General features: G+C 42.4%; 1 protein-coding gene across 1 annotated transcript; it reads right to left on the reverse strand.

The window, feature by feature from the left end:
• Positions 1-19,807: 19,807 nt before the first annotated feature.
• On the reverse strand, positions 19,808-121,479 carry TBX15 (T-box transcription factor 15). The gene is made up of 8 exons (XM_060007088.1): positions 121,275-121,479; positions 61,039-61,252; positions 55,744-55,845; positions 54,017-54,188; positions 52,732-52,899; positions 43,807-43,871; positions 30,276-30,373; positions 19,808-20,995 (listed from the first exon to the last, which is right to left on the reverse strand). Exons 1-8 carry the CDS (start codon positions 121,477-121,479, stop codon positions 20,211-20,213), a joined length of 1,809 nt encoding a protein of 602 aa, XP_059863071.1. The 3' UTR covers positions 19,808-20,210.
• Positions 121,480-121,896: the final 417 nt, after the last annotated feature.

A 121,896-nucleotide genomic window follows, 5' to 3' on the forward strand; every position in this document is an offset into this window, starting at 1 on the left:
ACAGGAAACATCTCAAATAAGCAACCTAAACTTGCACCTAAAGCAATTAGAGAAAGAAGAACAAAATAAACCCAAAGTTAGCAGAAGGAAAGAAATCATAAAAATCAGATCAGAAATAAATGAAAAAGAAATGAAGGAAACGATAGCAAATATCAATAAAACTAAAAGCTGGTTATTTGAGAAGATAAACAAAATTGATAAACCATTAGCCAGACTCATCAAGAAAAAAAGGGAGAAGACTCAAATCAGTAGATTTAGAAATGAAAAAGGAGAAGTAACAACTGACACTGCAGAAATACAAAAGATCATGAGAGATTACTACAAGCAACTCTATGCCAATAAAATGGACAACCTGGAAGAAATGGACAAATTCTTAGAAATGCACAACCTGCCAAGACTGAATCAGGAAGAAATAGAAAATATGAACAGACCAATCACAAGCACTGAAATTGAAACTGTGATAAAAATCTTCCAACAAACAAAAGCCCAGGGCCAGATGGCTTCACAGGTGAATTCTATCAAACATTTAGAGAAGAGCTAACACCTATCCTTCTCAAACTCTTCCAACATATAGCAGAGGGAGGAACACTCCCAAACTCATTCTACGAGGCCACCATCACCCTGATATGAAAACTAGACAAGGATGTCACAAAGAAAGAAAACTACAGGCCAATATCACTGATGAACATAGATGCAAAGATCCTCAACAAAATACGAGCAAACAGAATCCAACAGCACATTAAATGGATCATACACCATGATCAAGTGGGGTTTATTCCAGGAATGCAAGGATTCTTCAATATACGCAACTCAATCAACGTGATATACCATATTTACAAATTGAAGGAGAAAAACCATATGGTCATCTCAATAGATGCAGAGAAAGTTTTCGACAAAATTCAACACCCATTTATGATAAAAACCCTGCAGAAAGTAGGCATAGAGGGAACTTTCCTCAACATAATAAAGGCCATATATGACAAACCCACAGCCAACATCGTCCTCAATGGTGAAAAACTGAAAGCATTTCCACTAGGATCAGGAACAAGACAAGGTTGCCCACTCTCACCACTCTTATTCAACATAGCTTTGGAAATTTTAGCCACAGCAATCAGAGAAGAAAAGGAAATAAAAGGAATGCAATTCGGAAAAGAAGAAGTAAAGCTGTCACTGTTTGCAGATGACATGATACTCTACATAGAGAATCCTAAAGATGCTACCAGAAAACTACTAGAGCTAATCAATGAATTTGGTAAAGTGGCAGGATACAAAATTAATGCACAGAAATCTCTGGCATTTCTATACACTAATGATGAAAAATCTGACAGTGAAATCAAGAAAACACTCCCATTCACCACTGCAACAAAAAGAATAAAATATCTAGGAATAAACCTACCTAAGGAGAAAAAAGACCTGTATGCAGAAAATTATAAGACTGATGAAAGAAATTAAAGATGATACAAATAGATGGAGAGATATACCATGTTCTTGGATTGGAAGAATCAACATTGTGAAAATGACTGTACTACCCCAAGCAATCTACAGATTCAATGCAATCCCTATCAAACTACCACTGGCATTTTTCACAGCACTAGAACAAAAAATTTCACAATTTGTATGGAAACACAAAAGACCCCGAATAGCCAAAGCAATCTTGAAAACGAAAAACGGAGCTGGAGGAATCAGGCTCCCTGACTTCAGACTACACTACAAAGCTACAGTAATCAAGACAGTATGGTACTGGCACAAAAACAGAAAGATCAATGGAACAGGATAGAAAGCCCAGAGATAAACCCACACACATATGGTCACCTTATCTTTGATAAAGGAGGCAGGAATGGACAGTGGAGAAAGGACAGCCTCTTCAATAAGTGGTGCTGGGAAAACTGGACAGGTACATGTAAAAGTATGAGATTAGATCTCTCCCTAACACCATACACAAAAATAACCTCAAAATGGATTAAAGACCTAAATGTAAGGCCAGAAACTATCAAACTCTTAGAGGAAAACATAGGCAGGACACTCTATGATATAAATAACAGCAAGATCCTTTTTGACCCATCTCCTAGAGAAATGGAAATAAAAACTAAAATAAACAAATGGGACCTAATGAAACATCAAAGCTTTTGCACAGCAAAGGAAACCATAAACAAGACCAAAAGACAACCCTCAGAATGGGAGAAAATATTTGCAAATGAAGCAACTGACAAAGGATTAATCTCCAAAATTTATAAGCAGCTCACGCAGCTTAATAACAACAAACAAACAACCCAATCCAAAAATGGGCAGAAGACCTAAATAGACATTTCTCCAAAGAAGATATACAGACTGCCAACAAACACATGAAAGAATCCTCAACATCACTAATCATTAGGGAAATGCAAATCAAAACTACAGTGAGATATCATCTCACACCAGTCAGAATGGGCATCATCAAAAAATCTAGAAATAATAAATGCTGGAGAGGGTGTGGAGAAAAAGGAACCCTCTTGCACTGTTGGTGGGAAAGTAAATTGATACAGCCACTGTGGAGAACAGTATGGAGGTTCCTTAAAAAACTACAAATAGAACTACCATATGACCCAGCAATCCCACTACTGGGCATATACCCTGAGAAAACCATAATTCAAAAAAAGTCATATACCAAAATGTTCATTGCAGCTCTATTTACAATAGCCCGGAGATGAAAACAACCTAAGTGTCCATCATCGAATGAATGGATAAAGAAGATGTGGCACATATATGCAATGGAATATTACTCAGTCATAAAAAGAAACAAAATTGAGCTATTTGTAATGAGGTGGATAGACCTAGAGTCTATCATACAGAGTGAAGTAGGTCAGAAAGAGAAAGACAAATACCGTATGCTAACACATATATATGGAATCTAAGAAAAAATAAATGTCATGAAGAACCTAGGGGTAAGACAGGAATAAAGACACAGACCTACTAGAGAATGGACTTGAGGATATGGGGAGGGGGAAGGGTAAGCTGTGACAAAGCGAGAGAGAGGCATGGATATATATACACTACCAAATGTAAGGTAGATAGCTAGTGGGAAACAGCTGCATAGTACAGGGAGATCAGCTTGGTGCTTTGCAACCGCTTGGAGGGGTGGGATAGGGAGGGTGGGAGGGAGGGAGACGCAAGAGGGAAGAGATATGGGAACATATGTATATATATAACTGATTCATTTTGTTGTAAAGCAGAAACTAACACACCATTGTAAAGCAATTATAAGAAAAAAAAAAAGCAAACAAACTACCACTGGCATTTTTCACAGAACTAGAACAAAAAATTTCACAATTTGTATGGAAACACAAAAGACCCCAAATAGCCAAAGCAATCTTGAAAACGAAAAACGAAGCTGGAGGAATCAGGCTCCCTGACTTCAGACTACACTGAAAGCTACAGTAATCAAGACAGTATGGTACTGGCACAAAAACAGAAATATAGATCACTGGAACAGGATAGAAAGCCCAGAGATAAACCCATGCACATACGGTCACCTTACCTTTGATAAAGGAGGCAGGAATGTACAGAAAGGACAGTCTCTTCAATAAGTGCTGCTGGGAAAACTGGACAGGTACATGTAAAAGTATGAGATTAGATCTCTCCCTAACACCATACACAAAAATAACCTCAAAATGGATTAAAGACCTAAATGTAAGGCCAGAAACTATCAAACTCTTAGGGGAAAACATAGGCAGAACACTCTATGACATAAATAACAGCAAGTTCCTTTTTGACCCACCTCCTAGAGAAATGGAAATAAAAATAAACAAATAGGACCTAATGAAACTTCAAAGCTTTTGCACAGCAAAGGAAACCATAAACAAGACCAAAAGACAACCCTCAGAATGGGAGAAAATATTTGCAAATGAAGCAACTGACAAAGGATTAATCTCCAAAATTTACAAGCAGCTCATGCAGCTCAATAAGAAAAAAACAAACAACCCTATCCAAAAATGGGCAGAAGACCTAAATAGACATTTCTCCAAAGAAGATATACAGACTGCCAACAAACACATGAAGGAATGCTCAACATCATTAATCATTAGAGAAATGCAAATCAGTACTACAATGAGATATCTCACACCGGTCAGAATGGGCATCATCAAAAAATCTAGAAACAATAAATGCTGGAGAGGGTGTGGAGAAAATGGAACACTCTTGCACTGCTGGTGGGAGTGTGAATTGGTACAGTCAGTATGGAGAACAGTATGGAGGTTCCTTAAAAAACTACAAATAGAACTACCATATGACCCAGCAATCCCACTACTGGGCATATACCCTGAGAAAACCATAATTCAAAAAGAGTCATGTACCAAAATGTTCATTGCAGCTCTATTTACAATAGCCAGGAGATGGAAACAACCTAAGTGTTCATCATCGGATGAATGGATAAAGAAGATGTGGCACATACATACAATGGAATATTACTCAGCCATAAAAAGAAATGAAATTGAGTCATTTGTAGTGAGGTGGATGGACCTAGAGTCTGTCATACAGAGTGAAGTCAGTCAGAAAGAGAAAGACAAATACCGTATGCTAACACATATATATGGCATCTAAGAAAAAAAATGTCATCAAGAACCTAGGGGTAAGACAGGAATAAAGACACAGACCTACTAGAGAATGGACTTGAGGATATGGGGAGGGGGAAGGGTATGCTGTGATAAAGGGTATGCTCTGTGAGAGAGTGGCATGGACATATATACACTACCAAACGTAAAATAGCTAGCTAGTGGGAAGCAGCCGCGTAGCACAGGGAGATCAGCTCCGTGCTTTGTGACCACCTAGAGGGGTGGGATAGGGAGGGTGGGTGGGAGGGAGACGCAAGAGGGAAGAGATATGGGAACATATGTATATGTATAACTGATTCACTTTGTTATAAAGCAGAAACTAACACATCATTTTAAAGCAATTATACTCCAATAAAGATGTAAAAATAATAATAATAAATAAAAGGAAGTTATCATTATTTCTATTTTATAGATGAAGGAAACTGAGGTTCAGAGAAGCTGAATGACAGCAAGTGAAGTAACTGGGTTCTGGTTCTAAACCCAGGCATCTTCACTACTGAATGTTTAAAGGTGAATGTCTTTGGGGTTTCCTATTTCTTGGAGTGTCGTGACTGTGAAGAAGAAAGGACATTGCAACAAATACTAATTAAGTAACATTTAGAAGGTGCTTGGGCAGAGATGAGATATCCAAGTTTTCCTTTCTGCTCAAGTGAGATTTTTCACCTTATTGTTAATCTTTCTTTTCACTTATTTCCTTAAGTAGAATCTATTCCAAAGATTGACCAAAACATCATGGATGAGATCCACCTATCTTCCATGGAGCAACAAAGATGGCAGACACCTTAGAGATCACCTCTGTGACATCTCTATTTTAAGGACAGGATACTAAGGCCCAGAAAGGCCTGAGGACTGTAATACAGCTAACTGGAGGCAGGCATGAACCTACTACCATTTTAGCCCATTCACTTCATGCTAGTCCCCGTGAATATACCAGATGGTAAGATATCAATTGGTGGGAGCACCTGCCTGGTAAACTGGGGTACCGAGGGATGCTACTTTGATGTCTCACTAGCTGGCAAGGTTCTCGCTGGTTCAAAGTAACCCAGATCAGCTTTAATGGAACAGGCAGTCATGCCATTCTAATCATGTCTTTTTTGAAACAGTTTTTGCTAACACGTTATTTTCTATCGGAAAGACAGATGCACAAACACCAGTACAACTAGCATTTATCAAGTGCCTATGTTATGACCCTCACTGTGAGTAGGACTTTGTTTTGTTTTTGTTTTTGTTTTTAGCTGTACGCGGGCCTCTCACTGTTGTGGCCTCTCCCGTTGTGGAGCACAGGCTCCGGACGCACAGGCTCAGCGGCCATGGCTCACGGGCCCAGCTGCTCCACGGCATGTGGGATCTTCCCGGACCGGGGCACGAACTCGTGTCCCCTGCATCGGCAGGCGGACTCTCAACCACTGCGCCACCAGGGAAGTCCATGAGTAGGACTTTTGATTGCACTGTCTTTTAATAATCTCAGAGGTAGATGATTATTTCCATTTTACAGAACCGAAGGCTCAAATCCAGGCCTTTTAAAAGTACGTCTAGGGCATGTTTCCTGTGTGATGCCTTCCCTGGTGTAGCAGCAAAAGCACTGGATATGGCCCAAAGACTGTAGCTTCTCTAGAAGCAAAAGTGCTAATAAAAATCTCTGCTTCCAGGGGAGAGCCAATTGAAATCAAATAAGGGTAAATTTCATTCTGTCATCTCCTGACCTATAAAAGTGAGTTAGAAGAACAGACTCCTGGAGAGTTGCTGCCTCCGGGCTCTACAAGAGTCTCTACTCATTTCTTATTGTTCCAGATCTCTGGATCTTGTCTTCTGGCCAGCTTCCTGCTCTCCTGTAATCACAGCAGCACTCCATTCTGTGCTTGGACAGTTTGTAAAATCTGTACTCCCTGGGAACAGATTATAGGTCTCAGGCTTCAAAATTCAATAAATCTCATCCTGTGCGTTTCTGGAAGTGAGCATTCAGGAGAGCGGAAGCCAAAACTAGATGCTCTTCATTTAAGTCTAGGGGTTACTCTATCATCCTCCCACTTCCTTCTTAATGTTTCCTGGTTCTGATCAGGTCTACTGCTTAACTCAGTGGAAGAAGAAAGATGGTCTGGGTGCAGCAGGATGTCCCACTGGAGCTTGTGCTCCTGGAGTACAACTCTGCAAAGCAGCATTTTCCCTGAGATAATGAGCTGGAGTGAATTTACCCCCTACTACTGGTTCTTCTTTAATTATTTCTTGAAACAGAAAGGACAATGTCATTCAAAGTATAAAATGCACCTAAAAAAATATTCTTCAGTGAAACCCAGTGGAATTAAGGTGTGACATCCTCAAGTCACAAAAGAGCTAGTCATGCTAAAGGCCAAGTTAAATAACTCATAATTTTGGATCTCTGGGTCCTGCTAGCACTCGAGTGTGGGCTTAGGAAATGCCTGAACTGAACAGGCAAGACGGCCCCTGTTGAATCTTGCTTGCCTTGGCCCTTGCATGGGTAACTCTTCCGTGATTTGGCTTTCCCCACACATCTCACACCTTCTCACAAGTGACATTTTCACCCAGTGCTTGGCTTTTCTGTGGTGGGTTAAGTGTCTGCATACATTTACGTCATCCATTTCCCAGTGTGAGGATGACGTGGCCATACATGCTGTTGCTCTCCAGACATGCGAGAGGAGTTGAAGTGCTGCTAGGGTTCCTGCAATCTTTCCTGGGATAAATATGGATGAAAAGGATATGGCGTAATGATGTATGCCTTATGTGTCTCTATGATGCTGCTTCCTGTAGCGCCTTCTGATGGCCAGCACTTTTTTTTTTAATCAAACTGAGTTTCCACGTGGTTCCAATGGCACCTGGTTCCTTGGAACTAAATCTTCGACCAAGTGTTGTTATTTCCTAATATTCCAGATTCACATCTGCTGATATGAGATTTCCCTGAATTCCACAGGTATACTGCATCGTGTAGCAGTGGGCTTCTGAACTTCTTTGGAGCATCAATACAGCCACCCTGATTACAATCACTGGTCCTCAGCTTATCCCATGTATGTGTGAAGCAGTCTTGCTTTAATTATCTATCATCAACCTCCAGGAAGTCTTCTCTGAACTCTGGATTGAACCAACTACTCCTCTTCTGTGCTCCTGCAGCATCCACGCTTATCTCTACCATAGCATTTCTACAATACACTACATTAATTGTTTCTGTTTATGGTCTGTCTCCATACTAGAACGTGAACTCCTAAATTGTAAGGACTATATATTACTGACATCTAGCACCATGTCCTGCACAAAATAGATTTTCAGTACATGTTGATGAGCCATTGTTGAAGGTTTAGTTGAATGAGTTTGGGTGAATATTATTTCCAGGCCTGTGAATGAATTCTACTCCAGAAATTCTTTTTTGCCAGTATTACTTTGTCAGGAAATGTTATATATGGCTTGTGTTGACACTCAAATAGAAGGACACACATCCAGCTAAAGTTGTTACCACAGAAAGACTAAGTAGTTTTAACACTCAAAGGGTAACTGTATTTAGCAGGTCTTGTGGAGGCCATGTGCAGGGAGATGACTGACTTACCCCCACGCTTCCACCTTGTTAAGAGACAAGGAATTAGCAGCCACTTTGGATTGGCCTTTAGTTTGGTCTATAACTCAGTATCTTCTGACCACATCTTCCTTAAATCCTCCCAAAAGACTCTCCTGGGATTCATACACATTATGAAATCCAACTGTCTGATATGACATATGGATGCCTCACCCTCTATATCAGATTTCCATCCACACACCCCACAAATGTGTTCGTGTTCCTATATTAGATACAGACTGGGAACCCCAGAGATAATCTTCTTTCCCAATTTCAACAACTTCAGCTTGCTTGAGGATAGTTCTGTTCAGCTACATAATAGAGAATGTCCTTGAGTGATTAAGTCTGGAGGAGTCTTGCATCCTGGTGGTTTGAGGGGAAAAAAAAAAAAAAGTCTTTCCAACTCTGGATCCTCTGGTTTTTGCCCTGATATTTTACTAGGGCCTCAATATTCTCTAATTCTGAATGGTTAAGGAAGACCTTTCCAGGCCATGTTTCAGAAGAATTAACCCATGTTAGAGTGAGGCTTGGAGAGCTTTAAGGAAAAGATGTACGTAAGCCCGTATTACAAAGAAACAAAATCAGCATTTAGGAAAAAGGCTCTACTGATGAAGCATGAAACCCTGCTCAGGCCAACAGACTCTGCAAGTGGGAAACGGATCTTGTGGCAGTTTGCCTACATGTTTCTGGGAACCATTTCTGGATGAAGGGATTGTTGAACCAGTTCTCCTTGGCAAAGAAGACTAATTGGACCAAGATGGTGGTTGGCTTGTTCTACTGGGTGCCTCACTCTCTGAGCTTCCTCTCTGAGGCTCATCACCAGCAACACTCTGAGCCCAAAAGCCTGGGTGTTGTCTCAGGGTCAGGCAAAGCCTAGTTCCAGAAACCCAGCTTGGGAGTCACAGAGAAAGATTTTACTGGGTCTTTGGCTATTGCACAGAACGTCACATGACAAGGCTCTCTGTGCTCCTACTTAGGGGTAGGAAGGGTCATTCCCCAGCCCTGCAGAATTACAGGCTGCAGAGAAAGTGATCCTGATACTCTAGAGCTGGCTTCCATATCTGTGTCTGTTTTGAGATGGTCTCAGCCTATGAATAGTGATGTTACTGGCTAGGAATGCCTGGGGGCGCTCACCTGGGCCCTACTACTGTGACTAACCCCCACAGACTTTTCCCCAGCCAGAACCAATGTTGTGACTGGACCAGCCCTTGTGGTTCTTATTATGATTGCAAGATGCACCTCAGCAACAAGCATCAGGAAACTTTGAAAAAAAAACAAGTTTTCTTCACAGGTCCTGAAAGGTACATGGCAAGCCCAGGGCCACACAGCCAGGTCATGGAGAGAAAGAGAGAAAGAGAGAGCGTGGACCCGGGGTTCTGCCTTTGCTGGAATTGAGGATGGGGTGCCTAGTGTCTTGTGGATTCACTAGTTACTGGTGAAGTTAAAACATAAGAGCAGGAATTAAGGTACTGGAAGCGAGAAGCACAGTCAGTCAAGCCCTCAGTTATCTAGGTGACTGAGGACTTTCTAAAAGGAGAAATTGATGGATGGGGTGGCCTTTATCTGGTTGTGTAGGTGACAATACGTTTATTGAAGATGGATGTCTTTGAAGTGGATCCCTTGGGAATCAAAAGCTTAGTATCAGGTACTTACATTATAATCAAAAAAGCTAATCCTTATGTACTTACACTACAATGTCATATGTGGCATCTTTCTGGGTGAAACCAAATAAGAGTCTATTCCTAGGTATCCCATGCTCTTGAATTGGAAGAATTAATATTGTTAAAATGGCCATACTACCCAAAGCAATCTACAGATTTCCTGTTATCCCTATCAAATTACCCATGACATTTTTCACAGAACTAGAACAAGTAATCCTAAAATTTATATGAAACTGTAAAAGACCCAGAATCGCCAAAGAACTCCTGAGAAGAAAAAGCAAAGTTGGTGGCATAACACCCCCACAAGACTTGAGACAATACTACAAAGCTACGGTAATCAAAACATCATGGTATTGGCACAAAAACAGACATATGGATTAACAGAACAGGACAGAGAGTCCAGAAATAAACCACACACCTATAGTCAATTAATATTCAACAAAGTAGGTAAGAATATACAATGGGAAAAAGACAGTCTCTTCGGCAAGTGGTGTTGGGAAAGCTGGACAGCTGCATGTAAACCAATGAAGTTAGAACACTCCCTCACACTATACACAAAAATAAACTCAAAATGGCTTAAAGACTTAAATATAAAACATGACACCATAAAATTCCTAGAAGAGAACATAGGCAAAACATTCTCTGACATAAATCATAGAAATGTTTTCTTAGGTCAGTCTCCCAAGGCGAAAGAAAATAAAAAATAAACAAATGGGACCTACTCAAACTTAAAAGCTTTTGCACAGCAAAGGAAACCATAAACAAGATGAAAAGACAATTTACAGAATGGGAGAAAATATTTGCAAATGATGCAACCAAGAAGCACTTAATTTCCAAAATATATGAAAAGCTCATACAACTCAATAACTAAAAAACCAAAACCCAATCAAAAAATGGTCAGAAGACCTAAATAGACACTTCTCCAAAGAAAACATACAGATGGCCAATAGGCACATGAAAAGATTCTCAACATTGTTAATTATTAGAGAAATTCAAGTAAAAACTATAGTGAGGTATCTCTTAACACCAGTCAGAATGGCCATCACCAAAAAGTCTACAAATAATAAATACTGGAGAGGGTGTGGAGAAAAGGGAACCCTCCTGCACTGTTGATGGGAATGTAAATTGGTGCAGCCATTATGGAGGACAGTAAGGAGGTTCCTTAAACTAAAAAGAGATCTACTATCTACCATATGATCCAGCAATCCCACTTCTGGACATGTATCCAGAAAAGATGAAAACTCTAATTCAAAAAGATACATGCACCCCAATGTTCATAGCAGACTATTTACAGTAGCCAAGACATGGAAGCAACCTAAATGAACGTCCTTCAACAGATGAATGGATAAAGAAGATGTGGGGGGTGTGTGTGTGTGTGTGTGTGTGTGTGTGTATATATATATATATATACACACACACACACAGAGATATATGTATATGTATATATATGATGGAATATTATTCAGCCATAAAATGAATGAAATTCTGCCATTTGCAGCAACATGGATGGACCTAGAGATTACCATATTAAGTGAAGTAAGTCAGAAAGAGTGACAAATATCATATGATATCACTTACATGTGGAATCTAAAATATGACACAAATGACCTTATTTACAAAATAGAAACAGACTCGCGGACATAGAAAACAAGCTTGTGGTTACCAAAGGGGAAAGGCGGTGTTGGGGGGAATAAATGAGGAGTTTGGTATTAGTAGATACAAACTACTAATATGAAATAGATAAACAACAAGGTCCTACTGTATAGCACAGGGAACTGTATTCAATATCTTATAACAAACTATAATAGAAAAGAATCTGAAAAAGAATATATATACATATACACACACACACACACACACACACATATATATATATATGACTGAATCACTTTGCTGTACACCAGAAAATACAACATTGTAAATCAACCATACTTCAATTAGAAAAGAAAAAAGAGGCTATTCCTTCTATACTATAAGCTCTCTAGGGCAGAGAACATGACTTATCTATAGCATTCTCAGCATTTTGCTCAAGTAAGTAAATATAAAAACAAAGAAATGAAAAAGCCTGCTGTAATTAAGTAACATATTAATTAATAGTGCAGGTTCTGAATGGGACAGCTTGAGCGTGCCCTTGGGCAAGATTCTTAGCTTCTCTGTATATTTTCTCTTACTTACAATATGGGAATAATAATAATAGTATCTATCATGTAAGATTATTGTTCAGAATTAAATAAGATGATGTATGTAAAGCACTTAGCTGGCATGTAATAAGCACTTGATAAATATTTCTTGCTTTATAGTTATTACCACTTAAGAAAATCTCATTCTGCATTTTGTAAATCCTCAAGATGTTTTAGGAGAATGGGAAGGCACTCCTATTGAAAGATATATCTTAATGATGAACCGAACCCTAATGGGGTAAAGTCAACTTCTCTGGGTTGTTTTGCAAAACATTTGAGTAGCTGGGACCAGAAGCTAGCCCTCCCTTTATCTGCTGGGTTTATAGGAAAAGTAGATCTTAGAAAATAAGCCTAGGGGCTCTAGGGGTTTATAGGAAAAGTAGATCTTAGAAAATAAGCCTAGGGGCTCTAGGGGCTTGCAGAGACTCCTAAGTCATACCTAACAAATCTGTCTCCCTTCCTTCCTAGGTACTCAACTAGACTATATTTCCCAGGTTCTCCTGCAGTTAGGCGTGGTTAGAGTTCTAACCAAAAAATGGGGAGGAAGTCATGTAACCAATTCCAAGCCAGGCATATAAATATTTCCCATGTTCAAGTTTCCATTCTTCCTCCATCTGCTACCTGAATGGAAAGGTATCAAGCTATGTGTTGAAGATAGTGGAATTTGGAAGGAGCCTGGTACTCAGAATCACTGCTTGGAGAAGAGCCACCTAACCAGGAAGCCCATGCAGATTGTGAGATGAGTGAGAAATAAACATTAACTTGTTAATATTTGGGGGTTTATCTGTTACATCATCTAGAGACAGCTTAAGGGGGATTTTACCTGCCCATGGGTGAAAGAGGAATGTACAGTGTGGCAAGACAGGGAGAGCTCCAAGATTCCTCTTCATGGCCAGGAACTTCTCCTCGAACGAGAATTGCAGGAGGGTTGCCTTGGCCATCCTTTGGCAGCTCACTTTATCTGTTTTGGCTTTATTGAATAAAAGTACTAAAAAGGACTCAAAATCTCTTTGGTTTTCTGTGCCTATACTGGGCCTGCATTAAAGTTTAATAAAAGCAAAAAGTATGAGTAGGAAGCATCTGAAGTAGGAAATGCCGTTAGGTTGACCCATAAAACATGAGTGCTAGGAGCAGTTGTAGGGATGGAAAATTTTCTCTTACCTTCTGGGTTCTTTAGCTGATTTAATAATTAAATTGACACAAGACAGATTAACAGAAGCAAAACAAATTTAATTCTGTCTGTACAGAAGCCCCCAGAGATATGAGACTAAAGGGCAAGTAGGGCAATTGAGGCTTACATGACTTCCTGAGCTAAAGAATGTACTAGGAGCCTGGAGCTTCAAAGGGGAGCAGGGTAAGAACAGCTGAAAGGTAAGAACAGCTGATGTCTGGTAGTTAGAAGTTTGCCCTGCCATGCAGGTAATCAGATAAAACAAGATGTCTCTGATAATGTTTTTGTTTTTTTTTCTTTCTGGTACAGGCCCCCTATTTAACTCATTTAGGTAATTAAGGGAGAGGTAAAAGTTTTTCCCCAATCTGCTGGGTCTTGCTTGCCTTCAGCTGAAAATAATCCACACGCCAAAGTGGCATGTTTTGGGGTGGCATATGCTGCTCCCCTTCACAGTAGAATGAGCTAAGAAGGAAAACATGATCTATGTTTTCTCAGCCTTAAGCAGCAAGTTTCACCTCTCTCCATCTCGTGTGGTACTGCTTTGCCTGGCCGAAGAAAGCAAAGGGCTCTGTGCTGAGCTGTATACAAGGAGCATGGCACCTGAACCTAACCCTGGGGACCTGGTGGGGTGGGAGTGTTGGGGGGATGTAACTTGACTCCTCGATCACCCCCTAGTCCCCACTGGTCCTTTCCAGAGTGAAGGTTCCCACTGAGACACTGGATGGAATCCTGAACTGCCCAAGTTAGAGCGTTGGGCTGCACCCCACAGGCTTACAAGGCTTGCCCATCCTTAAGACCGAAGAAAGAGCCCGGAGTCAGCGACAGAGACATCAATGGTTTAACGGATGGGAGAGCTTACCTGTCTGAAGCAAGGTCCTGGCTTGACTGTGTGCGGTAGAGGGTCTGGCAAGTCATGGCGGCAGGCTTCGCTCCCCGGGGGAGGGGAGGGGTACTAGTTATAGGAGGAATTGATGTCAGGTGGGCTCATCGGTTACCAGGGAAACCAGCGGAGGAGCTCGCCCCTTAACAACCCTTTGATAAGCATAGTGGAGGGTTCTGATCTAAAGCTAGAACAGTCCTTAGCTGGGGCCTGGGGCGAGTATGTAGGAGGTGAAGCAGGTACTGGTGAGGGGGTGGGGGAGGAGGAGGATGTCCAGAGAGCAAGAGAACAGCCATCTTGAGTGGCCTGACCACACACAGAGCTAGGACATCTCCTATCAGAAAAGGGAGTCCAGGAGCTTCCCTGGTGGCGCAGTGGTTGAGAGTTCGCCTGCCGATGCAGGGGACACGGATTCGTGCCCCGGTCCGGGAAGATCCCACATGCCGCGGAGCGGCTGGGCCCGTGAGCCATGGCCACCGAGCCTGCGTGTCTGGAGCCTGTGCTGCGCAATGGGAGCGGCCACAACAGTGAGAGGCCCGCGTACGGCCAAAAAAAAAAAAAAAGGGGGGGGAATCCAGAGTCATCGTACTAGGAGCAGCAGGGAGAACATACGACTTAAGATTTTTGAGATTTGACTTAAGAGAGCGAACATCCTCTCCCCCAATCCCACTACCATAACTCATTGTCCCATACAGAGAACACCTGTGTTTGCCATGCTACTTCCCACCCTCGCATCTGGACGCCCTCCTTTCTCCTCAATTTATGCGGTTTCCATGAATTCTGAAAGGACAATTCAAATTCAACCTTCTCCATGAACACCTCTCTTTATTATTGACCTTATAAATCTCATTTTGGGAAAAACACAGTAGTGGAAAGGCGTTGGTTGCAGCTCTTTGTTGCATACAAGCTGTGTTCATTTTGTGCACCTTACTAAACCTCTATAAGTTTCAGTTTCCCTATCTATAAAATAGGGAATGAAATACAAATCCTAGAGGGTAGTTGCAAGGATTATAGGATAACCTTGCATAATATGGAACATGTAATAAAGACTCAATGAAAATTTGCTTCATTCTAAAGTTCTGCCCCATATATGGTCTCTACCACCAATTTAATGCTTTTATTATTCACTGTTTCATACACATATATCTTGACTCCTCGACCAGGCTGAAATCTTTTTGAAGGTAGAAATTTTTGCTATGTATTACACAGAATAGTTCTGAGAAAACTGTAGAAGACTAAGCCGTATTTAGTATTTTCTTCTTATTATGAATATGATTATTAATTGGTTGCTTGATCACTTGTTGTAACCTTTTAATAAAGTCAGAGAGAAGGGATGACTCTCATCCTCTACCAAGTCATGAAAATAGAACTTCACTGGGACCATGTAGAAGACAGATTCAGATCTGAAGAGCCCCTAAATGGCCCTGGTCCCAGAAAGTCAGCAGCAGGGCTTTAGTAAATAAGTATCAGTGCTACAAAGCCTTCGGAAAGACAAAAATGCCTGGCTTCAGCTAATGCAAAACTAGCAGAGCACGTCTTCTAGTGAGGGTATGGCTGCCCTTGTCATAAGCTGGAGTAAGCAAATTCTAAGATAAGGTCTTCCTTTGCACTAACTCAAATGTCACCCACTTAGAGTAGCCCTCTTAGAAAACCCTGTCTAGATGAGCCTCATTCCCCAATCACTATCATCCTATTATTTTTAATTTCCTCAAAATGATGTTTGCAGTCTGAAATTATATTCTTCATTTGTTTGCTATGTCACTCACACCAGACCATGAGCTCTTTGAAAGCAGGAGCAAGTTTAATTGTTCATTTCTATGTCTTCATGTCAAGGGAGGGCAGTGACTGATAGGCATTAAATAAGTATTTATTGAATTGAATGAATGAAGCCGGTCACAGTCATGGCCCTCTCAGGAAATCAAATCTCCAGTTGACAATCATAAGCAGAAAAGCTTTGTGAAAATGTGTCTTTGTGACTGGTTTTCCTTGAGAGGACAACTCTCCTTTAGCTTACTGAATGCAAATTGGTACAGCAGAGCTTCTCTGAAATCCTCAGTACCTACCAATGAATCAAATATGTGTCATCAGCCAAAGAGCTCTGCCCTTCCATCTCAGCCCTCAAAACTTCCACTAATGATACAATATTTCATAGAAGAGGGTATTAGTCTGTAGGCTGCAAGAAGCTTCCGAATACCTCCAATTTTATTAAATTGCCAGGTTTCAATTGAGATGCTATCCTTTTCCCTCCAAAACTTATTTATTGTATCGACTTTTAAAATGTTATTTCATTCTTAACCCGTCATTCCTAACTTCCATAAAAATTCTGAGCATCCTTCAAATCTCAGTCAAGTTCTACCTCCCCAGTGAAAACACTCCCAACTTCACCTTCTTACACTGAATAACTTCTTTGAATTTTCAGAGCGTTTTATATCATTTGCCTCACATGCGCATGACTGCCTAAAAAGTGAACTCTTTTAAGGACAAAACTATGACATGTATTTTTAAAAAACCCCTATTATGTGTAATGGATGCTGCCAAGCTAGTTTCTAAAGTAAATTTTCATTAATCTGTCACAGAACGCTATGTGAAGAACAATAAATCTTTGATAATGTGGGTCCCATTAATTTGGACTGAATTCGGCCACGTAACCATTTTGCACTATCCTTGAAAAGTGGGTTTGGCCAACAAATTCAACAGTAAGAATGACTATGTATTAGGATTCATATTGGGGCCTTGAGGATCAAAGGGGAACAAGACAGCCTTTCCTCAAAAACATGAGCATCTTAACTCAAAGAAGAATAATCTTTCAATAGCCTTTCGTATGCGATCATTGTGCCAATTGAAATAAAATTTCACCATTTCATTAAAGATAATTGGGTAGAGTATATTCTTGACAATTCTTTATCCAGTTTGTGTTAAAATAAATATTTTTATTACTTTCTCAGTTGCAGGTAGAAATGTATGCTACAATTCAAATGTAACCAGCTTAGATTGTTCTAATTCATCCAAATTATAGAAATTACCTATACTTAAAACTCTTAAATGATTATTGCTCTTTAATAGGAAATAATAAATAAAACAAGAAATTATTATTCTTACTGTTAAATGAAAATATGGAGGTTCTGTGTTGAGTTTGCTGCTCAACGTATCATGCTTATCTATTACCTAAAACCTCAAACACTGGTAGACCAGTGAACAATATTTGGTATGCTGCTAAGTCAGTAAGAATAACAATAAGCTTCATATGTAGTTGGTCTCGGTCTACCGTTATGAAGCGAAGTGTTGAATGCAAGGTTTTCAAATAGCAGTGTCGTTTTAAGTTTTGAGATGTCGCCCAGCGAGTTTACAATCCATGAAGATACTCGATCAACTACTGTCCCGGCTATTTTAGCAACAATCTGATGGCTAATGGAATTAACTGGCATGCCACTCTTTGAAGTTATTCATAAAACCAAAGCAATGACTAATTAAAGTTTTTGCTTTCCCAACCCAAGTATGGTGGTCCAGCAGCCTCACTCTCCCCAAATCAAGCCCTGGTGAAATGGGTCAGTGGGCTTCCAGTGTAACTGTCCACTGGGAAACAGTCTGAGGCAGGTGTAAGAGCAGGAGATTTTAAGTCCTGGCTCTGCTGCTTCCCAGCCACGTTTATGTATAGACAGGTCCCAGGTTTTATAACCCTAGTCTCCCATTTGCAAAACAATATGTCCTGCCTAACCACTGTGAAAATGCTTACAAATGGAATAGCCCTGGGCATTTTATTAGTCTCTTATATAAATCGTCATTTGATGCATGACAACTCAAAATCACTCCTCCTGCACTGGGTGGCACATTCAAGGGGGAGAGTATATGTTTATGATTAAACATCCTAATCTGAGGTCCTAACCCAGCCTCAGAGACATTTTTGCCCCAATCCCTTAGAATTCTTTCTTGATGGTCCGCGGGCGTCCTGAGACTGCTGGGGCTCCAGCAGAAAGGCATAATGTCAAATTAGCAGCTCAATCACTTGCTACCTGAGGGCCTTGGTCCATTACTTTACCTTTTTAAAGTTGGTTTCCAAATCTATAAAAAGTAAAAATAATACCTACCGCAGAATTGTGGGAGGATTCACATAAGACACATGGTATGATATCTGGCACTTAGCGACGATGAGGATTGCTATTAGACTCACAGGTTTTTGCAGCTAACATGAAAGTGGGTATCCCACTGGAGTCACACCTGGTTTCAAGTCCTAGTTCCCTCTCTGACTGGCTGTGTGGACCTGGATAATTCACTCAGTCCCTCTGGAGCTTAGTAACTAATCATAACATGAGGACGATAATATATACTTCATGTGTTCTGAATAAAGATCATGTTACATAGTAGAGATGAGAGTGCTGTGCTTATTGTAAAGCACAATGTAAAGGCATCGGCTGCTGCTTGCTTTTTCCATATGAACGAACACACAGAAAACAATTGCAAAGATTTTATTTAGCGGCTTTCCGTGCTTGGCACTTAGAAACAGAGTTCCGTGCATAAGGGCAAATTTTTATACACCTTTTCTTCATACATATTTTACATACCCTTTTTATTGCCCCCTTTTTTAATATTCATAATACTGGATTCCCCACTAGGCACATAAATACATTTATCTACAACACCTCAAAACCAAAACTCTTAATAATATCTGTATTCTTTTACTTGGTATTATTTGCATTTCCACACCACTTAAAAAGTTTAGCTTGTACCAAACTTCACTTGTTTTCTTATCATTAAAGGATTTGAAGGGGAAGGGAAAGATGAAGGAAAAAAATCCAAAACTTCAAAATTGCAATGAACTATTTGATTAAAAAAAAATGGCGATCTAAGGGCAGGTCGAAGGATGCAGAAGACCCATCTGCAATTCTCTGGAACATGACAGGACTCCTCCTGCCACAGGGGTGATGGGCAGGTGATCCAGGTCAGGTGTCTGGACCTGGCATTCGGAAGGCCAGACCTCCATTTGTCACCTCTGTTCTTGGTATCATCTGTCGGGATTATAAAACCCTTCCTTCCTCACACTCCTTCTACTTCCTTTCCCCTGCCAGGCTGCATGCTCTGGAATCGGCACTTCCTGTGTGGCGCCCCTCTCTTCTGGATCACAATGGTCAGAACTGTGGCATGAAGACGCATTCCTTGCCCCGGTGCTTCTCACCAGTGCTCTGACCATGCAGTGTCCCAGAGAGGTTTACTCCTCAATGACTTCATGGTTCCTTCCATAACCTGTGGGGGAGAGGGGGAGAAACAAACCCAAACCACATTTCCTCGGTGAATTAAAACTCTCATCGTTGCTCTCACTTCATCATTCAGTCTTGCTCTCCACCTCTCTCTTGGTCTCTGTTCGTTCTTCTTTCTCTCTCTCTCTCTCTCTCTCTTTCATCTGCTCTTACTCCCCTTTTCACAGGCACCACTGGGAACATCAATGACCGCACACCAGTTGAAGAGAGCCAATGTTCAAAAGCAATCTTTCTCAGGAAGCCCGGTCCAGTTGTAGTACTGATGTCTTTCCACCCTCACTGACCGGAAGGGGTTCCAGGATACACGGTTCATTCCAGAAACAGGGTAAGCTGCAGAGGAGCAACGCTGGCAGCTACTGCTGGCCCAGTCCATCTACTGTTGTACCTAGACACATTTTTGGTGAAAGCACCCATGCTGGGCTTCCCTCCACAGAGTTCACCCAGTTCCGAGTCCGTGTGCATGTATGTTTGTGTATGGATGAGTTTGTGTATGAATATATATGTATGTGTGTATGCATGTATGCACATATGATGTGTGTATGTATGTATGTATAGACCTGTATTCGTGTGTGGGTAATTTTCATGACTGCTACATGCTAGCATCTCCCTTAACATTATTATAAAATGATTATTCAGTTTCTTCAAAGGCCACTCTGGGGAGACGATGCTTTATAAAACTAAGATTTGGGAAGGCAAGAGAATGGCCACTGAGTTAGAGATGATTCCACCACAAGTATCCTTCAGTGGCTTAAATGTCTCTTGTTCTTGGGTATGTGCTTTCCTCCTCCAGTAAAAAAATAATAATAATAATAATACACAGTTCCTGTTTTTCAAAGGCATTGGGCTCCCAAAGAGAAGGATCTGCCCATGGAGACTCTGGGGCCTTGGCTGCTGTAGGCTCGGTGGTGCTAGGACTGGCCACTAGACCATGTGAACGGACATCTGGGAGGAGGAGCCTGGGACGGCCCCATACTGCCGGCCATCACAGGTGTTAGTCGCCTGCTGATTATTGGCTGAGGGGCTAATCATGTGCATGCCATGCTCCATCCCTGTAGGCAGGTACTGCCTCTCTCCAAAGGCCCCATTGGAAGGAGAAGAACAGAGTAAAGTGCTTTGAGAGGTGCTCAGTTTTTCTGGGCTTGCAGCTAGCCTTGGGGAAGTGGGGAAATTGTATCCATATAGATTATAAGGGTTGTGGAGAGAGAAGGCATTGTAGGAGCTCTGCTGCATGTGGCTGCCCCCAAACATGTGTGGTGATGAGGAGCTGGACGCTGCATTGCCTGCCTGCATGACATACTGAAACTGGGAAGTGGGGAAGGACCCCAGCTGGCCACCGTAGGCTTCCATCTTGCTGTTGCTAGGCAACGAGGAAGGAGTAGGTATTCCTGAGATCAGGGATGGAGTCCTCTGGGGCATGAAGGTTTCGGAGGGCTGAGGGGCTGAAGCAGTGCCACTCTGGAGCCTGTTGTAGCCACTGTCACTCAGCCCTGGGTAGCTCTGCAAGGCGGCCATGTTGCTTCGGGCACATGGTGGGTAATCAGAGAGGTTTAGGTTACACAGCTGGCTCTCTCGGCAGCCCACGTTGAAAGTGTTGGGGGCCAGATGAAATGTTGGAGGAGAACAGGATGGAGATAAAAGATGAGAAGAAGCTGAAGGGGATGGTGTCCCAGTGCTGGAGGTGGTTGGGGAAGTGCCTGTGCTGCCTCCTGAAAAATAAAACATAAATACCGTTGAGACATGAGACTCACCTGAAGGGCTTGTTAAAACACAGATCGCTGATTCTACCCCAGAGTTTCGAATTCTGTAGGTCTGGGACAGGGCCCGAGAATCTGCAACAAGTTCTCAGATGATACTGAGGCTGCTGGTCCAAGGACCACTCTTTGGCTAGAGGATGTCCAGGTCCCTTTTATCTCCTAAAATACCTGAATTTGTATTTGAGAGAGTTGTTCTAATAACCTGGGGATATTAAAACTGGGTTGGTGGCCGATGCACCAACAGACAAAGGGCCAGTTTAACCCAGTCTACTTCAAATGTGTTCTCAGGTAACTTAAGAAGGTCAAAAATGACCTTCCCAAGCCTCCCCTTTACTGGGCTGGGGAGCAGCAGTGCTGCACCCACTTCCTGTCTCATCTACTGGAAGGTGAAGGCAGTGGTGAGTGTCAGGGTTACTGGACCTTTCCTGTGAATTCCAGAATGGGCAGCTACTTTGTCTTCCATAGGGAGTCTCCCATGATGGAATTTCTCTTATCAGGGCAAGGTTGGGACTTGCCCAGAATTGACGAGCGCTGTGATTCTCAAGGAGCATCTTGTCCTTTAGGTCACCCACAACTCATGCAGGGGGTCCTAGAACATGAGCTGCTATACAAGGGGAAAGGAACTTTTAAGTAGAAGGGAGCAGGAATAAGGTTTTTAACAGTGAGAAAAAATGTGAATAAAATCATCAGGATTCCAGAAATATAGGGATACAAAGAAACCATCCACAGTGTACCAGGGAGGAAGGTCCAGGTGTGCAAGCTGAGAGGCAGATATCTCAAAGAGAAACCCAAAGCTAATTTTTAGCACAGGAAAAAAAAACCAAAAAGCCTTAGCCTACCTCCACAGATATCGTAGCAGTTTTGGCTGTAGAAATACAAATTTAGCTCTTGTTAATGGTTTTTTTCAGAGTTAAAGTTTTCACAAAGCCCAACCAATATCATCTCTTGCTTGGTCAAAAGAATTTCCCCAATGAACTTCCAAGGTAGAACTGGATTTAGATCTAAACAGCTCCTGATTTCAGAATCATTTCAGGAAATTCTCCTTCTCTGTTTCTTGTCTATATCTTAAATTCCCTTAAGAGAAGTAAAAAGATTTTTATTGCACAAATTGAGATATGGCCAACATTGTAAATGCCGTTGGAGAAGTAAGGCAGCACTGACCATGGAAGGAAGGGCATCAAGCCTGATTCTAGGTTCTCTGGCCTCCAGCCAGCTCCTGACCACAGGCAAGGCAGGCCACGTCTTAAATCTCCTCATCTGTGAAACAAGGGCTCCAACTGATAGGATTCAGTTTCTGTCCTTCTCAGAGTTTATGTCTGATTAATTTCCGCTAAAGTGTGAATGGCCAGTAACAAGTACTTTCCGAGGAATCATTTAAGCACGAGGAAGTTCTTGAAGGGGAAAGCTAAGAAGGATGATGGAAAACACACTTCTTGTTTTTGTACCACTGAACAGCCTAGCCTACGGTGACTTAACGCGAAGCTCAGGGGTTCATTTGCTGCCAGCGTGGGGCTCCTCTCTGAGGCGTCCTCCACATTTTCTCCCTCTTCCACCCTAAATGCCAGGCACTTCAGTGAAATAAGTGCTACGGCACAAATAGAGAAACTCAACTCCAGCTGTAAAGAGATTTGTGTTTTATGGGATGTGTATCTAGTCTCCTCTCTTTGAAAGTCCGTCCTTGCCCTCCCAGATCTGGTGTTTATGTGGTCCTGGAGGAGACCCCCTGTTCAGCACGCTGTACCGTCCCGTGATAGGTATGCTCCATCAGGCCCGAGCCCTAGCCCTGCAGCAGGAAGTGCAAGATGGAGCAGATGACTTTTTACAACCCTAAATGGTTTTCTCGGATGGCCCAAGATGGAACGAATGGTACTGATTTAAGGCCTCAATTGGTTTCACTAGAAAAAAATAAGACGGGAACTATTAACAAGTTACAGGGATTTCTGCTGAGCAGATGAGAGGCACATGTTAAAAAGTTTGTAGTCAGCTTGCTTTGGCTTTCAAATGACACTCACTGGAAATGAGACTTGGTAGCCTGCTGAGCTTCAGGGGGAGAGAGTGCCCATACGAGCTAGTGTTTGAAGAGGGAGAGCAAGCCTGCCCAGGAGAAGGTCACATGGCTTCCATTCCCTTTGAAGAAGTGCTCTTGTGCACGTAAAATACTCAGTACAGATAACAGCCGTTTTTCAAAGTCCACACAGAGAGAGAAACTATGGCACTCGTTTATGCAGAGAAGCAAACCGAGATACTGAGAAGTCTTTACTCTCTTACGATCTAACAGCTTGTCAGCTGTTAAACAAGATTGGGCGTGCCGGCCAAGTGCTAAATAAGCAGAAGGAGGCAGGCTGCCCTCCCTGTGCATTTCAACACAGCTGCGTAGAGGCCTCTCGTCCTAGAAGAGCCAGGGCCGAGCGGGAGGCCAGGCCACTCTGATACAGAGGGGTCAGAGCTGCCTCTCAAAGGAAAGCAGGCCTCCCTTTCCTGCGTGGCCTTCTCTTCTTTCCCTTATTCCCCTCTGTGCTCACTGGGTCCGGAAGGCTCTACGAGTCTGGATTTAAACTTCATTAAATGGATGAATGTGGACTACAGAGTCAGACAAGCCCAGTACTAATCCCAGCTGTCTTACTGATACGGAACCTTAGCAAGTGAGCCTCTCCAAATAAATGGAATTTTGAATATTGACCTTGTAAGTATGTATTGAGAATCAGATGAAATAATACAGATTACAAAGCGCACACGGGCATAAAAATGTGTTTCCTTTTCTTTTCTCTTCTATCAGTGAAGAAGAAGTGAAGGAAGGGGAAAGGCATCTTAGGGCATTTGGGTCCTAATGGGGATGGCTGTGGGGTGTTGGCCTCTGTCCATGGAGACGAGCATCTCAGCCTCTCCACACTCTGGGCAGCATCATGTCACAGCCAACTGCCTGGATGTAACAGGCTACAGGAGCCTTCAGAACTGTGAATGATGGAGAACTGGACACCCACCGGGCCCATATCCCCAAGGCTAATCCAACTCTGTTTCCTCTCCAAACTATCGGCCCCTGCCCCCTCACTCCCCACCTGGGATGGAAATCAGATGCCCCATGTCTCCATCTCTTCTCAGATCAGATCAAGCAAAGTGGAACTGAACACAGACAGGTAGGTTGGTGTCTTCCCCACTCTCCTCAGAGGTCTTAATCCACATCTGAGAGGTGACTAAAATGTAATGCTCTAAGTAGCTGAAAACTCTCCAGCCTCTCAGGACCCATCCCCCACCACCGCACTTCCCTGCATCCTATTTTACCCATGGCCCAAAGTGAGAAGGTACCCGAAATTCGTACTCAACATTAACTTGCTCCAATATCCAAAGCTAACAGTCAAAATGACCAAAAAGAATACGTGTTTAGCAGCGATTCCATACAAGGGCAATAACCTAGAATAGACTTGTGTACCATGAAGACAAATTAAATGTGACCATGAAAATCCTGAATACCAAACCTGCTGACTTTTGCATCTTTAGATTGATCACTTCCAGACTGTAACATGGAGGCTTTCACGTACAGTTCCCTTTTGGGTTTATGTTGTTGTGCTTTCCGCCCCCTCACCAAAAAAAAAAAAAAAAAAATCGAAACACAGTGAAACACAACCCCATCTGGGCTAGCGAAGAATAAATCTCCGTGTAATTGCTCGGTGCCACGAACCGCACTCTTCTGTCATAGAACTTGATGGCATCTGTCCCTGAGGAGTGCTGATTCACTGTGTGTCCTTGAGTAGCCTTCTTCAAGGCTTTCAAACAGGTAAGAGGTGATACGTCAGCACCCTATGGACCGATCCCAGGGAATAAACCCAGAGGCCATAAAGTTTCATGATCAGAACCCAGTTCATCCCAACTAAGGAATTCCCCTTCGTTGAAATAAGTGCCCTTCTCAAAATGCAAATGTGAAACATTATAGTGCTAATGGGAATTGCGTGCTTTCAATCCTAGAAAGATTCCTAGTGCATCCTTCTCCGTAAAATTTAAAGATATGCATAGATCCAAACCTCTTCCCTTTAGAATAGCTTTTAATATATTCACCCATTCTCATTGTTCACATTGGTTCTCTGGGTTCTGAGTCTCTCTGCTTTTTCAATGGCCCTATTTCACACCTATCACATTCCCTAGGTGGAATACCCCCCACTTTTTCACTTTCCATTAACTTGCTTGTTTTCTCTGCTACTTGTTTTACTGCCTTTCCTGCTGCGGTTTACATCTGTTGTTATTGTCATTTAGAACTAATCTGCCTCTCTCCTGGCAACAGTACCATTTTCCCACTGAGAGACACCCCCTTTCCCACTCTTACCCCTTCACCTGTACCTCCAGGGAAGGCACGTGACGCACGCCTGGACAATCTAAGCATCCCCACACCCTGCCACAGTACTTAATTCAATGGTATCCCAATTAGAGTCAGTGAGGCTCAGTGAGATTGTGCTGGAAATCTTGAGAGAGAGGCACATGACCCTTGACGTCCGATTTAAGCCTAAAAAGATGCAGGTGCCAGGGATGCTGGTAGCTATGTCACCACCCTGGGGAGCCCGAGAATGAAGTCAGGTGAGAGATGATAATGGCTTGGAGTGGGGTGGTAGCAAGGGAGACTAGAGACGTGGGCAGAATCAAGAACCTGGTAAAGGTTGGATATGGTGCGTAAGGTGGGAGGCAATCGTCTAAGGTGATTAAGGGATAGTGGCGTCCTTCCCCCAGGAGAGGGCGCCAAGTCTGTGAGGTAAATCATGGACTCCATTTTGGATGCATTGAGCATAAGGGACTTCGGGCCCAAATAGAATATGTAACCAATAACCATTTGCTTTAATAGACTGAATTGAGATACTCTCCCCTCCTTGTCAAGACCTCCTCACAGGCATTATTCCTTGTCTCAGGGATAAACGAGATCAGCATAAGTTGGCTACCTTTGAAACATTATAATGATCACACAGTAGTTCAAAGACTCCATTCCCAATCTTTTTACTACTATGAATTTGCTCAGTATTTGCTATCTTTCACTGACCAGCCTCTAATTAACACAAATCAAACTGATGAAAATCCCAACACCAACAGAGACCTTCATGATCCTAATTTTTAACTGCCTGACAAACATTAAAAGATGCAAAGGTGTTGAAATCTAGTGACGTCTACCACCAGTTGAGAAGGGAGGCCTTCTGTAAATGGCAGGTCTCCTTCTATCCACAGATGGAGACGTATGATCCGCTTTGGTGTTCTGGTCCAGGATGGCTCCTTTTCTCACAACAGTTGTCAGATCACTTGGAGATGCCACCCACAAAAACTCTCTCAGTTTTGGTTATGCAAATAGCTCCATTGTATGTACATATATATATATATATATATATCATCAGAACAACCTCACAGCAACATCAGGATATCATCAGAACAGCAGGATTGAACTTGGCTCTTATTTCTTTTTACGTCTTCGTCTGTGTCACCTCACTCCACTTCTGCCAACATAACTTACTTGTTTAGCTCATTTTGTCCTGCCACAAGTAGTGTTCAGGAAAAAGCCATTCCTGAAATATAATTCCTATCTCCAGACTCTCCGACAGTATAAACTCCTTGCTGATTCTAAATGAAGATGTCTGAAAATAAAACCATACCCTTGACTTCATAAAAATGAAATATGGACCTACTATTTAGAGTTCACAGTCAAGTTGCTGACACTAAGCCATCAATTGGATGAGTGAGCTAATTGTGTGTGTGTGTGTGTGTGTGTGTGTGTGTTAAGTAAAAAGGAAGAAGGTGTGGTGGAAAGGAAAGTGCCCAGTAAGGCAGGAGATCCACTTTGGAGTTCTCAACTTAGTTCTGTCACCACTTAACTGCAGACATGTTACTAGGCTGCTCTACGCCTCAGTTTACTTTTGTGTTAAAGGCAGAGGATAATGAATCCCACGCATTCTTCATCAGAGAAAACAACTTTATAGAGCATCCATTCAATATGTTTTTGAAAATAGAAGGATTTGGACTTTTTTAAAACCATGGCTAATTCACCTAAGCACATTCCTTGAAATTTTATCAACAGATGGGTCTCAATGAAAGAGAAATTACAATGACAGCAAAGGCAAGAGGGGAAAAGCACCCTGAACTTCACTCAAGCAGAATGGCTGATCCAGTGTCCAGTAGCAGTAACAGCACAAAACTGTCCCAAGGCCACGTGTTTGACATCCAGATATTCATGTGCTTGAAGCAATGAGGTAATGTGGACACCTGGGTGGGTTGGTCACTTTGGATCTTCGGTTTGGTGTCAACACTGCCAATACTCTCTTCACCAAAAGGGAGTTACTACAAAATCAGTCTGCCACTGAAGCTTCCACTAGACGCTCACCACTCTTTACGTCTTCTAAGACACAAAACAGTTCAACACAGATGGCTGTGTCTCTTTTCTTCATTTTATGACTGATACTGTCCAGAGGTACTAGAACACTCAGTTTTTAAAGGAAGGGAGAATGCGTATTGTTACTTTTACATCCTTTGCTAACGTCAAGAAACCAAGCCACATATTTTTTAATAATGAGAATCTGGATCAAGTTCAGTGTATAGTTCAAAAATTGTATTCCAATTAAACTATTTAATAGAGTCTTGGCTTTTCCTCTAGCCCCATTTCACCACCATATGTATCCAATAATTCCACACTCATTTCCCCCCATCAGCATAAAAAGGGACTCAGTGAATAAGAGTGACATTTTGGTCTGAGAGTTCAGTGTCTCTTAAACCATTGTTTCCCACATGTCAATAAGAAGTCTTCAGATCAATAAATTTTCAATAGAAGCACCATGAAACCTGCTATGATGTACCCCTTAGCAACGCAGGCTCCCCTGCAGCTTCCCCATGCATGCACCTGCCCAGTGGGTCCACATGCTGGTGAAATGCAGGTAGCCATCCACAACTATCACTCCACATCTGTATCCACGCACATTTCAGGTGGCTGTGCTCCAAGATTTAATCAGATAGTGACCCTGCCTACCTGAGCCACAGTGCCACCAAGTGACCTCATTCATTGTTCATTAAGTACTTCCTGGGTTCTGGGCCCTGGAGTAGATTTTGGGGACACAGCAGTGAACACAATGTCGCCACCAATGCTTGCTCTCAGGAACTGGCAATATCCCTGCCCACCGTCTCGTACCAGCCTCTGTGATACAAACTCCTGCTTAGCTAGAGCTTGGAAAGCCAACACATCAAGCAAAGGCAGATGAGCAAGAAGCCACCTCAGAAATAAATAGGGTCAAGTAAGTGTCTCTGCATGACACGTTTTCATTTATAAAGCATGTTTATATATTAAATATATTAAATGCATTTACAAATGCATATATTGGGGCTTCCCTGGTGGCGCAGTGGTTGAGAGTCCGCCTGCAAATGCAGGGGACATGGGTTCGTGCCCCGGTCCGGGAGGATCCCACATGCCGCGGAGCAGCTGGGCCCGTGAGCCATGGCCGCTGAGCCTGCGCGTCCGGAGCCTGAGCTCTGCAGCGGGAGAGGCCACAACAGTGAGAGGCCCGCGTACCGCAAAAAATAATAATAATAATAAATGCATATATTAAATAAAGCATGTTATATATTAAATTCTTCACAAAAAAGAATCATCCCTCTTTGGGGTGAGGAAATGGACTCAAGAGTAGAAGTAACTCGCCAAGGGTACATAGAGGGTTAGTGGCCATCAAAGACGAAGGCCCAGATTTCCTGACTTCCATAAACCTCTGCCCTCTTAAGGGCCACGAGGGCATCAAAGCCACAGTGACACCCTGAATACATATGGACCCTGCTTCTATGACAGCATTATGAGGAGCAAGTCGCTTCATACGAAGGGCTTCCATTTCTCCTCCCCTTATTAAAAAAAGAGATGGAAATTCTGGATCACTTGCCTCCCCGGATCCCTGTGAAGATGTATGGTCTAATCATGTTTTGAATAATTATTCATCAGAACAGCAATAGTTCCTGTCCCTGGTGCATTTTCTTCTTAGTTACATAAGGGGAATGAAGACAGTGATGATGTTGATGATGACAATGACAGTCAGCATGTACTGAGGGCTTACTATGTTTTTAAATGCATTATCTCATTTAATCCTCACAAGAATTTTATTATATCCTCCCACTATACAGATGAGAAAACTAAATGTGAGAAAGGATGAGGGACTTGGCCAAGGTCACCAAGCTAGGCCAGAACAGTGATAAGAGCCTAACCCAAGTTGCCTCACTCCAGAGCCGCTGCTTTTAATCACCATCTCCATCTTAAAACCCTGAGGGAGTTCAGTAATTTAGGTTACAAAACCTAATTTAGTGTGCAAACTGCTAGAACCTCCCTGAGAAGGGAATATACTATAATGTGCTATCAAGTCCCAGAAGGGGCTCCTACATCACAAAGCCCCAAATTCAAAAACTAGGACTCTATTAATGGCAATCATTTGACAGAACAGAAGGAGCTCCATCTGTAATTTTGATCCCTGTCACTTTGGGGCAAGAGGAGGGTGGAGAGGAAAACTCACAAAGTGTCTGACATTTTGGGAAGCTTTCACTTGGGTACCCAGGTGCATGGGTGCTGTGCCTTGGGAGAGCCAGTGGTTAGACTGAGAAGAGGAGTTGAAATCCGCCCATGAGCCATCTGTACACACGGCCACAGGCTTCCCAACCTGAGCTGCGAGAGAAGGGAGATTAGAAACTGGATGAAAAGCACAAAGCGATGGAAGGAAAAAGTCCACTTCGCCCATGCCCTTGAGATGGGTGTGGCTCCACGTCAGCAAAAAAGGAGAGAGCACAAGTTACAAGATTCAGAGGGGCTTGCGGCAGCTCCCTCCCCACTGTCAGACCTGAGCGACTTATCCCCATTGTCGGGAGCCACGTTGTTTCTCATCTACAAACTAGAATAAGAAAACCGATGAGGCTGCCATGAGTAATAAATGAAATTATTATGAAGATCTCCAAATCCCAAGGGCTACATGAACGCTTAGTGACAGAAATAATCATTTCACCACCATTACGTAACCTTGCTTTTGGGAAGGGAGAGAGAATTTGGGGTGCCAGGTGAAACACTGCCTCTGAAACCTGCTTATTTGCACAAGTGGTGATGCCTTGGTTATTTACGGAGCTACCTAGTTCTCTTCATTCCAGGAGAGTCGGTGTAACTCGTGGCTTGGCTTGGGGCCAGATGTGCTATATTCAGTTCGGCTCCCATTCCCTCCCCAGCGCTGCCTCTAAGCAGAGGCCTTGCCCAGGGCTTTACCTTGCTGCTTCTGCATGGTGGTGAAATCTTCAAAGGTGAGCGTGCGCACAGGGGGTCTCCAGAATGCATAAGTCTCCATGATGGCTTCCAGTCCGGTTCTACACAGAGAAAAGCCAGCAAAGGAAGTTGTAAATAATCCCAAGAAATGCATGGACTTTTAAAAAAAAAATCCTTAAGTGGTTTGTCTGAGAAGCGGTATATGCACAGGCACTGAGAGATACCACCACCAGGGTAAATTAGTCTGGAAGAGCACAGGTACAGATGCCGCTGGATTGCAAGGAAAAGAAGAAATTAACCCAATTCAGATTATCTGCAAGCAAGTCAGAGCTATGACGGAATTTCACTTCAACCTTTCTTCAGAGAAGGTTTGGTCTGCTTGAAAAAAAATGTTAAGTGTGTTAAAGGTCAAGGTCACTGGTAGCATGAATAGAGTTGAGCAGAGAGTAGCACTGACCATTTCTCTAGCACAGGATGATGTGATCATCATTACCACAAAACAATGACACAGCCTGTCCCAGAGTCAACTCCACCACCGGGTATGTGGAGTCCATGAAACTGTCATATTGCTGCGCCTTGAAAGGCTTCTTAAATCCTCTTAAACAGAGACAAGCACCGTAATAGAAATAGGAGAGGTAAGCACTCAAATATACTTGAGTTTCTGCTGCAACAAGAAATACCTACCTGAGGGCACAAAGAGGGTTTGGTCCCAGAAACTAGACCTCAAACAAAAAGACCAATACATTTCTGTAAATGTTTATCTGTATTTCGTAATATAATAACCAAACTGGTCTTTGAGAGTCATGTACTTGGGACTTTAGGAAACATCCAGTATTTTACCAATGTATTACTTTAAGGCTTCTGTTTCATTGACACTAGAAATCCCATTAATTGAACTATGTGCACACTGCCTAATTTATCCTTCAATAAATTCTCTCTATCATATATATGTATATATATATATATGAGATGTTGACGAACAGTGTTTTAACATAATTATCCAGGCTATCTGGATTATCTTAGACATATTCTTGCTGATATTCGGTATCCTCAAAACAGAATATTGGCTGGTGCCTTGTTTGAAGCTTTGGACACAGCTTCTGATTATTGCCTCCTCTTTAAAACTAACTGCTTCACTTCTAGCTAAGTGGAAAGAGGGGAAGTTAGGGTGGAGGAAGGTAGGAGAAGGAGGGTGGAGAAGAGTAGGTGGCATAAGTCCTTTCATTGCAAAGTTGCTGGAAAGTAACATGGTGTCCCTTCCTGGAAAAGACAAGCTTTCCCTCTTGAGATGAAACTTATGCTGCCTGTTCTTCTCCCTAGGTAATACATTTCCAGCATTCTCCTCAGTCTGGCACAGCAAGAATAAAGTGAGAAGCTTTACTTTAAGTGAGAACAAATAGCCCTTCCTTATAAATGACTATAAGGTCCCCTGAGGTTCTTCTGTGATGAGCTGCTGATACACTGATTGGCTCTTTGTGTTGGAAAATTTCCTCTCTGAACTGGCCTTACTTGCACAGTTAACTTTCTAAAGTCTCCCCTGGAATCTTGGAGGCTTTAAATACACCAATGTTGGCAAATTAAACTCTGTATTTTTAGAAGAGGTTGAGAGGAGAGGGTGTTGCATGGTGTTTATTAGCTGTTAATCTGTTAAAAGTAGGAATAGAAGACATTTCCACATAGTCACCCTGCATTAACGCTGAATGCAGTACATGAAACTACTTGTGGGAAGAAAGAGTCCAGGCAATTAGGGAGCTCAGAATAATAAGGGGATAGGCAGATAAAGCCATGCTGAGCCTTGATGGATATAAAAAATAGATAGGCCAGGCTTAGATCTTACTGCCCTGTTTTGGAATGTTGGGGGCTCACCAGAACATCTTAGGATTCCCTTTAATGGCACGGGAGGCTCACTGCAAATGGCAAGCTCTCTATTGTTCCACCTCCTATTCCATTCTTTCCAGCAACATGTACCAGTGATGAGGACAAAATATTAGCTCAAGGACAAAGAACAGTCCTTTCTCATTTCATAATAAAGTGATAGAAGACTGTGAGGTAGCTATAATACACCGATATACTTCCAATGTTATATTTATTAAGGGAATACAAAATCAACGTTGATTTTATTTTCATAACAGGCAAAAAGACTATGGCAAAGGTATTAATAATTTTATTTAAGTAGTCAACGCTGTATAGGATAGCGACCGTTTATCCAAATCTAATGATACCATCTTAGATGGAGAGTTATCCAGCCTCTGTTTGAGTATTTCCCAAGGAAAATATTTCGTTTGGGGACAGATCTGTTAGAAAGTTTTCTTTGACCTTGTGCTGAAGTATCTGAGGTAACTATTTCCCTCTGGTTCCATTACCAACGGGTAAATGGTAAGAGTGCCAAACACTTTCCACATCCTCATCAGGAAGACCTTCCTTAACTGTTAAGAACACAATGTGTGACACACCACATATGGACACACCCATGGTCCATCCAGTCCAGGTGTCTTCACAAGAAGGGTCTTTTTGGTGACGAAGTTGGGTGAGGGAGATGACTACCAAAATCTAATGGCTAAGTCCACACATTCCTTACCACACTTTACTAATCTGTTGTGGATCTCTCTCTCATAGATTCATCCTGGACCTTACTGAATCTATTTATATATTCAGGGTGGATCTCTTTTTTAGGAAATTAATCCTATTTGTTTACTATATGCCACATCTTATTTGTCCTCAAACTCCATTAAGCTTCCTTGGATAGATCTAATTGTTCAGTAGTACTAATTCTATTTATCAGGATTGGGTGGAGTGCCACAGCAAGACAAGTATTAGCTAATTCACTCTCCACCAGGTTTTCCACCTCCCAGTACTTAGCACAATGCCTATTACCTGACAAGGCTTCAATTGATAGGCATTGAATTAATAAGTCAAGGAATTATTTGTATTACTATTTTTATTTATTTAATATTTATTACTATTTTTATTACTGAGTCACAATTTCCTGAACTTTAACCAGCAATCATTTTTTCTAAGCCTAAATCTTAGGAAAACAACTTGGTATCAAATCAAGAATCTGAAGACAGAGAGCGTCCTCTAGAACTGGTAACTTGGGAATTGCTTCTACGTATAGCTGTTTGTGCCTTTCTTGACTCAGGTCCCAGAGAGGTTTCAGTTTTCCTTTGGTTTCTTCTTTTCTGGTCATGGAATTTCTGACCTTCAACAGAGTCTGAGTTCCCTAGCAGAGGACAGTCATTTATACTCTCATCTTCTCTTATAAGAATCCTTGCCAACCACCTGTTGACATCTTCAGCCACTTGGATGTCTATTCAAAGTTTATACTGAGCAACACGTTGTTTACTTATTCATCATCACTGTATCCCAGTTTTATAAAAGTTTATCTCAAGGTTCTTAAAAGTGAATTCATTGTCTAACAGATTAAAAAAAGTGGTGTTAGGTAACCACATGTCATTAACATATTCCACATGGTGGGCCTCTCCGGGTCTGCTGAACACCAGAGACCTGATGTCATCTCTTAAGTTTCCAATCAAAGATGATCAAATTGGCAAGTGTCCCCCTCTTGCTTACTTTTCCCTGTTTGCTCCAGTGACAACAGAGACCATATCCAAACCCCCTTTGTTAAGTCATTTGGCTGTAATCACCTCTCTGATTTCCAGGCCTCTTCTCTTTAGACTTTTCAGTCTGCTCACTGGCCAAACCAACAGAATGTACTGAAGAGGAGAGAGAAAAGGAAGGAGAGGAAGCAAGCCAAAGAGGTCTTTTGCAAATTGATGATGCCTCGAGATCAACTGATTTGTAAAAATAGCCAAAGTGCAAAGAAATATTCTTCCAACCTTCTCATTCAAAAAAAACAAAAAAAAAAAAGCTGGGACCATCCTTTTGAAGTTCAGCAAACATATGATAATTATTACAACTACATTCATGAACCTGTTAGGTAACACACCAATGCATAGTTTCTGCTTTTTATTTCTCTTGAGATAGAAAATTATTTTTTATGTTTCTTTCATTTATTTTCTTTGTAATTCTGACATCTGACTCTCTTTGCTGGTGATACCGTTAACAACAGGAACCTACGCTAGGGATTGATAAGATCACTGGTTATCTCTCAATAGAAGACAGTCAAGGACTAAGGGAAGTCTACTGAGATGGGGTCTTGAAGTCAAAAAGGGGTTATCCAATCAGGAAAACAATTATGTGCTAGGTTCAAGAGATATAAAGGCAAAAAAGACACAGGGTGTTTACCCTTAAGGAGAATCCTGCTCAACAAAAAGATAACAACATGTAAATGACTAATTTCTGAACTGTGTGATAGATGCTACACTGGAGATGTGTAGACAATGCCATGAGGCACTGAGCAAGATGTACTGAATATACCTGGAAAACTCAAGGGGGATTCCATAAAAGGCCAGTTGTTTAAGGTTAATGCTACAGGGCACTCAGTAGTTTTCCACACAGACAAGAGGCAGAAGGAGCTTTCTTAGTAGAGTTAATAGTATATGCAAAGACGTGGAGGTGTGGAAGAGAAGCCATGTTCTAGGAACTGAAAATAGTTCAGAGTGACAGGAGCTCCAGGTATGAGATGGGGGCCAGGGGTGGGGGGAGGCAGGCGGACACCATGGGTATTTATTCCATGTGAGGCGCTTGGATTTTATCCCATGGGCGATACTATGCCCCTGAACTCCTATTCTTTCTCCTCCTGTTCCAACATTTGAAAAGACACAAAACCAGAATATACTGTTCTTGCAAATCTAATCACCATGTGTCAACTTTCTAATCCTTTTCCTTAGACTGTCGTTGGTCCACTGAGGTTAGGTCAAACCTTCCACACATCCCTCTCCTTCACTGGATCTGGAATTCGCTCCTATCTTTAGATTCCTCAGGGTTTTTATTGTCCAGAGATATTCTTAAAGACCTCCCAGTGGAGGTCTGCAAACTGGCAAAAGAGCCATCAATTCAAAACTTGGCTTTAGATGTACAATAAATATATCTACCTGATGAACTGGATGTCACTATGTGCTTTACAATGGTTTGGACGAACACGTGTCCAATGGACAGATGACTGGAGTTGAGTTAAAATTGTTCCTTGCCCAGTGATTCCCAACTTGGGAACCCTGTCCCCACTTGGAGTCTGAATAGGTAGCGACGGTGGTCCATAGGGAGTTTTCGCTGCCTCAAGAAGTACGATAAAAATCCTTGATAACACAAAGCAGGCTGCCTAAAACATTAAGTTTCTTTGCATTTGACTGGCATGGCCTCACTTTAACTCAGTAATACTAAATCACACAAGGGGCAGATTAGCATAGTGGTTAAGAGCACAAGGTCAGGAGCCAGACTGCCTGGGTTCCAACTGCAACCCTGCCGCTTACTAGTGCAGTGTTGCCTAGTTGTATAACCCTTTCACGCCTAAAGTCTCCCTACCTGTAAAATGGGGATAATGATATTATCCCCTCCTAATTGTAACTTAATAAATGCATATTGGTTAAAGACAAAATATTTCAAAACAAGAGAGAAAAATACAATGAAAGCGTGAGGACCATTGGTCTAACTCAAGTAAAAGAAATCCCGCCATCTGCTCAGATTGTGATCTGTAACACGAGAAAACACTTTTCCTTCACTGGGATTCAAAGCTGTGTCAGCCCCCTGGCTCTGGATTGAATGTGGAAGGACCTCTACGTTACCTAATTTCATTTCTCATTCTCTCCTCTAAAAACAAAAAAACGTGTCCCTCAAGCCTCTTTAGGCCTCATTATCTTGCAGATATTTCAGATTCCAATATGTTAGCCATTAAACAGACGTCTATCTGTTAGATGACACCATCCCTGGGCAAGAGCCATAGATAATAAAACAACTGCCAACTTTCTCTGGCAAACCCACATGGCCAAGAGGACAATGGTGGAAAAGATTCATGACAGAGGAGGGAGAACAAATAACAAGGCAGAGAAAAATGTTAAATACTGGTTGAAAGACCGTAAGCCAGGGGACATGAAAAACAACTAATGCCTGGATGAATAGGAGGAGTCTGGCAGGATGCTGCTGCCGGAGTCCAGTATGGAGCCAGCTACCTTGAACTGCAGATGCGGCAAGGCCTGCAGGGGAGTCCAGCACTGATTACTTCCATAGATCTGCCGAATAGCACCCATGCCAGGGATAACAAGAGTATACACAGTCTACAGGGGCTAGTGAGACTGCCAGGAATGAGCAGGATGAGATTGGCTGGAAAAATACAGCCAATGGCTCTAGGGAGAACAAATGAAAATATAGAAATTGAAAGTGAGAGAGATAGTTGGAAAGTTGTGCTGGTTGAAGGAAAGCAAGTGGTCAGCTCCTTGGCTCTAAGCTTGCCTTCAGGAGTGAGTGGGAAATGGAGGTGGACAAGGGCAAGCTATGCCTATCAGAGGAGTGAGACCTCATTCTCTGGATGTTGTCACTGGCTGGCTTTGCAAATTCTAAAAGGTAATAATACCTCACTGTACTCAGTCTTACCGTCAGTAAATGGGAAACGCTTTACCGATACCGATCAACTCAGAGGTAAAAATAGAAAACTTGGACCACAGATACTAAATGAAATGATTCTTACTATTATTTGTATACGTATGATTTGATGCCTAGAAATAAATTTACAAGGTTGAACTATATGAAATTGCTAATATCTTACTGTTTTTGACCTACAACTAAGGAAATTTTGTATGTTCAGCTTAATAGCTAGATAAGGGTGTAGACAAGATTTGAGACACTTAGTTATACTAGAGAAATCTACCAACAGATTGATACTAGAGACCCACCCTGTACCTTGGCTCCCAGAGAAAAGCTGTTTCTTTTGGATCTAAGCAAGGATGATCTGGCCCTGGGGCTAATCTTTTTTCCTCTTCCCTCCTGTTAACTTTCAGCACTCTAATTCCTCATCTCACAGTCCTCTTTCTGTCTGCATACTTGTCTTTGTGGGGTGTTGTGAGGAGGGGCTGGACCTTGACAGGAGTTCCCATCGTGCCAAGGAGGTGGCTCTTCACTCTGTGAACATGGCCTTGGGACAGCAGCTGCTTAAGAGGAGGCATCACAAACAAATCTTTACTCCCAAATACTTTCCCCACAACCAGTAGAGAGTCCTTCCTTTGGGTTAAGTCTTAGCCTCGTTAAGCATCCTCTTCCAGCAAGTAAATACATCCATTCCTGTGAGGCACCGAATGGCTCCATTTTTAGGTCACCATCCCCCGACACATGTAAGGGACACTAGGCACTGGAAAGACTGTCACCAGCCACATTCCCAGCAAACAGCAGTGCTTGCTGGAAACACTCTGAGAATTAGCTCAGACTCAGTGCCTCCTACACTTCAAGCTGCAGGCCCTATTGTTTTTTTAGTGAGGGGCAACCTATTAAAACTACTTTCCCATGTAAACCAACCTCCCCATAATACAGGGCCTGCCACTGGCCCTTTCTGACAGTCCCTGCCTTGTGGAACTTGAGTGTCCTTGTTCAAGCCTCCAGGGGAGAACTCCACAGAGACAAAGACACCCTCCAAAAAAGCTGCAGCAACTCCCTGGACTACAGAAGGGCCACTCCAAGGGGGAAACTGTCATGCAGCCATAGCAGTGGCTCCTGGAGCACCAGGCCAGTAAGGAGCATCTGGAGGAAACCATGTCACCTGGGACAATCCCCCTTGCAGTTGTTTTAGATACTATGGAAGCTGGAAGTACAGGTAAATCCCAAGGTCAAGACAGGATGAAGGTTGCTGACAGAGGAGAACCCAGGGTCACAGAGTCCACGGCACCTCTAAAACAAGTTCATAGAACCTTCACTCCACTTGACAGGTCATAACTTTAATCCTCCCCTCTTTATGTCTGTGTTTGCTTCGGAGGAAGCCGCTGGGAATTATATAAAAGTTCCCAAGCTTACTCGGGCTTTCGGTAAAATCTTGGCAGCCACTGCCCACAGGGACAAAGTTTTCACTTTAGATGTGGGCTGAGACCCACAGAGTCGTCTTTCCTTATGCTCCTCTGTCTATCCGCTTTCAAGTGCAAGGTCTCTGCAGTGGCAATTCTCCCTCTAGCTGAGCACAGTGGGCTCCCCAGGCACGTGGACAGATAGACATCCCGAGGCTGCTTCTCAACCATGAGACTCAGTGCAGAGACGACTGCTTCTCTTCAGCCTCATGCCCTTCGTCTTCTCTTTGTAAAGAACTGAACCATTGGGGTGGCCATCACCAAAGATGTAATTTGACCTCTCAGTTTGCTACTGAGTGACCTTTCTCAACCAAACCTCACTCTGCTTGGGCTCATCCTCTGCGAGCCCTTCTTTCCTGAGGCTCATGCCTCTGGAACTTGCTGGGTGTCTTCCTTCTCCTTGGAGCCAGGCAGCACAGACATGCACCCACTGTGCAGAGCCAGCTCAGATGGCCCGAAGGGTGTGCATGTCTAATCTACAGTTAAGCTAAATCAGTGTCTTCCAGCAGCAGTCCATCTCAGATTTGAATCAAAATTGCCCTTAATCTTTCAAACAAAGACTATTTATAGATTCACTCTTTCTTCCTTTCTCGGTTAGTATCTAAAACTAGCTCCCCACTCTTTCTCTACCTGACTCACCCTTAGTTGGGGTAAGGCTTTCTCACACCCGAGGTCCTGGTTTTTAACTTCTCTGCCACTCGTCAACTCTGTTCAATGTTTTGTAACTAAATGAATGATTATTATTTTACTTTATATACCTGGCACTACAGGAAAAGAAATCTAAGAACAGGAAGCTGAAAAAGGTAGAGTTCTTTCTTCAAAGGTCTTCATTCTAGCAGGGGCCAGACAGAACCCAGGAACACAGACCACATGACAAAACTTATTGTCAGGCCGAGGGAATCTATTTTCCCCCAGGAACAAGAAGGTGTTACTGTCTCCTCCTTATAGGAGGAATCTCCCACAGGTAATGCTGGATATCACACCATGGGGCTAGGCCTGTTAAAGGTAAATATATATTGACCCTTTCACCCAAAGCTATATTTGGGCCACATAATTTCTGAGAAGTCTAGAAGGAAGAACAATTTAGACATAAACAATTTCCCTCCCATTGCAGAGACAATGCCTGGAAGCAAAATCTGTCAGTGTTTCCACTCCAAAAGAACCATATGTCTACTACTCTTCTCCATAACATGAACACACACACACACACACACACACACACACACACACACACACTTTGGTGGAGACTTCTAATGAGGGACACAATTACATGGGAATGAAAAGTAGCAGGTCCATAAGTAAAGGCTGAAGGGTGGTGACCTTCTCACACTGCAACGTGAGAATGACATTTCTTAAAGAATCAGGAGGAACTATGATGGGCTCCGATGACGGTGATATCACAGAGCTGACACAGTGAAGTCACTAGGACTCCTGTTGGGGTTCTGCATGGCCCAATGGATATCATCCCTTGTCCTCATTTGAACTCAGAATAAATTTCCAAGAAAGACCTAGGAGACCGATGTAGTAGAGACCAAAATACCAGTTTTATTATTGATAAAAAGTGTCTGGAGACTATAACATAGGTGTGAAGGCTGAAGGAGTGAGCTAGAACTCCCTGAAATAAGCTGACTTCCCAGAGCTGCAGGCCTCCTCTGCTGGGCTTACCACACAGTGGGAAGAGCCCAGATGGTACACTTTCTGCAGACAAGCAGGTCCTAAAGAGTTCCAGACTCAGCAGTCACATCAGTCACCTTGGTTCCCACTGAGGGGAAGGAGAAAGTGATGGGGCTAGAAGCCAGGAATACTTCTCATGGATATCTCTTTTCATTCAAATAAGAATAGGGACTAAGTGTCCTGGCCACAGCTGCCTCAAGTTCTTCTGGACGCTCAGAGAGCACTGTTGTGAACCCAGCCAGCTTCTGATTGCACTGCAGTGAGAGGCGTGCAGGATGAGAGAGACTCATGAGAGGCATTTCAAGAGAGTGCCGTGGGCGGCTGTGTCCTCCCCAGCTTTCCTCTCACACTCCCTTCTGGAGCCTCGGGATCGCACTGGCATGGATTGAGATCGACAAACCTGAACGTGTTTTGGTTTGAGGTTTGGCAATTTCTGTAGCTCCAAAGTATTCCACAAATGTTTTGTGTTCTACAAAACCAAAAAATATTGGCCAAGCACTTTCCCCCCTAATTTTTAAGCTCATGTGTTTTTCAAGGAAATGTAATCCGTATGTTTGGGGTACATTTCTATGCAACTCATCAAACCATGCTCGTCTGTACGAGTCATTTGATGTCTAAAATGCATGGGGAAAAATCACAGATTGATGAGAATCACTGTGTTAGCACAAGCAGGGCCAGCGACGGGGCACTGGTGGGCACTGCTGGGAAGGTGGTGAACTAACTGGATTCTGGTTTTGGCACAGGCCACCTCTTCCCAAAGATTTATAAATAATCCTCTATATCCTCAGCCATCAATTTTCGCATCTGCAAAATGGCATTAATAATTCTTGCCGTCATCCTTCAGGCAGCTAGTGAGAGTTAAAGTGTGATTATCAGGTAATTTTGAGCTTTTTAAAGAGAAAATATAAGGGCTTCAATACTTGTCCCAACAAGTTGATTTTAGTCTAGCTTCCCAGAGCGCTGGAGGATGAAAATGGCTTCTACCTTCCCTAATTCATCCTTGTCCCTTCATGACACAGGTGACTTCAGTCTCCTCATATCACAGTTTCACCTGCTAGGGACGTTCAGCCTGACTTCCTGTCCTTGACTATGGAACCCTTTTTTGGGATATAGGAAGTAAATGACACAGTCATGGGGAAGAGTCTACACACACAGAGAATATAGGTTGATTTAAGTGGAAAAGAGAAGGTTCTGGCTACTTGAGTAGGATCTTTAAGTGGATGAAGGGGGGTTAGAGAAAGAGCTCTATTCTCGATATCTGTTGAAGATAAAATAAGTCAAGTTTAAACTGTTAGCATGATAAAGCACAAAGTGCACAGACTTTGACATCAGATGGACTTGGGTTTTCATCCCTTCTTCAATTTACTGTGTGACACTAGGAAAGCTGCTTAAACTCTCGGAGCCTGTTTCCTCATTTGTAAAATACAGGTTGCTTTAAAGATTAGAAAGAAAGTAAGTAAAAGGTCTGGAACACAGTAAGTGTTCAATCACAAATAACTTCTATAATTACTGATATTACTTAAAACAGCCTGCAGATTTAATAGGACATAATGAAGAATTTCCATGCGATCAGAAATAAATAAATAAGGCACTGACATGGGCTAATGAAGATGCATAGTTTTGCTTTCCTGGAGTTCTAACAAAGAAGAGCAGCCCACCAGGCAGGACAGGCAAGTAACTGTCTGTCCTGAGCAGTAAGATATTCACCAGCCTTAAGGCAGACACAGGCCAGGGCCAAATGATGTGTCAAGGTCCTTTCTAGCCCAGTGAGAGGACAGAAGAACCTTGGGACTTTAACTGAGCTGTCATCACAATTTCCTAACCAGAGACAAATGCTTCAAGACACAAGGTCTTAATCTCAAGATTAAAGCGTGGCTCCAATTCCCAGCTCAAGCTCTAATGCTGGTCAATACAGCCACTCTATTCCAATTTTCTGTTCTAAGTCATGCCTCTGAAAAACAAGGAATCCAATGGGATGACAAAGCAAAGAAAAAAGAGACAAAAAGAAAGCAGTCTTTGGAGTGCCAAGAATAAAATAAACAAATACTAAATGCCACTGGAGATGCAGAAGGAAAGAAAAAGAAAGTAGTTGGATAACTAAAGTCAGTAGGGTTGGTCTCTGGAGACAGATGGTGATGTCTAGAGTGGAAATTCTTAACTTTTGGTCATAGACATTTTTGAAAATTTGAAGAAAGCTGTAAACCTCTCCCCAGAAAAATGCACACGGCTCATCCACACACACGTTTCCTTTCAATATCTGGGAACTCACAGAACTCCTGAAATGCATGCGTGGACCCCAAGCTAAAGATCTTAAACACCCTAGAGGCTTCTTTACCAAAGGCCAGCTTCTATTTGAGCTCCTTATCACTAACAAGTTCCTCAATAAGCCCAGAAGGCAGAGCCCTGAAAAGGAGGCAACAGGAAATGGCTCACAGGCATGTTTTGTGCCCTGGACATGGAATAGAAACTAATTGGGAGGAAGAGGACTGTCTATCTGAAATGGAAGGAATAAGTATTGGCTTCTTCATTGGCTAAATTTTGAAAACAAAGGCCTCTTATTTTAAACAAAGAGTCATTAACTGGAAAGCATTCAGCCTGGAGTCCATATGCCTGAGGCTATACAACTAACCAGTTGCTTGACCTAGAAAATATTACTCAATTTTGTCATCTTCAAACCAGAAGTTCAAGTGAATTTTACTTAATAGATGTGACCTTAAAAAATTCTGAGGAAAATAAAATTTTAAAGAAATCTAAGTGTATTTTAAATATGATAAAAGTTTCATAAAAAGTGCTTTCATGTTCATTTTGTAAAGAAAATGATCACTACACACATCTGATTTTTAGCGTAAACTAGGTTCTAATATAATGTGCTACACAGTTCACGAGGTGATTCTAAATATAATATTAGATAGTTTATCTGAAAACTCTTGAAGAGAAAATAGCAAAGATAAATCCTGACAAACTGTGTCATTCAGATGTAAAAAAAAGGCCCCCAAATTAGGAAAATGTCTGAACATTAAAGTAAATAGTTATTGCAAGGTCTACACACTTACAGGACACATGTGTCATATTTGCTGTTTCAGTATAGTTCATATGAAATGAAATTTTCTGATTGAATAACCTTCAATGTATCTGCTTTCCCTGCCAATTTCAGCTCTCTCCTAACTCTCTGTGAATAAGAGATTTTAATTTTATATACGAAGAATGAGACAGGAAGGATTTAGACAGAAGCAGAGTTAACCAGAAAAATACCACAGTCCCTAAGGCTCTTTACAACAGGAACAAATAGTCCTACAAACGTCACCAATTCCTAAGAGTTCCACAGTATAACCACCTAATCATAATGATGATGCTGGGTCATCAAGAAAGAGCGTTCTATAAACTCTCTTTACTAAAGCAGGAAACATCTAGTAGAGTTTGGAAATATTTCCTAGGAGAAAAATGGTCAATTTTTAAACGAAGTTTTAGCTCTTACAGGGAATACTTTTCTGAAAAATTTTATTTGTCCACAATTCCTTTTTTCCTGATAATGAAAAATAAAGGAGATATTACTATAGTTGCTGTAGCCACCTATAGACACTTATCAGAAAAAGTTGCAGTCTTTTAATGACAACAAATCACTGTCAAATTTGTTTTAAGTGACTAAATTACCAAGTACGATGCAGGGAGAAAAACACCATGAGGGATTCAATCTGATGATTTACAGTGTGTTAACAAAGAATTTGGAGAGTTCAGCCTTTGGGGGGCAGCTTTTTGATTCTTGGATCAACTACCCATTTCTCTTTGCCTGCGGCAGCACAGTTGCCTAGCATGCAAACGTTCTCCAAAAAAACCAGAGCCAGAAGCCACCAATGGGGCTTGGAGAAAAGAATGTCATATAGAAAAGAAAGGTCAGTGAGTCTCTTGCCCAGTTTGCTCACCTGTTTCTTCCAGAATCTCTGAATCCTTTAGCAAAAGGGTTTCTGTCAATTTTTAATCTGGTGATCTGGAAACAAACAAAAAAAGCATGAATTGTATTTATATTAACTGACTTCTTTTTTGGTTGCTCCTAGAACGTTAATAAAAATCACTCTGTTAACAACAGCTGTTGTTTTTATTTCGTTTCCTCTTAGTGTGAGATTTAGATTGAAGTTGATACAGGACTTGGTCCTGGCACACAGACGTCTGACCCATCTGACCCACATCTCCCTAAAAACCAAGGTTTTCCCAGTATGCGACTCTGTAAGCTCTCTTCTGCTCACCATCCTTGCCCCAAAATGGTGATAAATCACTTGCCCAGACAAACAAAGGTATCAAAATGGAAAATGGGACAGTGGTCAGATCCATAGTGCATGACACACAGGAGACAGTTGAAACATGCTTGTTGAATGAATGAGTAAATGAATGAGTGAGCAAGTGAGTGAAGAACGAATGAATGGGTTCAGTCAATCCAATCAGTGCAATCAGGTCACCAGACAACATGCCTCAGCCTGAAAAAACCAAATAGTTGACTGCATTTCCCATTTCACTTAAGTTGTGCCTTTCTTGCCGCTAGGGGTTGTTCATTTGATGACCTAAAATGCTCTTGTAAAAGACACAAAATAGTAGCTGGACTTTTGTCAAGGTTGCATCCAAAGAAAAATCTACAGATGTGGGATGGGATGGGGCAGGACACAGTGCACCTCACCCAGTCTCCAAGTCCCACAAGCCAATCAGAAGAAACAAAGAAGCAGCTTCATAAGGCTAAGCAAATCCAGCGCAAACAGTTGTATGACCTGGGTTGGATGGGTCCTTAGTAGACATCTGGTTCGACCTCCACTCCGTGCAAGAGTCCCTCTCTATTGCATCCTATCTTAGTCCCCTCCCACTCTGCAACCGTATATATTACCCTCTCGCCTCCAGACTAGAATGGCCTGACCAACGAATTCCATCTGCGCTATTGTGTTTCCGCCTTTAGCCTTTGTCATGGAAGGCATTTGGATACCTTCTGTCTGAACCTGATGTTAATGACTCGCTACATTCAAGCGATAGAGACTTAGAGGTGGGGGTTAAGGAGCTCAGGAAAGGAGGAAAGTCCCTCTCAGTAGAAGGTAATTCTGAAAAGAAGGGGATCTCATTTTCAAGGCCATCTTCCCATTTCTGATCACTGTAGAATTTATCACTAGGATGGCTGAAGTTGTTTCTTGGGTTGCATATCTTTCCAAGTCCCTCTTCTGTCTCACTTCGTCAGAGTGGAATTTCCTAAAGCCACATTCTAAAGGTCTTTAAAACGCAATGTGAGATTCTGACAGAGTCTGACTTGAAAGTACCAAAGTTTTTTTTCCCCCTAAACGTCCTTTGCCTCTAGAGTGGCACACTAATAATGCAGTACTCATAATGAAGCAAAAGCAATTTTACATCTATTTTATAGACCAGAGCAGGAGCCTGAAGCGTTGGCTTTCTAAGGTCTAGCGTCTGCCCTGTGAATATTGTATTGAGTTTAAAGATTGTCACTGCTTTTCTGTTGTTGACTTAAAATCAGTTCTTTCTTCCTCCATAATCCCCAGCAATAAACCACACACCATATTTTCTTTTCAAGTTGGGGTTATAATATTTTATTTTCTCCTTCAAGTTGGCTTATCCTGTCTGACTCCTTTATGATAGGGGTTTCTGATATATGATTGTGCTGCTATGTTTTGGGGGCACAGACCCCTGTAAATATAACGACCTTCTATTTCACGGTCCTGGGAGAAATGGTTGAAAACCAGTTCCCCAGAGCTCCCTGTATCACAGGCCAAGGAGTCTGCATGGAGATTTAATAGACAAATGACACCAAATGTTAGGAAACACAACACCTCTCTACTTGTTTCAAAGTTTTTATTGTGGGATTTGGACCGCTTTATGAAGAGTGTGATCGTGCTACTCGTTATTCATTTATTATCAAGTGCCTTTTGTGTGCAAAGCAATGTGACAGGTAGCACAGGTGAGAGCGTGGCAGACAGTCAGTATACGGCTGTGTATCATCCCCCCCAAGAAATTTATAATTGAGGAGAAAAAAGAAGACATACATATTAATAACTACAATGTAAAACAGAAAGTGATAAGGTTTGAAATAAAGGTAAAGTGCCTCAAGAGCTTAGAGGAAGCAGTAATTGCTCCGAGCTGAAAGGCTTCACTTTACTGGAAGTTTCACTTTACTGGAAGCACGTGAGCTAAGCTGGGAAGGATGCATAGGATTTTCATGAAAACTGCAAAAAGGGGAGAAAGGAACAAGGGAAGCATTTCAGAAAAAAGGTCCTATGTAAGCCATAGAATTGAAGTGGGAAGGAATGAAGCATTTTTGAGAAACACTGAAGATTCCAATTTGACCAGAGCACAGGGTACAGGAAGAGAAGCAGTGAGAAAGAAAGCTGAGATGCTGGCCTGAGGCCACATCATGAAAAGCCTTTACTACCCTGCAGACATTTAGATACCTTATAGGTAGAAGAGAGCAATTCTAGCTATCCAAACCAAATTGTGATCCCAGTTAATGCTTGTGCTGACAACTTAGGCTATATCTACAAATAGCAAGGGTAACAATGAGAGTATTTTGGAGGAATAAATCAATGTATTCATGACCTCAATAATCCTTAGTTTCTAATAGTCCCATGGTTTCCATATCAAGAAACTCCTGGTAGACTCAGTATAGAAAGGGATGCAAACGACAGCTTGCTGTCCTACAGGAGACAAGGATGTTGCATAAGGTGAATTCTCATCAGGTAGAAAAAGAAGTAAAAATCCTCCCCTTCCACTCCAGTGGAACATGAGAAGAGAGGAGAGAGACAGAAGAGAAGCAATCAGTTAGACTTACATGTGCCTTAGCTTTCTACTCAAACCAAAATCCAAGGGCGGTGGGGGAGACTCAGAGGAACACGGGCAGGGTCACCTCCATACACACATGGGGGTGGCTGCACCAGTATAAGTGCTGTAGGAAGAGGCCTGAGTTAGGATCCCCAAGCCTTCCATGGCCCTTCGGCAGTGGGTCAGGGACTCAGAGGTCCTCACATGCCATGACAGGGAAGGCAGGGCGACCCCGACATAGAGGTGCTACAGTCCAGACAGGAGTCAAACAGAGGCCCTGGATGAGAACTGAGGTGAGGCTGAGTCATTCAGGGAGGCCCAGGAGGTCCAACTGAGGCAAGAACACAAAAGCACAAGGTCAGCAGTCTCCTGCCAGTAAAACAAATCAACACAAGGAACCCCAGGACCAGCCCAGACCTGACCCCACCACAGCAGAGGCCAGTGAGGCCCAGAGAACAGCACAGGGGTCCACAAGCAACCACAGTGAGGGCTCAGAAACCTCACTGCCTCCACCCCTGCCCATGCACCGTACATCTAGAGGCCGTCTGGAGGAGGAGGCGAGGCTCATTTGAATAGTTAATTTTCAACCCTCCCCTCAATTATATTTATCAACTAGGCTCAAATATGGCGGTCGATCTCCACCTCGTCACCTTAGACCAGGTCAGTGGCGTATTTTGACTAAACTACTCTAAATACTACTCTTCAAGCTGATCTCCCTTCTCCCACTCTTTTCCCTGTCCAATCTCTTCATTCAGCAACCAAAGCGATCTTGGTTAACGCACCATAGTTGGACGATGTCATTCCTTCAGTGCCTACCACTATGCTCAGAATTCAATCCAAACTCCTTGCCTGGCCTTGCGGGGCCAGCATGCCCTGACCCCTGCCTATCTCTCCATCCCCACCCACCCTCCCCTGACTCTGGTCCCCAGGCTCCAGGCAACCTGAGCTGCTCTCAGTGCTGGCATGTGCCAAGTTCTTTTCCTGCTCAGATTCCTCACGTGCACTCTACCTCCAGACTGAAATGCTCTCTTCTGTACTCTTCATATAGCTGACTCCTCATTCTAAGTCTGAATCTAAATGTTATCTCCTGAGAGGCATCTTCCTTGATCATCCCTCCAAAATAGGATATTTCTGCCACTCTCTTTAACTACACCCTCTTTAATTCCATCTTTACTCTTAACCCAGTTGGTAATTATACATTTATTTTGTTGTTTACATATTTACTATGTGTCTCTCCCCCTAGACTACAACTAGGAACCCTGTCTATTTGATATACCATTTTATGAAACAGAACCGAATATGACATGCTATTCATGCTCAATGAATATTTGTTCAGTGAATGCATGGAGTGAGGGAGTAGATGAATGAATGAGGATGCGGGAAACAGAAATCACCAGTCCCAAAGCCATCACAAGCCTTAGAGGATACAAATCAAACAACTCCCCCAATCCCATTTGCTTTCACTGTAGGCATTACAGACAAAAGTCTTGAATGTCTTTCCAGTCAGAACAAGGTCTATTAGTAACTTCCATTGTAGCTAAAGCTATGCCACAGCAGTCATGCTCAAACTTGGTCTGATGATAATGAGGCAACATGGAAAATACAGAGGTTGTGGAAGCATTTTTCTTCCCTGATTTTTTTTCCATAACTTTATACTGATGTGTATAGTCTGAGTTATTGAAGACTATGGGATATAAGGGGGTAATTACTGGCTTGCCACCATTCATTTCAATCATTTTCCCTCACTATTTTGCCTAGTAACATAGAGGCAGTTAATAAATGAGGTATACCTCACCATGCACAGTGCAGACAGAAATAGCACAACCTACAAAGAAAATGAAACCTGAATATTCTCAGTATAATTTTACAGGACCAAGGCTCAGAGAGACTTCCCTTATTAACACTCTTATTTTTTTTTACCATATTGCTTGAAAAGCATTCCATCAGGATAAAAAAAAATTTTAAGCCAACATAAAAAAAAAATTCTGCACTAATTTGATTGGAAAGTTAGAGCAAAACTGGCTCAATAGTTCAGGATCTAATGAGTGGCTCAGAAATCCTATTGAATTTGCTTATACAACCCTGGCTGTGGTTTCAGACTTCCTATGTAGTTCATGTAGCCAATTCTCATCAAGAAATAAGACTGTATTACCTGAGGAGAACATGGCTGTGTCATTTTGAAATCTAGTTTCCTGTTTGGAAAAAAGAAAAACAAATCAAGGTTCAGCAGTCTTTTTCCCTTAGAAAAGACAAAGACTCTGCAATGGAAATTTCCTGCTAATTCCATGAGGACATATTGGCGTCCCCTTCTTCCAAGGAAAAGCATTAAGTGTAGGATCACCTTTATTCCCACTTCTACCACCTCGTTCTCCATGATGAGAGTCTGGGCATGGTGTACTTTCCTCTCTGCGATAAGCCTGCCAAGTTGGCACTCCAAGAGCAAATAATAGTAATAATAACTTCAGTATGCTAGTGGCCCTGGGAGTCTATGCATCAATCAGCAAGGGTGAGAAGGAATGGGAAGGGGGGAAAGAAAAGTATAATCTATTTCATGAAAATAGAAACTCTTTCTTCACACTTCACTCCTACTTATATCCAAGGAAGCAGAACCATGGATACATAAGGAAACTGGTAGTAGAGGTATGCTGGCTAATTATTCAGTCATTTTCCAAGCATGTAGTCGGTACTATGCATAGACTATAAATATCTTAGAATTATGGAAATGGAAGGGTCCTTCCTCCTCATTAGTGGTTTGTGGGCTTCAAAATGTCATAGGCCAATTCTACTCCCCTCCCCTTCCAACATGTGAAGGATCAACAATGGCATTACAATTTTTTATTCTACCAGATAAAGAGAATTAACAGCTCTCTATTATCTCCTGCCATCATTATTCCATAAAATAAATGAGATTTTAGTAACAAACTGAAGCCCAGAAAGAGAAAATAGCTTGCTCAGAGTGACACAGGTAGCTAGTGGAGAATTTAGGACCAAAACCCAGGTCTCCAAATGCCTAACCCATTGCTATCTGTGGAACAGGACACTGCCTTTCCTTAGGAAGGCTAGGCAACAGTTCATTTCAGTTCCGTTCCCTCCATTGTCCTTCCTGACTTGTGCTCCTCCGAACAAGTCCCTGAGAGCAATGAGGATCTATCGCTGACTCTTCTCTCTTTCCTTTCTCATAGAGTTCCTAACCCTTCCCTTTAAAAAAAAAATGAAGTAAACAACTTTGCTTTAAAATATTATTTGTTCTCAATCTAGAAGGTTGAAGGAAATAAAAACACAGTAATCACTGAATATAGCTCACAAAAGAGAACAGTTTATGTTACCCAGCCTCTTCATGACAAGTCTGAAAATTATTGTTGGGTAACAGATCTGACTTACAGGATGCAGACCTCAAGATTCCTGGGGGAGAGACCTGAGGTTAGTTTGCTTTATTAGAAGGCACTGTATCCTATTAAATCATATCTACGCAGCTAAAGGGAATGTTAAACAATCACACTTGATTTACCCAGGGACTGGAGGCTTGTTAAACAGGCAAAAGCTGTTATCTAGATTTTAAAATGGGCAGAATTGAGAATGACTCATCTATTTTGAATGTCAGCACATCATGAATTCACTAACGTGACATGAGAACAGAGAGATCAAGGTAGTTACCTATTGAATATAATACCTTCGAGAGCCCACGTAGCTCCTCCAATTCCCAAGAATCTACTTTCTTCTTAATGAGCACTTTATTCTTTAAAATTGCCTCTATTCCCCACTAGCCTTCATGCCTGTGCAGGTGCGGGTATTTAGCAATGTAGGCTGACTACTGACAATTTGATGCCAGGTTTGTGTCAGTGACTTAATGCAGGTTCCCTCGTCTAGTCCTTATAATTCTATGAGGCCAGGACATTTTCAGACCAGGAAACACAAGTTGAAAGGGGTTAAGAAACTTGCTCAAGGTCACACTATTCACCAGTGAAAAGGCCAGAAACCAAACTAGATATGCCTACTACCAAGTCCCATGATCTTAGTCATGGCATCCTACCCCCACCAAACCACCACTGCCCCACTCAAGTCCAAATATAGACAAAATATTTATATGAATAGAATGTACTCAGGTGCAGGAACACTGTGAAATAATGCAGAGGAAGTGAAAGGGATTTCAGGTACCCATGTTTGGTCTTCACAGTGAGCTGTAGGTTTTTAGTTTTAGCTTGGGTTATACTGACCCTTCTTGGCCTCTAGAACCGATCTCAGTGAGGCAGTAGAATGGTCATTTATCAGTGTTCTAGTTTGCTCTACCAACTACGTTCTAGAGTCATATTTATTGCCACATCTGTCTGTCTTCATGAGAAAGTAATGATAAAAATGGCGGCTGGGGTAGTTTTGGAAAAAATCCAAACAATTTTCTGAAGAACTTAGACTTTTATTCCCCCTTTCCTGTAACACAGTTAATCCCAGAGTTCCAGTTGCTCAAAAGCCATGTCTATATTGCTGCTCTGTCTAGCATCAGAGTTTAAGACATCTTGATTATTAAAGTTTTCTGTAAGGACTCTCCACGGTCTCTGCAATTTTACTATCTGAAGAGTTCGAGAGAGCTTAATAATTTTAAAATAGCGTCCATGGCAAACTAAAGCTCTTCTTCTACTTTAGATCAAATGCGGCATCTAAAAGGAAAGTCCAAAGTTGGGAACACTTTACAGCTGCTGAGAAAGCCCAGCAACCGTAGAGCACTTAACATTTATTGGACTAAAGGGTTGTTGTATATCAAATTCCCCTGAAGGTAAAAAGCATCTAAGGAATTTTATCAGGACGTGCCATGAAAGACAGAAAAATTCTTTCTACTGTATATGAACTAAAGATTGTATCACTCACCTTCATCTGCCTGTTACATACTAAGCCCTTGATAAATATTTAGTAAATCAATGTTTTTCCTCATTGCTTTCTTTGTCAGAGCACAGTATCCATTATAAAAGGTATTAAGTACGATAGTATACGTCCATTTTGCTCCAAGCAGGCCCAAAATAAAAGTAAGCAGACTTTCAAACTAAATAAACAAGCAAAAACTCTGTTTTAGAAAAGAATTCACTGCAGGATCCTACGAATTAGACAATTTACCAAAATATGAAATACAATCTAACTTACGAAAATGAGATTCACATACAACTTTCAGAGAACTGCATAAAGTGAGATCACTTGTGAATCCAACCAGTCACCCTCCTCAGAAAAAGAACATTGTTTAGAAATGCCCACAGTAATTCCAGACTTGGCCTCTCTCTTCCCCTCACCCACTCACTGTCTAAGTAGTGTCTCAATGTCAGAAAAAGCATCAGTTCTTCCACAAAAACTTCCCTCATTCCCCAAACCAAAACAACAAAACAAACAAAAAACTGTGTCCACATCTCTGTTGTTAAGTTATTCCACTGTATTATCATTATGTATTTATGTGTCTTTCACTCCACTAAAACTCTTCTTTTCTTAGGGAGAAATGCCTTAATCTGCTAAGCTTAGAATATCGTAAATTCTCAATAAACATTAATGGAATGAATGAATATATTACTAACATAAAAACACACATCTTAGGGTGTGGCTGGTGAGCACATGGAGGCCAATTTAGTCTGAAAGTGTAAATGGAAGCAGTGGGTCTGACATAGAGTTTGAGAGGCTTGATGACTTTGATGTAGCCTGATGGACGGCTCCACGGAGAGGATAAGAGGGAAGGAATGAATCAAACCTCAGGAATTTCAAGTGATGAGGAACATTTGCCAGGATGTAGTAGAGATCATGAAACATGGGTACAAGTACAGAGAGACATGAAAATGACTTAGGAGGTTTGGTCCTCCTGGTCAAAGATCTTGCCTCTGATCTAAATCTAGACTCTGACAGCTGCTACTAGGCATTACCCCCTTGTCATCACCAGTGCCGCGTGTGCGCCGCCAGCCTGGTGTCTCTCATTCCAGCATTTCAGTGCCATGCAGAAGGACTAAGCACTTCTTACAAAAGGATGAGTAAACTCCTTTAAAAGCGGCTGCAGCAGGAGACTCTCCAAGGCAGCCTCTTACCTGCTGGTTCTGATAGGCTGTGACTGTGGTAAACACGGTCTCAGGAAAGTTGAATGTTTTCACTCCATCCCCAACAGGAACGGCTTTGGTGGGTGAAAGGTCGCTGCTGAAATCCTTGCGAATCACATGAACCCGAGGCTGGTATTTGTGCATAGAGTGAAGAATGATCTGAAATGAGAAGGGGAAACATTACTCCAGCATTGTCTCTAAGGTCCCTACATCTTTTCCAGCTCTCATGCAAACAAAATTACAGGATAAAAGCGTTACAGGAAGAGCACAGTTTAGAGGTGGGATGTATGGGAAACTGGAAATCAGTGTACTTTCCCATGGCTGGAAGGACTAAGTGATCGGATAGCATCACATCACATGAAACCATGTAGCAAATATCCCAATCATAGGTGGCGAGTGCAATATGTTTGCTTTAATTGGATAAATACTGAATGAATTGGTTCCAGTACCAGCAGACATCACTCCACTAAAAGGTCTCAGAACCTCTGCCATGTGACAGTTGTTCCCTCCTGCTTCAAATTTTCAGCACGAGTTCATCTGTCTTTAAATTCTACAAGCTATTATTTGCACTTTGTTATTGATTTTACGGACATTCTCTCATGTCATGTCAGAGTTAAGGGTATATGCGTCTTCTCTCTTCCTTGGAAAATTATCATTTCCCTAAAGATAGGAGCCATGGTTTTAGCTTCTTTCATCTCCCCATATCATCCAGTATGGATCCCGGCATTCAGGGAAAATTCAGTATGTGTTTTACTGCCAAAAATAAATTAATAACATCAGTTGCACCAATTATACCTGGCAAGCCTTACGACCTATTCTTCTCTTATAAATTCATAAATTTCTTGACCAATCAGCCAGAACTGTCCCCCAACAGTTTCCCTGAGTTTACTGCCCTGTGAGTTATTCTATTAAATACTGTGATTTATTCCCCATTTTAAAATGTGTCCTCTGTTTCTGTCGCTGAATTCCCCTGACTTGACCGTGAGTTCCTGGAGCACAAGAGCTCTGTCTGATAAACACAACCTGACTTACAGCAGATGTTTGCTAAATGTTAGATTTGTAATAAACGTAATTTCACAAAAGGAAAGAAAAACTTTTATGCTTACTTACTTAAAATGACTCAAAGATTCATTTGAGATTCTCAAAATCTCAAATGAATTTAAGAATCTCAAAAATATTCTTATTTTACATGTTTGAAAAAAGCCTGGGGCTAGTCATTTCTAGAGCAAAAGAGGGGGAAGAGGGAGGAAGAGGAAGATGGGATTATTTGACTCACATGTCCTTGATCATCCAATTCATTGTTGGTCAGCTTGAGTTTGTCGAAACTGACCACCTGTCTCATCCAAGTATCTCCAGAAGCTAGAGAATCAGGGTGTATATAAACTCTTGGGGGCACAGGGGAATCAGCATTGCCAGCCACCATCCACTTGGAGCTGTGATACACATATCTGAGACAGAGAGGGAGAGAGGAGAACTCAGACACAGATGCAGAGAGGGAATAGAGGCCCAGGAAACAATTAGGGACAGGAGGGAGGAGACACAAAGAGATGAGAAGAATGGAGTAGGATGGATTAAACAGAGAATACAGAGGAGAAAGGGAGAAGGGTGGATAACCAGGGAATATGAAATAGAGATGGAAATGGAAAACAAGATGGGTGGGGGAGGGCAGGAAAGTGTTGTAGTTAATGATCAAAGCTGCAGCTCTCACAAGGAAAACATTCTCACAGTCCTTTTTCTTTCTTCTTCCTCTCCTTGCCTTGCACCCCTGTGTGCACACAGGCATCCTGAACCCACGTGTTTAGCTATGGAAAAGGTATTTTACTGCAACCTTTCACCTTTCAAATGCAAACCATATAATCCATTGGCCACTTGTTCAGGATTTGGTTCCTTATTAAAAACATCTTCCATATTGTCCTATAAAACACAGCCATGTGCAGACACCCTCCAAGCCTCTCACTTGTTAACCATTTCCTAGCTAAGAGTCTGAATTTAGAAGCATTTCAATGAAAACCTAGTTTTGAACATCATCATCTTCCACATTATTTTCCCACAAAGTCACTGGAAATGAGACTAGGTTAATCAAAGCCTTCCCACTAAGTGGGAAGACTTAGCAGTGTTTCTGGGAATGGCTGCACTAAGGCAGAGACCTCCATTTTCATTGAAATGGAGGATGTTTTTAAAGAAAAGAGCATCTCCCCTCCTAAGTCCTACATCAAGACCACTTCTTTCTTAGCCAGCTCGCCCTCTAAAATACAAGTAATGGTCTTCTCTATTCACCTCTCACCTCCAAATTCATGGGCTCAGGGCCAAGTTCTGAAATATCTCAAAAATGAGCCATGACTCACTGATTTGACTGAGAGCTCAGGAGATCAATTAAGCCACAACTTGTTTCAGACAAGAACTATGTGTAAGGCACATGGAGACTATGTTGGCTTTTAATGGCTCTGAAGGAAAGTTATTTAACAAACTTGTTCACAACCCATTTTAATGAACAAAAATTCCCCTTAACTAGATGTTCTTCTTGAGGTCTTACCCAATTCTCCCATTCTTCCCCTCCATCATCCACAGGATAATCCCTCAGATATATGATTGAAGGTACTGTACTAATCCACTTCTCCCATTTTCCAAAATAAATCATCTCAACTCACTTAGTATTTCATAAACCAAATCATTCAATATGTTAATCACTTTCAGTGTTAAGTGAGTTCGTTTTAGACTTAAGATCCATTTGACTTTTGCTGCTCTGGCAGACCTTATACAATCCCACTCTTTAGAGAGATGTAAGGAGGATTCCAAACCAAACCATTACTGGTCTAACTTCCTACCTCTAGTGACTACTTCCTGTCTGGTGTTCTGCCACAGGCCATTGGTATGTCCTCCATCCTTGTTCCTTATCCAGTACATTGTACAGTGCACTGTTAAAATGCTTCATCTAATGAGTTTATAGAACCATCCTGGGATACTGGTGATGCCCACAGTTCCACATCTCAGAGTCATCCTTACCTGTATCTTTTATTGTCCACAGGTACAATGTCCATTGCTATGTAGTACTGCTGGTGTGGATCCAGGCCAGTGATCTTCACTCTCATGGCAGGAAACATCCTCCTGTGGATGGGAATAATGTAGGAAGCTCAGCAGTCAGAGGGGGAGAAGTAGCAAGAGTAAAAGCTTGATGAGTCTCTTAATAGGAACGCTAAGCACACAAAGTCCCATATCCTCTAATTCTCAAAGTTGGCTGTTTTTTTTCACTTTGGAAATTATCACTGTCAAATATGCTGAGGATTTACATTGCTGAAATATCACCTCTTCTTAACTTAAATTGAACTGTTTCATTATTCATACACTCAAAGACCTCATACCATAACTTGTTTTATAGTATTAGTTAATCTTTAATGTGAGATAGATGGACAGACAAGAGAGAGATACATAGATAGATAGAATGTGTGTATATACATTTCCTATTAGACTATAACATTCTTAAATATACTTATACTCTTATACTTAATATACTTGAATAACTTATATTCTTCTTATTCCCCAAGTAGCTTGTCACAATTGATTGTAGTAATCATGAAATATTTTCTGATTGAGTCTATTTGAAAATGACCACTCTAAAAATAATATCTCAAGAAAAGAAGAAAAAAAAGGAATGTGCTACCAGTTCCCAAATGAAGGACCACCAAAGTCTTTTTATTTTTATGCATAAAACTGTAGAAAAATTTCTGCAAGTTCTCAGGCTGTCAACGTGTCTGTCAGAGGAAGGACGCCGCAGAATAGGGAGCAAATACCAAATGAATTCTAGTGGCCTCTGGGCAATACCTTGTTTCTACCACAATGGCTTGTTAAACTTGCCAAAGCAAGCGAGGTCAGGATATGACACTTTACAACTACTCTCATAATTGAAGAGGAGAAGAGGGAGCAGCCCCACAGAGGTATTGAGTTTCAAGGAGACTAAAACAAAATTCACCATTCTTCTTTAACCGTAAGAAAGAAGAAAAACATCAAACTCTTTTGCATGTCGTGAATTTAGGAACCAGACATAAGAAGTGCTTGGTTCAAAAATTTGGATTGCCCTGAATGTGCTCTAGAGTACTTGTACACAAAATGCTGCATTTAGCTTAACCATCTGGGGCCAGTTAGTTGAGCTGGGCAGAGCACGGTGCTAATGAGGTCAAGGTCACAGGCTTGATTCACATATGGCCTAATTGGCTTTGCTCCATTTCACGGCCACAGACCATACCCTGACCCCAGACAGCCATCTTGCAAGTGTGCACTGGTTGTTTACATGACAGGCTTTCTGTGCTAGTCACACACTCTACTACTCAACAGAAACAACTCAAAAAGCAAATATCCTCTGGCAATAGGTTGGTGACATCATAATCATATTTGGGGGGAAAGCACAGAGGGACCACAGACCTTCAACAGGGATGATGGCTAATTCTTAAATATTTGCAAAGAGTAATATATTACCAATTCTTTCCCACTTTATAACTTTTCAGAAGCTTCTATTGGTATATCATTTTAGATTTTCTTTCTCTACCCTCACAAGCTTAATTAGAAAGCCTTATATTTTATTTTATTTTAAATGTATTTATTTTTGGCTGCGTTGGGTCTTTGTTGCTGGGCACGGGCTTTCTCTAGTTGGTGCAAGTGGGGGCTACGCCTCATTTGCGGTGCGCAAGCTTCTCATGGCAGTGTCTTCTCTTGCTGCAGTTGCAGAGCACGGGCTCTAGGGCATGCAGGCTTCAGTAGTTGCAGCACATGGGCTCAGTAGCTGTGGCTCGCCGGCTCCAGAGCACAGGCTCAGTAGTTGCGGCGCACGGGCTTAGTTGCTCTGCCGCATGTGGGATCTTCCTGGACCAGGGATTGAACCTGTGTCCCCTGCATTGGCAGGCGGATTCTTAACCACTGTGCCACCAGGGAAGTCCCAAAAGCCTTATATTTTAGTCTTATGGTTGGCTAATGAAATTTGATGGTGGGTTGCTCATAATGACTAAATCTAACATTCACTATAGGTGAGGTACTTTGACTCACATGAACTCTTTCCAAAAACTTAGGAACCTTGGTCTATACATGTATATATAGATCATTAATTCCCGACTTAATAACAATGATTTATGATTGCCCTGTATATATAAATATTTGGAGAGCATCTTGCCCGGGATGGAAAGTCCTCTCCCTTGTTATCTGAGATACGAAAATGTGGTTCCTCTCAGCCATGTAAAGAGGCTGCATTACATTGAAAGAGATAAATTTATTTTCTTGATGACTTTAAAAAAAGGGGTTAAGATGTTTTTAAAGTCAATACCTGTTTTGTCTGAAACACTTATATGACCTTGAGTAGAGAAGCTACCTGTCTCTTTTCAGAACTCAGGTTCTAAAATGAATGAGCTGTGTGGCTCTGGATAAGCCATTTAACCTCACCATCTATAAAACAGAGGAAAGGAACTAAATAATCCTTAAGGTGACCTTTTGCTTTAACATTCTCTGACAATTCTTAAAATCTGACCAAAGTTGCTCTTTCTTTTTGTCAGTATTTTAGCACAGAATATCAGGTAATGTCATAACATCCTAGAGAAAAATTAATCTTTCATATTCATAAAATGAGATGTGTTTGGTTTTAATTTTATGCCTAAATTTAGGCCAATTCTTTTGACTTCCAAACCCGTTTATCCCTACAAACACCTCTGTCCATGGTGCTGATCATGCAGGTTTTGTTGGTGCATTCAAAGATTGAGGGCTCTGTAGACTACAGTAGTTCTGAATCAACGGGATTATACTTTGGGATGTGAGAAGAAGTAGGTGGTGACTAAGATCTTCTGAGAGGGAAAAAGAACAGAGAGTCATACATAACTAACAGTAACTAAGAAAATGGAAATTGGGGCTTCCCTGGTGGCGCAGTGGTTGAGAGTCAGCCTGCCGATGCAGGGGACATGGGTTCATGTCCCGGTCCGGGAAGATCCCACATGCCACGGAGTGGCTGGGTCCATGAGCCATGGCCGCTGAGCCTGCGCGTCCGGAGCCTGTGCTCCACAATGGGAGAGGCCACAACAGTGAAAGGCCCGCATACCACAAAAAAACAAAAAAAAAGAAAGAAAGAAAATGGAAATTGGAGTTAAAACTGAAAAAGACACTACATAGGAAGAAAAATGAAGTGAAAAGGAAAGAATCAACTTGGAGGATGGGGAGGGAATGAAAAAAATTCACAGAAGAGGAAGACTTCTTTGCATGTTTCTGAGTGGTTCTGGAATTACTTGAGCAGAGTTACTGGTAGCAACAGCAACAGCTGAGGCACTCCAATATGGAAGCAATGAATGTAGTTTCTAAACCTAAATAAAGGGATATGATTAAAGAACAAACTGTATGTCTGTGCTGGGAATCTCTGGATATATTCAGGTATCAACATGAATTTGTGAAGGCAGAGATATGGAAAAGTAAACATTGCAGAAAATCATGAAATGAGGTCACAGGAGAATTGTCAAGGAGGTGCTCAGGTAAACTGAATTCACTGAAGTGCAGGGAACAAGGGAATGATATCAGGAACAAAAGTGACTAAAATACACAGACATAATAGTAGTAAGTAAAGACCCAAAATAAAAACTGGAAAATCTTACAGACAAAAAAAGTAATATTTCCCCTCTCACCAAACCAATGCCCTTGCCAAAAACTAAGAAAAAGAGTAAACACTTTTTCCTTGAATTGCTGTTTCTTTCCAAGTCATATCTCAAAATGTAGACTCAAGATGTAGACTGAAACACAAGCAACAAAAAAGAGATGGTTTTTGAAAGTGATTCTGGATGAACAACAAGGTCCTACTGTATAGCACAGGGAACTATACTCACTATCCTGTGATAAACCATAATGAAAAAGAATATAAAAAATAATGTGTATATGTGTGTGTGTGTGTATAACTGAATTACTTTGCTGTACAGCAGAAATTAACACAACATTGTAAATCAACTATACTTCAATTTTAAAAACAAGAAATTCCGAAAAGTAATTTTGAAAGTAATTCTCCTTCAAAATTGCTCCTCCTAGGAAGGTTTTTAATGGTTTTATTCTCTACTAAAACTTAAAGAAGGAAGAGGGTTTACCGAGGAGGATGAAAATGAATAAGACTTCAGGTTCATTTTAAGCTCACCTTTTTGTGATATATTATTGTATTGAGAGGTTTCTCTATATGCATCCAAGTGAACTAGACCCAACCAAACTATGCTTTTACTTTAAACGTCTATGTGCATGAAGACAGCTTATGATCAATGAGGTGAGACTTTTTGGTCTCTGTGATGTGAGACAGTGGGTTGACTTTGTAAATATGGAAGCACTATAATTATTTTAATTTCAGTGAACTATTCCTATATACTAATAAACTCAGTCCAAATTTATTTTGATTTAAATCACTTTCATTTTAAATCCAAGGGGCAAAAGCTATAACCATTTCTTAACAGTGCAGACTTACAAACAGTTGAGACAATTGTTTTGGAGCCAAACAGATTTGTGTAGAATTCTGGAGCTGCCCTTTACTACCTGTGTGGCCTTAGTCAAGTTAATTAACCTCTTCCAGCTTTTGCATCCTCATCCATATACGGAATTATCACATCCTACCTCACAGGATTCCTGTGAAGTTTAAATAATGAAATACATGTTGAATATCCAGCACAAAACAGATACCTAACCATGAAAAATTTAAAGATACCAATAAAGGAGTAGCTTAATTAACAGTGTTTATTTCAAGAGACGCTGTGTTTTTAAAACTTTTATCATCCTACATACATCATTTTGCAAGAGTTTCCACCAGGTCCCATTAAAGTAATCACATTTCAAGCCAACTATAAAACACAATGGATCAATCCGCAGGGCTCCAAAAATGCACCAAGCCCAAATTTTACCAAAAACAAAATTCTTACAAAAATACCTGGCTGATTTAAATGCCTTAGAAGATGCAAGCTTTTTCTCTTGAAAACATTGGTTGGTGAAGTAACACTTGCTTTGGAAATCTATTGTTTGACTGTTATGCACCATGGATCTCCAGTATTAGCTGGAATACATTTGCAGGCAGAAAATGTTTGTGAGGGTAGAGGCGATTTAGGTTTGAGTGGTCCTTGGAGGAAAATAGCAAAATCACAGTAAACACAAGAAAAGCACTTTATCAAGACATCCAGATGCTGAAAAGTGAGTGTGAGTTGCTTTGGCTGCACCAACGCTACTACCACAAATAAGTGAAAAGAAAAATGTAACAGCTCCTACATTTGTTTTCCTGTTCTTCGAACGTGGCTCTGCAAAGGAACTTGTCCTTACCTGCCTGCTTTGGTGATGATCATCTCGGTTCCAATGTCATGGAACCTCTTCCAGAGGTCAGCACACTGCAGCTCCACCTGAATCTCCTCCATGGAAGACATGGCAGCAGGCACAGGGCCTGCAGCACCAGGGCCCAGGTCAGCGTGAGTGTCAAAGGAGCAGGAAGACCGCTCAGTGATCACCTCAGAGTCTGAACCAGTGCTCTGCTCGGAATCTGCAAAATAAACAGTCAAGACTTAGGTGAGAAACTGCTGAGCTCCCACCACACCCCTGGCCCTAAAAGATGGAGGCAGGGTAGGGAGCACGATGGGGTGGGGAGAGGGGTGAACAAAAGGAGACTTAAAGCTGGGAAGCTCCAGAGCACAGCACTCAGCGTATTTTATTATTTTTTCTTTATGGTTTGTTTTTGTGATTTATGACCTTCTTTCAGGTTTCGTGTTTCCAACATGACATCTGGCATTTTAGTAAGTTTTAGCAACAGCTGAAGAAAATTGGTCCACAATAGGCAACATAAAGAGTACTAATGTCACCATGTTGAAGGGAATGAAGCCAAACTGGAGCAACAAAATAGACAAATGCCAAATTTTAAAAATAATAATCATCACAGACTATAGCTGCAAATCTAGATTAGACCATTTAACTTGGGGTAAAAGATTCAATGCTAACAACAATGTGTTCTTTAATTCCATACCACTCAGCATCACTGTCCTTCAGTCAGTTATTTTTAAACACAGTGAGTTTTCCTCCATTTATATATCCTGGTCATCAAAAGTAATGAAAAGTTATTTGGGATCTTCAGATACACTTTGTTGTATACTTGAGTAAATGGCTTTTCCTAAGTCTAATCAGGCCATTTTGGATGAAAAAAAAAAAGTCTGTTGTGAGGCAAGGATGTAAGCATATGGAAAAAGTTACCCAAGAAGGTGGTTGAAACAAAGGGAATAAATGAGTTTAGGAGACACCTTGATTGGTTTCTGAAGTATGGGCAGAGGGGAGGGTTGATCCAAACAGGAAGGTAGGATTGAGAGCAACCAAATAAAAAGCTGGCATGCTGGGCCAGATGGTCCTTTCCTCTTTCGTCTTCTGTTCTCATGAAGAGGGGGCTGGTGGGGGGGGGGAGGCAGGGGGGATGTAGACCGATGGAGAAACCTAGAGTCAGATCTACTAGAGAATTTTCTGTAATTTTTCAGATTTTTTACTTTTAGAGTCCCTATGCCAAGAACTTTATCTCCTAATATTTTCCAAACTTGGATTAGCTAGTACAGTTTCCTTATGTCACACGATACTGCAAGCCAAGCCTAAGAACCTATTTCTCTAACTCACCCTTAACATCTAGGATTCCGATTGCTTCCCCCATAATTAAATACATACATAAAGAAAGGTTGAAAACAATGACGTCTTACTCTGACAAATGGCTTTTCAATGCTGTCAAAGGTCAGGACCTCTTGGGTACCAGTCCTTGACACTAGCAGGATGGAAGGAGGCTGGGACAGAAAGCCATATCATCTTGCTGCCATCCTCACTAACTGGAGCAGGTTTCTAGGCCTGTGAACAACCCCTCTCATGACACCTTTAATTTTCTTTTCTTCTAGCCCTAGTGTGCTCCTCTCTCAAACCCGGGCAGCATCACTGCTGAAGACATTCAGTACACTGCAGAAGTGAACCAAGCTCCTAGATAACACGGAAGTCTCTGCCCCAAATCTTTAGTTTATCCACGATCACTGGTCCAGCTACCATCTTCATCAAAAACATGAAAAAGTTATATGACTAGATACTACATATCTAAGCATATCATTTTATATCTTGGACTAAACTGGAGCTAATATTTGTCTCCTTCAAGTACAGAAAAGTGGAGCTGCTTTTCTAAGGTGAGAGCTGTTGAGTGACAATCAGGCTCTATCCCAGCCTGATGCTATCTGCTTTTCGGTAGCAGAGCCATGATATCCTCACACATTCTCCAAACACAGTAATCTGATCCCTTGAGACATGGATTCCCAAATCCCATTTTGTTTCTGCGATATGCCAAGAGCTCCTCACTTATCACTAAAATTGTGAATTTTTCAAGAACTTCTTGAAGCAAGATTTTTAAAAAATAATCTTGTCCTACCTTTGGAAGCAAAGCGTTATGAAATCTCCTTACCATAAAGTGCTACGGTTATGAAACAGTTGTAAATAGGCAGGGCCCAGCAAAAATTCTGGACATATAATTTCTCCAATGTGTGTTTAGGAAGGGGGAAAGGAAAGATATCACTGCACGAAGTGATAATATTTTTAAGGTAGACAACTTGAGGTTAGGATTAGAATGGGAACTGTGGCTGGAGATTTAGGAAGTAAGAGACTGCTCTTAACTCTCTATGTCATCTGGAATAAAACAGGGCTTCCCTGGTGGTGCTGTGGTTGAGAGTCCGCCTGCTGATTTTGCCGGGTTTGTGCCCCGGTCTGGGAAGATCCCACATGCCGCGGAGCGGATGGGCCCGTGAGCCATGGCCGCTGAGCCTGCGCGTCCGGAGCCTGTGCTCCGCAGCGGGAGAGGCCACAACAGTGTGAGGCCTGCGTTCCGCAAACAAACAAACAAACAAACAGGTACTCAAAATGTAACATTAAATGGATTGATGAATAACCTTGGACAAGTCACTTAGCCACAATGGACCTATTTCTTCATAGTACAATTAAAAGGATTGAACTGAAATCTCTTCCACCTCCAATGGCTTAAAGAATGTAAGACTCCTTCCTAATGCAAGTTTCAGTGATAACCCAGGTGACCTCAATTAGAAGCATCAAAATTTTTTTTCTTCTACTTAAAAACTTTTATTTAGGAAAAAGTCCAAAATACATGTAAATAAGTCAAAAGAGAGAATCCTTTTCAAAGATCATTATACAAATTGCTTAATTGGGACTTTAGTTCTACGTAACTCAATGGCCAATCATGTGTAATATAGATTGTTAGCTGTTCATGTTTTTTTTTAGGTAAAACACCAAAACCATGATTTGTGAAAGAAGAAATTGATAAGTTGGAGTTTAAAAAACTGTAGAAGCATCAAATTTAAAACCGTCTGGGAAAGACAAGTTAAATGAGAAAAAAGACTGAGAGCTCAAAGTCACATTATCATAGGAGTTAAAGAATTGAGTTAGTATTCTGTTTATAGTTTCAATCAAACCCATCAATAAGCACCTATCAGCATGTGGCCCTATATGAGATACCATTCAGATAATTTGAAACAGAATCCAGACCTTGGGAAATTTCCCAGTTAGTGTTGATTAATTATGCATCTACTGAGTGCTTACTATGTGCCCGGCACTGTGCTGGATTCTGGGAAATATCAAAGCACACAATGGGGCTCCTCTTAAAGGTATTTACAGTACAAGTGGAAACTGGGAGCATTCACGAATAATCAGAAACCAAGACAAACACTACCATGCAGTTTTCCACACCCTGACATACTTTCCTGTATGTCTCATAGGAATTCAGAAAACAGAGGGATCTGAGAGGGCTGGAACATTCCTGGGGAACCCATGGTTACTAATAAAGAAACGGACAAGATGTGGAGGCATAGGCAGTATTTTCCCATGAAGAGGATTTTCAGAGACAGTGATTTGTTTCCCTGGAAATACTCTGTGCTCCTCTACTCTCACTCCCTCTCAAAATAGAGTCCAAGTGACTTTTATATACAGAATGCAGGCACCAGCCCTCATTCTCAGTCACATGAATGTATCATGTAATTTTCCATTCTTGATTGTTTCTTAACTTCCATAGGTTGGAAACAAAATTAGTATTATATTTTATATAGTTTGTTTTGAACCCCTAGAGTAATGAGGGTTACCTGTGATATAAACTACTCTACAATACCCTTCAAATAGTAATCTCAGAGTCCACGTCAACAGCCTAGGTAAAAATAAAGTTTAATTCTTTGTAAAATATATTTCTAAATCATAGTTATATAAAATATTTCGGCTAACCAGATCAATTATTTCAGCTATTAATCAGAATGTATAATCAAGTTACCTAAGTCATAAATGTAAGAAATGCATACAGAGCGGGTGGGTTATTTCAATCAGATCAGGTCATCCATTCAGAAATATAATCAGTCTTTTGAAGATCAGAAAACACCTCTGTGTTTTCAAGGTTTTTTCATTCTTGGCAATTTGTGACTTCCTGCCTTCAAAAAATAACCACTAGGAACTCATTTGAATGATCTGGAAAGATTTCTTGGCCATCAGACGTCTCTTGTGAGTAGTATTTTAACAAGGAACGTTTTAGTAAGTCAGAACATAAATGATAAAGTTATACATAACTAAGGAAGTTAAAGAAGAAAACTTTGGGAACCTGCGCTAAGCCAGTTACAAGTCACTGGAGAATATCATGTGACTGACTCATAGGGTCAAACTAACATATCTATTACCATCCAAAAAAAAAATCTCTAAGAAAGAGAATCTAACCATCCGTTCGTTGTGTCACTCATTTTCTATCTCTGACCTATTTCATATTGAGAAAATGGATACGGTTAACGCTAAGTTCCCAGAGAAAGTTGAGTTTAGCTTAGAGAGAATTTCAGTTCTCAACTCATACAAAATAGTAGCAATAATAAAATAGTTTCTTAATTTATATTTTACATATTATCTAATATATCCTTCCATTGGATGAGCTAGACATGGCCTATATTTTTATGTCCATTTTGTGGATGAGGAAACTGAGACTAAGAAAAATTGAAAACCACATGGCCCACAAAGTAGGTCTTCTGCCTCCTGAATCAACAATCAGGGCTCCCCAAGATCCTACTACATTCATCCCTGGCCAAAGCAGTCAGCAATTCTGTAAGACCCTTCAACTGTTTGGGCCATCCTTACAACTGAAATAGCTTAACATGTTTGATCTTGGCCAAGTCACATAACTATTCTGGTCCCTATTTTCCTTGATCTTTATAGCACGGCACACGCACATTTAATTAGGGCCGCTATAAAGTCTCTTTTAAGTTTAATGTTTAATGGATGGATTCGTAGTACAGCTTAAAGACCACCAAGTCTAACAGCAGGAACGCAACCACGATAAGCTGATTTGGTTGACATGTATAGAGAAAGCCTGAGTTATGTGTTCTCTGACTTCATTTCCACATTAGGGGACTTCCCTGGTGGTCCAGTGGGTAGGACTCCACGCTCCCAATGCAGGGGGCCTGGGTTCAATCCCTATTCAGGGAACTAGATCCCCCATGCATGCCTCAGCTAAGAGTCCGCATGCTACAACTAAAAGATCCCACATGCCGCCACTAAAGGATCCTGCCTGCTGCAACTAAGACCCGGCGCACCAAAATAAATAATTGTTTTTTAAATTAGACGTTATTAGAACATATTTCACAGTCTGCCAGGTGATTTTCATCTCCACTTAACTAATAATTTTAAGGAATCATTTTTTACTACAGGTAACAAGGCACATTTACTTTTAGGGCTCTGCTACCCACCAAGAGTGGGGTCTTGGAAAGTCACCTCATTTCACCAAGCCTCAGTTTCCTTATCTTTAGTATTTCCTTATTTTACTATTAGGGTCAAGGAAAAGATACCTTCCTTCTCAAAAATTACATTTATATCTGTATGATAAAGACAGAATCTAATGGTTCTGCTGATAACAATGTTAGTGACTTTGGACAGTGAGACGACTATAGGCTCACAACAACTATCCCAACCAAACAGTTAAGTGCTCACCTATTGAGCACTTACTGGCACTCTGCTAAGACCTTACATACATACCATCATTTAATAGAACAACTCTAAGAGTTATTATTATTATCTCCATTTCAAATATTATTTACAGCCAAATCCTAATTGCATCGGTTCTACCTCCTAAGGATTGCAGGCATATGAAATAATATTTAATTCCTTTTTTTAAGAAGATGTTGGTGTGATGGTGTGTTCTAACTTCACTGATTTGCATCAATGAAGCTATCCAACTTTCCCAGCACTACTTGCTGAAGAGACTGCCTTTTTCCCATTTTATATCCTTGCTTCCTTTGTTGAAGATTAATTGACTGTAGATGTGTGGGTTTATTTCTTGGCTCTCTATTCTGTCCCATTAATCCATATGTCTGTTTTTGTCCCAATACCACACTGTTTTGATTACTATCGCTTTGTAGCATTGTCTGAAGTCTGGGAGGGTTATGCCTCCTGCTTTGTTCTTTTTCTTCAGGATTGCTTTGCCAATTCTGGGTCTTTTATGGTTCCATATAAATTTTAGGATTATTTGTTCTAGTTATGTGAAAAATGTCATGGGTAATTTGATAGGGATTCCTTTAAATCTGTAGATTGTTTTGGGTAGTATGGCCATTTTAATAATATTAATTCTTAAAAAAAAAAAAAAAATAATATTAATTCTTCCAATCCAAAAGCATGGGATAGCTTTCCATTTCCTTGAATCATCTTTAATTTACTTTATTAATGTTTTATAGTTCTCAGCATAGCAGTCTTTCACCTCCTTGGTCAGGTTTATTCCTAAGTATTTTATTTTTTTGGTGCAATTTTAAAAGGTATTGCTTTTTACATTCCCTCTCTGATATTTCATTGTTAGTATAAAGAAATGCAACCAATTTCTGTATGTTAATCTTGTATCCTGCTACCATGCTGAATTCACTTATCAGTTCTAATAGCTTTTCTGTGGAGTCTTTAGGGTTTTCTATATATAGTATCATGTCATCCACATATAATGACATTTTACCTCTTCCCTTCCAATTTTTTTTTTTTTAACATCTTTATTGGGGTATATTTGCTTTACAATGGTGTGTTAGTTTCTGCTTTATAACAAAGTGAATCAGTCATACATAAACATATGTTCCCATATGTCTTCCCTGTTGCGTCTCCCTCCCTCCCACCCTCCCCATCCCACCCCTCCAGGCTGTCACAAAGCACCGAGCCAATATCCCTGTGCCATGCGGCTGCTTCCCACTAGCTATCTACCTTACTGCGTTTGGCACAAAAATAAAACTCATAGTGGCTTAAAGACTTAAATATAAGACATGACACCATAAAATTCCTAGAAGAGAACATAGGTAAAACATTCTTTGACATAAATCATACCAATATTTTCTTAGGTCAGTCTCCCAAGGTAATAGGAAAAAAAGAAAAAGAAATCAAGATCTGGACACTATGCTCATTGATCCTGGGCCATTTCAGTGGACAGAAAATAGATAATTATTACTTTGAAAAATATCATGCATTGCTACTAAGATTTCTAACTCCAGTTCCAACCACAAGGTTCTTTCTTGCCTCCCCACATTCTCAATTTTTATTTTCCTTCTCTCACAGTAAGAGTTTGGATCCCCCAAAATATCAATATATTTACTATTGGCTCAGTCTCAAAATATACACAACATAGTTTGAGAATTGCTACACCTATACTACTACAAAGGAAAATCTACTAGATTAAGTTGAAGACTTATTCACATTTTCTTTAGTCTGAGGATATATAATCAAAATATTGTGTACAGACGTTATTTGGATTAGTTTCATTTTTCCCTATGTGGTTATATAATCCATTTGTCATGCTGTTTAATTTATTTGTTTCTATTTGTATTCAAGTTTAGTTTGTTCCAGTTAATTTTGATTTAATCTCATCATTTTAATATGTAAAATATTAAACTGTTTCCGAAGTCAAAGCTATACAAAGAGCTATTCTCAGAGAAATGCTGCTTTCTAACCTCTGATTTCCATAACCAATTTGCCTATTACATTAGTGTTTATCATTCCTATATTTCTTTTTGTAAAAATAAATGAATGTATATGTCTCCCTCCAAAAAAAAAAAAGAAGATGTTGGGGGTAGGAGTTTATTAATTAATTTATTTATCTTTGCTGTGTTGGGTCTTCGTTTCTGTGCCAGGGCTTTCTCCAGTTGCGGCGAGCGGGGGCCACTCTTCATCGCGGTGCGCGGGCCTCTCACTATCGCGGCCTCCCTTGTTGCGGAGCACAGGCTCCAGACGCGCAGGCTCAGCAGTTGTGGCTCACAGGCCCAGTTGCTCCGCGGCATGTGGGATCCTCCCAGACCAGGGCTCGAACCCATGTCCCCTGCATTAGCAGGCAGGTTCTCAAGCACTGCGCCACCAGGGAAGCCCTTTAATTCCATTTTTATTCCACCAAACATTTCTGCTTTGTATAGACCAGGTTGTGTATTCATGTAGGAAGACAGACAAAACAGGTTCTTGCTCTGAAGGAGCTCACAATCTGGTAGGAAGGATACAGCAACTGTTAAAGAAGATGAACTGTGATAGGTGCTCCGGCAGATGTATAGGAGCAAAGCGCTACCAGGAGCTTTGAAGAGCAAACAAGCCAATGGACAAGAGGATCGAGAAGACGTCATGAGGTGACATTTGAGAGTGGGCTTGAAATCTATATGCGCTTTATATGAGTTTAATATGAGCAAGCAAAGAAACTATGGGGACAGAATCTCAGGTACTGGGAATAGCATAAGTAAGAACTTGTCATTTTTAGAAAATTACAAGCACACAGATATGACCAGAGCTTAAAATACATAAGGGAAGAGGGGAGGGGAGATAAGAGATAAGTTGGAAAATCAGGTTCAACGCAATTATACAACAACTTATTTAACATTTCGTATGTGTCAATCACTTTTCTAGATTCTTGAGACATCATCAGGGAAAAAACAAAAATCCCTGGCCACGTGGAGTTTATATTCTAGGAGAAATGTGTGTGTCATAATATGGAGTTTAGACTTTATTTTCTTTATACCAAAGTTTTCTTTTAAATGTAGGTGATGATGGTTCGGTCTTCCCTTCTGGACTATGAATTCCATAAACTGAGTTTCATGCTTTGCCACATCTCCTGAACGAATGATACACGATAGCCTGCTTTCAATGTGGAAGATGGGTGGTAGAAGACTACTGCAGAGTCAGATAAGAGACGTTGAATTTTCTGAGATTAGATGCACAAGCCACTTCCATGAGACTGGACCTCAGCTGTCATATTTTACCCAAGGGAGAAGATAGCTTGAAACAATTAAAAGAGAAAGACCCAAACCAGATGATAATCAAACAATCGTTCTTGTTTTTGTTTCTGCCAATAACTGGGACATGACTACATTGAGTGGTGCCCCCTAACTGATACTAGCAGGGCAACCACTCGTTGGCCTACTGCTTAAGTCCCAAAGTCTCTAAAACCAAGACCCACCCACAGTCATCTCAGGGCTCCCATTCACACCATAGGAGACATCAGAAGCTATAACCCAGGTAGCACTCTCTGTACCGGGCTCAAGTAAATTCTTATTCCCAGAGGACCTCTGCAGTGGAAATTGGTTCTGGGACATCAGATTTTATCAGATAGCTTAGCAAAATCTGGTGATGAAACTTTTCATAGAGTAATTCTAAATACAGCAGAAGCAGAGCATTTGGCACTGACCTGAGTACGCACTGAGCCCACATTTGATACCCAGTCCAGAGCTTCAAGGGAATGAACTATAACCCAGGTTGGATTAAACTAAAATTATGATGATAGCAAACACTCAAATGAGCCTGTTAGATGACTTTAGTAATGGAATGAAGTCTCTGAGTCCTCCATGCCCTCCAAGTTCTATTTGGGAAAAACGGGGGTGGTAACCTGAAGCCTGCAATTCCCATGCCAATAATCCAATTAGGGAGACTGAGAGCACATATCCTTCAGCTGCCTAAAGCACTCTCCACCTGACAACCAGCACCTCTCTCACTGACATACAGACCACAGGCAAGGACCCAACGTCATCCCTGAGATCTAAGCCTTTTAAAGGGGCTTTGCAAAGAAGTGGCGGCAGTCATTTCTACATCTATTTCTTGTTGATCAAACCAAGGCTCAACGTCATTAAAGGTTCAGCCTCTAGTGCTCCAGCTTGCTTTGAAGGTGGAAGCAAACCAAAGAAGAGAAATAACAGGCACTACACTAAATAGTCTACATACATTTATATTTAAGCCTCATGCAATTTTCACAGAAAACCCTATGAAGTAGGCATTATTGCTGCCCCTTTATAAGGGAGAAAGCTGAGGTCTGGCAGATGAAAAAGCTTTTCTCACATTATATAACTAGGAGGTGTCAGAGTGGGATTTGACTTAGTCTGACACTAGAGGTGATGCTCTTTCCACCATCAACTGTTGCCCAGGTTTTAGAACTAGACCTGCACAGTTCTGTGCTTCCCACTCTGAACTTGGAAATGCAGAACTCACGTTCAGGCTGCTCAGTCAGAAGATAGCTCTATGGAAACTAAAACATTATCAGTTATTTGGGGAAAACAGAAAATTCAAAGCCAGGTCAGATGGGAATTTACCTTTCGCAGTAGCAGAGCAGTTATGTTCAGGAATATTTTAGGTCTCTTCACTAACTTAACATTATTTAACAAGTAAGAACAAATGTAAAAGGCCCTCTTTTGTTGTATTTCACTTCCTGTTCCCAGCACCCCCCATGTAAAAGATACAAATGTGACAGAGAGATCACTGAAGATCACTGTCAGCGTCAAATCACTCTTTTGCTTTAGCCTAGAGCATAAGAAAAATAATGTTAGAAAGTACTTGGAAGATGTCTGGACTTTGAGAAGTGTGTAATGACAGCATTGAGAGACAACAAAAGGCAGCTGAAGTAGTTCCTACTTGTACATAATTTGGTTTACACAGGCTTAAGTCAGAGTTCAGGGCACAGAAGTGTTTGATAGTATTAAATATATATCTGTACTTGAGGAGAAATCAACTGATAATTATATATATGAAAGCACTTTATAAACAGTAAAGTGCCAAATTAGCAGATAAAATTATATGCCAATGATCAAGGTAGTCGGGAAGGCCAAGAAAAAATAAGGACAAATATGGGTCCTGGATTTTCTAGAACAATCCTAATTTCAAATATTTTATTTCATCCTCCCCAGAAAATTAAAAGTTTTGAGACCAACTTTTGGTTCAGAAAACATTCTTGACGAAAGCACAGAAAATGCATAAATGGAATAGTCAAAAATTGGTCAGAAGCCACGTGGCAATATTCAAATCTAAATACCTCTTGCCCCAGAGGTCCTCCAAAAGTTAATCCTGATGGACTGGGTGGTCTTCAAGATTTACCAGGCAATTTTAGGCCAGTAGCTGTCAACACAAGCCCCTTCACAAGGCTCTTGGCATTTTTTCTGAGTGAATTGACACATTAGCTCATTCCTGAGCCAGTGCTTATTTGCTCTTTGCAACCACAGCTACTCCCAACCTCCCACCCCCACCCCCATCATCACAGCAGCTACTACCATTAACACCGTCAGATGTTTGCCACAGTGGTCTTTTAATTTCCATGATGTGAAAAGGAGGCCTTCCCCCAAAGGCCCTGGAAGAACTTGCCTTATATCGTGTTAGGATATTCTCACTGAGCACCAATAAATAAATAAACCCATGCTAATATGCTAAAGGGGAAGAACTAAGCAGCCAGTTTCCAAGCAACAAGTGTAATTTAACTATGACTTCAGGAGACAGTGCCCTTGGAGGTGGCAATGTCAAACATGTAAGTAGGATAGACATTCGAGTACAGCCAGGAACATGCAATACCCTTCAAATTATGCTCAGGATACCACCAGCTACACTGAGTTTAAAATCTCCCCAACCACTTTGTTATAAAGCAGAAACTAACACACCATTGTAAAGCAATTACACTCCAATAAAAACATTAAAAATAAATAAATAAAATAAAATCTCCCCTACCTATCAAGCCAAACATAAAGAACCATCTGTTTGATGAATAAAAGAGCTAAATGGCTGGCAAACATAACAACTTCTCCGGTAATTTTCTGAATTCATCCATTCAATCAATTATTTATTTTTTCAACAAATACTAGTTGATTATCTAGCCTGAGCCTGGCAATGTGTTAGGTAATGTGAGGGGCACAAAATAAAGTAAGATACGTTCCTACATCCTCAGGAACTTACAAAATCACTTAGGAGACAGGACAGGTTAATAAGTAATCTAATAAAAGTAGAAGAGTCAAAATCCAGCATGGCATAGAGCATGCTGACGGACTGTAATTCAAAAGACCAAGTTCTAAAGTTCATCTCTTCTTTTTCCAACTGTCTAATCTTGAACAAGTCACTTAACCTCTTTGAGCCTTAGTTTTATCATTTGCAAAATGAGGATATCATTAGTACCTACTCTGTGAAATTTTTATGAATCACTAACAAAGTGTGTGTCTGTGTGTTTACGTAAATACTTTATCAGTAGTAAAAGGGATATATGAATGCTAATTTTCATGTATTATCTAAAAGGAGTATCAACAAAATGCTATGGGGGTTTAGAGGTGAGAAGAACTTCTTCCCAGCCGGTGGTCTTTTCTGGACCTAATGGAGAGATGTGTGCAAGATGAAAAGGAAGAGATGGGGAAGGAGGAGAAAGATCTTCCAGGAAAAGGGAATTTTATGGCAGAGGCACAGGAGTAAAGTCTACCAAGCAGGTCTAGAGAACAGCAAGTAATTGAGACCACATCTGTGTGATTCCTCTTGTATCCTCAGCACCTGGGACAGTGTCTGGCACCTATCATGCATTCAATAAAATGTCGGTTTTGTTGAATAAATGAATGAATGAATGAATAAAACGCTGTATGTTTAGCAAAGCAAGAGAAGAAACGTGGCCAGAGAAGAAGGCTGGAGCCACATCAAGAATCTTGAATGCTATTCTTCTGATCCTCTTCAGGAGACCACTATATCCCTAGTAATGAGGTGTTTTAATTGAACGCCATGTTCCCAACAAAATCCCAACAGGGTCACCTCTACACATAATCTAAGCTATTGGAATCCCACTAGTTTTCCTTCCATGACCGTGAGTTGGCAAGGTCTAACCCGAAATCTTTCAGGGGCATCAAATGAATTCAGTGACTTCGGTCACTTCTGTGAGTAGCAGTCACAGTCTATCATCTAGAAAATTCTCAATACTAACTCTCCTTCACATGAACCTAAGAAGAAAAGGTGCCTGTGATCACAAGGGTAAAATGAGGAAAGGAGCAAGCCCTTCTACAAGTGCTGGAGCTGGTGATGCTTGTGTGTGTGTGTGTGTGTGTGTGTGTGTGTGTGTGTGTGTGTGTGTGTGTGTGTGTGTGTGTGTGTGTGTGTGTGAGACCTGGCAGGGGATGGGGTGCAGAGATGCCTTCTCCTTCAGGAACAGGATGACTCCTGCACACAGAGCTTCTGCACCCTATAGACCCCCACACAGCAAGCGTCCCTGCTATCTGCAATGAAGTGGGGTTTCCAGAGGAGCTGCCAGGAGGGGGAAAGAGCACGGTCCTTCTTTAGAATCATACAGACCCAGCTTTATGACTTTGGGCAAGTGATTTAACCTGCCTGAGCCAATTTCCTCAATAAAACAGATATGCCCATGGCTCTCAGTAAAGCCCCGGGCACACAGTAGGAGTATATTAAATGTTAGTTCTGTCCATAATTTGGAAAGGGAGGTGGCCACAGGGTTGGATCTTTTCCCAATCACTTGCCAATCCACATTTGAGAGGGAGAAAGAAGGTTTGTGTTCTTTCAAAAGGAGAAAAGCAAATCCTAACAAAGAAAATTTTAAATGTAGAATGGGAAAATATCACATAATGAAGAAAATAATTCAGGGCCTGAAGCAAAATTATCAGAAATGAATATGTTAGAAGGAGACATTGTGGAAAGGCAGAAGGAGGGAAAAGCAAAGGAGTAGTAAAAATGCCAGCTAAGAAAGCCTGTTTTTGTGTAGGTCTACTCCAGGTTCATGATGGCTGCCATACTAGTTGAGAAGGAAAATGACTAGAATCTGAAAGAAGAGAAACAGGTTAGACCACTGAGAAAAGATGTACGCTGGATCTTCAGTTAGGAAATGGGGCCCCGAGAGCAAATTCTAGCCTTCAACAGAGAAGCAGAGAGATCAACCTTGGCTGAAGAAGCAGTCCGAGGGCATTGCTCCACAAGAGGTGGGAAAGACAGAAAAGAGCTGGGGGGCTGCAGGGTCCCCTGACTCCAAATTGACAACCTTGTCAAGAGCTCTCACCCTCTGGCTCAGGTTAAGGAAAATATACATTGAGGAGACAGAAAAGATCTAGTGCCTAAGGGAGTCTCCCAAGAGCCTCAAGGTGAGACCTGAGAGTTGTGCATTATAACCTATTTGACAGCTGAGATTACTGAGACTTAGTCAAGGTAACACGCCCAGTGCCACTCACCCAGAAGCATCAGAGAGAAGAAAAGGATCCAGGTCTTTCTTACCCCAAAGCTTGAATTAACCACCATCCACTCCACCTTCAGAAACCCTAAAATAAAATGCTTTAACAACAGAAATGAATCTACTTTGGGGGCAGGGGGCAAGCATTAAGAGTTAAACAAACACTCTGGATTAATTGTATTCATAGCAGTGTCTGTGTACTTACAATACACCATCCCCTGCTTAAGATGCTTGCCAACCTCAGAAACTTACCCTCATATCCCAAGTCCCCAGACTCCTCCAGGAAAAGTCCACCTGCCAGGTGTCTCTCCTGCCTTCTTTTTTTCCTACAAAGCCCTCCCCGGAGGAGAGTGAGTTGTCAAAGGAGTCTCACCTGATGGGAATTTTGGTGATAGCCAAGAGAGTGGAGCAGGGTAAAACACAGCCTAACACTGTCTTCTATGTAAAAGTCGATTTGGGAATCCCGGAGTCAATATTCCTACCTCCATTCCTGACTCCTCGAACCGTCTTGACCAGGTCACTTAATTCCATTCATTCCTCAGCCAACACCTTGGCCATAGCATGCCTCTGTTTCTCCCCAGGCCTACCTACCTTGAACAGTCCCAGTGACCTTTGAAGAAAGAGTGTCCTCCAAGTGTGCTAGCAATTCAGAAATGGACAGCTTCTAAAATAGCTGGTATGTTGTTGGGTGTTGGTTGCCTTCTGAAGGAGTGGTGGTGTCGCAGAGGCAGCAGGATTTCCTTGCCAAAGTTGCTCCCACCCTGCTCCCCATGAGGCTCTGCACTGCCTCTCCCAATCCCAGCCCATGAAGAGTTCAAGCCCAGGGGCCGCAGCATTTAAGCACTGTCAGAGTTCCCACTCCAGTCCTCACAGTGGTGCCAGTTCAGCATCTGTCATGATGACCCAGCCTGAACCGTATTTAGAAGTTCTGGACACGGCACCATGTCCTGGCCCATCTCAGAGTGACAGGAGATTTCCTGAGCACCTGGGCCTGTGATTCAAGGGCTCCTCCTCCCAGGGAATGGGGGTCAGAAGGACTTTCCTAACGGTCTGTTTCCTCCTCGGGAGGGGACCCATCTGTTGGAGGAATCTCTTAGAGAGTCGATCTCCATCAATATTATTATACAATGTTATTTTTAAAAAAATACATACTTTTTATAAAGCCTGTAAGACATGGCAGAGGAAAAAGAGAAAAGCAGTCAGAAAATGGGTTTAATGCTCTGTTCACGGACTACTCTTACAAAGATAAATTTCCCTGGAATTACATCCTGGGAGTGCTCAGAATCTAGCAGATACTGCCAGTGAATAGAAAGGGCTAGCCTAGGACTCGGCCTCTAGGGACAGTGCATAATAATTCACATCATCTTCTTGACAGGCTCTATGCCAGTCCTGAAAGTAGCCTACTGGAGTCCAAAAAAATTTATAAGTGATCCCTGGTTAGCGGTTAACAAAATAAAATTTAATTTATTTACAGTTTAACATAATCTCCGCCAGGCAGGAAGACTGATAATTAAATAACACTAATCGGGTGGGCTTTGAGGGTTACTACACACAGAGTGGGTGTGGGTCCTCAACTCTGCTAGACCACAGGAGAGAGAAAGGCTTTTTCCCAATTGACCCTCAACTCTCTGCCCCAGTGTCCCTGACCAGAGTCCCATGGAGATACCCTGTCATTTAAAAGGCATCAGTGTTTGTGGCCTCTCCTCATTTCTGGGCAAGGACCCAACATTCAGAGAATGTGGTTTTAGGATCAGGGCATCTAATCCATTCAAGGATTATTTTTCCCCCCTACTGCTCAAATGGGTGTGTTAATCATCACCTCCCTTTGTTCTGTAATAAATTCAGCCCTGGCTAATTCCAAGCCTCTATGCATCACTAAAGTTTAAAGATGGCGTTTTGACAGGTCAGATATTCAGAATCAATAGACCACCAACCAGTCAAAAATCTTAAGTAGTTTTAGGAACATGTGGAAGTAATTTTTTCCAAGAATTCACAAGTTTGGAGGATGAGATCTTATTGATGGTGTGTGGGCTGTTGTAGATATTAAAGTATTACTTTATATACCATATTCTACATGTAATCAAAATTGATTTACAGTGAAGGCAGATTTTCCTTATTATACCAAATATTACACATTATCAGATATAAATTACAATGGAATGCACGCTATATAGCATCTTTAAAAGAAACCAATAAAAGACTGAGATAAAATTATAAGTGAATGTGCAATGATCACACATGTAAAATACAAATGTCATAGGCTAGGGAATTTCATAGAAATCAGAATATTTTGTGTGACACTGGCTATAGACCTACCTTTTAATTACAATCATCTCAATTGCATGCAGTGAATCTGTTTGTAAAGGAAAAGTTATTTCATAAAGTGGTAATTTCTAATTTTTTTACTTTTTAAGAGAAATATTGATTTTAATTCAACATAAGGTAAGTTCTAGTCATCTGTCACCTTTCAGTCTAAAAATTAGCAAAATTGTTGAAACAAGGCACAATTTTCCCCATACTTGCTACATGGCTCCAGTTATGAAATATATATATATATATATATGAACATTTTAAAACAAAAATAGAAGTCTGAGGGTTTTTTTAAGTGTATAAAACTCCCACAAAGCCTATCAGCACTGTTTCTTATTCTACAAAGTAGCACCAGTAAGAAGAGTAAAGGGTGTTAAAAACCATTATGACAGCATTTCTGAAATTAGGGATACATGTCTAATTTTTTAAATGAAGAGGTTATTAACCTGAAATCAATGGATGGGTTTTGGGGGTTTATAGGTGACCTAAAATTATAAGTTAAATTTGTAGAAGCTTTCATTTTTCTGGGAAGAGGATGTATGGTATTCATGGAATTCTCAAAGGAATCTATGACTTTAAAAGGACAAGGACCACTGGTTTAATAGGATTCCTTCAAGTGGGAAAATTGTCTATGTTCCAAGCTCTCTTCTGCTGTAATGTAAAGCATTTCCCCTTAGCTGGATATTTCCAATGGGAGAAATATTCAAAAGAATATGACACGGAATACTAGAGGCGCATCCTAAGAGAAATATATTCTTTGTCTCCCTTACGAAGACAAAGCGGTTTCATTTTCTGGGACTGTTAACTGGTCATATGGGACCGCCCCAACTTTCTCTGTATGGGCCCTTATTTCCTATCTGTCTTTATTTTAGCCACATATACATGCATGTGTAATTTTTTTACTGTAATTCCTAACACATCATTTTGGGAAGTCGGGAGATTAGAAATTATCTTTAAGTGAACGAAAATGGGGCTTTTCCTTTAGCCTGGCTACTTCTATTCTTTCGTACTCTCTCAGTGTCCTTCTCCCTGCCCCTCAGAAAAACCTCAGTGGCGCAAGAATCCTGGGGTCCCCAGGCTGTTTCTCCTGCTGTGTGCCAAAACCAAGCAAGCTTGCTGCTGTGGGACACACGGTCCTGTCCCCACACCAGGGGTGTGCTCTCAATCCATGGTCTCCAAACCTCAGAAGAAATCTTCCTCTCCCTCCACATCCCCCACCCCTGCCCTGTGTCCTCTAGGGCAGCACCTGCTTCTGGCCCTGGAGCCAAGAGGCAGCTCCTCAGGGAAAGCTGGACGAGGTGAGTAGCTGACGCTGTCCTCGGCAGGACTGCCAAGGCTTTCCTAAAGGCCACGGCAACCAAGCCTGCCTGCGAGAACATTTTGATGAGCTCAGTTTGTTTGCTACCACGAACCTCCTTGCCCTCACAGTCTATTTTTACCATGTTGTGACGCTGAAGACTCTGCTGTCATTAAAGCGAAAGATAAATAGAGTAAACTGTCCATTATCTATTGTTCTATGGTGAAAGAAACCCCGGATTCAGAATCAGAAGGCAGGAGCTTGAGTCCTGGTTCTGACCTTGATGTGGCCTTGAGGACGCCACTGAACCCTGCTGAGTCTCAGTTGAAGCATCCGTGGAAAGTGGTTACGGAATCCTACGGCTTACCCAACTCCGTCAGTCCTCAGCAGGATAAAATAATGCAGATGAAAGCACTTTGTAAACTACAAAGTGACTTAGAAATGGAAGTGATCAGTACTACATTTAATCACTCATCTCATTCACAGAGATTTCTCCCTGTGCGCTAAACACAGGCTAAATCCTCACTTATCTTATAGAGCCCATTAAAGACAGGAAACAGACTCAGAAGCAGAGCAGTGACATGAGAAGACCTGGATTCCCTCCTCTCATTCGTCTACACCTCCCCCGTGTTGCACCCTTAATGTACTCTTACTGAGCAACTACTGCCTTGTCTTTAAAATGTAGCTGATAATCCCTAGCTCCTGTGAGGCAAAGATGTAGACAAAATGACCTCCCAGCATCTCATTCCATGACCTGTGATTCCGCTAGATGTGACCAAAGTCAAAGGGTGCCTAGTGGTAGAGTGGGAACGAGCACCCAGGTCTGCTGACCCATGGACCCCATCATATCCTTGCTGCCATGTCCTCTGAACCATAGCACCTGCTCATCTCCCAAGTGATGACCCTGCAATATGACAAGATCCCGAATTATCAACGAGAAATCACAGTACAGTTAGATGCTAAGTACATCTTACTATAGTCTGATCCCTTGTTAATCAAAGTATGTTGCATCTTTTCACCGATCAAGCAAAATAGCCCACCCTCTAGTGAGGCAAGCAGATTCCTTCTTTAAATGATCATTTATACTCCATTCCAGGAGATCAGCTCTATCACGTACCCCTTTATATGGAGGTCACGAGGCTGTAGGATAGTTATTATAGCCATACTGCTTTAATCATTACCAGTGACAGGAGGTTTTGTTCAATCCAATGGCGAAATGTCTTGTCCATAGGCCCATGGAATTCCCAGACCTGCATCAAAGCTGGCCTTCTGCTCCCTTCGTGTGAAATGAAGGCCAGTCCCAATGAAACCTCAGGTTTTCCATAAAGTTACTCAGCTTCTCCAGGGTCCATCATTCCTGTCTCTTTTCTCTCCAAGCCTCAGAGTAGCTCTTCTCTCAAAGCCTGCCTCACTTCTTTGCCCCACAGAGTCACTGTTGTGGCAGGACTCAACAATGTCTACAACCTTCTTTAAACTCTGCAAGGAAATGCTTAATGAAGGATCCTGTCTTGATTCTCATTTCTTTTTTCTTTTTTTTTTTTTTTTTTTTGCGGTATGCGGGCCTCTCACTGTTGTGGCCTCTCCCGTTGCGGAGCACAGGCTCCGGACCCGCAGGCTCAGAGGCCATGGCTCACGGGCCCAGCCACTCCACAACATGTGGGATCTTCCCGGACTGGGGCACGAACCCGTGTCCCCTGCATCGGCAGGCGGACTCTCAACCACCGCGCCACCAGGGAAGCCTGATTCTCATTTCTTAAAAGGACCTTGTTCAGAGGAACTGACTTCCTTCCCCTCCAGAAAGATCCTACTGTGGTTTGGGTTAGGATTGCACATCTGGATTCAGTTCGCACAAAACTGTTTATCTCTGGCGTTAGACGTTCTGCTAACTTAGTCTTTAGAGGAAAGAATATGACATGTTTCTTGTCAGCACCTAAACTAAACTACCTGTGAAAGACTTCCTTCTTGTCATTATTTACAATTTAATGATGAGCCAAGATGGTCCATGATAAAATACATCCCCTCAGACAAAGCGGACAAATGAGTTTTAACTAACCTATGTCAACTCTGGTCATTTGATGGGAGATCACAAAATTGAGGAGTATGAGGCCCAATCCAAGCTTAGAAGAAGAGATCGATTAGTGATGTCTGCCATGGGCACAGGAGTAGGGAATAGCAGCCCACATGTTACATATTCACTATCATATTCTTTCCAAGGTTTCTACTGAAATGCTGCCATGCATGAATTGCAATGCTGTCCCTCTTATCTGTTTTAAGGGAATAAAGGCTATTGTATCATTGTTCGTATTTTGTGTCATTCTTTCCAAGTGGACCAGGTTTTCCAGAGGCAGCAGATAGGCCACTAATCTTTCTCCTTTACCAACAAGGTCATCATGTTAGCAAACGTCCTCTGCTCTGACACAGTTTTGGTTTTAATGGCGAACTAATGTCTTCATCAGTATCTGTGCTATTTCACACTTCATTTCCGTCCCTAACTCTTGGATGCAAACCATCCAGTCCTGGTGATTTACTTTGCGAGAGTTTCTTTCAAGTTACTTTCCTTCTCTAGGGATGCCACGCAAGCATTTTCAGGGCTCCAGCTGGGGAGCACCCAGCTTTGAAACATCAGCATGTGATCAAGTCATTCAAGAAAGCCAAAGGCCTTGGCAGGGATCTGACAGTGAGGCCCTTAGCTGAGGCCTTCGAGTCTGAGGGTAACAGAAGCAGCTGCTGGTTGTTCTGCTTCTCAGTCAGCACAGTGGCTCAAGGTGGTCCAGATCATCAGAACCAGAGAACTGTGAGCAGATGGAAAGAACACAGATGCTTTGAAATTGTGATCCACAATTCAAGCTGTTTCCGGAGCTCTCAATGCATTTCACAAAATCTCCAAACACTCTCAAGGTAAGAATGGTCTTAAACTTCTTTTCTATGTCCTATAGTTGCTGCAATCATCCAACCCAGACTTCTCTAAAATAGTCCTAATTTCAGATAGTTCATTCTGTGGTCCTTGAAATACATTTGCATTTAAAATGTAAAGATAGGAGATAATATCCTAATATCTTGCTTGAAAAACCATCCCTTAGCATAAGTACACAATAAATACTTTACCTTTGATTTAGTACATTCTGGCCACAAGGCACAGCTGGGAGGAGTGAATAGGGAGGGTGAAGAAAGAAGTGTCCCGATTTCAAAAAGTCTGTAAAGGATGGCTCTTATGGAACAGAAACAGAAAGTATCCCTCTACGGTAAGAGTCACACAGCCCTGGGGGCTGTGCACACGTGGCTTGTGGAGAAGAGGTTTCTCTGCTGAGGTCTGAAGCTTCATCGGGGCAGGGCCATGTCTGACCTTTCTCTACAGGGAGGGAACACGAGGGGCTGAGGATGAAAGACCCAGGATGAAGCTGGCTAATGCAGAGCCAAGACCCAGTGGCATAAAGAGGACCTCTCTCTTCACGCGTCCTTGGGGCAGAAGCCCTCATGATGTGGTCTCACTTGGGGCCATAAAGATAGATTAAATGAGGACCACTGAAGTACCTGTCAGTAGCAGCAGAAGTAAATATATAAGCACCTTCCCTCAGAGCACACTCCAAATAGAAGGCAGAGCTGAGGCCTTCCAGACAAGCCTGAGCTGCGTGACCTCTGATGTGGCTTTGCTGTTACTGTTTTGTTTTTGTAAACGAATATCCAATATTGATACCTTGATAACTGTGAGACTACCCCTCACCATTCTACCAAAGGTAAGCTTTAATCAGAGCACCCGACAGAGCTCAAACAGCATTACCAAGAAAAATAAGAAAAGACAGCTTCAGTTTCTCAAAGCTTGCTGGTATGAAAGCACAATGTGCTTCATGTTTCTCATTGGAGGAGCAGGTGGGTCAGTCTCAACATCAGCCTGTGACCTTGGTTCTTTGCCAGATGAGGCAGTGAAGACGGACAGGAAGGCTGCGCGTGTCGCTCTGAATAGGTGCTGCTGTTTATGACCCCAGAAAGCAGCACACACGAGCAATTCTGATATGCAACAAATTTAAACTTTTAAGAACAGATAGACTCATGAATTCAGATGTCATCCAGCTATATGCAGTAAGGGCAGATTACTCCAGAAAACAAATGACTAGAAGTAAATTTCCTCAGTAATGTCACAAAACATTGGAATAAATTTCCTTGACAGCAAAGGTTCTCCTTAACCAGAGACTAACAATGTCCAAATTGCAGCTGTCAGAGGATAACAAAATAATGAGGAAAAAGTTCATCTCCCAACAGTAGGAGATACTGGCCCCAGTTGGCTTGGTATCCTAAGTTCTTAGCAGAATCCCGCATTGAGTTCTGTGGAGTTCCACACACAGGCTACTGCTAATGTGAAATTCCCCAGAATAAGAAGCAGGACGTCTCTCTGCTAAGGAATAGGAGTAGCCTGTGTCCTCCTACTTCTCCCAGCTGGAGAAGGGCCACTGGAGGAGTTTTGGGGTAACTGTAACAACAGTCATTGGCCCTGAGCCTGGGGCAGCAGATCTGTGGAATCCCAGGCCCTGGTCCTCCCCTTCTGGCTGGCAGGGTCTCCAAATGGCTCTTGAGCTCTCCTTGGCAGTCATTACAGTTCACCTGCTGCAACCGCAGGTGCCATTTTCTGCTCGGCCTCATGGACGTTGTTGCAACACCCCATTGTCCCTGATCCCGTGTGCTGAAAACTGAAGGTCACCACTGACCTGAGCCAAAATTGCTTCCTGCTCCCACCCCTGCCAATCTGTACCACACACTCCAAAGGTCACCAGCCCGATGTCAGTGCCCCCTGTCCCAACATGGGCCTCGCTGCTTCTCCAGACTTACAGCCCCTACAAGGTCCTCTCTCTTCCCTGTGCCACCGCTGCTGCTGCAAGTGTGAGAAGGCCCTGTCCTCGCCAGTGTTAGAAATCTGAATGTGACTCTTCAGCAATGCATTCAGCTGGCAGGAACGTAGGGCTGGGGTGTAAGATGATACAAGTCTAAACAAGGAGTGCAATTTTTTTTAAGCGATATTACATGCTTAAAACCAACCATGCCTTCAAAACAAAACAAAAACAAAAACAAAAAACAAACAAAGGGGGTTTTCCTGGTGGCGCAGTTGTTGAGAGTCCCCCTGCCGATGCAGGGGACACAGGTTCGTGCCCCGGTCCGGGAAGATCCGACAAGCCACGGAGTGGCTGGGCCTGTGAGCCATGGCCGCTGAGCCTGCACGTCCAGAGCCTGTGCTCCGCAATGGGACAGGCCACAGCAGTGAGACGCCCACGTACCGCAAAAAACCAAAACCAAAACCAAAACAAAAACTAACCATGCCTTCACAGATTGAAACCAAAACTCAATTCTCAATTATTTTATGTGCAAGTTCCACTCTCACCCGGGGCTCTGAGAGGCAACAGTCTTAGGCCCACTGTTTTTAAAAGACCTTTTACAACCCTGGAGCCAACCATCAGTTCCAGGTGTTTAAGCCCTCTGTCTCCTGGTAAGCCTGCCCTAACATAGGCTTAAACACCCACAAATGCCCAGACTGGGCACCCACATGAAGTATGGCTGAATTTTGCAAGTAGATTAGCCCTAGGAAGCTCAGCAAACAGAATCACAGCTACACTTTGGCTCCCGGAAAGCTGACAAGGACTTTTTCCTTGGCTAAGAACCTGCACTAGAGCCCACAAAAGACAGAAATTGAGTACTTCTTTTACTTGAAATTCTGTCTCAGAAAACCAAGAGCAGGAAACCACCAGGAAAAGGCTGTTAGCACTTGAAGCAACGGTACATCTCATATTTAGATCTACCCTCAGCTCAGGCCTCTGAGCAGTATGAAATAGAGAAAGCAGCCACAAAAGAAGGCTGGAGAAAAGGGGGGCATTTCATTTAAAAAAAATATAGACCCAATACTGACATTTTTTCCATATTACAAAGGACTGGGTTCTGGCCTGTGGACAGCTGAGATAATACTCTTTAAAAGTGGATTTTATAAAAAAAATGAATTAAAGCCACTGATTCTAATTATAAAACACATTTTAAAATTCAGTTTCATTATTTCACAGTTCACACCAGAAGATTTCAGATGGGAATGGATGACACACGAGAAATGCCGAGTGCTTATAATATGTATGATGTTACGCATATGGGAATTATCTGAAACCAATGTCTTCCTAACCCAGCACTAATGTTTTACACACAGGGTTGTTTCAGTTTTCTTTTCCTCCCTCCCTTCCTCTCTCCCTCCCTCCCTTCCTCCCTTCCTTTTTAAGTTTACTGACCTTCACACTCAAGAAAGTCAACAATTCTCCTCTTTCCTAAATGAAAACTTTTAATGAATTTTGGTGAATACTTTCTTGCCCCATACAAAGGTAGACGTTATTTCAGCAGATCTGAATTTATTCTAAATAAACACTCTAAAATTAACGGGCCAAGCAGTTATCTTTATTTGCAGTGGGAGTGGACTTAACATGAATATTGTAAGCTGTCCATAGTGGCCCTTGCCTACCTTTCTAGGTTCTCATAACCAGGAAGACCAAATAAAGCCCGATGTCCTATTCCTCAAGGATTGTCCCATGACCGCCAGGTGATGGCTGGGAGGAATGCTAATCCTCACATGGACGCTTGGAAAAGCATCAGTCTGAGCAGCTACTTCCCAGTAGACTGTCAAAGTTTTTTTTTCTCCTACCAGCCATCAAATCAATCTGTAATTTGAAGACTAAATGTCACAAATTCTCAAAGTCAGATGAATTTTGGGGGACCAAGGAAAGCTAAGGAGTTCCCCTACGTGGCTTGCCAAAGCAAGGATCAAAGGAAGCTTGGAGTGGGTGCAATATCACAGCCCTGGAACGGAGGTCAGGTATTTGGCCTTTCCCCGGCTTCCAATGATATTGAATACAACAGATAAATTAAGATCAAGGCACACGGCAGTTCTAAAAGCACCAGCCTGTCCCCAGGAGATCCCAAGGGAGAGTCGTCATCTACCACAGGCCAGGTCTTTTCCTCACTTGGAAGAATGCCTGTTAACATGGGGACAGATTACATACAATAACGTGTAATCCAAAGCCCTACAACATGATCACAGAAGGGGGCAAACTCATCAAGAGCGTTCCCTTGACCAAGGAAGAGATTCTAACGCAGCACAGGACACAACCAACAAAATTCACTCTGCTCCGACTCCTGATGAAGCATATGTGTGTGGAGAGGTGACTACCCGAAATAGCAAGAGAGCTCAAGGGCTTACAGGAAAATCTGACCCTTTAACTTAAGGCAAGCATAGCCTACCACCAAATCTCAAAGACAGGAAATATTTCTGGGCTTAATAACTCAAGCCGATATTCATTTCAAGTTGGGGGATTTCCTTAATCCAACTGTTGGTTTCCACAGTTGATATACGCAGACATCCTAGCTGGGAGCGCTGCATGATTTAATAGGTTCTTACTCAGCACAGCCTTCAGGTTCCACCAGACCTACCCATACCAGTAAGACAGCAGAATCCTAAGCACCTCCTAGGTTGGAGGAATTACAGGATACCAAGCTTCAGGCTTCATCAGGCTCAAGAGTAAGGCCCAAGAAGGGAGTATGAAGAATGTACGCCATCTTTCCAGAAGCCATCTTCACAGGCAATGTAGAAGTCACCTACATTTTAGGGTTGCCAGGAAGGCCTCTCTTGCTCTAAGTTTGCCTATAGCTCAATACTGGAGATCATCTAGGCCATGGTTTTATTTTTATTTAAAAGAAATTTTTCAGTATATAGGAGCCTCCTTCTTTTAAAAGGCCAGCTGCATTTTAAATAAGGAAGAATATGTTAAAATATATATATGTATGTATATAAAAATATATATATACACATATATCTATATATAGATATATGTGTATGTGTGTGTGTGTGTGTGTGTGTATATATATATATATATATATATATATATACACATATATTTTTTCCTTAGGAAAAGTGAGGTCTGGAACTGCTATGGTGATTTTGCTTCTGCAAGGGAAAATTTAGAGCCACTCCAGGGCCACAATGTTAAGCTAACACAGCAAAGGCTTTATATTTACAAGAGTCAACAAATTTCATCATTCTGTCTCCTATCACACATATCCCAAAGCAATCAGGGTTTTTCAGAAAACCAATCAATCAATGAATAATTCATGCAATGGGGGCACAGGCAATGGGGGATGCCAAAAAGTATAATGCAGGGCCCTGCCCCCAGAGCATTTACAGCCAGAGTGTAGACAGGATAGAAATATAAAATTGTTGGGTCAGAAAAAAAACCCTGTCATGCTTTTCTGCTAGGTAATATTCTTTCTGCGAGCGTCTGGAAACACAGCTCACAGAATAAGTTCACAGAAAGGAAGAGCTTCCTGCTCTAGGACAATCATTCAGTGAAAAAAAGGCAGAGAATCACATAGGTCATGCTCTCCTGCTTCAACTCCATGATCCTGTTCTAGGCTCCAAGGAATGCTTGTGTATGGAAATTTAGTGAGCCCCGAGGCTTAGTGACAGCAGCCCACTCTTCCCCATGTATGTCCTATTGAGATTTATAACCCCTGTGTAAAAGGTCACCTATAAAAGATCTCATCTTTCCAGGCAAGGTCAACGTGCAGAGTCCATCCTAGGTCTGTAAAGACCCCCTGTCCTGATGGCTGTGAGCTGTAGAATCTTGTCTGCCTTCTCCATCCTCATCCATAACCTCCTCTCAGAATTGGTACAGACTTACTGTTGGTACCTGTATAACACAGTGATGATTTATATACCTTAATGCAGTACTGGCCATGGCTTAGTATATGCTCTTCTTGTCCACCCTTTAAGAATATAAACTTCTTGGGAGGAGGAACCATGTTTTATGCTCTACAGAATCTATAAGGACTAGCAAAGAACCAACCACCACTAGACAAAAGCATATTAGTTAACTGAGGGGTTTATTGCAGTTCTCAACAAATATTCAAATAAATCAATTACCTAAACAAAAATTATACATCAATGCACCTGTGTGAATCACACCCAGGCTTGAAATGGTGAACCAAAGCAGATTCAAAGAAGACTAACTGATGACACCTTCTCACAGGAAATACTGATGACGTCACATAAAGAATATGCTGCATAGCACAGTGAACACAACAAATAACATCAAGTTGACTTTCCACATGGAATCAAAACTCCATCCTCAGTTAGAATAATCTCCTCAAAAATGAAAATAGTTAATGAACTAAAATTCAATCATATTATTCTAGGGCTTGGGCAGAAAACGTACAAGTCAAGCCCAGACGTCTTGTTTCATCAGAAAGTAAGAAAGTGCTCAAAGAATACTGGGAACATGTCAAAGCACACAGGAGCTAATTGGAAAGGACTTCCTCTGGCCAAGTCAGGAGTGATTGGAGTATCAAAGTGAATAATAATAACAGATTATAATCCATTAAATAAAATAGGAACTAAAGAGCCCAGAAGTTCATTTAAATCAAGTTAATTAATTAACCAACTAACTAATATAAAAGAAAAGCTCTTCCTTAGAGTAAAAGGTCAACTAATAAATATAGAAGGAATGATGGAGACAAAAACGTCATTATCAATAGACTTCCAGTTCCCATGCCAGCATGTAAGGAGCTTAGAAGTCATCACTCCACTTTAACAACAAGTAAAAACCTGAACAAACTGAAAAATCAACTACTCTTCTTAGATATGTCAGAGAAATGAGGTCACAAGGCAAGTCCCTCTCCCAAATCAAAGAGACAGAGAGGGGGATACTTAGAATCACAACTTACCATAGCAGAAACCCATGAGCACAAACCTCTGCAGGAACTGGTGCCAGGGTAGGAAAACCTAAACCGTAATTGACCAACTGCTGGAGGCAACTCCAGGGAGACCCAGTTATAGGGGGAATCCCACACTTTTGTGAGTTTTACCTCTAGGAGATCTTTTTAGTGAATATCAGAGAAAAATACCTTCATACTTCCATCATGGAGAGGGAAAAGGGAACCATTTTGAAATACACCAGAGCATTCTCTTCTCAACAAGACCTCCCCTAAGAAACTATTTGCCAGAGCATAACATACCTGGGGGAAGGAAATTACCCAACTTCAGCACCCCTCTATCCATCCTGTACCACTCAAGGGGAAGGAAGGAGGAAACTGAGAATCACTGGTGAAGTTTACAGTCCAGGACACAGGCTCACCTGTGCACTAATTATAGAACTATAGAACACTTTCTCTCCCTTCCACACCTTACCACCACACCACTAAAAGCCTATTTACTACAGTTCCTTTCACACAGTACAACATGTCCAGATTTCAACCAAAAATTACAAGGCATACTAAAAGGCAAAAAATACAGATTGAAGAGACTGAACAGCAGCAGAATCAGAGTCAGATGGCAGGGATGTTGGAATTATCAGACCAGGAATTTAAAACAACTATGACTACTAATGGAATTTAAAACAACTATGATTAGCAATGGCTCTAATGGAAAAAGTAGACAACATGCAATAATAGATGGATAATGTAAGCAGAGAGATGGAAATTCTAAGAAAGAGTCAAAAAGAAATGCTACAGATTAAAAATACTATAACAAAAATGGAAAATGGTTGTAATGAGCTCATTGGTATACTGGAGAAGGGTGGGGAAAGAATCTCTGAGATTGGAGATATAGAAATAGTAACTTCCAAAACTAAAAATTAAAGAGAAAAAGACTGAAAAAAACCAGAACAGAATATCCAAGAACTCTGGGACAACTATAAAAGGTGTAACATACACATAATGAGAATACCAAAAAAAAAAAAAAGGGTGATAGGAATGGAAGCAATATATGAAGCAATAATAACTCAGAATTTCCCCAAATTAATGTCAGACACCAAGCTACAGATCCAGGAAGCTGAGAAAACACCAAAGAAGATAAATAAAAGAACAAAACAAACAAACAAAAAACTACCTGGGCACATCATATTCCAACTTCAGAAAATCAAAGATAAAGAAAAAAATCTTGAAAGAAGCCAGAGGGAAAAAAAACACATTACCTAAAGAGGAACAAAGATAAGAATTACTTCTGACCTTTTCTCAGAAACCATGCAAGAAAGTGGAGAGTGGAGTGAAATATTTAAAGAGTTGAGAGAAAAAAACAACCAACTCAGAAGTTTGAACCATCCAAAATTCTCCTTCAAAAGTGAAGGAAAGATAAAGACTTTCTCAGGTAAAAGTTGAGGAAACTTACTGCCAGTAGACCTGCCTTGTAAGAAATGTTGAAAAAAGTTCTTCACAGAGAAGAAAAATGATACAGGTCAGAAACCCGAGTCTACATAAAGGAAGGAAGAGCATCAAAGAATAAGTGAAGGTAAAATAAAAACTTTTTTTTTCTTATTAGTTGATATAACAGAATAATGCTTATATATTTCTTTATGCTTATGTGTGTATATACATATTTGCATGTATATGCTTATTTATGTATGCTTATGTGTATATACATATGTGCAAAAGCATATATATATATATATATATATGCAGACATACAAATAATATACTTATGTATAAGTGAAATGAATGACAGCAATGATTCAAGAATGGGAGGGAATAACCTATATGGGAAAAGAATCTGAAAAAGAATATATATATTCATATATATATTCATATATATTCATATATATATTCATATATATATATATATGAATCACTGTGCTGTATACCTGAAACATGACATTGTAAATCAATAGTACTTCAATTAAAAAATGAAGAATGGAAGGGAAGAATTAGGAATATTTGGTTATTATAGGAAATTATAAGGGAATTCCCTGGTGGTCCAGTGGTTAGGAATCAGCACTTTCACTGCAGGGGCCCAGGTTCAATCCCTGGCTGGGGAACTAAGATCCCACATGCCACGCAGTGTGGTCAAATTTAAAAAAAAAAAAAAGAAAGAAATTATTACTCACACTACCCATGAAAATACACTTGGATTAGTTGTAAATGTATATTACAAACTCTAGAGCAACCACTAAAAAAAATATTAAAAAAAAGAGTATAATTGATATTCTAAGAAAAGAGTGAAAGTGGAATCATATAAAATGCTCAATTAAAACCACAAAAGGCAGAAAAGTCAAAAGAAAGCAGAAGTAGCTATTAAGTTCAAACACAGCAGATTTCAGAGCAGGAAAATTATCAGCGATAAAGAGGGTAATTACATAATAATAAAGGGGTCAATACTCCAAGAAATCATAACGCTATTTCATGTGCATGTGCCTAACAACAGAGCATCAAACGACATGAGACAAAAACTGACAGAACTACAAGGAGAAATAGGTGAATCTACTATTATGGTTGGAGACTTCAAATACCACTCTGTCAGAAACAGACAGATCCAGCAGGTAGAAAAATCAGTAAGGACATAGTTGAACTCAACGACACCATCAATCAACTTGATATAATTGACATCTATAGACTACTTCAGCTAACAACAGCAGAATACACATTTTTCCCAAGTTCACATGGAACAGTCACCAAGATAGACCGCATTCTGGGCCATAAAACACACCTTGATGAGTTTAAAAGAACAGAAATAATACAATGTCTGCTTTCAGACCACAGTGGAACTAAACTAGAAATCAATAACAGAATGATAGCTAGAACATCCCATAATACTTGGAGATTAAGCAACACACTTATAAATAATGCATAGGTCAAAGAAGAAATATCAAGAGAAATTTTAAAATATTTTGAACGAAATAAAATGGAACAAAATCATCAATGTATGCTAAAACAAATGGGTGAAAGTTTGATTAGGAACAAGATACATAGTCTCAAAATATCTCTTCATAAATTATTTATTGATTTCAAAGTAGAACAAACTAACTTTACAGTGGAGAGAAATGGTTGACACCATCTTAACCAAGTGATCAGAGTTAACATCACCAAGATGGACTTACTGTGGTAATCATTTCACATTAAACGCATATATCAAATCATCAGATTGTACACCTTAAACTTATACAATGTTATACATTGATTATATCTTAATAATACTGGTCACAAGAAGACTGGGGGGAAATGCAGTTAGGTGATATCTTCTTCAAAAAAAAGTTAACATCACTAAAATTGGGAGAAACCAATATCATGTGCTCTTGATATGGTGGTGTACTTAGGACACACGTCTGTGGTATTCCTGCCAAAAAAATGTATAACCTGAATCTAAACATGAGGAAACATCAGACAAGCCCAAAATAGCTGGCGTATAAAATAACTGGCTTGTGCATTTCAAAAAATAACAAGGTCGAGAAAGATGGAGAAAGGCTGAGGAAACTGTGCTGCAGATTAAATGAGATTAAAGGAATTGGACAGTCAAATGCAATGCATGATCTTGGATTAGATCTTGAGTTGGCAAAAAAGAATATCTGTAATGAACATTAGGACAAATAACGAAAATTAAAAGACTTGATTATATAACAGATTGTATCAGTGAACGAGGTCTCCAATTTATTAACAAATGGTTCAGAAAACAATTATATAAATGTGTGTGTATGTATACACACACAGACAGAAGCAAATGAAACAAAGTATACAATTAGTGAAACTGAATAAAAAGTATACAGACAGAAGTTCCTTGCACAGTTCCTATAACTTTTCTGTAAATTTAATATTATATCAAAACAAAAAGTTTAAAAAATGATTAATTTTAGGAAAATTTCAAAAATTTTTTGAAAAAAGTCACCTTAATATCAGATAGCTGAAGAGACATTTGTAGTCTTTAAAATTAGCTTAAATCTGCTGACACACCAAAATTGCAGAAGTCACCACAAAAGTTTGCCTAACAAAGCTGAACATTCAGAATGGGTTCTCTGGTTCCTGCCTACCTCCATTTATAGGAGAAATGTAAAAATTAGACTTGATTGTGGAATACTATATTTAATTAATTGCAGTGTTGGATGAAATGCAAAGTACTGTGAAACAAAGAAAATAATTAAATGTTGAAAATGCAACCATACACTTGACAATAATCAAGGAAGAAATAGGAAATGAAGAATTTGGTCAGCACTGGACAATCCAATGAGTGATCAGACCCTGACCCTTTGGCTCAGGGTGATGCCTTGGCCCAATGCCCCCACCCCAGAACCAAGAGTAGGGGTTTCCCTAAGGCAGGGCCAGGACTGAAAATTTTAAGGAAGCACCAAAAAATTCAGCTATCAAGATAAACGATATTTTAATGCAATTTTTTTATGGGGACCATTTTTGAAGTCTTTATTGAATTTGTTACAATATTGTAACAAATATCTTTTATGTTTTGGTTTTTTGGCCACAAGGCATACGGGATCTTAGCTCCCCAACCAGGGATTGAACCTGTACCCCCTGCACTGGAAGGCCAAGTCTTAACCACTGGAAAACCAGGGAATGAACAAAATATCAAAATATTAAATAGAGACAGTGGTATGAACTGAATGTTTGTGTCCCTGCCAAAATTCGTATGTTAAAGCTCTAACCCCAATGTGATGGTATTTGGAAACGAGGTCTTTGGGAGGTAATTAGGGTTACATGAGGTCATGAGAATGGGGCCCTCGTAATGGGATTAGTGCCCTTATAAGAAGAGACACTAGACCACTCTCACTCTCTCTCTCTCTCTCTCTCTTCCACGTCAAAACACAGTGAGAAGGCAGTCATCTGTAAGCCAGGAAAAGAGCCCTCACCAGAAACCAACCCTGCTGGACCTTGATCTGGCACTTCTCAGCCTCCAGAACTGTGAGAAATAAATTGCTGTCATTTAAGCCAGCAGTCCCCAACCTTTTAGCACCAGGGACTGGTTTTGTGGAAGACAATTTTTCCATGGACGGGGCGGGGGTGGTGGAGTGGTGGTGGGAGTTCAGGCGGTAATGCGAGCGATGGGGAGCGGCAGATGAAGCTTTGCTCACTCGCCTGCCACTCACCTCCTGCTGTGGGGCCTGGTTCCTAACAGGCAGTGGACCAGTACTGGTCTGCAGCCTGGGGTTTGGGGACCCCTGATTTAACCACCCAGTCTATGATATTTTGTTATAGCAGCCCAAGCAAACTAATGCAAATAAGATCAGTACTACCAACTTTTCCTTTTGCCTCAGGCTCCAATATCACTCTAATATTTTGATATTTAGTTCACTATGGATTTTTTTCACCTTAACTTTGATTTTTTAAATATTGCACTAAAGTATTATCTTGATTAGTGTAGTAAGCTTTTTCTCTCCCTAGTCCTAGCCCCACGATAGGAAACACAGTCTAGGACTTAACTCTGCTCCCACAATATCCTCATATATCGCCACCAGCCCACCCTCCCACAGCAAAGTAGCCAAATACCCATGGTTCCAGCCCATATTTTACCAATATCTTGCCTTCTTAGGCAATGTTGAGGTGCTCATCAATTCCCTAACAACTCCACTTGGCCAGCCCTGCCTCTTCTGTTTTCCAATGACCTAGCTCCAAACAAGGAAAATATTAAACAGATGTCTCACCCTAGGAAAGGCAAAGACAGAGATTAGGACAGTAAGTGAGATGTCAAAGGATCAGTAGAAGACCATGTTTAGTGTTCCAGTATTATAAATACTATTTAACAGAGAATCAAACTCAGAGAAAAGAAGCGTTACCAATTGTCAAAGAGTATAACATCTTTCATTATGTGTATACATATAATGGGAAATTAAATGCAAGTTCTGGTAACTTTCCTTGAGGGAGAAGGTAGGAAGAAAGCAGAAAAGGGAGGTGGAATAGAGGAAGGAACGTCAACAATTAAGTGCCTAGAGAAAGGCGAATACCATATAATATCACTTACATGTGGAATCTAAAATATGACACAAATGAACATATCTATGAAACAGAAACAGACGCAGGGACATAGAGAACAGACTTGTGGTTGCCAAGGGGGTTTGGGGTGGGGGAGTGAAGTATTGGAAGTTTGCGATTAGCAGGTGCAAACTATTACATATTGGGTGGATAAACAATAAGGTCCTACTGTAGGCACAGGGAACTATATTCAATATCCTGTGATAAACCATAATGGAAAAGAATATGAAAAAGAATATATATATGTATAAATGAGTCACTCTGCTGTACAGCAGAAATTAACACAACATTGTAAATCAACTATACTTTAATAAAATAAAATTTAAAAACCATTAAGTGCCTGATCTGCACTAGGGTCTGTGCTAGGTGCTTCCCAATTACCTCACTGAATCCTCCCAATTCTGAATGCTGGGCTGTGAGGGATACACTCTGCCCCTATGCCAGAAAGCTTTCAGGCAAGTAAGAGTATGTATTTATAGACATCTGCGAAAGAGACCATCGTCTCTCCCTGCTGGAAGGCAGAAAGCTGTGGTCTGCCAGGTGTGCAAGGCTTCTGTATCTGAATGTTAAATGTATGAGGTGTCTCGGGCTGGTGCCTGAGCCATGATGGTCCTGGTTATTGCCAGTACCTGACCTCTGTCAGCACTGCAGGGGCTCCAGTCTGTGGAGCACAGTCCGCCAAGCTGTGCTGAGCCCTCCCTGGAGTTACCGCTGCTACAGCACCTGTTTCATTACTATTATCTTTTACCCATCTCCCCAAATCACCTTAACACTCTGAGCAGTAGCAAAATATAGAGATTTGTTCTTCAGTGCCAGTCCTACTTCAGTCTCCTAATTCATTACTACCAAATAGAGAGCTACCCACAGACCAAATGAGAAAGAGATGAAATCTGACTTCCAAACCAGAGTACGCATAAATACCTGCCATAAATTCAACACATCCAAAAACACTCTGATGAAAACTTGAGTTAGGGGCTTCCCTGGTGGCGCAGTGGTTGAGAGTCCGCCTGCCGATGCAGGGGCCACGAGTTCGTGCCCTGGTCCGGGAAGATCCCACATGCCGCGGAGCGGCTGGGCCCATGAGCCATCGCTGCTGAGCCTGTGCGTCCGGAGCCTGTGCTCCGCAACGGGAGAGGCCACAACAGTGAGAGGCCCGCGTACCACACACACACACACACACACACACACAAAAACTTGAGTTAGGAGTCAATTTCTCCTCCTTGTTCAGACACCTGGAATATATTGCCTTTGGCTAAGCAGAGAGGCATGTTTCCTATGGCTTCCCAGAGAGGAAGCCCTTGGAGAAGACCAGATTCTCTGCATCCCTCCTGCACACCAAGAAAAGACCCAGCAACTCAGAGACTGGCAAGACAACCATAGTCCTGTAGGCTAGCTGAAGAGACCCTGAAGCAAGTCAAAACTTGAAGAGACAAAGAAAAACCAAGAAGAAGGCAAAGCGAGGGAGAGGAATGTCTGGCAGGAGCTGGTGGGTTTGAATGAGGCAAGATGGGGACCCCTGAGCTATTTTTGCCTCTGCTTTTGGCGGCTTCTCCTGCTTGCTGTGTTTATGGGCCTGACGTGACTTTCCACCCAAGCACACTTGCTAGGCTTGCATTGGAAAACTTGCCACCTTCCACACAGCTCAGGTTTCATCTGATTCATACCAGCAAGCTCTAGTTTCAAAAGCCCGATGCGTGTTTTTGCAACTGGATGGAAACAGTGATGCAAATCAGACCCAGAGAACACCTGCAGCTCTTCACCACACTGGTAACTTCGTCCTTGCCACCAGCTCCCCCATCTTCGGGGTAACTGACTCGGTGGCCCGATTCAATGCCCAACCTTCTCAAGGCATTGTTGTCCACAGCTGCCAACTTCCCAGGACCCCAGAAGAAGGCGCCGGTCCCCCTAAGCACCAGAGTTTACACAACAAGGTAGGGTGACCAGGAGGCCAGATTGGAGGTTGAAAGGAAGGGCTTCTGGTATACAGGCCAGGGCCGGAGGCACAGGGCTGTAATTTATAGGACATGACACAGCCTCCCGAGCAGACTAGTGTGTGAACCGGCAGAATTTCCCTCAGGATCAGGCCTTCGTGTTCCAAAGCTGAGCCGGTGTGAGGAAGTAGGGACAAGGGGCCACTCTGACTCAGTCATACCAAATTTTAGCTACTCATTGCTTGGAAGGGAGGAGGGAAGGCAGAAACCAAGACCTGGTCAACACAGAAGTGGCTGAGGTACAACTTCATCATCCTGGGCTTGGCCCAACCCATCCTCTTGGGGTGAGGGAGGAAAGATTTGTTACTGCTGCTGTCATGGACACTGGGCAGCCACAGCCAGAGACCCACAGGAAGCAGTAGGAGGAGAGGCTGAGAACAGACGAAGGGGAGTGGCTGTGGTACTGGACTATGGGTTCAGCAGGAGAGGGGTGACCACACAGGAACTGGGAATTCATGCAAGGTCTTCCTTCATCCAGGCCCTGCTTCTGGGAAACCTGGTGGGAACCAGGAAACTAAAAATTGCTTCCTGGCTCCTTCCCAACCCAGGCTAGGTCAGGCATTCCTGCTCTGTGCTCTGTACACAGCACATAGGCTGTCAGAGCGCTCATCGCCCTGCATTACATTTGTCTGTTTACATATCTGTCTCTGGGGAGCAGGGACGGTATGTATCCATCTTTCTGCCTTCCAGCACCTAGTAGCCTATCTGCCTAGGTTAATGCTTGGTGAACGAGTGAATGAACTACTGCTGTGATTAAAGTGTGACTCGTTCCCTGTACTGAAACGGCGGGGGTGCTGCTGTGTTGCAGAGCCTTCTGTACGTGTCCAGGGCACTAGCTGGGATAAGGCAGCCATCTCGGCTAGGGCAAAGGAGCATCACTTGGGGCTTTCTCGTCACTGTCATGTGACCTCACCTATCCTGACTAAATTCTGACCTCCCCATTCTTCTCTCTCCCCATTCCACACTTTATCATCTCATTTCCTACTATCACACAGCTCTTCCTAAGGCATAGCCCTGATGACAAAACATCTGCTGACATCAACTGATCACTAACTATGGATGCCTTTATGTAATTCTTATAACAGCCCTAAACAGATAAGGAAATTGAAGTCAAGAGGAATTAAGTAAGCTTGACTTGAGCAGTCAAGTTTTCAGAGCCAGTAAGGGACAAAAAAAAAAAAAAAAAAAAAAAAAAAAAAAAAATCACAGTTCAAACCCACCTGAAACTTATAACCGCTATCCTCAAAATCTTGCAGGGGCTCTAAATAACTTACTCATTTATCCTTTTTGTCTCGATTTTAAAGTCCTTAGGGCAGAGACTATTCCTCACTCATCAACATGTTGTAAGTGTTCAATAAATAGTTGTTGAATTTAATTGAATGCACCATTTGTCTTAGGCCTCTTGTAAAAACAACCTGAAGAGCTTGTGCATGGGTCAAAGACGCAGAAGCCCTGGGACTGAACAAGCAGCATGGATCATAACGGCTCACAGCCATTCTTTGGAGAAAGGTGGGAATAGTCATGTAGGAAGCATCCTCTGGGTCCCCCTCCAGGCTTTTGCAGTGGTTCCAACTCTTTCTACTACAGGAAGAGATAAACACCCTTCATGTATTTCCTCTCACCCCCAACTGCAAGGAAAACAGTAACACTAATTAGTTGTAACAGGGTGTTCATTTCACACAGTTCTCAGCAGGTTGCCCTGCTGTTCTTTGAAATGGTCTGGAAACAGCCTTGATTTTAAACATCTGAAGATAATTGAACCAAAGTTGCACCCAGAAACCCTGAGTGACAGGCCTTTTATTCTCTCCCTCACTAACAAGAAATGTTTGCTGCCGTTTCTTATTGACTCAACACCTTGAAAGCCTCCGGCAGTGATGGCTTGCACCCCAGGATCCTAAAAGAATAAGTTAAAGTAATGATTGGTAATAAATGGAGGAGCAGGGACGCCTGAGCGATTAAACAAAACCCTATGCCTGTTTAAAGGGAAGAAGGAATTGCCCTACAGCCCCATAAACTTAAGGTCTGTACCTTTATAAAAATAGGGAAGTTGCGGGGAGAGCTGAAAAGAATTTATGACAAGATCAATTTGCAAACATTTTTCAAAGACAAGGATATTCGTTAGCAAATATGGAAACATTTTCTAATACATTGTTGGCAAGTGGGTGGGAAAATAGGCTGTCATGTCTTGTGGGTGGAAGTGTAAATTGCACAAACTTTTTTGGAACATCCATCAAAATTTTAAATGACATAACTTCAACTATACAACTCTACTTCTAGAATGTATTCTATAAATGCTATCACAAGAGTGCCCCCAAAGTAATCAAGGAGCTTTATTTATAGAAGCAAAAAACTGAAAACAACCTAAAGGTCCATTAAAATAGTTTGGATAAAAATTATGATAGATCCACACAATGGAATACTATGGGACTTTTAAAACAGTGGGAAGGGGGGGGACCTGTAAGTATGTCTATTTAACAATCTCCAGTATAACAGTTTGAAACTAACTTCATAAAGTCCAAAGTCCTGTGTGTATTATGCCACATTCTATGTTTTAATTTTAAAGGTTTGTATATATACACAATTAAATATGTACATATAATGATTCATATACGTCATACCTATATGATGCAAAACAAAGTAGTAACAGTGACTGATCCTGGAATGATAACCTAGGAGACTAGGGATGGGAGATTCATTTTCACTTTATGCTTTTCAGTGATTACTTTCTATCCTATCTGAATTTTTTTAATATGTGCACAAATTATTTGGGTTTTTTAAATTTGTAAGCAAAAGAGAAGAATAAGTAACAACTGTCACAGCCTATTAAGGAACAGAATCTTGCAGGACAAGTATGATCCTCTAAGACACAGAGGTGGGCCTGGTACTTTAAGAGGACAAGTACAAAACCTACCTTGTGATTTTGAGGCCTTGATTCAGTCTGTCAAGGAAAACCTACAAACGTACTTGCCAAGCAGACATTGATTGAACAGGTATACAGGTAACCAGAGGCCCATCCCCAGAAGGAGGTACCTAATGATCACTGTCACTCAGCAGGAATTTAACAAATAGTACAGAGCAGGTGCTCCTGGGCCTACTGGGCAGCAGCTGAGGAAACGTACAGGTAGACATTCTGGGCCCAGAAACCCTGGCTCCTCAAGAAGAGTGAAGGAAACCGTCTACATCGCTACCACGTGCCTACAAGCCCAGCCCACGGACAGACCCCCGTAGAACCAGAGGAAAACCCACTGCACATTCAAAGGCCCCCAGACAGTAAAACAGTATTCTACCTGCCTCCAGCTCATCTTCCAACTCCGCACCCCATTTCCCAGGGTAAGGGAAGTGGGGGTACTGAGTCTGAGGGGAGGCTGTTAATGGGAAACCAACGGCTCCATCCCAGGGCTCTGCTCATACCTGGCTGTGATCTTGGGCAATTTGTCTTCATTCGTTTCCTCACCTCCAAAATAAGATGACTAGTAGCTCCCTTTTGTGTGGTTTTGAGAGAATCAAATGAGATTATCATGATTTTCCTGCTCTGAGAAAACAAACTACCATACAACTATAAAATATTAGCAATATTACCCTGGTGATCGGTTGCATGAGAAGCCAGCAACTTGACTGAATTGTCTAGCCATTTGGTTTAGTCAAAACAGTCAATCAGACAAACAAAACCCAAAGTTAAGATCAGTTCATTAATTGCCACGCAGATATATTATTTTGTTATTATTATATCATTATGTATTAGTGCAAGGCAGGGGTGGTGTGAGGACTGGAGACACAGAGATAAAGACAGATTCCTGACGTACAGGAAAGGCCAGGTCTAGTCAGGGGATATGTGAACAAATAACTGTACTCCAATATTGTCACTACCCTATTCTGTTAGAGGTACAGGAGAGGTGCCACTGGAGAAAAACAAAAGGATTTGTTTCTGTGATACTTACAGAATCAACCTCCAAATACTGACTCACCAAATACCAAGATATACAGACCAGTAACAATTGCTCACCAAATTACACATTTATTTGTTAAGGAATCTGCAAGTGATTCGGAGTAATTTTTGGTATCAGAATGTTAACCAACATATTTGTTTAATACTGTTTGGATTTAGTCAAGCCTCTCATTGAATAATATCAAAACTAAAGGACAAAAAAAAATGACCCCATAATTGGTAGCCATTTCAGATTTCACAGTGGTAGGAACACTGGGTAAAAATTAAAGAAATGACCTGTAAGTAGCAGCACTATTAGGCAATATTTCAATCAAGATAACTTCAAATAATATCTTTACCACCATCGCGCTCAGGGCTATGTTCTCCAGATGCTTGACAGACATAGCTGTATTCCATCAAAACAGCAGTTCACCCACCAATTCAGTGGATCCCGTCCATCAGTTAAGTGAAGGAGAGGGACAAGTAGAAGATAAAATAGACAAAGCAGTTGTTTAAAGTCATGTAGACAAAAGAAATGGTTAACCAAATGTTTCACTTTCCAACATGTGTTATACTCAACTTGATGTTTCATTCAGGTCTAAATATCATTCTAAGAGTTGCAACTGTTGGGCAGAGCTCCCTGAGTTAACCTGCATAAAATTAAATTTAATTCTAATTTAATTCACTTCCAGAATGGTATTCTGTTGCCAATGTTAAAACCCTGAAGGAGTCTCCTTTTCCATGACCTCTATAAAATAACAAGTCGTAGTTGCCACAACCAGAAAAACATCCTGAGCCTCATTTGCCTAGGGAGCCTGTAATCAGATCTTACTTACTGCCCCACGTTATTTCAAGAGCCACGAGTCATTCCTATTAAAACAAAAAGTAATTTTCTGTCCTTGCTACAGTAATGAATGTTCTCGGTTATGACATTTATTTGTGTGCCGGCAGAACTAGTACAATTGCTTTTAAAATACAGGGTCCAGAGCACTCATTTAAGATGCCAAACATGCACTAACCAGTCCCTTGTCTCCTAGGCATTACCAATGAAAAGACAGTGGCAGAGAACACTAGTTTCCATACCTGTTGCCCATCAAAATCATCTGAGGACTTTTCTAAAACACAGACTTCACCCCCTCATCCCCATCCAGATCTTCTGAAAGGAGTATTTGGATTGGGGCCCTAGAATCTATCCCAGTAAAGTACCCTTCAGGTACATTGGACAGTCAGCCCTAGTGCAGAACCTTGTTTAGTGTGTGGTGTCATGAAAAGAACCAAGTAGGCGGGCTTCCCTGGTGGCGCAGTGGTTGAGAGTCTGCCTGCCGATGCGGGGGACACGGGTTCGTGCCCTGGTCCGGGAGGATCCCACATGCCGTGGAGCGGCTGGGCCTGTGAGCCATGGCTGCTGAGCCTGCGCGTCCGGAGCCTGTGCTCCGCAACGGGAGAGGCCACAACAGTGAGAGGCCCACGTACCGCAAAAAAAAAAGAAAGAAATTCCCTGAAAATAGACACTTTTATTTTCAGTTAGAAATACATTGGGGCTTCCCTGGTGGCACAGTGATTAAGAATCCACCTCCCAGTGCAGGGGACGTGGGTTTGATGCCTGGTCAGGGAACTAGACCCCACATGCATGCCGCAACTAAGAGTTTGCATACCACAACTAAGGAGTCTGCCAGCTGCAACTAAGGAGCACACGTGCTGCAACTAAGGAGCCAGTGAGCCACAACTAAGGAGCTCGCCTGCCGCAACTAAGACTCAGCACAACCAAAAATAAATAAATAAAATTTAAAAAAATAAGAAAGCAGTACTGCATGTTTAAAAAAAAATCATGAAAAAAAACCAAAAAGAAATACACTGAATCTGTGAGCTTTGCAATGCAGAAGGTAAAATCCAAGTCATCAAGTATACAAAATGGGTCTATTTTCTTTTCTTTCTTTCTTTTTTTTTTTTTTTGCAGTACGTGGGCCTCTCACTGCTGTGGCCTGTCCCGTTGCGGAGCACAGGCTCCGGACGCGCAGGCTCAGCGGTCATGGCTCACGGGCCCAGCCGCTCCGCGGCATGTAGGATCCTCCCAGACCGGGGCACGAACCCGTGTCCCCTGCATCGGCAGGCGGACTCTCTCAACCACTGCGCCACCAGGGAAGCCCTGGGTCTATTTTCAAGGCCAAACAAAAAGTACAGAATCTGTTACAGGAAGATATGACTTACTTTTAGCAAATTTGGAATATGAAAATCTGGCATTACCAAAGTGATAGGAATTTGTCTTCATTTTATCAATGGATTTTTTTTTTTGCCTTCATAGCATTTCACTCTCTATCACCAAGAATAACAAACATTCTTTGCACATTGAAAAGCTAGTTTATCATCCAAAGATTCTATGTACACATTTGGTGGAAAGTGAGGTATAGCAGGACCTACCAATAAGTCCCACTGGGTAAAATTAAACATAAATTTATTTACAGAGACTATTCAGATATTAGAAAAGTTGGTGCTGATAATATTTTGCACTTCAGCGTCTGAAGACCCCAGCTGTCCTTCAGAGACAGGATACTTCATGACCGACAACTAGATCTTGGTGAGCTGTCATGTGCACCCCTCCTAAGTTTGAGTTCCTGGATCACATTCTCTTTCTAAACAGGATTCAGAATAAGCCTTAAGTTGGAATGGTGGACTCCCAAAAGACACCAGGACATTCAACACGTCCTATAATCTGTTGGCTATTAACATTTAGGGACCCACAAGCTCATCTTGAAGTATCCTCACAATTCAGGATCAAAGATATTCAATGAGAGAAAGACAGACTCAGAGTCATCCTGCTGTTTACATATAAACGGTGGAGAAGCTCTCTTTTCCCACAACTTGGAACTCAAGGCATCAACTCATCCCAGGTCTGTCAGCCTTCATGTAATTTTGTCTCCCTTCTGCTGTGTTTAGAATTGAGTGATGGCTTGAAAGCCACCAGTCCTGCGGAACCCACAGTGATACTGGGCTGGTCCCAGCAGTCAGCCACCAACGTGGGCATGGTAACCAAGAGCCCAAACAAAGACAAGCTTGAAGAGCCTTTTCCTCTAAAGTAAGTTCCAGCTACACACAGCAGTAAGGCAGAGCATAAGGAACGAAAGGAAATAGCAAAGTAAGGCTGTTTTTCTTCTTGACAATCTGAATCAGACCACTGATTTTATATGTAATTTGACAGGTACCAAAAAGTACCTGGCACTTTGTATCTCAGTCCCTGACTCTTCTTTTATGACCGTGTCGGTTCTGAAAAGCATTCTCAGAGCTGCCACACATCCCTCGGCCCTCCATCTTCCTCAAAGATTACCTTGTGTTTCAGAGGGTTTTCTCTTTTTTCCTCCTGACAGCTCACCTTCTTTCCCATCATGGGGCTGAGCCCTGAGCTGGGACCTCCTGCCAGTTCACTCACATATTCCTACGGCTCATAGGAAGAAACAGCCAGAAGAATTTCTATCATTCTGCTTCAGCTTAACACAACTCTACTTTCTCAGGCAAACTTGTGCAATCTGTCTTTCATTTGGAGATATTTTTGTACTTCTGTTTGACACTGGGGATTTTCAGATTGCCTTTTATTCTCTTTCATTTTCTCCCTTGCTGGGCAGAAAACAGAGGCTGCCATGGACATAAGGCCTGAAACAAACAGGGTAAGATGAGGCAGAGTTATTCCCACAAACTAATTGTGCTTCCAAATGCTAGTGCCTGGTCAGGAGAGAGCTCTGAAACAGACTCCATGCAGACAGCATTCGGCAAATCCCAGCCACAAAAACTTCTTGTTAATGGGGCAATTAGAGATTCTTTCCTTCTTAAAATCCAGTGGTCTTATCTCCATTAGAGATACAGACTTCAGAGTACAGAGATATCAACTCACACGTGCAAGATCACATCTAGAGGCAACTGGCAAACACCTCATGCTGGGCCTCCAGGACCATCTGGAAGCCAAATCATTTGTAAAGTGGCTGTAGTGGTTACCATACCCCTCACTAAAGTTGGACAACTACCGATTCAGTTTAGCAAATGTTCATGAAGAGTTAACAGGGATTCGAAGAGGAGAAAGTCACAGTGCTCTGCAGGGATTTCCAGTCTTACAAAACAAATATGCCCTCCAAAAAGCTAACACTCAAGGCAAAATGTGTTAAGTGTCATAAGAAAGGTACAAAGGATTGACTTTTACAGGCTTCTACTTTGTCCCTTCTTCTGTGACCAATTTTAAAGCATAGAGAAGATCGATCAAAAGCACTGTGAGAGCGTACGTGTGTGCATGGGCACAGAGATGGCCACAGAACCAAGAGAGACAGCCAAAGTCACTGCCTCCTTGGCTACAGACACCAATTGCCCGAGAGTCTACAGGTTAATCCAGTCTAATAGGACAACAAGAGGATAACACGTGTATATGCTGCCAAGAAAAGAAAGAACTAAATTCAAATTACTCTCCTGCTGGCAATGCGAAGTCTGCAGGGATTCTATGAAGCCAGAGGCAGGGCAGGAACCTTGCTCATAAATGGTCTAATCAGATTAGTCAGTGAAGACCTCCCCTCAGAGGAGCTTTACGATGATGATGGCCAGTGGGGAACCTCTGTATTCTTACCATCTTGGCTTCACATTTGATAGTTGCAGTTTACCTAGCTGAGACTCCCTGATTACTATAAAGTCACAGATGCACATTGGCACCATTTTGAGAGGAAATTACAGAGAGGCCCCTAAAAGGGAGTTCCCAAGTGGGAAGCAGCCACATAGCACAGAGAGATCAGCTCGGTGCTTTGTGACCATCTAGAGGGATGGGATAGGGAGGGTGGGAGGGAGATGCAAGAGGGAGGAGATATGGGGATATATGTATATGTATAGCTGATTCACTTTACTATAAAGCAGAAAGTAACATACCATTGCAAAGCAATTATACTCCAATAAAGATGTTAAAAAAATAAAATAACATGAACACAGAACCCAAAAAAAAGAGGAGTTCCCTATAGCGGACTCCAAGTGAAGAAAATGTTGGTGACGTCTGAGAACTTTCTTCCCTATGGCAATATCCAAATTGGACTTAAGCTCTGCATGGATATATGTGGTTTTCTTCTGAGGTCATCCTATGTTTGAATGTGTACATCATGCCAACGAACGTTTATATCAAATTATTCTTTTTCATCTTGGAATAATTCTCTTATATTAGGTGCTTAAGATGAGTCTTGAAAGTAGGATAAACTTTCTTCAAAAGAAATTTTAGGGAAGGAGAAGGAGAAAAGTACTCGAGACAGGAAGAGCAGGAGCAACTGCATGGAGGACAATAAAAGTTAGCCTCTGGGGGCTTCCCTGGTGGCTCAGTGGTTGAGAGTCCGCCTGCCGATGCAGGGGACACGGGTTCGTGCCCCGGTCTGGGAAGATCCCACATGCCGCGGAGCGGCTGGGCCCGTGAGCCATGGCCGCGGAGCCTGCGCTCCGCAACGGGAGAGGCCACAACAGTGAGAGGCCCGCGAACCGCAAAAAAAAAAAATAAAAAAAAAAAAGTTAGCCTCTGTCCAAAGGAAATGCAGTATCCCAAAAAGAGATCTGCACTCCATGTTTGTTGCAGTATCATTCACAACAGCTAAGATATAAACACACTACGTGCACAGGGAACTATATTCAATATCCTGTGATAAACCATAATGGAAAAGAACATGAAAAAGAATGTACATATATGTATAATTAAATCACTTTGCTGTATAGTAGAAATTAACACAACATTGTAAATCAACTATACTTCAATAAAATAAATTATAAAATAAAAAATAAAATAAAGTGACCATCCATGGGTGGATAAAGAAATGGATATATAAATATAAATATATATACATACATATATGTGTATATATATAAGTGTGTGTATGTGTGTGTGTGAATATTATTCAGCCAGGGGAAAGAAAGAAATCCTACCATTTGCCACAATGTGAATGGACCTTGCGGGCATTATGCTGAGAGAAATAAGTCAGAGAAAGACAAATACTGTATGATCTTACCTATATGTTGTATTTCTAAAAGTTGAACTCATAGGACAGAGTAGAATGGTAGTTACTAGGGTGTGAGGTGGGGGGATTAAAGAGATGTTAGTCAAAGGGTACAAACTTGCAGTTAGAAGATAATTGAGTTCTGGAGATCTAAAGCACAGCAGTGTGATTATCATCAGCAAACTGTACTATATACCTTAAAGTTGCTGAGACCACAAAAGGTGGTAATCATATTTCAGTATATTAATGTATCAAATCAACACACTGTATACCTTAAACTTACACAATATGTATGTCAATTTTTTTTTTTAAGTCAGCCTGTGTAAAGGGAATTGGACAAGCAGTGGAGATAAGCTAAGAAGGGTAGGTTGGGACAACCCTATCTGACACTCACCAAAAGGTTTCTCATAAGAACACTGAAGTGTTTCTGAGTTCCAAAATTTACCAAAAATATCATTATGAGCATGGTAATACGGAGCACTTTCCATGGGCCTGGCACTGTGTCAAGCACTTTGCATTTGTTATCTCACTTAATTCTCACAACAGCTCTGCAGCAGGTATCCTTACCCTCATTTTACACGGGCGCACCGGAGGCACAGAAGTCAGTCACTTGCCCAAGGTCACACAGCCAGAACCATGTGCAGGGGTCTGGTCTCCTCGACCCGCCCTCCATGCTCTTCACTGTTGCGCAAGGCTGCCTCTTTGGCCTCCACCTGTTGTCTTAGTTGCCCACACCAGCCAGTTTCTTCTGCTTCTAGGATATGAAGGACCGTCTGCTTTCTTTAGAATTTCATGCTCATTCCCCAACAGAGGCCATCCAAGGCAACACAGGGTTGGTACCCAGCTGGCAAGATGATGGACCAAAAATTATCCTCAAAATTTAGGAAAGACGTTGGATGAGAACGCCTCAAAATCTACCTATACACATGCCCCCAAATTGCCCTTGCGTTAAAGCCAGATCTGTCATTCTCAACACTCACCAGCGATGAGCCACGCAGCTGTGGAGGCCTAACAGACAGGCAGGAAAACAGGCAAAGAAAGAGAAGAATGTAGTCAAGCCCCAAAGAAAAAATGTTAACATCCGGAACAAACTCACCCACACAGGCTGGGGAACCGTTACACTGAGCTCTCCGTAACATCCCCCAGGCACCGTCCCGCCCAGCCCTCCCTACACACACGCGCGCACTCACACACGGATACACACACACTCTCCAGGGCTTGGTTTACTATTTGCTCACCCGCACAGCAGTCAGGTTGTCCTGTGTCTGTAGGAGGTGCCTTCTGCCGTACCTACCACCCAGTCAGGATATCACAGAGATGCCTTAAATCTCTGTGATGTCACAGTCTAATCTGGGTAACGCACAGTTGCAGCAGATGGCATCTAATGTTCCCAGGACTAATGCTGGTCATACAACCAGTGCTCTGAACACTAAAGGAACATTGAACTGGCCAAGGCCTGGCTGGTTTCATATCTTGCAGCGGTTCTAAATGGACAGATCTCATGGATGAGATCCAGTAAATCACCTAAGACTGCAGCATTCATCTCATCCTCTGTCACACTCTACACTTCAAGAGTCTGGCTCCACATGGGTTCCTCGAGCAAGGAAACGGGCCCAGAGATTCATATGCTTCTGTTGCTGCAAGAACATATCAAATCCCATCAGTCGCTGCCTGCCCTGAGTGAGGTGGGCAATAGGAGAAAGTAAAGCTTTAAAACAGAGATTGACTTTACATCTTTCTCTTTTTAGCTTCTAAAAGCCATTTTCCTATCACTGTGTACAACAGACAAGAATATGATAGACCTTACAGTTAAACAGCAAAGAAATACAGTAATACTAAAGTCCACACACTGAAAGCGGGGGTTGAGGTGGGGGTAGCTTTTCTACAAATCCCTGTTGGAGGCATGAGACTTCCTAAGTGGGGAAGGTTACTCAGAGTGGAGGAGAGGGTGGGGAATGATGGAAAGACAGTGAACAGGTCCACCAAAAACTTGAAACCCATTGTTAATTTCCCTGAAACTCACTGCTGAGATCACAACCACTTAAAGCGGGTCAGAGGAGTAAAGGAGCTCAGAGTGTAAGTGTTTATCGGAATGCGAGATTTCTGCAAATCACTGATCCCATACGGAACTAGGCTGCTCTAATAGAGCTGTTACAAAATAAATGAATCAGAGCAGTCACTCAGAGGTTAAAGTTAAAGCCATGACTCTGAGAGTGAGTGTACTTGCTGTGGGTCCTCAAGGCAGTTTCCTAATCCTTAGGCATTAGAAAGAAGCCACTGTGGAAATCAGAATCTCCTCCTTTGTAAATTCAATCCACGGCAAAGGGATTTCAGCTGAGATTGCTGAGTTCGAAAAAATCAGCAGTACTTAGAAATGCACGAATTGCTCGTCACTGCAACTGATACGTTCCTAAGCCGTTCCATTTTGAATCAATTACCAGTGAGATGCCATCCATCCCGTTGTGAATGGAGAAGGGAATGGGTGAAACAGAGCAGTTAACGTTTCCCCTTTATTTCACTGCATGAGGGGATTTAGGATGAGGAGGCTTTAGGTCGAAATCAATATTTCAGACACTAAGATTTCTGTGCATGAAACTCAAAGAAAAGCAAGTCACATTGGGAAGGCTGCACTCGCCCCGTTCCAAAAACCAGGGTGTAGAAACTCCACCCTGTGATCACTGTCACAGCGGCTTCTACCAGCAGGTATGAAGAAGGCACCTTAGGGCTACAGGGACTAACAACCATAGGAAAGAAAGAGACCCAGAAACTATAAATGAGCTCTCTCTCATTTATGATTTAAGAATTGGTTTGGGGGGACAGCATGGAGAGCAAGCATAAATTTCCGTCTACGAAAGTTCAAAGTTCTCTCCATAGCACTGAAGAGTCATCCGCAGCGGGGAGCAGTACAGTCTAGTGGTTAAGACATTGACTGGAGCCCCATGGAGCTGGGTTTAAATTCTGGCCACACCAGCTAAAGTGAACTGGAGTTGTGTGTCTGTGGGCAAGTTATTTGAGTCTCAATATCCTCACGTGTAAATGGGGAAACAATTACCTCCCTTGAAGGACTATTGGGTGCATACAATGAAAGAATGTACGACCATCAGCACAGTGCCTGGTACCCTCTAGCCATGAAAGCTCTTATGGTTAGCAGCTGTGGGGACACTGAGATAATATGATGCTTGTAAGATTGGAAGTATGGAAACATCTGATAAAATGTGGAGCAGAGAGTCTATTTTGAAGACTGAGACCTGCCTTCCAGCCAGGACAAAGCAGCTCCCTCCTCTGAATGGCCAGGCAGGACCTGAGTGCTACTGGTGAAGGGCCCTGGGCTCCTTGAAGGAGGGAGGGCTTGGGAGAGATCCTTTCTCTGTTCCTCTTCCCTGGGAATGCACCTTCTCCCTCTGTGGTGGAGAATCAATATAAACAAAGTCTGGGGTGTGACTATTTAAAAAAAAAAAAAAGTGATCAAATCCAGCCTTCCGTTTTCTGGAAGGAAGAAAACGGTGCAAAACTGTGCAGCCAGATGTGAGTTCTAACAGAATGGCTGGAGCTTCTGCTGTTTCCCTGGAAAAAGACTTCCCAGTGTCTTCTTCCTGAACAGTCAGCTTGGTTATAGGTTTTCCTTTCATTTAGTCCCTTCCCCTCCACCTCCATTTCTTTGAACTCAACCAAGGGCACCTAAAACTCCTTCACTGCAGCCTCAGCTAATCGGTGCAACTGGCTCATTTTGCCCAGAATCCTGGGGGGTCCATCAGAATACAGGCTTTACAAACAAAGCCTTAGGAAAATGAATGTTCTTTATTTCCTATACGATAAAACCTGAATTTGGGGGGATTTCTAGGCTCCAAAAACTAACCAAAGAGAAACACGCTCATGTTATTCCACTTTCCTGCATCCAGAAAGGCCCCTCTGTCTGCTGCCAGAGTTCCTGAAGAGCCGGTAAAGCTGAGGCTCCGTAGCTCCACCCTCTGCCCACCCCCCCTTCCTACCGTACGCCAGGGGGCTGACCCCCACCCTTGGAAGCCCTCTCCCCCTCCCATCAGTGCTCACTCAGGTGCTGGCTTTTTGCCTCAGTGGGACCCTAAATAGCAATGGCTCTCAAAGTTTAATTTGATTTGATTAAGCCATGCCTGCTTCAAAGCCTGTACTCTGTTTCCAGCCACACGCTATCCACCAAGTACAGATCCCACTCCAAGTCCCAAACATCCCATTTAAAGCAAAAAACTGGGGGAGAGGGGCGGTGGCTACAATTGATTACGATTTGCAACAATTTCTTATTTAAACTGGTCACTAAGGTAAGTAATCACTGTCAATTCAATTGATAGGAATAACAGGCACCATGCTAAATCCTTTGTTCCTTCAACACTGCGCTATCTCATTTAATCCTCACAAACACCTGTTGATGAATACATTTATTATTACCAATGCAGAAACTGGGGTTGACAGAGATTAAGTAACTTGCCCAAGGTCATACAACTAGCAAGTGTTGGAAGTAGGGCTCAGACACAAGCTGTTTAACCCCAGAAACCTGAGTTTTTAACCATTCTACAATCCATTCATTGTAACAAATAGTAATGATAATAGGAGTAATTATCTCATTAGAGTGTTCTGGGAAATCATACATATATATACAATTGTTATATATTATTATTTGCAATATATATATAATTGTTACATATTACATTTGGAATCTATGTATATATATATAAAACTTAGCACAGTGGCTGGTACATAGTGTTCAATAAATTTGTTTTCATTGTTCTTGTTGTGTTATCATTATCATTATACTTTTATCATTTACTAAGTATTTCCTCTGTGTCAGCCACTTGTGTCAGGCTCTAGAGATACAAAAGCAATGAAGACAACATCCCTGCCCCACAGCAGTTTATAGGGCAGTAGTGAGAGAGGATGACCAGTAAATCTACAAGCTCCATGATGACAGAGGTCTGCACAGGGGCTGGGGCTGCAGAGAATGGGGCATCAACTGAGGGTGGGGAACTGTCACCGGGCTTTGAAGCCCAGCTGTACCAGTCTGTAAGGAAATAAGGTCCCACAAGACAGAAACATGAGAAACCCTCTTAGGTGTGTCCTGGGCCCAGTTTTTTGTCTGACCCTGCCCTCAAGTTCAGCAGCTATGAATAGAGAGGTCTTGAACGCTAAGCTGTCTTCTGATCTATCTTGTTGACAAGCGTTTTGCCTGTTACTAAGTCATCCTTTTAGCATTCTCACAACTCTGCCAGATCAAGATCTCGGCTTAGCAGACTGGACATGGAAAATAGTTACTAGTGCTTTCCATTAGGCTCAAATAGAAATGAGGGGCAACTGATTTGGGGGGGATGGAGGCAGGTGGGAAGGGTGGTCCACCAATTCAGTTTACCAGCGATGAAGTTTTTCTCATTCTTCATTTTTCAAATCCATAGAGTTTTTCCAGCTATTTCTGAGAATGGCACAAAAAAATGTTCAAAGCATAAATAACTTATATTTCCTTTAAATTCACTAATGCCATAGAACTCTTTTAGTAGGAGGGTCCTGGGCATTCACACAAACAATAGATTACATCAGACACAAAAGACTAGAAATCACTGATCCAGGACTTCTGAACATGTGATATTAATCTAAAAACTTTTCAAGAGCTTTATGGAAGCTCTTAATTCTAGCTGTAAAAATCTTTTTTTTTTGGCCTTGTGTTGCTATTACTGTTACTTTCTACAACTGCAGTAAAACTTCCCTCATTCAAACAAAGTAAGGGATGAGTCAAGTGATAGCCACAGTGCATCAGGAGAAAAAAAAAATTTTTTTTTACGATAACAAGATCACAGAATCTTACAGCTAATGGGCTTCAGGTGTTATTTAAGCCTCTCTTGCATCTCACAAGCCAGGAACTATGGCCTCATCAGTTACTATAAAACAACTTTAAAACATTTTTTTCAACATTTATATGTCCTCCATTAAAACAAATATCCCTGGTTCCAACATTAATGACAAAACTAGCACTAGCATCTAGGTCTAATTTAAGCGAGTATAGCCCTCTTCCTACTTTAATACATGGATATAATCTAGAATACGAGGGCCTGTGTTGAAAGCTCTGTAGCATAGTGAAGACTCATAGATATCCACATAAGCAATTAAGGCTTCCGAAACGTTTTACAATTCAGTATTCCTCTGCAAGCCTGCATATACGATTAATTTTCTAAGTCCTTTTTTTCCTATATAGCACATAGGTATATAGATATATATACACCTAGCCCCTCCCCAGCTTTGCTGCAAACAAATAAAGAAATCAAAGTATTAGACTTCTGAATTAAGGAAGATTTGTCACATCCAGGGAAAGCATTGCTGCGTTCACAATCATTTATTGGCCCAAGTGCTTGCCTCTCCCCACTGTGAAAAGCAAGTATTTATTTTTCAGAAGCAAAAACATAAGGCCTGAACCACCCAAGTCACCTAACCCCTAGGTTAAAATTCTGGGCCCTTGGGGCCTGGTGTGATTGATGCTTTGGGGCCAGGATGCCTCGAGGCGGGACTTCCCTCTCAGCTAACGCTGAGCTCTTGAAGGGAAGCCGTCTGGCCGGCTTCTTACAGAATATAGTCATTTCTCAATCTGCTTGGTAAAGATGGGTGGTTTCTTTTTTTTTTTTTTAAGAAAAGCATTACTTCATTGTTTTAAATCTCCAAGAACAATGCAAAGAACAATTGCCTGCTGTCCCTTTGTCTCGGTGGGCAATGCCGGGTTTCTGGGAGGGGGACATCTCTGCGGTTATGAGCCCTACACCCTCGGGGATCATGTGTGTCTCGAACCGACAAAATGACCTTCCTTTTTAATGGACTGCCTGTGATATTGACTGACCCTAGAATTACCCATTTGGAAATGGTTAGAGATTAAAAATCCTACAAGCCGAGGGATTCTTGGTTTCTAATTGCTAATGTTTGAAGTGAGTTTGATTCCTCAAAAATTTGTTCAGTCTGATAAAAGCAAAAGCTCAAACTCCCCTCAGGGCGCGAAGTGTAAGATCCTTGGGTGCTGTCTGATTTGAGGTTGGTTTGGGGTTTTTTTCCCCTGATTTTTTTTGTGGGAGGGGGGACGGCAATCTTTCACCAAAGCCTTCCTAATTAGCCCCATAGTCCCCGCATTTCTCCAAGATGTAAACAGAGCTGAGAAAAGCACCCACCATCCCTCAGGATGCCGGCACTGGTTTCAAAGGCCCCGCGCTAACCCTGGGCCCACGCGGCCCTGCGGATCGGCCAGGCGGAGCCCCGAGCGCCGGAGCAGGAACGCGGGCCGCGCTCCCCGAGGCCCGGCCGCCGCTCCCGCCCGGCGAGGCGGCCGAGACCCGAGCGAGGGACGGAAAGCGGGCAGCCCCAGCCGCGGCCCAATTCGCCGACTCGTGAAGGTCACCCGAGCGGCCCTGGTTTCCCAGGGATGGTTTCATGAAAAGAGATGCAATCCCAATGCCTTCCTCGGTGAAACGTCATCTGAAAATTTTTTAAGGGGGTGAAAAAATGAGCTACCAACGTGTGTGTAGGAGATTGGAGGAGGGGACCAGGTCGGGGTGAGGGGAAGTGAGGAGGGAGGGGAAATACAGGGGGGCGAACTGCACTCCGAGCCCTTGTCTGGGGCTTTGACATCACGTTCTGGGCTGCGGGACAGTAAAGAAAGGCAGGGAGTGTTCGGGGTCAGAATTTCGGTTCACCCGGTGGAGAACTAGGCGTTAAAACTCTAAGGATCCGTCTAGGTGTGTAATGACCTCCAGTGATCCTTGTAAAGGGAACTCGACTGTTATCTGTAGCATTTTGGTTTTTAAACGAAGGCTATATTAGGAGATTAGTTCTGCAATCCACAATCAGGGGTTGGTGTTTTGTTTGCTGTAATCCTCTAAAGTGTGTGGCAATTTGGAAACAGCTAATTTGAACCTCAGCAACTATATTGTAGAAAACATAAGAGAACAAATAGGGACAAGATGTTGAATATATTTCCTATCTTCTTAAATTATTTCCCCCAAATCACACTGTTTCTCTCACTATTTCTATTAACCATTATTATTATCCAGATTCCTCTTAGTTGTTCCGTTAGCTCTCTTCATGGAAGAACATGAAATTACTCTTCAGAATACAAGGCAGCTTCTGTCCATCCAAAATGAAGATGGCATTATTCACAAAATTAAAAGCCAAATTTAGAAAAATTTCCACTCTCCTCGTTCTTTTAAATTGCATCTGCACAGTCTCATTTTCTGCTGTTTTCTCTTAGGCGTTAGTCAAAATCATCAATTTGAGAGTTAAATAAAAACACCAATAGCTAGAAGTTTCAGGTCTGGGGATACTCTTGAATTGTCAAGTGATACCTAGAGATGACAAAGTTTCTTGCCCCCCAGATTTTAGGTGTTCCCTATTTGTTAAACTGGCTCCACACACACACACACACACACAAAAGCAGTTTATTTTCTCTGCAACTTCATCTATGTCTCATTCAGAACTTAAAGCTCACACATAAATTTGTGTATAAAACACATACACTTGTGTAAATACTTTTTAAATATCCTGTATATACTTATGTATAACGGGCAGAACTAGACATTGGCTGATTTAAAAAGTACAGAATAAAAAGTAGTGATTACAAGGCCTATTTTCACCTCCGGTATCAAAAGCTCATCATCAGTTTGTAGTCAGCAAAAAACGTCCTGCCCTGCCTCAAAGTGAAGCCATTAATGGCAGGGAATAAACGTTGATTTGTCGTCACCAGTTGCTTTAATTCCCCACCTCTTCCCATTTCACCTCCAGTCCTCCCTACTGAGTCTCATTTTCCACCCTGACACTTAGAGTGAGGGCCTCACTTAAATTAACTAATAATTATCCTTGCCCAAAGAAGTGTAAACAGACCTTAATTTCAAAATTTGCTAATTGCTGTTCCCAGTACAGACCCCTGAGTATCCCTGTCATGCACATATAAAATTCAAAGCTCACTAGAAACCAGAAAAGGCAAAGCAAAAATAAACCATAGGGATGAGAGAAAGAAGGGGGAAAGATTCCATGTTCCACCAGCTCCCTACTTTCCGCTGTGGAAAAATATCCCAAAAGGTTAAAACTAGAAAACCACTTAAATATTCTCCCCATGCTTAACTACTTTATCTTTTGGGAGTAAGAAAGCAATAACCAGCTACACCCCTGGAATAATCATTGGACAGATTTCTGCATTTCCAAAAAGGAAAGTGAAATGCCAATCTGCTCTTTATCCCTGTGGAATTTGCACAGTTCAGCCTGGCTTTTTTTTTTTTTTTTTAATCTACAGTCACCTAGAGAAGAAACTCCCAGATTTAAGAAGTAATCATTTTTCTCCCAGGTGTGAGAAATAAACTCCTACTAGAGTCCATAATAAGAATCTTAAAAAAAAGTGCTCTCATCTTATTAATATTATAATTTTGGCAATAGAGAAAAGGATTGTCACAGACCTGGAATATTTCACTCCTTAATACTAGCAATGCCCTTGGAGAGGTTTAGACGAACAAAATAGTTGTCTTCTGAGCCAAAATGTATTTGTCCCTCCCTCTTTGTGGCCCAACATGAAGGATTAATGATGAGGGACTTGCTTCCATTAAACTCTCATCCACACAAGGAATTATACAAATAAACGGGGGAACACAAACCACCAATACCCAATCATTTTAGTACTGGCTCCCAGGTCAGGCATTTCCTACCATTCTTCACTTACTCCTCACGTGCCGAGTATATGAACTAAATATGTTAAACAAATTTTCTTTAATAATTAAAAGATGTTCATGATACCATTTGAAGTAATGGGGTGGAGGTGCACAGGAAAACGGCAGCGGGTATGCGTCAATATAATTTCAATCCGAGCCCCACCATAAGAAATTTAATTCCCCCTTCCCCCTGCATGAACGTCACCTCGTAAACTTTTCTTTCTGGAAGCTTTATCTATAAAATCAGGAAACCTAAAGTGGCTAGCTCTGAAACCAAATAAAGTATTCAATAAGAAAGAGCGTTGGGTGGGCCGTAGAAGACGCGAATTCAGAATCCTGCGCACCGAGGCTGGAAGCTGATCTGTCCAGGAAAGCCTTCGCCGCCCTTTAGGCTTGTGCTCTTCGGAACGGTCTCCGAGGGGTAGGGGTGGCTGTGAAGCCAGCCGGGCAAAGGGGCAGCCCTGCACCGAGTAGCGAAGAAACGAGAGCAACCCGTCCCACCCGCGCGCACGCCTTCCACACGCTTCACGTGGGTTTCTGAACCCCCCGGGGGAGGTGGAGGGGGGTATGGGAGCGACCTGCAGAGGTGCAAACCACAGCCCACTCCATTTCTTCCAACACAGTCCAAACTCTGGGCACCAGTGTTTTCCGCATTCCCTGTCCTCCCCACTGCCCTCGAGCAGTTTGCTCCATCTATGGGACAGAATGGGTTGGAATTATCTCCTTTTTCCGAGTGGCTTCTATCGTGCCACCACTCCAGGACCGGAGCTTTATGCAGAATGTCTCCATAACCCTCCCCACCGCGCGGGGGACATTGTGGCGCGCTCTCCCAGCCCCGTACATCCAGAAGGCACTAATTTAGCCACTGTCGAAGCAGAGCGCGAAAAAGGCATTTGGCAGTCATGCCCCAGCAAACCACCATCCTTAACCGGCCTACAAGGCATTCAGATCTTGCCTACCCCTTCACTCCCTTTCAGAATCGTGACACAAGGTCACTGACCAAAGAGGCAGCCACCGCGGAAGGCCGTTTTGACCTGGCAACCGGGAGGTTTGGGCACGTTCATCAGGTCCTACACTTGGCTTATTCGCAGGGCGCAGACCCGGCACTTCGAGGCCTGCATCGGTGCCGGGACGCACGTACCGCCGAGGAGCCGGAGTTCTACCCGAGAAAGACCCTTGGCGTCTTGCCCAGAGCGCCGCATACACATACACGGCGGTCCACGCCCCAGCCTGCGCCCTGGCTGGTGCTTGCCTCGCACAAGTACGTTCTCCCCATTGGCTTCAAACTCATCGCCTTTTCTCCATTACTTAAACATCAGTGAAGAGTCACTTCTTCCGTTTTGACCCTAACGTTCCCGTATTGGGGGGTTGGGAGTGGGTAGAGGGGTGATGTCAGGATTAAAATCCTGGAGTTCTACTCTGAGCAAACAAGCCGTAAACCGGCAGATTAATTCCTGTGACCGGTTGGTCTCGCTAACTCGAAGGAAGCAAGTGCCTGGGGCACTGCGAGGAATTTTCTTGTCTCATTTCACTAGGGGTTGCGCAGCCGGGTGCCTGGGAGAAGGCGAGCGCCTGACGTGTGTGCACGTGTGCGCGGAGTGCGTGACTCCCTCGCGTTATTGTGTGTGCCTGCTCTGTGTGCCCACCCGCGTGCGTCGCCACCTCCTTAGGCCGCCGAGCGCCTTGGCTGCGAAGCTCAGGCCCGCGGGCTCCGGAGGGGGAAAATCCCATCGCAGAAGGTTTAAATCATTTTTCTCCGCGGGGGATCGGGCCTCGGCCGCACTCGGCTGTGGGTTTGGGCGGGAAAGACCCAAACCCGAGCTGGGGAAGCCGGGTGGAGCCGGGGCTGCGGTCCGAGCGCAGATGGCGCCGCCGCGTGCCTGAAATATACTTCCAAGGCCGCAGCCGGAGCAGCTGTTCCCGGCGATCCTGGCTCGAAAGTTTCCTCCGTTGCTGCTGTGTGAGAGGCGGGGGCAAGCCGACCCGAGAGCCAGGCTTTTCAGAGACCGGTTTTGAGACCCTCCGCAGCCCGCAGAGGCTGAGTGCTGGCGGCTTCTCCAAAAGACTGGAGCGCTGGCCCGGGTGTAAAAATGACGGTACCTTACAGGCCCTTCTCAGGGCCTTCTCCAAGGCCCGGAGGGCCTCAGGGTTTTTTGGGCCCACCAGGCTCGGTGGAAATCTTTGAAATACATACTGTGTGTCCTCTGATGTGTGAGGGCCTACAGCGAGCAGGCCAGGCTGGTCCCCCCGCTTATGCAGGTTGGAGCCCCAGGCTGCGGGCGCTCGGCGCCAACTAAAGCCAGCTCTGTCCAGACGTCGAAAGGAAAACGGGCTGTGAAAAAGCAAAAAGCCACGTCTTTGAAAAAAACTTAAGCATTAAAATCGGACCCTTCGGTTGTCTGAGGATCCCGGAATTTTGAGGGAGGGCTGAAAACGATGGTACCAGTCAGGGAGGGTATGGTGAGAATGATAAATACGGCTGCTCTAAGGCGGGTGGCCTGTGTATGTGTGTGTTTGTTTAATCCTTCCCCAGCCCCTTGGCAATATTTTTCTTGTCGCTGTGGGTTTTTTTCTGTTCCTGACTTCTTTTCGGCCTAGGGCCGGCGAGCCACGCAGTGGGTCCAGCCCCCTCTTCTCCTAATCGGGAGAAGAAAGTTTAATGATAATTCTGAGGCCCAGCCGGCTAGAGACTCGGCCCTGGGCATAATGGAGTCGCCCGCACCCCCTTTCCCGCCTCCAACACCATGCACACACCATTAAATGTGGCTCTGCCTTTGTATTTGTTAGGGCGCTGTATTAAAGACAAAAAGAAAGGCCTATAGGGAACTCCAAGCCCTGGCGTGCCTTCTACTACCCCGCTCAAAGCCCAAAGCTCTGTCTGCTCCACTCTCCTGACTGCCAAGTCTCCACATCAGAGCACGCTTTTTCTGAAAGATATTTTTTCATCCTACATCCTGTTCGTCCTGTTCAAAAGAAAGTCTTGGCCACTACGGGAACTCCAACTTGGAGATCCCCTCGGCCCACAACGGGACGGCCCAGCTGCACGCAGCCTGGCTCCGCAGAGGGCCCGCGAGTGCTTTTGACTTCCGGCTTCTTCCTCCTACCAGACCTTTGCCCCACAAACATATTTCGTTTTCTCTAACCCAAACGCCCATCTTTTTCTTTAAAAAAAAAAAAGTGACAAAGGTAATGAGAACTGGTCAACTGACCTCTCTATTATGTAAAGTTCTATGTTAGGTCCTCACCCCCTACCCCCATCCCGCGGGAGCCAGGAAAGAGCATTCTGGATGCCAGGTTCTCGTGTTCACATCCCTGGACTGGTCTCTCCTTGTCCCCAATCCTCGTTTTTTTCTCCCCATTATTTTCTGAGAAGGACGGCGGAAAGAAAACTGCCAGTTGAGTCTCATTATGATCCCACATGTTGGTCCTTTTGAACATAAGACCCTACATGGGCTCCCTACAACCTGTACCCCCCTCCCAGAGAAAAGTACCCGTGGACAGGACAGGGCGTCTGCCATACTCAGTTAGATAACTTCTGCCTTTTCCACCATCGGGAAAATAAAATAAACTACATCGCCAATCGTGAGTTGTCATAAGGCCTGAGAAAACTTCCACTAAACTGTGTGAAGGCCCAAACGAGATTCTGACAACAAATAAGTACGGTGAGGAAATAGGGTCTGGCCAGAGATGGGAAACACACATTAGCCATGCGTTCCTTTCTGGATTGCCCACACAGGGGTCCGCGTGGACAGGCACCCGCATCCAAATACAACGAAAGGCTTGAGCAGACGAAATAAATCTCCTTTTAATTTTCTTTTCATCGACTAATAAAAATAATTCCCCAGCACGAAACCCAAATACCGTAACCGGCCGCAAGAACACGGAGAATTCATCAAACTCTGTCTCTGCAGGTCACCCGCTAATCGCGTTATTATTAGCCTCAGGAGCATGGAAATTGAACTGTCACTGCCGAAAGAGAAAATGTAAGCGACAGCTGTCTCTCCTTGGGTCGGCCAGCTTTCCAGCCCCCAAGCTCCTGGGCCCCAAGCTGGGTCCCCAAGCTCCTGGGCCTGCGGCCAGCCCCATCCCTTTGCGGGCAGCCCTTCCCTTCCGACTTGCCGGCGCTCTGACCCAAATCTACTCTCCAGCCCTAGCTGGTCAGCAGGAGCACCTCCAGAAAAGTTTTAGAAATCCTGTACGGAAACTTTCTGAAGCGCTAAACCAAGCCGCTGCGAGCGTTGAGTGTGTGCGCGCTCGCGCTCGCGCGCGCGCGCGGGCAAAATTCTTCCGACAACAGCTGTTCCCCCTGTGTTTTGCACAGTTGAAATCTTGGCACTTAATACAAAACGTTGTTTTCCCCCCTTCCTAGGGTTCTGTTAAAGTACTGATGTAGACACCCGCCCGCTGTTTTACGTGTTGTGTGTATATAACGTGCATAGAAGGCGCACAGATCCGAGACACGTTGCTGCACTGATCCCCACAAATACGCAGAGATGTGGGCCCTGAAGAGTGGCCCAGGGCGCAGGGTAAGCGGGCTAAAATCCATTCCTCTTTCCACAAATGCCAACTAAGTAGAAATATAATTATGCTCCCTCGTCACGGGCATTAGGAGAAACACAACTTGAGTCCCAGAAAAGTTGGTGTGGAAAGGGAAAGGACCGAGGTTGAAGGCTAAATGGGACAAACTGGGCAATTCCCACAGGGGTGTCGGACCGAGAACTCCGTGCCAGTCCTCGGACCTCTCAGAAGTGAGTCCCAGCTCCTCTCCGCTCCCGCCACTGCCTTGCATCGGCGCCCCTCTTAACCCCAGGGGCCTGCAGCCCCAGCAGCTGCGGGCACCGTGAACACTGCATTCTGCTCCCAGAAGGAGAAGGGGATGCGAGCAAGAAGGCCTCCCGGCTTGAGGTTGGCGACGAAACTGCAAGGCTCAGGCCAGTTTCCCCAAATTGGTTCCGGCGAATTTGGGGAAGGCTCAAGGCATTTGCGCAAAGAAAAAGAAACCCGGGTTGGAGCAAGACGTCGTCACCGCCAGGGCCTTCCTCTTCGCCACTCTCCCCGCCCGCTGGCCGCCCGGCGTCCCTTCTCCGCCCGCCTCCCGTGTTCTGGCCCTACGCACTCACCCGGGTGAGGCTCCAGGCCGTGCGCGGCCGCGTCCTCCGTGTCTCCGAGTGGGCCCGCGGGGCTCAGCGCCTCCATGGACAGGTCCAGCCCCTTCTCCTCCCAGTCTCGCAGCTTCCGCTTTTTATTTGAGCCGATCAAGGCTTCAACGGAGAAGGCATGTGCTCGCGAGCTCAGGGCGACTGCAGATCTTCTCCTTTCACTCATCTTAGCCGCCCGCACCCCGGCCCCCGCTCGCCCCCGCTACAGAGGGAGCAGCCCGAGCCCTCACGCTCCGAGCGCCCGCCGGGCCGGGCCCGGGAGAGGCGGCGGCGAGGCGGTCGAGACTGAGGCGGCGGCTTTGCGGGTCCTCGGCACCCTCCCCTGCGCCCTCCGCCGCCGGCTCGGACCGACGTCCCTGGCTGCCCCAGCCCCTAGGAAAGAGCGCCCCGAGCGCTACCCGCTCGCTGCATGAGCGCCCGAGTCCTGCTTCCCACCCACCCGGGCAGGCGCTCACAGGCTGTGCAGACTGGACTTCATCTTTTTTTTATTCTCTCTCCCTCCTCCCTCTCCCTTTCTCTCCTCCCTCTCCCTCTTCCTCCCGTGGTCTTCCCGTCCTTCCTCTGATCCAAACTTCTGGGAAAC

The sequence above is a fragment of the Delphinus delphis genome, chromosome 1, assembly GCF_949987515.2.
Source record: "Delphinus delphis chromosome 1, mDelDel1.2, whole genome shotgun sequence".
NCBI lineage: Eukaryota > Metazoa > Chordata > Mammalia > Artiodactyla > Delphinidae > Delphinus > Delphinus delphis.

Coding starts and splice junctions, on each gene's coding strand:
- TBX15 (XM_060007088.1), bottom strand. CDS start 121,479: ATGAGTGAAAGGAGAAGATCTGCAGTCGCCCTGAGCTCGCGAGCACAT. Junction 30,374..43,806: donor AGAGATTCTGGAAGAAACAG/GTGAGCAAACTG, acceptor TTCTCTGTGTAG/AACCGGACTGGAAGCCATCA. Junction 20,996..30,275: donor CACCATGCAGAAGCAGCAAG/GTAAAGCCCTGG, acceptor TTTATTTTTCAG/GAGGCAGCACAGGCACTTCC.